The sequence below is a fragment of the Crassostrea angulata genome, chromosome 8 (assembly GCF_025612915.1).
Source record: "Crassostrea angulata isolate pt1a10 chromosome 8, ASM2561291v2, whole genome shotgun sequence".
In the NCBI taxonomy this organism is placed as follows: Eukaryota; Metazoa; Mollusca; class Bivalvia; order Ostreida; family Ostreidae; genus Magallana; species Magallana angulata.
In genome coordinates this window covers 31,976,520-32,120,698 of record NC_069118.1, presented here as the reverse complement: position 1 = coordinate 32,120,698, position 144,179 = coordinate 31,976,520, and the positions used below count along the sequence as shown (strand labels likewise).

The 144,179-nt window shown below is 33.1% G+C and overlaps 14 protein-coding genes across 17 annotated transcripts; 8 read left to right on the top strand and 6 right to left on the bottom strand.

The window, feature by feature from the left end:
- The first annotated feature begins 5,010 nt into the window (after positions 1 to 5,010).
- LOC128158954 (uncharacterized) lies at positions 5,011 to 8,796 on the top strand. Its single transcript, XM_052821944.1, has 2 exons — positions 5,011 to 5,252; positions 6,814 to 8,796. Exon 2 carries the CDS (start codon positions 6,827 to 6,829, stop codon positions 8,489 to 8,491), a length of 1,665 nt encoding a protein of 554 aa, XP_052677904.1. The 5' UTR covers positions 5,011 to 5,252; positions 6,814 to 6,826; the 3' UTR covers positions 8,492 to 8,796.
- A 4,276-nt stretch (positions 8,797 to 13,072) lies between these two features.
- Positions 13,073 to 16,723, bottom strand: LOC128160903 (ubiquitin-like protein 4A). The gene is made up of 4 exons (XM_052824200.1): positions 16,706 to 16,723; positions 15,121 to 15,226; positions 14,592 to 14,815; positions 13,073 to 13,295 (listed from the first exon to the last, which is right to left on the bottom strand). Exons 1-4 carry the CDS (start codon positions 16,721 to 16,723, stop codon positions 13,197 to 13,199), a joined length of 447 nt encoding a protein of 148 aa, XP_052680160.1. The 3' UTR covers positions 13,073 to 13,196.
- A 2,709-nt stretch (positions 16,724 to 19,432) lies between these two features.
- On the top strand, positions 19,433 to 22,141 carry LOC128158949 (uncharacterized). Its single transcript, XM_052821937.1, has 2 exons — positions 19,433 to 19,512; positions 20,162 to 22,141. The coding sequence occupies exon 2, from the start codon at positions 20,175 to 20,177 to the stop codon at positions 21,843 to 21,845; it is 1,671 nt and encodes a 556-aa protein (XP_052677897.1). The 5' UTR covers positions 19,433 to 19,512; positions 20,162 to 20,174; the 3' UTR covers positions 21,846 to 22,141.
- Positions 22,142 to 25,789: 3,648 nt separating this feature from the next.
- Positions 25,790 to 34,070, bottom strand: LOC128160902 (ubiquitin-like protein 4A). The gene is made up of 5 exons (XM_052824199.1): positions 34,038 to 34,070; positions 33,900 to 33,911; positions 28,452 to 28,557; positions 27,923 to 28,146; positions 25,790 to 26,615 (listed from the first exon to the last, which is right to left on the bottom strand). The coding sequence occupies exons 1-5, from the start codon at positions 34,068 to 34,070 to the stop codon at positions 26,508 to 26,510; spliced, it is 483 nt and encodes a 160-aa protein (XP_052680159.1). The 3' UTR covers positions 25,790 to 26,507.
- Positions 34,071 to 34,690: 620 nt separating this feature from the next.
- LOC128158950 (uncharacterized) lies at positions 34,691 to 37,271 on the top strand. The gene is made up of 2 exons (XM_052821938.1): positions 34,691 to 34,808; positions 35,268 to 37,271. Exon 2 carries the CDS (start codon positions 35,281 to 35,283, stop codon positions 36,946 to 36,948), a length of 1,668 nt encoding a protein of 555 aa, XP_052677898.1. The 5' UTR covers positions 34,691 to 34,808; positions 35,268 to 35,280; the 3' UTR covers positions 36,949 to 37,271.
- A 3,772-nt stretch (positions 37,272 to 41,043) lies between these two features.
- On the bottom strand, positions 41,044 to 45,303 carry LOC128160901 (ubiquitin-like protein 4A). Its single transcript, XM_052824198.1, has 4 exons — positions 45,286 to 45,303; positions 43,702 to 43,807; positions 43,173 to 43,396; positions 41,044 to 41,864 (listed from the first exon to the last, which is right to left on the bottom strand). Exons 1-4 carry the CDS (start codon positions 45,301 to 45,303, stop codon positions 41,766 to 41,768), a joined length of 447 nt encoding a protein of 148 aa, XP_052680158.1. The 3' UTR covers positions 41,044 to 41,765.
- A 2,563-nt stretch (positions 45,304 to 47,866) lies between these two features.
- On the top strand, positions 47,867 to 50,407 carry LOC128158953 (uncharacterized). Of its 2 annotated transcripts, none has more exons than XM_052821942.1 (2): positions 47,867 to 47,965; positions 48,425 to 50,407. In XM_052821942.1, the coding sequence occupies exon 2, from the start codon at positions 48,438 to 48,440 to the stop codon at positions 50,100 to 50,102; it is 1,665 nt and encodes a 554-aa protein (XP_052677902.1). In that variant the 5' UTR covers positions 47,867 to 47,965; positions 48,425 to 48,437; the 3' UTR covers positions 50,103 to 50,407. The 2 variants fall into 2 exon arrangements, with proteins under 2 accessions (XP_052677902.1, XP_052677903.1); XM_052821943.1 differs by having other exon boundaries at positions 47,884 to 47,944.
- A 34,031-nt stretch (positions 50,408 to 84,438) lies between these two features.
- Positions 84,439 to 86,783, bottom strand: LOC128160900 (ubiquitin-like protein 4A). Its single transcript, XM_052824196.1, has 4 exons — positions 86,757 to 86,783; positions 86,436 to 86,541; positions 85,907 to 86,130; positions 84,439 to 84,599 (listed from the first exon to the last, which is right to left on the bottom strand). The coding sequence occupies exons 1-4, from the start codon at positions 86,781 to 86,783 to the stop codon at positions 84,501 to 84,503; spliced, it is 456 nt and encodes a 151-aa protein (XP_052680156.1). The 3' UTR covers positions 84,439 to 84,500.
- Positions 86,784 to 92,676: 5,893 nt separating this feature from the next.
- LOC128158952 (uncharacterized) lies at positions 92,677 to 95,201 on the top strand. The gene is made up of 2 exons (XM_052821941.1): positions 92,677 to 92,775; positions 93,233 to 95,201. Exon 2 carries the CDS (start codon positions 93,246 to 93,248, stop codon positions 94,908 to 94,910), a length of 1,665 nt encoding a protein of 554 aa, XP_052677901.1. The 5' UTR covers positions 92,677 to 92,775; positions 93,233 to 93,245; the 3' UTR covers positions 94,911 to 95,201.
- Positions 95,202 to 99,475: 4,274 nt separating this feature from the next.
- On the bottom strand, positions 99,476 to 105,351 carry LOC128158959 (ubiquitin-like protein 4A). The gene is made up of 4 exons (XM_052821956.1): positions 105,196 to 105,351; positions 102,776 to 102,881; positions 101,596 to 101,819; positions 99,476 to 100,301 (listed from the first exon to the last, which is right to left on the bottom strand). Exons 1-4 carry the CDS (start codon positions 105,241 to 105,243, stop codon positions 100,203 to 100,205), a joined length of 477 nt encoding a protein of 158 aa, XP_052677916.1. The 5' UTR covers positions 105,244 to 105,351; the 3' UTR covers positions 99,476 to 100,202.
- A 348-nt stretch (positions 105,352 to 105,699) lies between these two features.
- On the top strand, positions 105,700 to 114,410 carry LOC128158958 (nuclear transcription factor Y subunit beta-like). 3 transcript variants are annotated; one of them, XM_052821954.1, is made up of 9 exons: positions 105,700 to 105,811; positions 106,679 to 106,764; positions 107,747 to 107,826; positions 108,997 to 109,062; positions 110,049 to 110,116; positions 111,210 to 111,339; positions 111,832 to 111,904; positions 112,809 to 112,888; positions 113,440 to 114,409. In XM_052821954.1, exons 2-9 carry the CDS (start codon positions 106,689 to 106,691, stop codon positions 113,464 to 113,466), a joined length of 600 nt encoding a protein of 199 aa, XP_052677914.1. In that variant the 5' UTR covers positions 105,700 to 105,811; positions 106,679 to 106,688; the 3' UTR covers positions 113,467 to 114,409. The 3 variants fall into 3 exon arrangements, with proteins under 3 accessions (XP_052677914.1, XP_052677915.1, XP_052677913.1); XM_052821955.1 differs by lacking the exon at positions 105,700 to 105,811 and adding an exon at positions 105,818 to 106,033 and having other exon boundaries at positions 106,683 to 106,764; positions 113,440 to 114,410; XM_052821953.1 differs by lacking the exon at positions 105,700 to 105,811 and adding an exon at positions 105,818 to 106,033.
- A 3,354-nt stretch (positions 114,411 to 117,764) lies between these two features.
- On the top strand, positions 117,765 to 131,444 carry LOC128160367 (uncharacterized). The gene is made up of 3 exons (XM_052823677.1): positions 117,765 to 117,866; positions 118,272 to 119,909; positions 129,520 to 131,444. The coding sequence occupies exons 2-3, from the start codon at positions 118,279 to 118,281 to the stop codon at positions 131,180 to 131,182; spliced, it is 3,294 nt and encodes a 1,097-aa protein (XP_052679637.1). The 5' UTR covers positions 117,765 to 117,866; positions 118,272 to 118,278; the 3' UTR covers positions 131,183 to 131,444.
- A 2,630-nt stretch (positions 131,445 to 134,074) lies between these two features.
- On the bottom strand, positions 134,075 to 135,460 carry LOC128159773 (uncharacterized). The gene is made up of 2 exons (XM_052822968.1): positions 135,343 to 135,460; positions 134,075 to 134,978 (listed from the first exon to the last, which is right to left on the bottom strand). The coding sequence occupies exons 1-2, from the start codon at positions 135,398 to 135,400 to the stop codon at positions 134,572 to 134,574; spliced, it is 465 nt and encodes a 154-aa protein (XP_052678928.1). The 5' UTR covers positions 135,401 to 135,460; the 3' UTR covers positions 134,075 to 134,571.
- Positions 135,461 to 140,255: 4,795 nt separating this feature from the next.
- Positions 140,256 to 143,044, top strand: LOC128161754 (uncharacterized). The gene is made up of 2 exons (XM_052825145.1): positions 140,256 to 140,341; positions 140,683 to 143,044. The coding sequence occupies exon 2, from the start codon at positions 140,960 to 140,962 to the stop codon at positions 142,358 to 142,360; it is 1,401 nt and encodes a 466-aa protein (XP_052681105.1). The 5' UTR covers positions 140,256 to 140,341; positions 140,683 to 140,959; the 3' UTR covers positions 142,361 to 143,044.
- Positions 143,045 to 144,179: the final 1,135 nt, after the last annotated feature.

The following is a 144,179-nucleotide window of genomic DNA, read 5'->3' as shown; positions in this document are numbered from 1 at the left end:
CATGATGCACATTTTGCAACTTTATTGTTTACATTAGTTAATTAAACCTTCAACTTTGCACACTTTCAATCCGTAGTTTCTGCGTTTGTAACTTCAGGCTCGGCAATAGCACATCTGACATGATACAAATTGACAAATGTAAAGTCTACAAGCTTGTCGAATTTTGACATGACCTTATATGGAAACAATGACGTCACTGATAGAAAAAGGCTAGCTGCAGGTAAAGGCATGCCGTAATCGCCGGAATAGGGACGGAATAAATAAAAAAATATATTAGGTAAGCCTATAATCATATTATCTCTGGATAACAACATTTCATAGAGTATTATTTTTCGGAAAATTAAATTATGAGATTGATGTACATTTTATCAAGAGAATGTATAAAAGATGCGAGTAAAGAATTCGATCGGCTTCAGATATCCTCATAGAACTGAAAAAATTACATTTAATGACTTTGTTTGAATACACGTGGATAAAGATATATACGCATTTTTAGGAATTTCATGATTTGGGGGGGGGGGGGGATTGGGCAGGTAAGATTGGAGTTATTGGTATACCCTCCCCCACGGATTAGGATTTTCATGATTATGGGAATTCTTGTCAATATTTTTCATGATTAGTTTAGCCCCCCCCTTTCAATTTGCTTCCGACGCCACTGTTATAAGAGTACATGCAACAAATTGTTAAAGTATAGGCCTCGGCTGAATTAAGAAAATATCTCCAAATGCATCCTTATCGCTACCACAAAGTTGTGACAAGACCCCCCCCCCCCCCCACGCGAAAAATTACACGGGGTCCGTCAGCTGAGTTGCAAAGTTATCGATAAGAAAAACAAACTATTTAAATACATTGGTTTTGAGATTGTGATTACCCGGTAATATGAGACATAAGAAGCGACACCCTCTTTTAAAAAAATGAAAAAAAATGAATAAAAATTCCAAAGATAAGGTTAACTGTCGTGAAATTAAAATGTGTATAAATTATTTTAAGAAATGTTTCTTTGCATTGTCGGCAATATATAGGAAAAAAAGCCTATCATGCAGGTAAAAATTGACATTTCTTAAAAAATTATTTTAAGCAATTATTACGGGATTGAGTATGACGTCCTGAATGTCGGTTCAATACAGACTCACTTTGTGAAGTTGGCTGATAAAAATTTTCTGGAGAGCTAGTGTAATACAGCTTAACAGCCACTTGTGAACTAGCTGCAGGTCTGTAGATCCCTGTCTAAAAATACAGATGGAAGATCTTTGAGCTACAGTGCCTCCCATAGTAAAACTTCAATTTACGGCGCACAAAAATTATGCGCTAGTTTTTTTTATTATTATTGAAGATTGTGTTATTATTTATCTTTCACTTACACAACAACAAAAAGTATAAATACATGTAAAGTAACATAAATTTTTCCGCGAAAAATTACCAAATCCTTGCAGGTCGTTTATTCTAACTAATTCAGAAAAATAACACGAGTAAAAATGGGATACTCTATATGCAATGCTTTTGCCCAAAAATGACTAAGTTCAACAGCTGATATTTTTATAAATTATCAGAAATCAAAATCCTAGCAATTTGCATACTTCTGATATATAGAGAATAATACATACCCTTTTCCATATCACAGCTTGTATCAGCCCAAGACTCCAATATCAGCCCGAGGGCCGAAGGCCCGAGGGATGATATTGGTCGAGGGCTGATACAAGCTGTGATATGGGAAAGGGTATCTATTATTATATTTATTACATACTTAATAATAAATTTAAAAAAAAACATCAACTTGAAATAATTGATTATTCATATTATTTGAAAAAAGTGTGCACATGTACATGTATGTAATAAAAATATGAGTTCTTCTTGTTTTAACAAACATGAAGCTACAGAACGGAATTTCATCAGGTTTTAAAAGTTGACTGCTTTAAACATTAGCTAGCATTTGAAGTTTTCAACTGCACTTAAAAATGTCGACTGTAACTGAAAATATTTTATTTTTCATCTGTAAACATGCAAAAATGCCAAAGCGAAAAAAGGCAGAGGAGTTCCGAAAGGGGTGTGATACGGATCCGTATCAGCCCTGGAGGGCTGATAACCTGTATCAGCCCCGGAGGCCGATACGGATTTTGTGATGTCATCTGTATCACATATGCCAAAAACCTGTATTTATTACTAAGTATGTAATAAATATGTATAAATGATCTGCAAAAGAACAACTTCCTATCTTGAAAACTGTTCGAGGAGTTATCGGTACAATAAGGGTACCTTTTTGCTAGCCACTCGCCCGTCTGCAATTTTTACTATTTCAATAATCGGAAACCCGGTTAAAAATTCACTCTCAAAATTCTTAGAATTCAGAAGCAATGGAGTTACATGGGACCTCTCGGCGGTCTTCGAACCCCATGCCGCTCAAAATATATTTACCCCCTTAGGAAATTTCTTGATCCGTCTCATTTCTAGAAAAGAGTACGCATTTACTTATATTCCAGTTTAAATTACATGTCAATTTTTTTTTTAGAGATATAAGATATTAGGCATTTCCTTTTATAATACCATGAGAATTATATTACGGAAATTAGCGCATTCGTCACATCGGCAACGATTTTTTTTCCTACATGAACCTCTTCCTGTTTGGTCCAGTTTCAATCATACCTCATTTTTTTTTTCTAAAAATAATACCGGTGTTTTCGATTGAAAAGGTGTCGTTCATTAAAAGCTTATTGCAACAGTTTAGCTGAATATTATGTTTATGTTTCGTTCATTCCGGTCCGGCGGTTACGGCATGCCTTTTCCCGCAGCAAGGCAGTTGCCATATAAGGTCATGTCAAAATTCGACAAACTTGTAGACTTTACATTTGTCAATTTGTATCATGTCAGGTGTGCTATTGCCGAGCCTGAAGTTACAAACGCAGAAACTACGGATTGAAAGTGTGCAAAGTTGAAGGTTTAATTAACTAATGTAAACAATAAAGTTGCAAAATGTGCATCATGCGAAGGAACTGAGTCAAACCTTACACGTGTTTATGCCCGAGTTTTATAGGTTACACGATCAGAATTACACATATTCATGCTCAGGCTCACACATCAACACGATTGCATATTCGGATTTACAAGTTTACATGTCTGGATTTTTGAACACGATTACCCTCCATACATAACCCGCATGAATCATCAAAGAAAGCATTTCATTATTTATATTTACATCTTTCTTTTGACTAATTAATAAATTGATTATCAAAAGTAAGTAAAATTCACTAAATTGATGTTAATGTACGTTAGTACCTTAGCTAAAAGAAACAGCCAAATCGTCTCCTGTGAGACTTTGAGTCTGACAGCATCATGATTATTTCGTGCAGTCCGTGATTTTTCTTAGGTCGCTGTAGGCTTCGACCAATCGATAAACAGGGCGTGTCAATTTCACTCCTGTCGGTTTCTTCTCAGTTGATTTCGACCAATCGATAAACTGGGCGTGTAGATCTCAGTCTGGCTGAGTCCGTAAGAAATATAGGAAATGATACTCGGTAGATGTAAATATACAGTAATGAGTGCGAATTATGCATATATGGTATATTCCCAACTAAAATATCAATTAATTGATTAATTTGCTAGAATAGTAATTCTATTTTTGTCTTTTTCAGTACATAATCTATAGATTTTTAATACACTGAGGTTTTATTTTTTTTTAAATGATATTTACCCAGTGAAAAAATATCCAGAGACTTGAACCAGGCAACGTCGAATGCGATGTACGGGGAGTAGCTCTTGTGGGTGTTTTTTTACCTTTGATCAGATGCAGGAATTTTGGACACGCCTACCAGACAGTTAGAAATTGTGATACGTACATGTAGCATCCTTGTTAGAAATTGTTTTTTTGTAGCATCCTTGATAATGGAGAACAAACTCTGTATCTGAAGCTAGCCTATGTTTTAAATCCAAAGTTGATCCATGAAAGTTAGTCGGAACAGTTGTTTTATCAGTCAAACCTGCATTTAACTATTTAAAAAGCTCACAACTGCTCCAGCATCGAGATAATCAAGATTACGCACTCTATCTATAAACAGTTCAAGTCTGACTAGATATGAGCAGAATTTATCATTTTATAACCAGCTTCAAGACCCGAACACAATTTGAGTTGCCCCAACATCTTAAACTTGCCTAAGCATCTAGATAATCAAGATCACTCTGTAACTAAAAACTACCTCTGTGGTTCATTTAAATAGTTAAATCAACCATGCACGTTTGAATTTGTAGTATTATTTATTTAAACATAAACACATGAACCGCTCCAAAAAGCTTAACCTCCTCCAGCATCTGAAATTTAAAGAGTTACAGAGCATCATACTTGGTGGTTGTTAGCTGCAATAATGTAGCCCTCTCCCGATTATTTTTTTTTTGGGGGGGAGGGGGGGAGGGGAATGGGGTTGGGGGAGGAGGGGGGGGGGGAGGGGAGAGTAGACTACAAATCTATAGGCATCTCACCATGCGCGGATCAAGAACATTTTCTGCCTTCATTTTGACTAGAATGCATTGTCGTCTCGCTTCTTTTCACGAACATTTATAATAAATTTAATGTGAGACGCACTATGATTTACTTATTTTTCACAGGGTATAAACCAAAAACATAAAAAAAAAACTTTAAATGTCTCAAATCTTTTTACAGTGAAAGGGTCTATAATTAGAGACGTATCTTTTAACTGGAAGAGAAATCTATACTGAAAAATAATGATCAACTGCTTAAAAATATTGGCATATAAACCAACCATATGGCCTGTTACAAAAATTACACTATTATATATATATAATAAAACTTGCTCTGCTTTTATATCTGGGACACTTTTGATGCATGACCCTCTTGCTCAACTATTAATTATTACGAAAGTACACAACACTAAAATTGCACATTAAACCCATTTGGTTTTTATATATGTATTTAGTGCTCTCTAATATTATGCATATATGACATACCGAACATAAATAATAATTCTTCAAAGTAGTAATTCTACTTGTGTCTTATTCTTTACATATTCTATATTTTTTTAATAGACTAAACTTTAATTTTAGAAGAAAAATACAATAGATATTTACTCTCAAGGAAAAAATATTTAGAGACTTGAACCAGGCAACGTCGATAGCGATCAACGGGGAGTAACTCTTGTATTCCTTTATAAATTTCTAATCAGGTGGTCACATTCAGAGCAAGATCAGCCATGTTTTGGGGACGCATACCAGACAGTTAAAGAATATGTAAATTTTTTTATAACAAGGTTTGTTTTCTTATTAACTTAAATTAAATTGCAAGCTATGGTGAATAAAACATATAAACGTTAGCCTAATTCTAATTAGATCTGAAATTATGAATAGAAATACCCGAAAACATCATAAAACTACTTTCGTTTTGAATCTAATGTTCTGTTTATTCAACTCCATAATTTACAGGTAATCAAACGCAACAATATTAGCTGAGTTTTTTAGAAATGATTTATAAAATTCTGAAAACTGTCTAATAATTTATATTAATGTCCCACTGAAAAAAAAATTAAAGGGGGGGGGGGGGGGTTAATTTTAATCATTTAGGTGATTTTTATAGAGAAATCTAAATTAAAATAATGTCACATATGTTACAGGTTTTACTTATAATAAATAACGCCTGTTGAGGGTTCGAATATTTATTGTGGACACAGTGACAGTGAAATTAAATGATAGAGAGCCCTGCAAATATAAAACAATAATCCTCATGCTATGATAATTTACTTAATTTCCATCTAGATTTGAATGATCACATAATATCATAGCGATATCATAATTCATATTATATATTTACATAAAGCAATTAAAGGGAGGTAACTCTTACAATTCCAATGTATTATACGATATGCACTTCTCCCATAATAATCATAAAAATAGGTTGCAATTAAAAATATAATAGACACATTATTCATTAGAAATTGTCTCACCATTCTATGGGAATAAGCTTCCTCTATTCATGTAATGATGAGTGTATAATGGTTTATATATCTGTAATTCAATTAACAGAATACTAAAAATACTATTGAATTAAAAACATTTACATTGCTCAATGACATTTTGAACAATTAGACCAAATATTTGATCATCATAAAAACACTCTTTAAACTGATTAGAAAATCAGTTACTCCTTTGAATAAGAATCAAATATTGACTTTATAATCAATATCTACTAAATAAATCTATAATACTCTTTCATGACACTCATTCACTCTAATTAGTTATAGTGCTTCATAAGAAATTACTAATTTGCTAATTTATAGAAAAGTACATGTTAAATAATATTTTAATACATGGGATATTAGTTAATATGTTACTTACCAGAAAGAGAAATAGTCAGTTGTCAAACTTTATGATGTAGGTCTTATTCTATATAACTGCTACCCTCTGGCTGACCAAACAAAGATTGACAAAACTTGGCGGCAAACTATCATACTCAGATCAACAAACCAACCACAACAACCCTAACAAATATCTGACCAATAAAACTCATGCACACAAATGTTTACCAAATCACTGCCCCTGGGGTATATATACAGGTGTGTAAAGGTACAGGGTGGATCTAAGTGTGTGTGGTGTGTATTTAAAATGTGTGTCAGATTTGGTTGGTTTTTATTTTAAAATCTATATACTTAATCTATGTACTCAAATAATATGATAATCATATTCATAATATTCATACTATTACACATACAAAATCAATTCTTCACTGTGACAGTGTCTGAGAATTTAGAAAACATTAAAATCCTTTTATTTTTATAATTGAACATAAAAGTTATAAGTATTCAATATATTTTTTAGAAATTGAACAGCCATGAATCCTCATTCTAGTGCCCAGGATGTTCACCGATGTGACTTTTGTGAGACCACCATAGTACACAGCTACTGTGACTTTTGTCATGTCAACCTCTGCAAGCCCTGCATTGGAGATCACATCTCAGATGGATACGACAAACATAAAATAGTTCCATTCCAGGAACGAAGATCAACCCTCATCTATCCAAAATGTGAAACACACTCACAAAAAAATTGTAAATTTCAGTGCAAAGATTGCAACAACATTTTTGTTTGTTCTTCCTGCATTGCATCTGAACAACATGGCAGACATAAATTTGTAGAAGTTACAGAAGTATTCAAGACAAAGAAAGACGATATAAAAAAAGATAAACAAGAGTTCGAAAATCATATTTCCCCTACATATGAAGAAATTTCACATGACTTGGAAAATCAGCTTGCCAACCTGGATGGAGGATATGAAAAACTTACAACAACAATGTCTAAACAAGGAGAGCAATGGCACAGAGAAATCGACGCCATCATCAACAAAATGAAAACTGAAATCAGCGAGATAAAAGTGAAACACAGAGACATTTTACAGAAACACTTGAATGAAATCAAACAGATACAGTCTCTCATAAAAGAAACATTACAAGCCATAAGGAAAATCGAGAAATCCACTGAAGTATCTTCAACCATTGAATACAGCTCTAAGATCAGAGAGTTCAGCAAGCTTCCACCCAAGGTTCAGGTTTCACTGCCAACATTCATTCCAAAACCAATAGATCGTGAGAAGTTGTGTAGTTTGTTTGGACAGATCACCCCGTTATCTACTGCTACAGAAGAAAATGTTTTGTCACTAAACCAACCCAAAACTTCAGTCAGTGAACTACTGGATGAACCCGAGCTTGTTGCCACAATACAGACTGGGCATGAAAAACTACGCCATGTTACCTGTCTGAATGAGGACAGGATTTGGATAAGTGGAGAGACCAATGATATCAAATGCTTCAACATTAACGGTTCACTCCTCCAAACAATCAAAACAAAATCAGGATATTGGCCTATTGATATAGCTGTAGACAGTAATGGGGATCTATTGTACGCTAACGGTACAACAAGGACAGTAAACATAGTAAAGAATGGACAGATAGAAGACTTGATCACATTACAGGGATGGAAGCCTAGTAAGCTGTGTGTCACCTCTACTGGTGATCTCCTGGTTACCATGTTCAGTACTGATTACACTCAATCCAAAGTTGTCCGTTACTCTGGATCTACAGAGAAACAAACAATTCAATTTGATGATAAAGGTAAACCACTGTACTCAGGGAATCATAATACTAAATACATCACAGAGAACAGAAACCATGACATCTGTGTAGCTGACTATAAGGCTGGTGCAGTAGTGGTGGTTAATGAGGATGGGAAACTCAGATGGAGATACACCGGGCATCCCTCAGTTACCAAGAACAAACCATTTAAACCCTTTGGTATCACAACAGACAGTCAGAGTCATATCCTGACATCAGACAGTAACAACCATTGTATCCACATTCTGGATCAGAATGGACAGTTTCTCCGTTACATTGATAACTGTGATCTAAAGGATCCTTTTGGTTTATGTGTGGACAACAATGACGATCTGTTTGTGTGTGAGTGTTTCAAAGGGAATGTAAAGAAAATCAAATATCTAAAGTAGACATCATCAATTATAAAGATGTGATGAAAATCAAACAAAAGTGGCCTTTTTCTGACGTGTATATTGAATTTCATTGTTGGCATTTTCTATGAAATAGTTTTAAATTTTGCTTTCCTTTATATACTGATGGATTCATAAATTCTATTCTTTGATTATTATAATACATGTATTATTAATTCTATTTTCAATAAAAAAAAAACATCTCTAATCCAATTCCAATATTTGAAGAAAGTAGCATTTGAGCGTTGTTTGCATGTTATATACAACTGTTGTACCTTATCAAATAAATTGACAAGTGTCATGATCATCAGTGTCATGTCAATTACCAAGATAGAAGTAGATTTCGCATGTTGCTCGGTCTTATACAAACAGTTTACTGGTATTACATGTACAAACGTATATGTAAAAGTTATATATATTATCATAATATTTTAATTATTTATATATTATAAATGAAAAATATTTCAAGGGCTTAAATTGACAGGGACCATTTGTCAGTATTGATAGAACATTCCTGAAAAATATATAACAGTTTTTAACGGCTGTTTAGTGTACAAGAAAAACATTGCTTTGTATGATTCGAGCAGAGGTATGTAATTTGGGGCACCTATTTTATTGTGTCAACTGGTCATAGGAAAATTCTTTGCTGTACTTCAACTCTTGTATGTATATATATGATTGTATTTTTAACCGGGTTTTCCAACGGAAAAATCCGGTTATTAAAATGGTGAAAATGGCGGGCGGGCGGGTGGCTGCCAAAAGGGTAATCATTGTACGGATAACTCCTCCTACAGTTTTCAAGATAGGAAGTTGTTCTTTTGCAGATCAATTGCACATTAATCAGAGGTGTGCATATTGCTAGAATTTTGATTTCTGATAATTTATAAAAAAAATACTAGCTTTTGAACTTTTTTTTGGCAAAATGTTGCATATAGGGTACTCCATTTCACTGGATACGGGTTGACATGGATTATGGATACAGTTCACATAAAAGAAAACCCGGTTTGCTGTCACATTGACAGCTTATCACTTGTTATTTAATATTGCAGTAGGTATCATTATGATATATGATATATCATTAAATCAGTTTTAAAAAAGTGGGTATCATAATAAACTCATTCGAAAAAAAATCCATTAGAAATGTTTAATAACAAAACGTAGCATTGTATTTTTTGAGAACAAGATTTTCCCTATATATTTCTATTTTAAACTTTGAATCCCTCGGGGGGGGGGGGGCAGTATTGGTCCGGGGTCACAGTTTTAACAATCTAGAATCTACACTATCTGAGGATGCATGCATAGTAATCTTACAAATTGTAGCATTGTAGTTCTTGAAAAGAATTTTGAACACCTTCCTTATGTTTTTCCATAATGAATTTTGAACCCTCTTCAGGCTGCAGTGCTGGTCCAGAGTCATAGTTATTGAGCATTGAAGTTATTGAGAACAAAGAACTATATATGATAAGAGTTCAATTTGGCCCCCATAATTCACTATTTAATATTAATATTTAAAGTGTTTCGGGTACAATAAAATGTTATGTTATAATTTAGAAGAGTTGATATAAAATATATTTTTTACGTATTTGTTTGATTTATTTGCACCCACTTGCAGTATATGACGTCAGAAGTGACGCTATTTCTATAATTCAATCAAAATCAGACGAAAATTGACATTTTTCTCATATTTTTACGAATGGGAAATATAGAGCGCATGCTTGAACCAGGACAATTTTTTTGTCACTTATTAGATACATCTCTGATTAAAATATTTTGTTGGTTCTGCAAGCATGCGCTCTATGTTTCCTGAAAGAAAAACTGCTTGAAAACAAGCTCTTTTATGCTAAAATGCAAAAATGGCGGGAAAGGTTGTCTTTACAATGCCGTATATCTAAATTATGGGCACTTGAATCAAAATGAACATTTAGTAAAAACATCACATATATATCTGTACAAAGAAAACAAAGAATTACAATAAAATAATGATATTCCTTTTAGGGGGCCATTTTAGGTCCATACCATATATAGTCCTTTGATTAATTATCTTCTTTAATTTATATTTTTTACGACAGTTACACATAGTTTATAATGTACATAATTTATTTTTTTAATATTTACGACTGTGGAAGTGGCAGAAAATAAATCCATGACAGCAATGAAGTCTAATAAGATTTACATGTATGTAAACGATTCATTTTGTCTTCATGCACAGTGATAATAATGTTTTTTTATGAACAAAAAATAGTCTAGTGAACTTCCAATTAATAATACAGGGACGTAGCATCATCGTTTTTCCAAATCAGACAATCTTAAAAATTTAGATAGAAAATAATTTGGAACATACTTGCCCCTCACTTTTTTCTAAAGAATTGTCGAAAATTTGAGGGATAAAATATACATTATTAGATACTTGACGACCCACTACGGCTTTAAATAGCTTAAAGATTTGAATCGAAGAACGGGTAAATTGTTTTACTGTTTGCCTGTAGCAAACCGCATGCGATGGCCCTCGCCATTTAGCAATGAAATGGATCCAACTTCATAACTTTCATTCCATACGAAAGAAGATTAATTTCAGTAATGACATTAACAGTGACAATATCATAGAGAACCAATTGATCTGAAACACAGGATATCATAAAATATTAAAATTATTACTGTTATTCTCTGTTTGTAATCTATCCAATTTTTTTTTCATAATTTCAATGTCTATATCACAATTTTTTATTCGTATTTTTTCTTTTTCGGAAAAAAATATTATCGTTGTATATATACTGTGTTTGAAAATATACACAAAACAACGTTCTAGACCAACAAATATGGGGGAAAATCAATCATATCCTAAATAATTCATTAGCGTTGAGTGAAACGTTCTGATACGATGCAAAACCTGTCCGACAAAGACCTATACATCCATTTTGACCCTGCCCCTAGAGTCAAAACCCATACTCCAGGGGCATAAAATTAAAAATTTTTGTAGAGGACTTCCTGGTAAACGTAATTATGAAGTCAGTTTTTCATACAGATGTGTGAGAATAGAGAAGAAGATTGCACCCCCCCCCCATGTCCTGAACCCCTGATCCAGGGGCCATGAATTTTACAATTTAGATAGAGGAGTTCGTGGACATCATAAGCATGTGTTCAGTTTTTTTGCCCATGTTTGGGAGTAAAGAAGAAGATTTTTAAATTTAAAGATTTAATACATTTTTACTATATGGCCATATTGGCCTCACCCTAGAGCCTGAACCCCTGACCCAGGGGCCATGGATTTCACAATTTTGGTAGAGGGTTTCATGGACATCATAATCATGCATTTAGTTTTAAACAAATATATATATATATATATATATATATATATATATATATATATATATATATATATATATATATATATATATATATATATATAAGAAAAGAAGATTTTATAAGCTTTTAAATTAATACATTTTTACTGTTTGGCCATATTGGCCCCACCCTTGAGCCAGAACCCCTGAACCAGGGGCCATGAATTTCACAATTTTGGTAGAGGGCTTCATGGACATCATAACCATGCAACCAATTTTTTCTTCACATGTGTGGGAGTAGAGAAGAAGATTTTTAAAAATTTGGATTTTTTTTGGCATATCTGGCTCCTTTTGTGGTGCCCCGGGGATGGTAGAGCCACGAATTTCACAATTTAGATTCCTCTTACCATAGAGATGCCTCACACCAAAAATGGTAACAATTAGCCTTGTAGCTGTTTTTAAAAAGAAGTTAAAAATGTAAAATTGGTAACGCACAATGACGGACGAAAATGGATAGCAATAAAAACGTGATATTTAGCAAAGGCAAATGTTAACTAGAACATGTTTTTTTTTTTTTTTTTTTTTTTTTTTTTTTAACAAATTAACCAAAATTTCACAGATTTTCCCCAATTCAACAGCCACAGGTTCCTTTTCAAAAACAGAGAAAAAATCGCTAACGTACATTGAATATATAAAACAAGACTTCTGGTTAAATTTTATTCAATCCAAAATCAAGAGCTGATCGATGGATGATTGAATATTGAACACAACAATTTAAAATATTAAACCACAATACAAGTTTACAAGCATTAAATCATCTAAAAAAAAAAGGGAGATCTCTTGTTAGTACTGATTATAATATACTATCAATCTTGACATTTCCCTCAAATTCACACAATGACTCAACATGCATCTCATCATTTATTAATCATACACTTTGTCTATATAAAATTAAACCATATAAATCAAGCTTTTATCTCAATGCAGGTCTACCCAATAAAAAAGATAAAATCATTAAACACATTAGGTTCAAATCATATCATTTAACTTGAATCTGTGTCTGCACAAAAAAATAAAATCAGTTTCCAAAAATATGATAATTAATGCTCATGGGTAATGCCTCATTTTGTCACAAACTGTACCTTGAAATGGGAATAACTCAATTAAAAGAAATCTAAAAAGAAAACTGAGAGTTACTCCCCTTCATTAAAAAAACAAAACATGACTGCAGCATTATCTATTACATGTATAAATGAATTTTACTTTTTTGCCCGAGAAACTAAAAATGAATATTAAAATAGTCTCAGAAGCAAATTGCAAGTAAAACCAGAGTAGAATTTTTTCTCCCTTAAATTATTAAGACATATTATCTGATTTAAAAATCACAGATAAAAAAGTTTGGCAGCTTGTCCAATTATTCATTCCTAGCTGACTTCAGCAATTCCATTTGTTTGTCTTAGCTTGGTAATGGCAAATCGTTCAATGTCATCTAAACTTAATTTCTGTATCCTGGAATTGAAGTCCTGGAAAAAGACGTGAAAATATATGTAACAAAAAACTCAATTTGAAAATATTATTATCTCAACATTTAAAGGGACTTGGGTACAATTTCAAATCAAAATTTATTTTTGTTTATCTATGAAAATGGTTTATTTGCACACTATAAATGATTATTCCTTTAAACAATATTTTACTGTGGAATCATTTAAATTTAATTCTTAAGAATTTTTCTTACTTAAAATTAACTTTCTCTATTTTTATCAAAATACTTCTTAAAAATAAATGCAAATTATTTTAATTCAAACATTAATAGAAACTTTTATGGTTTCATACTTCTCTTAAAAACCCTAAAATCCCAGATCTTTTGGGGACTTTGCCCCTTGGACCCCCACCAACTTAGGGACCATAAAACTAAGACTAGCTTACATTCTCACTTCTCCACTATATATTCCTATTGAAACAAGAGGCCCACTGGCCACATCACTCACCTGAACATATCATTTTATTTCAGTGTTTAAATATTGTCCCTATTTACTAAGCTTCTATTTTAACTTTGAACCCCTTTTGGGAACCTAGTATTAGTCTGGGGATCACGATTTAACCAATTTAGAATTTACACTAACTTGGAATGCTTGCATTGTAATGTCACAAAAATAACATTATTATATTACTTCTTGAAAAGAATTTCAAACATTTTTCCTATATATTTCTTTCATTGTTAGAATTTTAACCCCTCTTAGAGCCTCAGTATAAGGCCAGGGTTCACAATTTTAGCAATTTAGAATGTTCACTATATATTCAAACTTAAGTGTAAATATTAGTATTCCAGGTGCAGTGGTTCTTGGGAAGAAGATTTAATAAGACCCTATTTGTACTGTTTTACAATTATTTCTGTTTTAAAATATTTTCATAATTTAAAACCCCCTTTCCACCCAAAAATTTGGCTAAATTTGGCCAAGTTATTCTAGAGAGGAAGTGAAAGTGAAAAGTTTACAGACAGATGGACAGACGGACAGACGACGGACAACAGGTGATCAGAAAGGCTCACTTAAATCGTCGGTTCAGCTGAGCTTTAAAAAAGTTCAAAAGTGACCTCATTTAATTCTTATGGCCCCTAGGCCAGGAATTTGATCTGAACACACTGGGGGCCTCTGATGAAACGTAGTAACAGCTAGGGTCCCAACTATATATTGCAATATTTTCATTCTTCTTGTTATAATATTCTTCATAACATATATAAAAGTATCTTTTTTAAATGATGATGGTACATCTCTCTTTAACACTTAACATTTTTTGACAAAACACCTGTGTTGACTTACTTTCTGGAATTCAATAAGGACCTTCTCTACATCCTGTGGTGTGAAATGTCTCTGTAAGAAAACTCTTAATTTGTCCCAGAGGGCAGTGGTGGTACAACATAAGAGGTCTGCAGCAAATTTTGGAACATTCCCAGGAGAGGGGGTACCAGCTTTATCAGACTTCTTGGTGAAAAGGAACAACCTGTCTCCCTCTTGAACGTTGTAAAAACTCAACCGTTTGTCATCTAAAAACACAGACCATCACACAATAACCTTTTTTTGCATTTCTCATGAATCAGTGAATATACACACATTTTACAATACAGTTAAACACGGTTATAGCGAACATGCTTATAATAAATTGATGCTTACAACAAACATCCCTTGCACTTTGTTATAATCGTGTTGTACTCTAACACGTTTGCATCTCTCACATTTTAAAAAATACATTTTTACAAACATGTTTTAATTTAAGAAATCCTATAAATATGTAAGAACCCCTAAATAATCTTGATATTTTTTCAAAAATGATATTCCTACTAATACATGCCCGCTAAAGCTTTTCCTTTGAAGACCAGTTTCTGTTCCTCAACAGGAATCGCAATCTGCATGGCCAGAATTTCTTTTAATCCTTGCACAGTCTGGCCCGAGGAAACCTACAATTGAATATAATAAAATTCAAAATTGATAACAATACCTGTTGATTCAAAGTATGTGCGAGATAAGTTTTTCTGATAAGGGCCATTGTCAACCCAACCATATTTTTGGCCAATTATCCTCATCCTTAGTTTAATTAAAACTTACTCCAAAAGCAAATTTAAGATTCTGGAAACAATTTAAATCTTTTGATAAAACTGGGCAGTGGGCATACCACTTGACAATCAAGTTTATCAATCATGTTAATAGACCTGTTTTCATTTCTTTGTTAAAGATCAGCAAAACATGAATTATTTAGGTTGCTTGACACAACAATTAAAATTTTATTTGATGGATCGATAAAGAATTTTTTTGAAATACGATTTCACAAAAAAGGATTAAAAAAAGAATCAGCTTTCAAGTATTTTACATGATTTTTTTCTATTTTTTCAGAGAAACCGGAAAACTCATTTTGGCTGTGAACAGGATATTTTTAAGCTTAAAATTTGGTCTCAGTTGATGGCTTGATGCACCATACAGTTATCTGTACTTACATGTCAGATACAGCCAAATAAACATGTACCGGTAATCTTTTTTATAAAATTTACAATTACAATTTTCAATTTTCAAATAAATTTACAATTTTCTTAATGTGATATAATCGACTGCAGACATGATTTCATAGAACTTTATAGTGTTAGGAGAAGAACAGTAATATATATCTAAAAACTGACTTCGTAATTTACTTAATGCCTTGCATTGTAATATAACATGAAATTCATCACCAATTTTGTTACAATTACACAAATTACAATAACGTTTACTTCTTTCAACAATACCCCACCTTCCTATTTCAACAGGAAGGTGATGATTTGTAGTTCTAAACTTAACTAATATTTTTCTTAATTTACTGGGTAACAAGAGTAAGTAGCGTTCACATTCAAAATTTGTTTTATAAATTCTATATATAACACCCTTAGTCGATTCCTGAATATCGTTATGCCATTTTTGTAAAAATTGATCTCTTAACCTTTGGTTAATAGTTGTCTTAATCCAACTGGAGTTATAATGGTACGATTCGTGATCACATGTGACCATAAATTTGAAAGCCCGCATTTATCTAAAACATTTTTTAAAGAGCATAGCCATGGATTTAATATTTGTCCCTTATCAAAAAGAATTCGTACATACATATATATGATTTTGCTTAACTTGTTTTCACTGCTATTGATTATGTTGGCCCAGAATGAAAATGGTTATATACAGAGGAAATCGTCCAGTTTCACCATATACCATGTAACTAGGTGTACAACTTGTACATCATCATGATTATTTCGTTCAGTCTGTGCACGTGATTTCTCTTAGGTTTCTGAAATTAATTTAAGATTGGTTTGATTTCAGCCTTGTCAGTATCTCGTTACGACTAACTTGATTTGATTTGAACATATTTTATTGTGTAATTGCACAAGAGGATTGGAAACAAAAAAATAATAACTTACGTTTTCCTCTCCTCTCATTACGACTGGGTTAAGTAATAGACTCATAATTGTATCTCAAGCGCTGTGAATTATATAATTACAGTCGTTTTTCTTAAGATAAGGAGAAAATATACTCGATAGATTTAAATATTTCAAATTAAATCACTTATAAAACAGTTGATTTTTTTTAAATATTCCATGCATGTACTTAGATAAAAAGTGTTATGCTCTGATGTTTATGGGGATATTTTTTACGGGTTGCCAACTTGGTACATGAACTTGATCAACTCTATGATACAAAAGAATACGTAAATACAAGTACCGGCTGTGTACCGTGATAATATATTTATGTTCCCAGGCTATGCCCAACGAACTTCTAAAATTAATACCTTTAATAATTATTTTTTATATTTCATATTTGTTCACACATGTTCTTTATATGAAAGTTATTAATTCTTATATTTCACATTTGTTATACATTCTTTTTCAAATAATTCTTACTAGTGTCTATGTGCATATAACTATGATGTATAGTATCTTATATATATGCAATCACATCGATTTTCAAAATCTCTGTTTTTTTTTAATATCCTAATTCGTACATAATGAATAAATTTTCTGCAATGATCGCTACCTTCATAACCCGCATGAATCATCAAAGAAAGCATTTCATTATTTATATTTACATCTTTCTTTTGACTAATTAATAAATTGATTATCAAAAGTAAGTAAAATTCACTAAATTGCTGTTAATGTACGTAAGTACCTTAGCTAAAAGAAACAGCCAAATCGTCTCCTGTGAGACTCCGAGTCTGACATCATCATGATTATTTCGTGCAGTACGTGATTTTTCTTAGGTCGCTGTAGGCTTCGACCAATCGATAAACAGGGCGTGTCAATTTCACTCCTGTCGGTTTCTCCTCAGTTTCAGCCGCTGTAGATTTCGACCAATCGATAAACTGGGCGTGTAGATCTTAGTCTAGCTGAGTCCGTAAGAAATATAGGAAATAATACTCGGTAGATGTAAATATACAGTAATGAGTGCGAATTATGCATATATGGTATATTCCCAACTAAAATATCAATTAATTGATTAATTTGCTAGAATAGTAATTCTAATTTTGTCTTTTTCAGTACATAATCTATATATTTTTTAATACGCTGAGGTTTTATTTTTAAAAAATGATATTTACCCAGTGAAAAAATATCCAGAGTCTTGAACCAGGCAACGTCGAATGCGATGTACGGGGAGTAGCTCTTGTGGTTTTTTTGTTTTTTTTTACCTTTGATCAGATGCAGGAATTTTGGACACGCCTACCAGACAGTTAGAAATTGTGATACGTACATGTAGCATCCTTGTTAGAAATTGTTTTTTTGTAGCATCCTTGATAATGGAGAACAAACTTAGAAATTGTGATACGTACATGTAGCATCCTTGTTAGAAATTGTTTTTCGTAGCATCCTTGATAATGGAGAACAAACTCTGTATCTGAAGCTAGCCTATGTTTCAAATCCAAAGTTGATCCATGAAAGTTAGTCGGAACAGTTGTTTTATCAGTCAAACCTGCATTTAACTATTTAAAAAGCTCACAACTGCTCCAGCATCGAGATAATCAAGATTAAGCTCTCTATCTGAAGCTACCTCTACTTACACACCCATAGTTATATAAACAGTTCAAGTCTGACTAGATATGAGCAGAATTTATCATTTTATAACCAGCTTCAAGACCCGAACACAATTTGAGTTGCACCAACATCTTAAACTTGCCTAAGCATCTAGATAATCAAGATCACTCTGTAACTAAAAACTACCTCTGTGATTCATTTAAATAGTTAAATCAACCATGCACATTTGAATTTGTAGTATTATTTATTTAAACATAAACACATGAACCGCTCCAAAAAGCTTAACCTCCTCCAGCATCTGAAATTTAAAGAGTTACAGAGCATCATATTTGGTGGTTGTTATCTGCAATAATGTAGCCCTCTCCCGATTATTTTTTTTGGGGGGGGGTGGGGTTGGGGGAGGAGGGGGGGGGGGGTAGACTACAAATCTATAGGCATCTCACCATGCGCGGATCAAGAACATTTTCTGCCTTCATTTTGACTAGGATGCATTGCCGTCTCGCTTCTTTTCACGAACATTTATAATAAATTTAATGTGAGACGCACTATGATTTACTTATGTTTCACAGGGTATAAACCAAAAACATTAAAAAAAACTTTAAATGTCTCAAATCTTTTTACATTGAAAGGGTCTATAATTAGAGACGTATCTTTTAACTGGAAGAGAAATCTATACTAAAAAATAATGATCAACTGCTTAAAAATATTGGCATATAAACCAACCATATGGCCTGTTACAAAAATTACACTATTATATATATAATAAAACTTGCTCTGCTTTTATATCTGGGACACTTTTGATGCATGACCCTCTTGCTCAACTATTAATTAGTACGAAAGTACACAACAATAAAATTGCACATTAAACCCATTTGGTTTTTATATATGTATTTAGTGCTCTCTAATATTATGCATATGACATACCGAACATAAATAAAATTCGTCAAAATAGTAATTCTGCTTGTGTCTTATTCTTTACATATTCTATATTTTTTTAATAGACTAAACTTTAATTTTAGAAGAAAAAGACGAAAAAATAATTAGAGACCCAACCAGGCAACGTCGATAGCGATCAACGGGGAGTAACTCTTGCATTCGTTTATAAATTTCTAATCAGGTGGTCACATTCAGAGCAAGATCAGCCATGTTTTGGGGACGCGTACCAGACAGTTAAAAAATATGTAAAACATTTTTATAACAAGGTTTGTTTTCTTATTAACTAAAATTAAATTGCAAGCTATGGTGAATAAAACATATAAACGTTAGCCTAATTCTAATTAGATCTGAAATTATGAATAGAAATACCCTAAAACATCATAAAACTACTTTCGTTTTGAATCTAATGTTCTGTTTATTCATAGGAGTTTGAATTTTTATCAATAAAGCCAAAAAACTTACTTTATTGACTGACCCATGAGCTGATTTTTATCAATAAAGCCAAAAAACTTACTTTATTGACTGACCCATGAGCTAGCTCATGGGTCAGTCAATAAAGTAAGTTTTTTGGCTTTATTGATAAAAATTCAAACTCCTGTGGTTTATTCAACTCCATAATTTACAGGTAATCAAACGCAACAATATTAGCTGAGTTTTTTAGAAATGATTTATAAAATTCTGAAAACTGTCTAATAAATTATATTAATGTCCCACTGAAAATAAAAATTAAAGGGGGGGGGGGGGGGTAATTTTAATCATTTAGGTGATTTTTATAGAGAAATATCTAAATTAAAATAATGTCACATACAGAATCAATTCTTCACTGTGACAGTGTCTGAGAATTTAGAAAACATTAAAATCCTTTTATTTTTATAATTGAACATAAAAGTTACAAGTATTCAATATTTTTTTTAGAAATTGAACAGCCATGGATCCTCATTCTAGTGCCCAGGATGTTCACCGATGTGACCTTTGTGAGACCGCCATAGTACACAGCTACTGTGACTTTTGTCATGTCAACCTCTGCAAGCCCTGCATTGGAGATCCCATCTCAGATGGATACGACAAACATAAAATAGTTCCATTCCAGGAACGAAGATCAACCCTCATCTATCCAAAATGTGAAACACACTCACAAAAGAATTGCAAATTTCAGTGCAAAGATTGCAACAACATTTTTGTTTGTTCTTCCTGCATGGCATCTGAACAACATGGCAGACATAAATTTGTAGAAGTTACAGAAGTATTCAAGACAAAGAAAGACGATATAAAAAAAGATAAACAAGAGTTCGAAAATCATATTTCCCCTACATATGAAGAAATTTCACATGACTTGGAAAATCAGCTTGCCAACTTGGATGGAGGATATGAAAAACTTACAACAACAATATCCAAACAAGGAAAGCAATGGCACAGAGAAATCGACGCCATCATCAACAAAATGAAAACTGAAATCAGCGAGATAAAAGTGAAACACAGAGACATTTTACAGAAACATTTGGATGAAATCAAACAGATACAGTCTCTCATAAAAGAAACATTACAGACCATAAGGAAAATCGAGAAATCCACTGAAGTATCTTCAACCATTGAATACAGCTCTAAGATCAGAGAGTTCAGCAAGCTTCCACCCAAAGTTAAGGTTACATTGCCAACATTCATTCCAAAACCAATAGACCGTGAGAAGTTGTGTAGTTTGTTTGGACAGATCACCCCATTATCTACTGCTACAGAAGAAAATGTTTTGTCACTAAACCAACCCAACACTTCAGTCAGAGAACTACTAGATGAACCAAAGCTTGTTGCCACAATACAGACTGGGCATGAAAATCTACGCCATGTTACCTGTCTAAATGATGGTAATATATGGACGAGTGGAGAGACCAAAGATATCAAATGCTTCAACATTAAAGGTTCACTCCTCCAAACAATCAAAGCAAAATCAAGATATTGGCCTAATGATATAGCTGTAGACATTAACATGGATCTATTGTACGCTGACGGGACAACAAGGACAGTAAATAAAGAAAAAAATGGACAGACAGAAGTGTTGATCAGATTACAGGGGTGGGTGCCTGTTAATCTGTGTGTCACCTCTACTGGTGATCTCCTGGTTACCATGTTCAGTACTGATTACACTCAATCCAAAGTTGTCCGTTACTCTGGATCTACAGAGAAACAAACCATTCAATTTGATGATAAAGGTAAACCACTGTACTCAGGGAATCATAATACTAAATACATCACAGAGAACAGAAACCATGACATCTGTGTAGCTGACTGGGCGGCTGGTGCAGTAGTGGTGGTTAATCAGGACGGGAAACTCAGATGGAGATACACCGGTCATCCCTCAGTTACCAAGAACAAACCATTTAAACCCCGGGGTATCACAACAGACAGCCAGAGTCGTATCCTGACAGCAGACCCTTACAACCATTGTATCCACATTCTGGATCAGAATGGACAGTTTCTCCGTTACATTGATAACTGTGATCTGGAGGATCTTTTTGGTTTATGTGTGGACAATAATGACGATCTGTTTGTGTGTGAGTACAACAAAGGCAATGTAAAGAAAATCAAATATCTAAAGTACCGGTAGACGTCATCAATTATAAAAATGTGATGAAAATCAAACAAAAGTGGTCTTTTTCTGACGTGTATATTGAATTTCTTTGCTGGCATTTTCTATGAAATAGATTTAAACTTTGCTTTCCTTATACTGATTGATTCATAAATTCTATTCTTTCATTATTATAATATTATTAATTCTATTTTCAATAAAAAAAACACATCTCTAATCCAAGTCCATTATTTGAAGAAAGTAGCATTTGAGCGTTGTTTGCATGTTATATACAGCTGTTGTTCCTTATCAAATAAATTGACAAGTGTCATGATCATCAGTGTCATGTCAATTACCAAGATAGAAGCAGATTTCGCATGTTGCTCGGTCTTATACAAACAGTTTACTGGTATTACATGTACAAACGTATATGTAAAAGTTATATATTATTATAATATTTTAATTATTTATATATTATTAATGAAAAATATTTTAAGGGCTTAAATTGACAGGGACCATTTATAAGTATTAATAGAACATTCCTGAAACATATATAACAGTTTTTAACAGCTGTTTAGTGTACAAGAAAAACATTGCTTTGTATGTTTCGAGCAGAGGTATGTAATTTGGGGCACCTGTTTTATTGTGTCAACTGGTCATAGGAAAATTCTTTGCTGTACTTCAACTCTTGTATGTATATATATGATTGTATTTTTAACCGGGTTTTCCAACGGAAAAATCCGGTTATTAAAATGGTGAAAATGGCGGGCGGGCGGGCGGCTGCCAAAAGGGTAATCATTGTACGGATAACTCCTCCTACAGTTTTCAAGATAAGAAGTTGTTCTTTTGCAGATCAATTGTACATATATCAGAGGTGTGCATATTGCTAGAATTTTGATTTCTGATAATTTATAAAAAAAAGAAAATACTATAGCTTTTGAACTTTTTTTTGGCAAAATGTTGCATATAGGGTACTCCATTTCACTGGATACGGGTTGACATGGATTATGGATACAGTTCACATAAAAGAAAACCCAGTTTGCTGTCACATTGACAGCTTATCACTTGTTATTTAATATTGCAGTAGTTATCATTATGATAATGAAATCGGGTTTTTTTAAATCAGTTTTAAAAAAGTGGGTATCATAATAAACTCATTCGAAAAAAAATTCCATTAGAAATGTTAAATAACAAAACGTAGCATTGTATTTTTTGAGAACAAGATTTTCCCTATATATTTCTATTTTAAACTTTGAATCCCTCAAGGGGGGGGGGGCAGTATTGGTCCGGGGTCACAGTTTTAACAATCTAGAATCTACACTATCTGAGGATGCATGCATAGTAATCTTACAAATTGTAGCATTGTAGTTCTTGAAAAGAATTTTGAACACCTTCCTTATGTTTTTTCATATTGAATTTTGAACCCTCTTCAGGCTGCAGTATTGGTCCAGAGTCATATTGGTTATTGAGCATTAAAGTTATTGAGAACAAAGAACTATATATGATAAGAGTTCAATTTGGCCCCCCTAATTCACTATTATTAATATTTAAAGTGTTTCGGGTACAATAAAATCAAATGTTATGTTATAATTTAGAAGAGTTGATATAAAATATAGTTTTTACGTATTTGTTTGATTTATTTGCACCCACTTGCAGTATATGACGTCAGAAGTGACGCTTTTTCTATAATTCAATCAAAATCAGACGAAAATTGACATTTTTCTCATATTTTTACGAATGGGAAATATAGAGCGCATGCTTGAACCAGGACAATTTTTTTGTCACTTATTAGACTTGGCTAGATACATCTCTGATTAAAATATTTTGTTGCATGGTTCTGCAAGCATGCGCTCTATGTTTCCTGAAAGAAAAACTGCTTGAAAACAAGCTCTTTTATGCTAAAATGCAAAAATGGCGGGAAAGGTTGTCTTTACAATGCCGTATATCTAAATTGTGGGCACTTGAATCAAAATGAACATTTAGTAAAAACATCACATATATATCTGTACAAAGAAAACAAAGAATTACAGTAAAATAATGATATTCCTTTTAGGGGGCCATTTTAGGCCCATACCATATATAGTCCTTTGATTTATAAATTATCTTCTTTAATTTATATTTTTTACGACAGTTACACATAGTTTATAATGTACATAATTTATTTTTTTAATATTTACGACTGTGGAAGTGGCAGAAAATAAATCCATGACAGCAATGAAGTCTAATAAGATTTAATTTTACATGTATGTAAACGATTCATTTTCACAGGATGAATCTCTGCCATTCAGTCAATTGAAAGGTGACTGAAACGTAACTGAAATGTGACTGAATGGCATATATGTGCCATTCAGTCACCTTTCCAGACCATTCAGTTATCATTCAGTTGACTGAATGGCAGAGATTTATCCTGTGTTTGTCTTCATGCACAGTGATAAAATAATGTTTTTTTTTTATGAACAAAAAAATAGTCTAGTGAACTTCCATATTAATAATACAGGGACGTAGCATCATCGTTTTTCCAAATCAGACAATCTTCTTAAAAATTTACACAAAGAAAATAATTTGGAACATACTTACCCCTCACTTTTTTCTAAAGAATTGTCGAGAATTTGAGGGACTATATATACATTATTAGATACTTGACGACCCACCACGGCTTTAGATAGCTTAAAGATTTGAATCGAAGAACGGGGAAATTGTTTTACTGTTTGCCTGTATCAAACCACATGCAATGGCCCTCGCCATTTAGCAATGAAATTGATCTAACTTCATAACTTTCATTCCGTAAGAAAAAAAATTAATTCCAGAAATGACATTAACAGTGATAATTTCATAGAAAAACAATTGATCTGAAACACAGGATAACATAAAATATTAAAATTATTACTGTTATTCTATGTTTGTAATCTATCCATTTTTTTTCATAATTTCAATGTCTATATCACAATTTTTTATTGTTCGTAATATTTTCTTTTTTGAAAAAAAAAATATTATCGTTGTATGTACTGTGTTTGAAAATATACACAAAACAACTAGACCCAACAAACATGGGGGAAAATCAATCATATCCTAAATAATTCATTATCCTTGAATGTAACGTTCTGATGCGATGCAAAACCTGTCCGACAAAGACGTATACATCCATTTTGGCCCGGCCTGCCCCTAGAGTCAGAACCCATACTCCAGGGGACATAAAATTTAAATTTTTGTAGAGGACTTCCTGGTAAACGTAATTATGAAGTCAGTTTTTCATACAGATGTGCGAGAATAGAGAAGAAGATTGCACCCCCCCCCCCCATGTCCTGAACCCCTGATCCAGGGGCCATGAATTTTACAATTTAGATAGAGGGTTTCATGGACATCATAATCATGCATTTAGTTTTAAACAGATATATACATGTATATATAAGAAAAGAAGATTTTATAAGCTTTAATACATTTTTACTATTTGGACATATTGGCCCCATCCTTGAGCCAGAACCCCTGAACCAGGGGCCATGAATTTCACAATTTTGGTAGAGGGCTTCATGGACATCATAACCATGCAACCAATTTTTTCTTCACATGTGTGGGAGTAGAGAAGAAGATTTTTAAAAATTTGGATTTTTTTTTGCATATCTGGCTCCTTTTGTGGTGCCCCAGGGATGATAGAGCCACGAATTTCACAATTTATATTCCTCTTACCATAGAGATGCCTCACACCAAAAATGGTAACAATTAGCCTTGTAGTTTTTAAAAAGAAGTTAAAAATGTAAAATTGGTAACGCACAATGACGGACGAAAATGGATAGCAATAAAAACGTGATATTTAGCAAAGGCAAATGTTAACTAGAACATGTTTGTTGTTTTTTTTTTTTTTGTTTTTTGTTTTTTTCATACAAATTAACCAAAATTTCACAGATTTTCCCCAATTCAAAAGCCACAGGTTCCTTTTCAAAAACAGAGAAAAATCGCTAACGTACATTGAAAATATAAAACAAGACTTCTGGTTAAATTTTATTCAATCCATAAGCAAGACTTCATCAATGGATGATTGAACATTGAACACAACAATTTAAAATATTAAACCACAATACAAGTTTACAAGCATTAAATCATCTAAAAAAAAGAAGGGAGATATCTCTTGTTAGTACTGATTATAATATACTATCAATCTTGACATTTCCCTCAAATTCACACAATGACTCAACATGCATGCATCTCATCATTTATTAATCATACACTTTGTCTATATAAAATTAAACCATATAAATCAAGCTTTTATCTCAATGCTGGTCTACCCAGTAAAAAAGATAAAATCATTAAACACATTAGGTTCAAATCATATCATTTAACTTGAATCTGTGTCTGCAGAAAAAAATAAAATCATTTTCCAAAAATATGATAATTAATGCTCATGGGTAATGCCTCATTTTGTCACAAACTGTACCTTGAAATGGGAATAACTCAATTTAAAGAAATCTAAAAAGAAAACTGAGAGTTACTCCCCTTCATTAAAAAAACAAAACATGACTGCAGCATTATCTATTACATGTATAAATGAATTTTACTTTTTTGCCCGAGAAACTAAAAATGAATATTAAAATAGTCTCAGAAGCAAATTGCAAGTAAAACCAGAGTAGAATTTTTTCTCCCTTAAATTATTAAGACATATTATCTGATTTAAAAATCACAGATAAAAAAGTTTGGCAGCTTGTCCAATTATTCATTCCTACTGACTTCAGCAATTCCATTTGTTTGTCTTAGCTTGGTAATGGCAAATCGTTCAATGTCATCTAAACTTAATTTCTGTATCCTGGAATTGAAGTCCTGGAAAAAGACGTGAAAATATATGTAACAAAAAACTCAATTTGAAAATATTATTATCTCAACATTTAAAGGGACTTGGGTACAATTTCAAATCAAAATTTATTTTTGTTTATCTATGAAAATGGTTTACTTGCACACTATAAATGATTATTCATTTAAACAATATTTTACTGTGGAATCATTTAAATTTAATTCTTAAGAATTTTTCTTACTTAAAATTAACTTTCTCTATTTTTATCAAAATACTTCTTAAAAATAAATGCAAATTATTTTAATTCAAACATTAACAGAAACTTTTATGGTTTCATACTTCTCTTAAAAACCCTAAAATCCCAGATCTTTTGGGGACTTTGCCCCTTGGACCCCCACCAACTTAGGGACCATAAAACTAAGACTAGCTTACATTCTCACTTCTCCACTATATATTCCTATTGAAACAAGAGGCCCACTGGCCACATCACTCACCTGAACAACAGTTCCTCATATCATTTTATTTCAGTGTTTAAATATTTTCCCTATTTACTAAGCCTCTATTTTAACTTTGAACCCCTTTTGTGAACCTAGTATTAGTCTGGGGATCACGATTTAACCAATTTAGAATTTACACTAACATGGAATGCTTGCATTGTAATGTCACAAAAGATAACATTATTATATTACTTCGTGAAAAGAATTTCAAACATTTTTCCTATATATTTCTTTCATTGTTAGAATTTTAACCCCTCTTAGAACCTCAGTATAAGGCCAGGGTTCACAATTTAGCAATTTAGAATGTTCACTATATATTCAAACTTAAGTGTAAATATTAGTATTCCAGGTGCAGTGGTTCTTGGGAAGAAGATTTAATAAGACCCTATTTGTACTGTTTTACAATTATTTCTGTTTTAAAATATTTTCATAATTTAAAACCCCCTTTCCACCCAAAAATTTGGCTAAATTTGGCCAAGTTATTCTAGAGAGGAAGTGAAAGTGAAAAGTTTACAGACAGATGGACAGACGGACAGACGACGGACAGCAGGTGATCAGAAAGGCTCACTTAAACCGTCGGTTCAGCTGAGCTTTAAAAAAGTTCAAAAGTGACCTCATTTAATTCTTATGGCCCCTAGGCCAGGAATTTGATCTGAACACACTGGGGGCCTCTGATGAAACGTAGTAACAGCTAGGGTCCCAACTATATATTGCAATATTTTCATTCTTCTTGTTATAATGTTCTTCATAACATATATAAAAGTATCTTTTTTAAATGATGATGGTACATCTCTCTTTAACACTTAACATTTTTTGACAAAACACCTGTGTTGACTTACTTTCTGGAATTCAATAAGGACCTTCTCTACATCCTGTGGTGTGAAATGTCTCTGTAAGAAAACTCTTAATTTGTCCCAGAGGGCAGTGGTGGTACAACATAAGAGGTCTGCAGCAAATTTTGGAACATTCCCAGGAGAGGGGGTACCAGCTTTATCAGACTTCTTGGTGAAAAGGAACAACCTGTCTCCCTCTTGAACGTTGTAAAAACTCAACCGTTTGTCATCTAAAAACACAGACCATCACACAATAACCTTTTTTTGCATTTCTCATGAATCAGTGAATATACACACATTTTACAATACAGTTAAACACGGTTATAGCGAACATGCTTATAATAAATTGATGCTTACAACAAACATCCCTTGCACTTTGTTATAATCGTGTTGTACTCTAACACGTTTGCATCTCTCACATTTTAAAAAATACATTTTTACAAACATGTTTTAATTTAAGAAATCCTATAAATATGTAAGAACCCCTAAATAATCTTGATATTTTTTCAAAAATGATATTTCTACTAATACATGCCCGCTAAAGCTTTTCCTTTGAAGACCAGTTTCTGTTCCTCAACAGGAATCTCAATCTGCATGGCCAGAATTTCTTTTAATCCTTGCACAGTCTGGCCCGAGGAAACCTACAATTGAATATAATAAAATTCAAAATTGATAACAATACCTGTTGATTCAAAGTATGTGCGAGATAAGTTTTTCTGATAAGGGCCATTGTCAACCCAACCATATTTTTGGCCAATTATCCTCATCCTTAGTTTAATTAAAACTTACTCCAAAAGCAAATTTAAGATTCTGGAAACAATTTAAATGTTTTGAAAAAACTGGGCAGTGGGCATACCACTTGACAATCAAGTTTATCAATCATGTTAATAGACCTGTTTTCATTTCTTTGTTAAAGATCAGCAAAACATGAATTATTTAGGTTGCTTGACACAACAATTAAAATTTTATTTGATGGATCGATAAAGAATTAAAAAAAGGATTAAAAAAAGAATCAGCTTTCAAGTATTTTACATGATTTTTTTCTATTTTTTCAGAGAAACCGGAAAACTCATTTTGGCTGTGAACAGGATATTTTTAAGCTTAAAATTTGGTCTCAGTTGATGGCTTGATGCACCATACAATTATCTGTACTTACATGTCAGATACAGCCAAATAAACATGTACCGGTAATCTTTTTTTAAAATTTACAATTACAATTTTCAATTTTCAAATAAATTTACAATAATCTTAATGTGATATAATCGACTGCAGACATGATTTCATAGAACTTTTTAGTGTTAGGAGAAGAACAGTAATATGTATCTAAAAACTGACTTCGTAATTTACTAAATGCCTTGCATTGTAATATAACATGAAATTCATCACCAATTTTGTTACAATTACACAAATTACAATAACGTTTACTTCTTTCAACAATACCCCACCTTCCTATTTCAACAGGAAGGTGATGATTTGTAGTTCTAAACTTAACTAATATTTTTCTTAATTTACTGGGTAACAAGAGTAAGTAGCGTTCACATTCAAAATTTGTTTTATAAATTCTATATATAACACCCTTAGTCGATTCCTGAATATCGTTACGCCATTTTTGTAAAAATTGATCTCTTAACCTTTGGTTAATAGTTGTCTTAATCCAACTGGAGTTATAATGGTACGATTCGTGATCACATGTGACCATAAATTTGAAAGCCCGCATTTATCTAAAACATTTTTTAAAGAGCATAGCCATGGATTTAATATTTGTCCCTTATCAAAAAGAATTCGTACATACATATATATGATTTTGCTTAACTTGTTTTCACTGCTATTGATTATGTTGGCCCAGAATGAAAATGGTTATATACAGAGGAAATCGTCCAGTTTCACCATATACCATGTAACTAGGTGTACAACTTGTACATCATCATGATTATTTCGTTCAGTCTGTGCACGTGATTTCTCTTAGGTTTCTGAAATTAATTTAAGATTGGTTTGATTTCAGCCTTGTCAGTATCTCGTTACGACTAACTTGATTTGATTTGAACATATTTTATTGTGTAATTACACAAGAGGATTGGAAACAAGTTCTTATAACTTACGTGTTCCTCTCCTCTCATTACGACTGGGTTAAGTAATAGACTCATAATTGTATCTCAAGCGCTGTGAATTATATAATTACAGTCGTTTTTCTTAAGATTAGGAGAAAATATACTCGATAGATATAAATATTTCAAATTAAATCACGTATAAAACAGTTGATTTTTTTAAAATATTCCATGCATGTACTTAGATAAAAAGTGTTATGCTCTGATGTTTATGGGGATATTTTTTACGGGTTGCCAACTTGGTACATGAACTTGATCAAGTCTATGATACAAGAGAATACGTAAATACAAGTACCGGCTGTGTACCGTGATAATATATTTATATTCCCAGGCTATGCCCAACGAACTTCTAAAATTAATACCTTTAATAATTATTTTTTATATTTCATATTTGTTCACACATGTTCTTTATATGAAAGTTATTAATTCTTATATTTCACATTTGTTATACACTCTTTTTCAAATAATTCTTACTAGTGTCTATGTGCATATAACTATGATGTATAGTATCTTATATATATGCAATCACATCGATTTTCATAATCTCTCTTTTTTTTTAATATCCTAATTCGTACATAATGAATACATTTTCTGCAATGATCGCTACTTTCATAACCCGCATGAATCATCAAAGAAAGCATTTCATTATTAATATTTACATCTTTCTTTTGACTAATTAATAAATTGATTATCAAAAGTAAGTAAAATTCACTAAATTGCTGTTAATGTACGTAAGTACCTTAGCTAAAAGAAACAGCCAAATCGTCTCCTGTGAGACTTTGAGTCTGACAACATCATGATTATTTCGTGCAGTCCGTGATTTTTCTGAGGTCGCTGTAGGCTTCGACCCATCGATAAACAGGGCGTGTCACAGTCAATTTCACTCCTGTCGGTTTCTTCTCAGTTTCACCGCTGTAGATTTCGACCAATCGATAAACTGGGCGTGTATATCTCAGTCTGGCTGAGTCCGTAAGAAATATAGGAAACAAGTTGCTGTCCTTTAAAAAAGGACTACAATACGTGGACCATTTGCATGTGTTTCCAACGAAAACGTGAAAGCCTTATAGCCCTGACTTTTTATCTCAAAATGTAAAGGAGTCATACTTCTGAAATAATTATGATCTATCTATGAATGAAGTTTGCATGTATAGTATCAAGCATTTGGTGAATTCTACTATTTGCGCACACATTACGATTCGCACTACTTTGTTAGCTTTGTGTAAATTAAAAATTTCATATTTTGATGCATTTTTCTTGAGATTTAAACTTTCAAAATTTAATCGGGAAGTTCTCTAGCCTCGCCTACTATAAATGTAAAGTTAAGTTACATGCGTATTCGGAAAGCAACAAAACATTGCAAATTATGCTATTTGATGCATGTTGTAGTTTCGGCATAACATTAACTTATTTCATAATACTGATTGTTCATATCACATCCCAATCATTTCTTTAAAAGGAATACTTTGTTTCTGTACTGTTTACCGACAACTTTACAATTACAGCGCCTTTGAACTTATGTGTGCATATGGCACGGAATCCCGATCCAGATTCAGATAAACGTGTGCTAGCCTGGTTCCCTGAGCTACCCATTACCCACAGGAACCAGAATAGCTCATGCGCAAGCTGAATTTTCCCCATAGCATCCGGTTTAACCTCGCTTATATATTTTCTGAGTACATAATCTATAGATTTTTAATACACTGAGGTTTTTAAAAAAAAAGAAAAGATATTTACCCAGTGAAAAAATATCCAGAGACTTGAACCACAGGGGCATCGTATCCGCTCTACACTCTATGACATATATATAATAATACACTGTATTATTATATATATGTCATAGAGTGTAGAGCGGATACGATGCTCCACAGGGGCATCGTATCCGCTCTACACTCTATGACATATATATAATAATACACTGTATTATTATATATATGTCATAGAGTGTATTATTATATATATGTCATAGAGTGTAGAGCGGGCATCGTATCCGCTCTACACTCTATGACATATATATAATAATACACTGTATTATTATATATATGTCATAGAGTGTAGAGCGGATACGATGCCCCTGTGCGGGGAGTAACTCTTGTGGGTTTTTTTTTTTTACCTTTGATCAGATGCAGGAATTTTGGACACGCCTACCAGACAGTTAGAAATTGTGATACGTACATGTAGCATCCTTGTTAGAAATTGTTTTTTTGTAGCATCCTTGATAATGGAGAACAAACTCTGTATCTGAAGCTAGCCTATGTTTCAAATCCAAAGTTGATCCATGAAAGTTAGTCGGAACAGTTGTTTTATCAGTCAAACCTGCCCAAACAGAAAAAATAGCCTTCGGGATCATATCAATGGCTTATGTGTAAATCATGGTTTTGAGATGATTTCGGTATAGGAAAATTTCACATGCAAATGAGTTAATGGATCATGATTCTCAAGTGATCTGTTAAACTAAACAAATTGCAAGAAAACCATGGTCCTGGTATGATCTGTTGTAACTAACAACTCGTATCAAAACCATGGTCCTGGTATGATCTTTTGTATAACTAACAACTCATATCAGAACCATGGTCCTGGTATGATCAGTTGTAACTAACAACTCGTATCAAAACCATGATCCTTATATGACCTGTTAAAGGACAATTATACAATAATTTCTTTAAAAAATAATGACCACTTAATTTATAATTTGCAACAGACAATTATATACTTTTAATTTTTGAAATACTTTGTCAATTACCAAATATGAAAAATAGTATACATGTATGTCACATGAACTGTATCGTTAAGCCAATTAATATAATCTGAATTAGAACACAGGATCAAAGTCTTCCATAATTTAGATGAAAATTTAATGTAAGAGTTATTTCAAACTCTTCTAGCAATTATTACATGAATTGTACAAATTAAAATATTACGTATGCATTTCAAAACCTAGCTGCAGGTCTGTAGCTTCCGGTCTGAACTAATGATACATGTACATCCATGCATTAGTTGCTTGCTTCACTTAATAAATCACTTGATAGTGTATTGTAAATTAGTCTTTATAAAATATTATTTACCTCAAGTGAATAAGAATATATTCCCCCAAAATACTTCTATAAATTCACTTTATAAATATGCCAAGATAGAGCAAGATGCCCAACAATAACAAATGTTCCTGACATGTACATCACATTTAGGCTCCAAGATGAACATTCAAAATTTGCAACTCAACTTCCTGTTATGCAGAAATCTTAATTCTTAGTGGTCAGTTTATCTGGCATTTAACGAATCATTTCAAACGCATGCTCTGTTGCCTTCTAAGATAATAGCACATACCAGAATCACAAGAAAATCATAGCAGACTCAAAACCAAGAAACAAACCACATCAGGATCATACTTCCTTATTTGTCACCTATGATTTGGGTATGATTCATTTAATGGATCATGTCTAAATCATAGAACAAAATCATGAATTTGTGAGTTTGATATGATTTTTAAGTGATTTTGTGATGATTTCTTAAGAAAAGTTTTTGTTTGGGTGCATTTAACTATTTAAAAAGCTCACAACTGCTCCAGCATCAAGATAATCAAGATTAAGCACTCTATCTGAAGCTACCTCTACTTACACGCCCATAGTTATATAAACAGTTCAAGTCTGACTAGATATGAGCAGAATTTATCATTTTATAACCAGCTTCAATTACAAGACCCGAACACAATTTGAGTTGCCCCAACATCTTAAACTTGCCTAAGCATCTAGATAATCAAGATCACTCTGTAACTGAAACTACCTCTCTGATTCATTTAAATAGTTAAATCAACCATGCACGTTTGAATTTGTAGTATTATTTATTTAAACATAAACATATATGACCTGCTCCAAAAAGCTTACCTCCTCCAGCATCTGAAATTTAAACAGTTACCAGAGTATCATACTTGGTGGTTGTTAGCTTCAATAATGTAGCCCTCTCCCGATTATTTTTTTTGGGGGGGGGGGGGTGGGTAGACTACAAATCTATAGGCATCTCACCATGCGCGGATCAAGAACATTTTCTGCCTTCATTTTGACTAGAATGCATTGCCGTCTCGCTTCTTTTCACGAACATTTATAATAAATTTAATGTGAGACGCACTATGATTTACTTATTTTTCACAGGGTATAAACCAAAAACATAAAAAAAACGTTAAATGTCTCAAATCTTTTTACAGTGAAAGGTTCTATAATTAGAGACGTATCTTTTAACTGGAAGAGAAATCTATACTGAAAAATAATGATCAACTGCTTAAAAATATTGGCATATAAACCAACCATATGGCCTGTTACAAAAATTACACTATTATATATAAAAAAAAAACTTGCTCTGCTTTTATATCTGGGACACTTTTGATGCATGACCCTCTTGCTCAAATATTAATTAGTACGAAAGTACACAACACTAAAATTGCACATTAAACCCATTTAGTTTTTATATATGTATTTAGTGCTCTCTAATATTATGCATATGACATACCGAACATAAATAATAATTCGTCAAAATAGTAATACTACTTGTGTCTTATTCTTTACATATTCTATATTTTTTTAATAGACTAAACTTTAATTTTAGAAGAAAAAGACGATAAATATTTACTCTCAAGGAAAAAATATTTAGAGACCTAACGTCGATAGCGATCAACGGGGAGTAACTCTTGCATTCGTTTATAAATTTCTAATCAGGTGGTCACATTCAGAGCAAGATCAGCCATGTTTTGGGGACGCATACCAGACAGTTAAAGAATATGTAAAAAAATTTATAACAAGGTTTGTTTTCTTATTAACTAAAATTAAATTGCAAGCTATGGTGAATAAAACATATAAACGTTAGCCTAATTCTAATTAGATCTGAAATTATGAATAGAAATACCCTAAAACATCATAAAACTACTTTCGTTTTGAATCTAATGTTCTGTTTATTCAACTCCATAATTTACAGGTAATCAAACGCAACAATATCAGCTGAGTTTTTTAGAAATGATTTATAAAATTCTGAAAACTGTCTAATAATTTATATTAATGTCCCACTGAAAAAAAAATTAAAGGGGGGGGGGGGGGTAATTTTAATCATTTAGGTGATTTTTATAGAGAAATCTAAATTAAAATAATGTCACATACAAAATCAATTCTTCACTGTGACAGTGTCTGAGAATTTAGAAAACATTAAAATCCTTTTATTTCTATAATTGAACATAAATGTTATAAGTATTCAATATTTTTTTTTAGAAATTGAACAGCCATGGATCCTCATTCTAGTGCCCAGGATGTTCACCGATGTGACCTTTGTGAGACCGCCATAGTACACAGCTACTGTGACTTTTGTCATGTCAACCTCTGCAAGCCCTGCATTGGAGATCACATCTCAGATGGATACGACAAACATAAAATAGTTCCATTCCAGGAACGAAGATCAACCCTCATCTATCCAAAATGTGAAACACACTCACAAAAGAATTGTAAATTTCAGTGCAAAGATTGCAACAGCATTTTTGTTTGTTCTTCCTGCATGGCATCTGAACAACATGGCAGACATAAATTTGTAGAAGTTACAGAAGTATTCAAGACAAAGAAAGACAATATAAAAAAAGATAAACAAGAGTTCGAAAATCATATTTCCCCTACATATGAAGAAATTTCACATGACTTGGAAAATCAGCTTGCCAACCTGGATGGAGGATATGAAAAACTTACAACAACAATGTCTAAACAAGGAGAGCAATGGCACAGAGAAATCGACGCCATCATCAACAAAATGAAAACTGAAATCAGCGAGATAAAAGTGAAACACAGAGACATTTTACAGAAACACTTGAATGAAATCAAACAGATACAGTCTCTCATAAAAGAAACATTACAAGCCATAAGGAAAATCGAGAAATCCACTGAAGTATCTTCAACCATTGAATACAGCTCTAAGATCAGAGAGTTCAGCAAGCTTCCACCCAAAGTTAAGGTTACATCGCCAACATTCATTCCAAAACCAATAGACCGTGAGAAGCTATACAGTTTGTTTGGACAGATCACCCCATTATCTACTGCTACAGAAGAAAATGTTTTGTCACTAAACCAACCCAAAACTTCAGTCAGTGAACTGGATGAACCGGAGCTTGTTGCCACAATACAGACTGGGTATAAATATCTACGCAGTGTTACCTGTCTTAATGAGGACAGCATATGGACGTGTGGAGAGACCAATGATATCAAATGCTTTAACATTAAAGGTTTACTCCTCCAAACAATCCAGACAAAATCAAGAAAGTGGCCTAATGATATAGCTGTAGACAGTGATGGTAATTTACTGTACTGTGATTGGACAGACAGGACAGTGAACAAAGTAAAGAATGGACAGACAGAAAAGTTGATCAGAATACAGGGATGGGTGCCTGGTAATCTGTGTGTCACCTCTACAGGTGATCTCCTGGTTACCATGTACAGTGATGATGGAACTCAATCCAAAGTTGTCCGTTACTCAGGATCCACCAAGAAACAAACCATTCAATTTGGTGATGAAGGTAAACCTCTGTACTCAGTGAATGATCGTAACAAATACATCACAGAGAACAGAAACCATGACATCTGTGTAGCTGACTATAAGGCTGGTGCAGTGGTGGTGGTCAATCAGGACGGGAAACTTAGATGGAGATACACCGGTCATCCCTCAGTTACCAAGAACAAACCATTTATACCCTATGGTATCACAACAGACAGTCAGAGTCGTATCCTGACAGCAGACTGGTACAACAATTGTATCCACATTCTGGATCAGAATGGACAGTTTCTCCGTTACATTGATAACTGTGATCTGGAGGATCCTACTGGTTTATGTGTGGACAATAATGACAATCTGTTTGTGTGCGAGCATTTCAAAGGGAATGTAAAGAAAATCAAATATCTAAAGTACCGGTAGACATCATCAATTATAAAAATGTGATAAAAATAAAACAAACGTGGTCTTTTTCGGACGTGTACATATTGAATTTCATTGTTGGAATTTTCTTTAAAATAGATTTAAACTTTGCTTTCCTTATACTGATTGATTCATAAATTCTATTCTTTCATTATTATAATATTATTAATTCTATTTTCAGTAAAAAAAAAAAAACATCTGTAATCCAATTCCATTATTTGAAATAAGTAGCATTTGAGCATTGTTTGCATGTTATATACACCTGTTGTACCTTATCAAATAAATTGACAAGTGTCATGATCATCAGTGTCATGTCAATTACCAAGATAGAAGTAGATTTCGCATGTTGCTCGGTCTTATACAAACAGTTTACTGGTATTACATGTACAAACGTATATGTAAAAGTTATATATTATCATAATATTTTAATTATTTATATATTATTAATGAAAAATATTTTCAGGGCTTAAATTGACAGGGACCATTTATCAGTATTAATAGAACATTCCTGAAACATATATAACAGTTTTTAACAGCTGTTTAGTGTACAAGAAAAACATTTCTTTGTATGTTTCGAGCAGAGGTATGTAATTTGGGGCACCTGTTTTATTGTGTCAACTGGTCATAGGAAAATTCTTTGCTGTACTTCAACTCTTGATTGTATATATATGATTGTATTTTTAACCGGGTTTTCCAACGGAAAAATCCGGTTATTAAAATGGCGGGCGGGTGGGCGGGCAGCTGCCAAAAGGGTAATCATTGTATGGATAACTCCTCCTACAGTTTTCAAGATAGGAAGTTGTTCTTTTGCAGATCAATTGTACATATATCAGAGGTGTGCATATTGCTAGGATTTTGATTTCCGATAATTCATAAAAAAAATACCAGCTTTTGAACTTAGTCATTTTTTGGCAATATATTGCATATAGGATACCCTCATTGTACGGATAACTCCTCCTACAGTTCTCAAGATAGGAAGTTGTTCTTTTGCAGATCAATTGTACATATATCAGAGGTGTGCATATTGCTAGAATTTTGATTTCTGATAATTTATAAAAAAAAATACTAGCTTTTGAACTTTTTTTTGGCAAAATGTTGCATATAGGGTACTCCATTTCACTGGATACGGGTTGACATGGATTATGGATACAGTTCACATAAAAGAAAACCCGGTTTGCTGTCACATTGACAGCTTATCACTTGTTATTTAATATTGCAGTAGGTATCATTATGATATATGATATATCATTAAATCAGTTTTAAAAAAGTGGGTATCATAATAAACTCATTCGAAAAAAAATCCATTAGAAATGTTAAATAACAAAACGTAGCATTGTATTTTTTGAGAACAAGATTTTCCCTATATATTTCTATTTTAAACTTTGAATCCCTTCGGGGGGGGGGGGGGGGGGCAGTATTGGTCCGGGGTCACAGTTTTATCAATCTAGTATCTACACCATCTTAGGATGCATGCATAGTAATCTTACAAATTTTAGCATTGTAGTTCTTGAAAAGAATTTTGAACACCTTCCTTATGTTTTTCCATATTGAATTTTGAACCCTCTTCAGGCTGCAGTATTGGTCCAGAGTCATGGTTATTGAGCATTAAAGTTATTGAGAACAAAGAACTATATATGATAAGAGTTAAATTTGGCCCCCATAATTCACTATTATTAATATTTAAAGTGTTTCGGGTACAATAAAATGTTATGTTATAATTTAGAAGAGTTGATATAAAATATATTTTTCACGTATTTGTTTGATTTATTTGCACCCACTTGCAGTATATGACGTCAGAAGTGACGCTATTTCTATAATTCAATCAAAATCAGACGAAAATTGACATTTTTCTCATATTTTTACGAATGGGAAATATAGAGCGCATGCTTGAACCAGGACAATTTTTTTGTCACTTATTAGATACATCTCTGATTAAAATATTTTGTTGGTTCTGCAAGCATGCGCTCTATGTTTCCTGAAAGAAAAACTGCTTGAAAACAAGCTCTTTTATGCTAAAATGCAAAAATGGCGGGAACGGTTGTCTTTACAATGCCGTATATCTAAATTGTGGGCACTTGAATCAAAATGAACATTTAGTAAAAACATCACATATATATCTGTACAAAGAAATCAAAGAATTACAGTAAAATAATGATATTCCTTTTAGGGGGCCATTTTAGGCCCATACCATATATAGTCCTTTGATTAATTATCTTCTTTAATTTATATTTTTTACGACAGTTACACATAGTTTATAATGTACATAATTTATTTTTTTAATATTTACGACTGTGGAAGTGGCAGAAAATAAATCCATGACAGCAATGAAGTCTAATAAGATTTAATTTTACATGTATGTAAACGATTCATTTTGTCTTCATGCACAGTGATCAAATAGTAATAAAATAATAATGTTTTTTATGAACAAAAAAATAGTCTAGTGAACTTCCATATTAATAATACAGGGACGTAGCATCATCTTTTTTCCAAATCAGACAATCTTCTTAAAAATTTATATATATAGAAAATAATTTTGAACAAGTCATACTTACCCGGCCCCTCACTTATTTCTAAAGATTTGTCGAAAATTTGAGGGATTAGATATACATTATTAGATACTTGACGACCCACCACGGCTTTAAATAGCTTAAAGATTTGAATCGAAGAACGGGGGAACTGTTTCACTGTTTGCCTGTTGCAAACCACATGCGATCGCCCTCGCCAGTTAGCAATAAAATGGATCTAACTTCATAACTTTCATTCCGTAAGGGACAAAATTTTAAATTCCAGAAATGACATTAACAGTGATTATTTCATAGAAAAACAATTGATCTGAAACACTGGATAACATAACATATTAAAATTATTACTGTTATTCTATGTTTCTAATCTATCCAATTTTTTTTCTCATAATTTCAATGTCTATATCACAATTTGTTATTGTTCGTATTTTTTCTTTTTCGGAAAAAAATATTATCGTTGTATGTACTGTGTTTGAATATATACACAAAACAACTCGACCAACAAACATGGGGGGAAATCAATCATATCCTAAATAATTCATTATCCTTGAGTGAAACGTTCTGATACGATGCAAAACCTGTCAGACAAAGACCTATACATCCATTTTGGCCCTGCCCCTAGAGTCAAAACCCATACTCCAGGGGACATGAAATTTAAAATTTTTGTACAAAACTTCCTGGTTAACGTAATTATGAAGTCAGTTTTTCATACAGATGTGTGAGAATAAAGAAGATTGCACCCCCCCCCCATGTCCTGAACCCCTGATCCAGGGGCCATGACTTTTACAATTTAGATAGAGGAGTTCGTGGACATCATAAGCATGTGTTCAGTTTTTTTGCCCATGTTTGGGAGTAAAGAAGAAGATTTTTAAAGATTTAATACATTTTTACTATATGGCTATATTGGCCCCACCCTAGAGCCTGAACCCCTGACCCAGGGGCCATGAATTTCACAATTTTGGTAGAGGCTTTCATGGACATCATAATCATGCATTTAGTTTAAAACAAATATATATAGGAGTAGAAAAGAAGATTTTATAAGCTTTAATACGTTTTTACTATTTGGCCATATTGGCCCCACCCTAGAGCCAGAACCCCTGAACCAGGGACCATGAATTTCACAATTTTGGTAGAGGGCTTCATGGACATCATAACCATGCAACCAGTTTCTCCTCACATGTGTGGGAGTAGAGAAGAAGATTTTGAAAATTTGGATTTTTTTTTTGCATATCTGGCTCCACTTGTGGTGCCCCGGGAATGGTAGAGCCACGAATTTCACAATTTAGATTCCTCTTACCATAGAGATGCCTCACACCTAAAAATGGTAACAAATAGCCTTGTAGTTTTTAAAAAGAAGTTAAAAATGTAAAATTGGTAACGCACGACAATGGATGAAAACGGATAGCAATAAAAATGTGATATTTAGCAAAGGCAAATGTTAACTAGAACATGTTTTTTTTTTTTTACAAATTAACCAAAATTTCACAGAATTTTCCCCAATTCAACAGCCACAGGTTCCTTTTCAAAAACAGAGAAAAAATCGCTAACGTACATTGAATATATAAAACAAGACTTCTGGTTAAATTTTATTCAATCCATAAGCAAGAGTTGATCGATGGATGATTGAATATTGAACACAACAATTTAAAATATTAAACCACAATACAAGTTTACAAGCATTAAATCATCTTAAAAAAAAAAGGGAGGTCTCTTGTTAGTACTGATTATAATATACTATCAATCTTGACATTTCCCTCAAATTCACACAATGACTCAACATGCATCTCATCATTTATTAATCATACACTTTGTCTATATAAAATTAAACCATAAAAATCAAGCTTTTATCTCAATGCAGGTCTACCCAGTAAAAAAGATAAAATCATTAAACACATTAGGTTCAAATCATATCATTTAACTTGAATCTGTGTCTGCAGAAAAAAATAAAATCATTTTCCAAAAATATGATAATCAATGCTCATGGGTAATGCCTCATTTTGTCACAAACTGTACCTTGAAATGGGAATAACTCAATTTAAAGAAATCTAAAAAGAAAACTGAGAGTTACTCCCCTTCATTAAAAAAACAAATTATGACTGCAGCATTATCTATTACATGTATAAATGAATTTTACTTTTTTGCCCGAGAAACTAAAAATGAATATTAAAATAGTCTCAGAAGCAAATTGCAAGTAAAAACAGAGTAGAATTTTTTCTCCCTTAAATTATTAAGACATATTATCTGATTTAAAAATCACAGATAAAAAAGTTTGGCAGCTTGTCCAATTATTCATTCCTAGCTGACTTCAGCAATTCCATTTGTTTGTCTTAGCTTGGTAATGGCAAATCGTTCAATGTCATCTAAACTTAATTTCTGTATCCTGGAATTGAAGTCCTGGAAAAAGACGTGAAAATATATGTAACAAAAAACTCAATTTGAAAATATTATTATCTCAACATTTAAAGGGACTTGGGTACAATTTCAAATCAAAATTTATTTTTGTTTATCTATGAAAATGGTTTACTTGCACACTATAAATGATTATTCATTTAAACAATATTTTACTGTGGAATCATTTAAATTTAATTCTTAAGAATTTTTCTTACTTAAAATTAACTTTCTCTATTTTTATCAAAATACTTCTTAAAAATAAATGCAAATTATTTTAATTCAAACATTAACAGAAACTTTTATGGTTTCATACTTCTCTTAAAAACCCTAAAATCCCAGATCTTTTGGGGACTTTGCCCCTTGGACCCCCACCAACTTAGGGACCATAAAACTAAGACTAGCTTACATTCTCACTTCTCCACTATATATTCCTATTGAAACAAGAGGCCCACTGGCCACATCACTCACCTGAACAACAGTTCCTCATATCATTTTATTTCAGTGTTTAAATATTTTCCCTATTTACTAAGCTTCTATTTTAACTTTGAACCCCTTTTGGGAACCTAGTATTAGTCTGGGGATCACGATTTAACCAATTTAGAATTTACACTAACTTGGAATGCTTGCATTGTAATGTCACAAAAAATAACATTATTATATTACTTCTTGAAAAGAATTTCAAACATTTTTCCTATATATTTCTTTCATTGTTAGAATTTTAACCCCTCTTAGAGCCTCAGTATAAGGCCAGGGTTCACAATTTTAGCAATTTAGAATGTTCACTATATATTAAAACTTAAGTGTAAATATTAGTATTCCAGGTGCAGTGGTTCTTGGGAAGAAGATTTAATAAGACCCTATTTGTACTGTTTTACAATTATTTCTGTTTTAAAATATTTTCATAATTTAAAACCCCCTTTCCACCCAAAAATTTGGCTAAATTTGGCCAAGTTATTCTAGAGAGGAAGTGAAAGTGAAAAGTTTACAGACAGATGGACAGACGGACAGACGACGGACAACAGGTGATCAGAAAGGCTCACTTAAACCGTCGGTTCAGCTGAGCTTTAAAAAAGTTCAAAAGTGACCTCATTTAATTCTTATGGCCCCTAGGCCAGGAATTTGATCTGAACACACTGGGGGCCTCTGATGAAACGTAGTATTAGCTAGGGTCCCAACTATATATTGCAATATTTTCATTCTTCTTGTTATAATATTCTTCATAACATATATAAAAGTATCTTTTTTAAATGATGATGGTACATCTCTCTTTAACACTTAACATTTTTTGACAAAACACCTGTGTTGACTTACTTTCTGGAATTCAATAAGGACCTTCTCTACATCCTGTGGTGTGAAATGTCTCTGTAAGAAAACTCTTAATTTGTCCCAGAGGGCAGTGGTGGTACAACATAAGAGGTCTGCAGCAAATTTTGGAACATTCCCAGGAGAGGGGGTACCAGCTTTATCAGACTTCTCGGTGAAAAGGAACAACCTGTCTCCCTCTTGAACGTTGTAAAAACTCAACCGTTTGTCATCTAAAAACACAGACCATCACACAATAACCTTTTTTTGCATTTCTCATGAATCAGTGAATATACACACATTTTACAATACAGTTAAACACGGTTATAGCGAACATGCTTATAATAAATTGATGCTTACAACAAACATCCCTTGCACTTTGTTATAATCGTGTTGTACTCTAACACGTTTGCATCTCTCACATTTTAAAAAATACATTTTTACAAACATGTTTTAATTTAAGAAATCCTATAAATATGTAAGAACCCCTAAATAATCTTGATATTTTTTCAAAAATGATATTCCTACTAATACACGCCCGCTAAAGCTTTTCCTTTGAAGACCAGTTTCTGTTCCTCAACAGGAATCGCAATCTGCATGGCCAGAATTTCTTTTAATCCTTGCACAGTCTGGCCCGAGGAAACCTACAATTGAATATAATAAAATTCAAAATTGATAACAATACCTGTTGATTCAAAGTATGTGCGAGATAAGTTTTTCTGATAAGGGCCATTGTCAACCCAACCATATTTTTGGCCAATTATCCTCATCCTTAGTTTAATTAAAACTTACTCCAAAAGCAAATTTAAGATTCTGGAAAAAATTTAAATCTTTTGATAAAACTGGGCAGTGGGCATACCACTTGACAATCAAGTTTATCAATCATGTTAATAGACCTGTTTTCATTTCTTTGTTAAAGATCAGCAAAACATGAATTATTTAGGTTGCTTGACACAACAATTAAAATTTTATTTGATGGATCGATAAAGAATTTTTTTGAAATACGATTTCACAAAAAAGGATTAAAAAAAGAATCAGCTTTCAAGTATTTTACATGATTTTTTTCTATTTTTTCAGAGAAACCGGAAAACTCATTTTAGCTGTGAACAGGATATTTTTAAGCTTAAAATTTGGTCTCAGTTGATGGCTTGATGCACCATACAATTATCTGTACTTACATGTCAGATACAGCCAAATAAACACGTACCGGTAATCTTTTTTATAAAATTTACAATTACAATTTTCAATTTTCAAATAAATTTACAATTTTCTTAATGTGATATAATCGACTGCAGACATGATTTCATAGAACTTTTTAGTGTTAGGAGAAGAACAGTAATATGTATCTAAAAACTGACTTCGTAATTTACTTAATGCCTTGCATTGTAATATAACATGAAATTCATCACCAATTTTGTTACAATTACACAAATTACAATAACGTTTACTTCTTTCAACAATACCCCACCTTCCTATTTCAACAGGAAGGTGATGATTTGTAGTTCTAAACTTAACTAATATTTTTCTTAATTTACTGGGTAACAAGAGTAAGTAGCGTTCACATTCAAAATTTGTTTTATAAATTCTATATATAACACCCTTAGTCGATTCCTGAATATCGTTATGCCATTTTTGTAAAAATTGATCTCTTAACCTTTGGTTAATAGTTGTCTTAATCCAGCTGGAGTTATAATGGTACGATTCGTGATCACATGTGACCATAAATTTGAAAGCCCGCATTTATCTAAAACATTGTTTAAAGAGCATAGCCATGGATTTAATATTTGTCCCTTATCAAAAAGAATTCGTACATACATATATATGATTTTGCTTAACTTGTTTTCACTGCTATTGATTATGTTGGCCCAGAATGAAAATGGTTATATACAGAGGAAATCGTCCAGTTTCACCATATACCATGTAACTAGGTGTACAACTTGTACATCATCATGATTATTTCGTTCAGTCTGTGCACGTGATTTCTCTTAGGTTTCTGAAATTAATTTAAGATTGGTTTGATTTCAGCCTTGTCAGTATCTCGTTACGACTAACTTGATTTGATTTGAACATATTTTGTTGTGTAATTACACAAGAGGATTGGAAACAAGTTCTTATAACTTACGTGTTCCTCTCCTCTCATTACGACTGGGTTAAGTAATAGACTCATAATTGTATCTCAAGCGCTGTGAATTATATAATTACAGTCGTTTTTCTTAAGATTAGGAGAAAATATACTCGATAGATTTAAATATTTCAAATTAAATCACTTATAAAACAGTTGATTTTTTTTAAATATTCCATGCATGTACTTATGGGGATATTTTTTACGGGTTGCCAACTTGGTACATGAACTTGATCAAGTCTATGATACAAAAGAATACGTAAATACAAGTACCGGCTGTGTACCGTGATAATATATTTATGTTCCCAGGCTATGCACAACGAACTTCTAAAATTAATACCTTTAATAATTATTTTTTATATTTCATATTTGTTCACACATGTTCTTTATATGAAAGTTATTAATTCTTATATTTCACATTTGTTATACATTCTTTTTCAAATAATTCTTACTAGTGTCTATGTGCATATAACTATGATGTATAGTATCTTATATATATGCAATCACATCGATTTTCATAATCTCTTTTTTTTTTAATATCCTAATTCGTACATAATGAATAAATTTTCTGCAATGATCGCTACCTTCATAACCCGCATGAATCATCAAAGAAAGCATTTCATTATTTATATTTACATCTTTCTTTTGACTAATTAATAAATTGATTATCAAAAGTAAGTAAAATTCACTAAATTGCTGTTAATGTACGTAAGTACCTTAGCTAAAAGAAACTGCCAAATCGTCTCCCGTGAGACTTTGAGTCTGACAGCATCATGACTATTTCGTGCAGTCCGTGATTTTTCTTAGGTCGCTGTAGGCTTCGACCAATCGATAAACAGGGCGTGTCAATTTCACTCCTGTCGGTTTCTTCTCAGTTTCAGCCGCTGTAGATTTCGACCAATCGATAAACTGGGCGTGTAGATCTCAGTCTGGCTGAGTCCGTAAGAAATATAGGAAATAATACTCGGTAGATGTAAATATACAGTAATGAGTGCGAATTATGCATATAATGTATATTCCCAACTAAAATATCAATTAATTGATTAATTTGCTAGAATAGTAATTCTATTTTTGTCTTTTTCAGTACATAATCTATAGATTTTTAATACACTGAGGTTTTATTTTTTTTTTAATGATATTTACCCAGTGAAAAAATATCCAGAGACTTGAACCAGGCAACGTCGAATGCGATGTACGGGGAGTAGCTCTTGTGGGTGTTTTTTTACCTTTGATCAGATGCAGGAATTTTGGACACGCCTACCAGACAGTTAGAAATTGTGATACGTACATGTAGCATCCTTGTTAGAAATTGTTTTTTGTAGCATCCTTGATAATGGAGAACAAACTCTGTATCTGAAGCTAGCCTATGTTTCAAATCCAAAGTTGATCCATGAAAGTTAGTCGGAACAGTTGTTTTATCAGTCAAACCTGCATTTAACTATTTAAAAAGCTCACAACTGCTCCAGCACCAAGATAATCAAGATTACGCTCTCTATCTATAAACAGTTCAAGTCTGACTTGATATGAGCAAAATTTATCATTTTATAACCAGCTTCAATTACAAGACCCGAACACAATTTGAGTTGCCCCAACATCTTAAACTTGCCTAAGCATATAGATAATCAAGATCACTCTGTAACTGAAACTACCTCTCTGATTCATTTAAATAGTTAAATCAACCATACACGTTTGAATTTGTAGTATTATTTATTTAAACATAAACATATGACCCGCTCCAAAAAGCTTAACCTCCACCAACATCTGAAATTTAAAGAGTTACAGAGTATCATATTTGGATTGTTAGCTGCAGTAATGTAGCCCTCTCCCGATTTTTTTTGGGGGGGGGGGGAGGGGAGGGGGAGGGAGGGGAGAGTAGACTACAAATCTATAGGCATCTCACCATGCGCGGATCAAGAACATTTTCTGCCTTCATTTTAACTAGAATGCATTGCCGTCTCGCTTCTTTTCACAGTTTCACGAACATTTATAATAAATTTAATGTGAGACGCACTATGATTTACTTATTTTTTACAGGGTATAAACCAAAAACATTAAAAAAACTTTAAATGTCTCAAATCTTTTTACAGTGAAAGGGTCTATAATTAGAGACGTATCTTTTAACTGGAAGAGAAATCTATACTAAAAAATAATGATCAACTGCTTAAAAATATTGGCATATAAACCAACCATATGGCCTGTTACAAAAATTACACTATTATATATATAAAAATAACTTGTTCTGCTTTTATATCTGGGACACTTTTGATGCATGACCCTCTTGCTCAACTATTAATTAGTACGAAAGTACACAACACTAAAATTGCACATTAAACCCATTTGGTTTTTATATATGTATTTAGTGCTCTCTAATATTATGCATATGACATACCGAACATAAATAATAATTCGTCAAAATAGTAATTCTACTTGTGTCTTATTCTTTACATATTCTGTATTTTTTTAATAGACTAAACTTTAATTTTAGAAGAAAAAGACGATAAATATTTCCTCTCAAGGAAAAAATATTTAGAGACCTAACGTCGATAGCGATCAACGGGGAGTAACTCTTGCATTCGTTTATAAATTTCTAATCAGGTGGTCACATTCAGAGCAAGATCAGCCATGTTTTGGGGACGCATACCAGACAGTTAAAGAATATGTAAAAAAAATTTATAACAAGGTTTGTTTTCTTATTAACTAAAATTAAATTGCAAGCTATGGTGAATAAAACATATAAACGTTAGCCTAATTCTAATTAGATCTGAAGTTATGAATAGAAATACCCTAAAACATCATAAAACTACTTTCGTTTTGAATCTAATGTTCTGTTTATTCAACTCCATAATTTACAGGTAATCAAACGCAACAATATCAGCTGAGTTTTTTTTAGAAATGATTTATAAAATTCTGAAAACTGTCTAATAATTTATATTAATGTCCCACTGAAAAAAAAATTAAAGGGGGGGGGGTTAATTTTAATCATTTAGGCGATTTTTATAGAGAAATATCTAAATTAAAATAATGTCACATACAGAATCAATTCTTCACTGTGACAGTGTCTGAGAATTTAGAAAACATTAAAATCCTTTTATTTTTATCATTGAACATAAAAGTTACAAGTATTCAATATTTTTTTTAGAAATTGAACAGCCATGGATCCTCATTCTAGTGCCCAGGATGTTCACCGATGTGACCTTTGTGAGACCGCCATAGTACACAGCTACTGTGACTTTTGTCATGTCAACCTCTGCAAGCCCTGCATTGGAGATCACATCTCAGATGGATACGACAAACATAAAATAGTTCCATTCCAGGAACGAAGATCAACCCTCATCTATCCAAAATGTGAAACACACTCACAAAAGAATTGCAAATTTCAGTGCAAAGATTGCAACAACATTTTTGTTTGTTCTTCCTGCATGGCATCTGAACAACATGGCAGACATAAATTTGTAGAAGTTACAGAAGTATTCAAGACAAAGAAAGACGATATAAAAAAAGATAAACAAGAGTTCGAAAATCATATTTCCCCTACATATGAAGAAATTTCACATGACTTGGAAAATCAGCTTGCCAACCTGGATGGAGGATATGAAAAACTTACAACAACAATATCCAAACAAGGAAAGCAATGGCACAGAGAAATCGACGCCATCATCAACAAAATGAAAACTGAAATCAGCAAGATAAAAGTGAAACACAGAGACATTTTACAGAAACATTTGGATGAAATCAAACAGATACAGTCTCTCATAAAAGAAACATTACAGACCATAAGGAAAATCGAGAAATCCACTGAAATATCTTCAACCATTGAATACAGCTCTAAGATCAGAGAGTTCAGCAAGCTTCCACCCAAAGTTAAGGTTACATTGCCAACATTCATTCCAAAACCAATAGACCATGAGAAGCTGTATAGTTTGTTTGGACAGATCACCCCATTATCTACTGCTACAGAAGAAAATGTTTTGTCACTAAACCAACCCAAAACTTCAGTCAGAGAACTACTGGATGAACCAGAGCTTGTTGCCACAATACAGACTGGGTATGAAAGACTACGCAATGTGACCTGTCTTAATGAGGACAGCATATGGACGTGTGGAGAGACCAATGATATCAAATGCTTTAACATTAAAGGTTTACGCCTCCAAACAATCAAAACAAAATCAAGAAATTGGCCTAAATCTATAACTGTAGACAGTGATGGTAATTTACTGTACTGTGATTGGACAGACAGGACAGTGAACATAGTAAAGAATGGACAGACAGAAGATTTGATCAGATTACAGGGATGGGTGCCTAGTCAGCTGTGTGTCACCTCTACTGGTGATCTCCTGGTTACCATGTACAGTGATGATGAAACTCAGTCCAAAGTTGTCCGTTACTCGGGATCCACAGAGAAACAAACAATTCGATTTGATGACGAAGGTAAACCTCTGTACTCAGGAAATAAAAATACTAAATACATCACAGAGAACAGAAACCATGACATCTGTGTAGCTGACTGGGCGGCTGGTGCAGTAGTGGTGGTTAATCAGGACGGGAAACTTAGATGGAGATACATCGGTCATCCCTCAGTTACCGAGAACATACCATTTGAACCTACTGGTATCACAACAGACAGTCAGAGTCGTATCCTGACATCAGACAGTAACAACCATTGTATCCACATTCTGGATCAGAATGGACAGTTTCTCCGTTACATTGATAACTGTGAACTGGAGTGTCCTGTTGGTTTATGTGTGGACAATAATGACAATCTGTTTGTGTGTGAGTGTTTCAAAGGGAATGTAAAGAAAATCAAATATCTAAAGTAGACATCATCAATTATAAAGATGTGATGAAAATCAAACAAAAGTGGCCTTTTTCTGACGTGTATATTGAATTTCATTGTTGGCATTTTCTGTGAAATAGTTTTAAATTTTGCTTTCCTTTATATACTGATGGATTCATAAATTCTATTCTTTGATTATTATAATACATGTATTATTAATTCTATTTTCAATAAAAAAAAAACATCTCTAATCCAATTCCATTATTTGAAGTAAGTAGCACTTGAGCATTGTTTGCATGTTATATACACCTGTTGTACCTTATCAAATAAATTGACAAGTGTCATGATCATCAGTGTCATGTCAATTACCAAGATAGAAGTAGATTTCGCATGTTGCTCGGTCTTATTCAAACAGTTTACTGGTATTACATGTACAAACGTATATGTAAAAGTTATATATTATCATAATATTTTAATTATTTATATATTATTAATGAAAAATATTTTCAGGGCTTAAATTGACAGGGACCAATTATCAGTATTAATAGAACATTCCTGAAACATATATAACAGTTTTTAACAGCTGTTTAGTGTACAAGAAAAACATTTCTTTGTATGTTTCGAGCAGAGGTATGTAATTTGGGGCACCTGTTTTATTGTGTCAACTGGTCATAGGAAAATTCTTTGCTGTACTTCAACTCTTGTATGTATATATATGATTGTATTTTTAACCGGGTTTTCCAACTGAAAAATCCGGTTATTAAAATGGTGAAAATGGCGGGCGGGCGGGCGGCTGCCAAAAGGGTAATCATTGTACGGATAACTCCTCCTACAGTTTTCAAGATAGGAAGTTGTTCTTTTGCAGATCAATTGTACATATATCAGAGGTGTGCATATTGCTAGGATTTTGATTTCCGATAATTCATAAAAAAAATACCAGCTTTTGAACTTAAGTCATTTTTTGGCAAAATATTGCATATAGGGTACCCTCATTGTACGGATAACTCCTCCTTCAGTTCTCAAGATGGGAAGTTGTTCTTTTGCAGATCAATTGTACATATATCAGAGGTGTGCATATTGCTAGAATTTTGATTTCTGATAATTTATAAAAAAAAAATACTATTTTATAGCTTTTGAACTTTTTTTGGCAAAATGTTGCATATAGGGTACTCCATTTCACTGGATACGGGTTGACATGGATAATGGATACAGTTCACATAAAGAAAACCCAGTTTGCTGTCACATTGACAGCTTATCACTTGTTATTTAATATTGCAGTAGTTATCATTATGATAATGAAATCGGGTTTTTTTAAATCAGTTTTAAAAAAGTGGGTATCATAATAAACTCATTCGAAAAAAAATTCCATTAGAAATGTTAAATAACAAAACGTAGCATTATATTTTTTGAGAACAAGATTTTCCTTATATATTTCTATTTTAAACTTTGAATCCCTCAAGGGGGGGGGGGGGGGGGCAGTATTGGTCCGGGGTCACAGTTTTAACAATCTAGAATCTACACTATCTGAGGATGCATGCATAGTAATCTTACAAATTGTAGCATTGTAGTTCTTGAGAAGAATTTTGAACACCTTCTTTATGGTTTTTTTCCATATTGAATTTTGAACCCTCTTCAGGCTGCAGTATTGGTCCAGAGTCATGGTTATTGAGCATTGAAGTTATTGAGAACAAAGAACTGTATATGATAAGAGTGAAATTTGGCCCCCATAATTCACTATTATTAATATTTAAAGTGTTTCGGGTACAATAAAATGTTATGTTATTATTTAGAAGAGTTGATATAAAATATATTTTCACGTATTTGTTTGATTTATTTGCACCCACTTGCAGTATATGACGTCAGAAGTGATGCTATTTCTATAATTCAATCAAAATCAGACGAAAATTGACATTTTTCTCATATTTTTACGAATGGGAAATATAGAGCGCATGCTCGAACCAGGACAATTTTTTTGTCACTTATTAGACTTGGCTAGATACATCTCTGATTAAAATATTTTGTTGGTTCTGCAAGCATGCGCTCTATGTTTCCTGAAAGAAAAACTGCTTGAAAACAAGCTCTTTTAAGCTAAAATGCAAAAATGGCGGGAAAGGTTGTCTTTACAATGCCGTATATCTAAATTGTGGGCACTTGAATCAAAATGAACATTTAGTAAAAACATCACATATATATCTGTACAAAGAAAACAAAGAATTACAGTAAAATAATGATATTCCTTTTAGGGGGCCATTTTAGGCCCATACCATATATAGTCCTTTGATTAATTATCTTCTTTAATTTATATTTTTTTAGGACAGTTACACATAGTTTATAATGTACATAATTTATTTTTTTAATATTTACGACTGTGGAAGTGGCAGAAAATAAATCCATGACAGCAATGAAGTCTAATAAGATTTACATGTATGTAAACGATTCATTTTGTCTTCATGCACAGTGATAAAATAATGTTTTTTTTTATGAACAAAAAAATAGTCTAGTGAACTTCCATATTAATAATACAGGGACGTAGCATCATCGTTTTTCCAAATCAGACAATCTTCTTAAAAATTTACAAGAAAATAATTTGGAACATACTTACCCCTCACTTTTTTCTAAAGAATTGTCGAGAATTTGAGGGACTATATATACATTATTAGATACTTGACGACCCACCACGGCTTTAGATAGCTTAAAGATTTGAATCGAAGAACGGGGAAATTGTTTTACTGTTTGCCTGTATCAAACCACATGCAATGGCCCTCGCCATTTAGCAATGAAATTGATCTAACTTCATAACTTTCATTCCGTAAGAAAAAAAATTAATTCCAGAAATGACATTAACAGTGATAATTTCATAGAAAAACAATTGATCTGAAACACAGGATAACATAAAATATTTAAATTATTACTGTTATTCTCTGTTTGTAATCTATCCAATTTTTTTTTTCATAATTTCATTGTCTATATCACAATTTTTTATTGTTCGTATTTTTTTTCTTTTTCGGAAAAAAATATTATCGTTGTATGTACTGTGTTTGAAAATATACACAAAACAACTAGACCAACAAACATGGGGGAAAATCAATCATATCCTAAATAATTCATTATCCTTGAGTGAAACGTTCTGATACGATGCAAAACCTGTCCGACAAAGACCTATACATCCATTTTGGCCCTGCCCCTAGAGTCAAAACCCATACTCCAGGGGACATGAAATTTAAAATTTTTGTAGAGGACTTCCTGGTTAACGTAATTATGAAGTCAGTTTTTTCATACAGATGTGTGAGAATAAAGAAGATTGCACCCCCCCCCCCCCCCCCCCCCCATGTCCTGAACCCCTGATCCAGGGGCCATGACTTTTACAATTTAGATAGAGGAGTTCGTGGACATCATAAGCATGTGTTCAGTTTTTTTGCCCATGTTTGGGAGTAAAGAAGAAGATTTTTAAAGATTTAATACATTTTTACTACATGGCCATATTGGCCCCACCCTAGAGCCTGAACCCCTGACCCAGGGGCCATGAATTTCACAATTTTGGTAGAGGGTTTCATGGACATCATGATCATGCATTTAGTTTAAAACAAATATATATAGAAGTAGAAAATAAGATTTTATAAGCTTTAATACATTTTTACTATTTGGCCATATTGGTTCCCACCCTAGATCCAGAACCCCTGAACCAGGGACCATGAATTTCACAATTTTGGTAGAGGGCTTCACGGACATCATAACCATGCAACCAGTTTTTTCCTCACATGTGTGGGAGTAGAGAAGAAGATTTTTGAAAATTTGGATTTCATATCTGGCTCCACTTGTGGTGCCCGGGGATGGTAGAGCCACTAATTTCACAATTTAGATTCCTCTTACCATAGAGATGCCTCACACCAAAAATGGTAACAATTAGCCTTGTAGTTTTTAAAAAGAAGTTAAAAATGTAAAATTGGTAATGCACGACAATGGGCGAAAACGAATAGCAATAAAAACGTGATATTTAGCAAAGGCAAATGTTAACTATATAGAACATGTTTTTTTTTTTTTTGTTTTTTTTTTACAAATTAACCTACATTTCACAGATTTTTCCCCAATTCAACAGCCACAGGTTCCTTTTCAAAAACAGAGAAAAAAATCGCTAACGTACATTGAATATATAAAACAAGACTTCTGGTTAAATTTTATTCAATCCATAATCAAGAGTTGATCAATGGATGATTGAATATTGAACACAACAATTTAAAATATTAAACCACAATACAAGTTTACAAGCATTAAATCATCTAAAAAAAGGGAGATCTCTTGTTAGTACTGATTATAATATACTATCAATCTTGACATTTCCCTCAAATTCACACAATGACTCAACATGCATGCATCTCATCATTTATTAATCATACACTTTGTCTATATATTAAAATTAAACCATATAAATCAAGCTTTTATCTCAATGCAGGTCTACCCAGTAACCAAGATAAAATCATTAAACACACTAGGTTCAAATCAAATCATTTAACTTAAATATGTGTCTGCAGAAAAAAATAAAATCATTTTCCAAAAATATGATAATTAATGCTCATGAGTAATGCCTCATTTTGTCACAAACTGTACCTTGAAATGGGAATAACTCAATTTAAAGAAATCTAAAAAGAAAACTGAGAGTTACTCCCCTTCATTAAAAAAACAAAACATGACTGCAGCATTATCTATTACATGTATAAATGAATTTTACTTTTTTGCCCGAGAAACTGAAAATGAATATTAAAATAGTCTCAGAAGCAAATTGCAAGTAAAACCAGAGTAGAATTTTTTCTCCCTTAAATTATTAAGGTCTTCCGTTTCCAACGGAAGACCTTTCTATTATTGTGCTGGTTAAGATTATTCTTATTAGGGTCTTCCGTTTCCAACGGATGACCCTATTGTTTTTCTTCGGATTCTTTTTAGGGTTTTCCGTTTTTCAACGGAAAACCCTTCTGTTATTCTACTGTTTCTTATTAGGGTTTTCCGTTTTTCAACGGAAAACCCTTCTGTTATTCTACTGTTTCTTATTATTATTTTTTTTTTCCCGCAAATTTTGTGCACGAGATTTCTCGAATATTTTTTGTCTGATTGCTATGAAACTTTCAGGGTATGTAGATGATATTAATATCTCTAGACTTTTTTTTCAAATTTTTAAAATTTACTTCCGGTTATGAGTTATTGCCCTTTAATTGAAAATTGGGGGGTCTTTTGTCCAGAGTTGATCTCGGGAACTACAGATGATAGATGCATGAAATTTGACGAAATTGTCGGTAACATTTTATAGTTTTGCTGGCATGAAAATTTTGGTAATTTCTTTGTTAGTTTTTGAGCTATTTGTCGCCAAAGTTTAAGATTTTTTCGGGGCTGAAATTTTGTTGCTTTTTGTATTATAACCTTTAAACTAAAATTATTTTGTTAATACATATAGAACAAAAGTTGTTTAGAATAACGAGAGCTTTCATTTAAAATTAAGAAAAAAGGGCTGGCCCCTATAATTAGGGGTCAGCAGCTCATACACGTATTTTTCTGATAGCAAAAATCGTTATCATTTTATGAAAAAAAATTAATTCAGTTATTGTTAATATATTAAATAATGTCATTTGGTATCAAATTAAACAAGTTCTGTGCAATATTTTTTTTCAAATTTCATAAAACAAATATGTGAGAATCGTACATGAACGAGTTAATATGTCTACATAGACACACAAGCGAACAAATGCCACATTAAGGCCCAGGCATTTACTGCATTACGTTGTGTTGCGTCTTAGATAAATTGTTGTGATTCAATTTCATTTTTTTCATCTATATCATTTATGAATTCAATGAACACACATTATTTAAACGTTCTATGTGCAACTATTTGTCGGGGCGCCCCTGTTTGTAACCCCCGCGCGCGCGCCGAATGTAAACAGTAATGAACGGCATTGTAGAAAAGAGAGAGGCGTAATGCAGAAGAGAAGTTGTGTATTCTTTCGGTGTACACATGCATTTCAATTTACTGTGAAACATATGAACATGAACAGGGAACAATACTACATATTTGTTTAAGGAGGATATTTTTCTCGTGTGAATCGTTTACGAGGAAATTCTGACAGCCACACTTCTGTCGACGATCAGCCGTTGATAAGCTACGAGTGATAAACAGATAAAGGAGAAAAGATGGACATTAAAGTGTGTGATTTATGTGGATGTTACTGAAGAAGGTGAGGCTTTTACTCCTTTTAATGGTTCTTGTTAACTGGTTAAAATTTAGTATATAGTATAGATGTACATGAAAGTACGTGCACACTGTTAGATGTTTTTGTTATGGTGTGGGTGTTTGTTTACTTACGTGTAATTTTTACATGTTTCATGGATGTTTAGACTCGCTCGAGGTTCATGGGGGACTGGAAAGGGTAACTGAATTTATCTATTTAAAAAATAACAGATTGTGAATTTTCAACTCAAAATTCAAAGCAGGGTCTAATTAGAAACATATCATATATTCTTGTACAGAAGACTCCAAATGTAGTCATGAATACCCTGTAGACATAACTTCAAGTAAATAAAATTGTATACTTCAGACTTCAGAGTTAAAACATGACTTTAAACAAGGTATTATTTTATTTCGGAATAATTATTTTCCTCGGAATTCACCTTTTTCCTGATGGAATATTTTAATTGGCCCTAATAGCCTTAGTTAAATGAAAAAAAATATAAATCCATGAGATAGTGTGATTTTAGCAGTGGCAGGGGTAATGGAGAAAAATACATGATTTTCTATGCTCTGAATTTATATTACCAGTATTTATCTTATTTATTTGTTTTAATTCATTCTATTTATTTGTTTTGTAATTGTTTGTTTGTTCTTTATTTGATAAATTTTCATTTGTATAAATCATATTTGTACGACAAATCTCCTAACATCTTCCGGTAGAAAAGGGGGGGGGGGGGGTTAGTTTTTCACTGAAAAACTAACCCCCTTAGTTTTTCAGTGAAAAGCTACCCCCCCCCCCATTCGCGTAAAAAATCCAGCTGCTTTTCAATTTAGACATTAATATTTGATCTGTAATACGTAAATCATCTCCACAAGCTGTAAATTCGCCACTATAACGTCGTAGATGTTGACTGGAAGCAACACTGCACTCCTCAAATCTAAACTTACAATGAAACGAAGTGAGTAACCTTTGTATGCAACAATTCTTGGCTAAAACGCGATGGCTACGATCGAGACGTACATAATCCAAACTGCGGTCGCGGCAGTTAAGAAATTCACCGAATTCCGAGTTACAATAAAACATCATAGCTATAAGCTTGACGTTATTTACATGACAAGTTCTAACAAGCACTGCATCCATTGCCACAGAAGATTTACCGATCCGCGTCACTTCCGTGTTCGTGACGTCATATATTCTGTTTGCACTGAGGGTTGAAATTCATCGGCGGATCATGAATTAAGCCTGAAATATCTACGAACTTAAAATTGCATACATCTTATCAGTCCCTGGCGACATGAAAATAAATATAATTTCAGCGGGGTTTACATCCTAAGTGTTTACACATTACTTAAGTAGAAATACTAACGTAACAAGTATATTTTCTCATATATTTACAGGTACATGTACTCTAACAGTACGGTATATAAATAACGTATATATCTTGAACAGGTATTTATATGTGTTGTTCAAGTTGTATTCATTAATTTGATTTTTTAATTACCATATTATTTCAGTTTCTGCATGTGATTACAGTACAAGCAGTACGGTTTTTTTTACTATACTTTACATGTATAATAGGCATCTCTAACATTATTTAGGAATGATGGACGTTTTGAATGCATGTTTCTTCTTTAGTCAAACTACACAAATAAGCAGTGGTGTGTAGACATGAATAAACGTCTCTCTGTTTTTAACCTGTTGGGTTCATCATTTCTTTTAAAAAAATTCCATAATAATCAATATTATTTTAATATCTACTGACAATACTTGAAATACCACGTTTCTAATATAATGCATTCTTGACGCAGTACGTTGAATCACACAATGCATTAGCGTGATCGTAATATTCGTTCATTTTAATTTTATATTTGTAACATGCAGATATTAAAGTTATATTGGAAAAAAACCCACAATGATTTCTATGGAAGTCTGCGATGTACGTTGTTATGAGTTGTGATAGAATTATGGGCTCATTGTAAATCTTCATTTTAATATTCCTTTTTTTTTAATTTATATAGCTGGAGACATTTCCCATCACCTAAGTAAGATGCTGCGTCAGTGGTCTGGCAGAAACTAAAGAGTTCTCTTCAAAATACTAATTCAAAGTTTTGAAGTTTCAGGATCCGCCCATGAATATTTCTGCCAACTAAAGTGTCGATTTTAGTGTGCAAGTCTTCCAAAACTTCTTCAAACTGACGTATAGCCTACTGTTACGTCACGAAGCTAGAACTGGAGATGTTCAGAGGCATTTGCGAGCACCGGTTGCAGGCAGAGAGAGAGAGAGAGAGAGAGAGAGAGAGAGAGAGAGAGAGAGAGAGAGAATATTAAATGATTTTTATGCATGCATACATTTATTTTCAGAACTATGATAAAGCATGTTAAACGGCATATATATGTACATACATGTGAATGCATGAAACATACGTACATGACTGAGGAAGATTGAATATTAAATAAAAATTAAATTCACAGGAAACAGATTCGTTGAAAAGGAAAACGCTAGTTGAATTTGGACCCTAAAATATGTACGTGTATAAAAAAATATGTGCTATGTAGATTCTTAAAAAAGATGAATTTTTACTGGATCTTTCATAAAAAAGAAATCAATCACTTTTAGGTTTATAGTCTTAACATGCTTTTAATAGATTTCAATCCCGTAAACTGCAAATACGCATAAAATCAGATTTCATTTCCATGACATTGTGTGATAAGTGTCATACCGGTCTGACTGTAGCAAATGAGTGATTCCCCCCCCCCCCCCCCCCCCTTCTTGTCTAGAATTAAATAAAGAATACATTTTTGCCATTCAAAGACACTTAAAACACCTTACACAATAATCGAAGTTTTTTATCCGGGTACTTTTGAAGTCATTTGCAATGCAAAATCTTCTTGTGATTTTTTTCTATTTAAAAAACAACAAAACAAAACATGAGCTTTCATTGAGATTCTTACCTAGACCATCGGTGGGCACCACTTACAACAAGATTTGAATAACGTATTTTTTATTTATGTTCTACCACACTGAGCTGACCTTTCAGGGAAAAAACCCGTCATATTTTAATAACGTATATTTTTACTGATACTCTTCAAATCTAGTGACATGACTGGAGCAGGGATCCAAAGCCGGATAAGCAGCTTAAACACAGTAGAAAGCAAAGGCGTCGGAAACGTCGGGGGGGGGGGGTTAGGCCAGCCCCCCACCCCCCTCCCCCCCAACATTTCTCGCAGCAAACATCATTTTTCTTTAATTAACCATATGAAAAAAATGAAGTATCACGAAGTTGCCCCCCCCTTCCAATTTTTTGGGGAGTATCTTTTAGAATTTGAAATGAAAATTAGGAAATTTAAGAGTGAAATTGGTATCGGTACCCCCCCCCCCCCTTCCTCCACACACACACACACACATGTCATGATTTGGGGAGTTTGCCTTTTTTCCGTTTTGCTTGTCAAGATTTTTGATGATAGGTCTAGCCCCCCCCCCTTTCAATTTGCTTCCGACGCCACTGGAAAGTGACGTGTTGGGATTATTGAATAAGGTAAGAATCCTCTTCACCTGTCGGAAAAGTTTTGCATGTAAACCCAAATTTTTATATTTTATAGAGATTATCAATATGAAATGCAATTTCGATGCACTGTAATTAAAGGCATTTTGTCTAAACTCCTTTATTTGTTAAACCGGTATAAGCTGCAGGTCTGTAGCTTCCGGTCTAAAAACAATTCGGTTGGAGGATCGGAATTTTAAGACCGAAAGTTACAGACCTTCAGATATGTATACCAATATCACATTGTACCACTAAGGAAAAAACCCATTAATTCCACTTTCATCAGTCGGGACCTAGGCTTCGGATTTTTTTTGGGTTTGATAGAAATACCTTATTTTTCCCGGTGATACATAAAAATGGAATTATATCATGTGTTTGATTGACAGATAAATGTCTACCCATTTATTTTTTTAGGGGGGGGATATCAACTGTTTAAAATTTATTAAAAGCGGTTTTATACAAGTATTATAATTATTTTAATAAGATTGATGGTTAGAAAAAGGTCCCAGCTATATTCCAAACACGGGACTTGTGGGTCAGAAGTTACATGTATATATCCATTGGGCTACATAGATGACTTTTTATATGAGATTAAACAAAAATGTATGATATGTCTGACTATCCAAGTTTTGTAACAATGCGAGGTCATTTGAATTTTTGATGTTGTTTCCGGAGGAAAGGGGGGGGGGGGGGGGGGGCGGGCTTGATTTCAAACGCATGTGTAACATAAATACAAAGTCTAATAGTACATGTACCTTGCGGGATGTACGTGTTTTTTGCTGCTAGTAAATGAAGAGTTGACAAATGGCAAACCGGCAAACATCCGAAATCTTGACCAAAAAAAACCCCAAAAACAAAACAAAACAAAAACATCAAAAAAGGAAAATAAATAAAGCTTTTTATCCTATTACAACTACAACACTTTTCTAGCCATTGTCTTTTGTGGTTTAAAACAGGTGCATCTGGAGTGAACGCTTAATTGTTTTAGATATATAATAAACATTACACCCACTTTAATTATTCCGATCGGGACTTTTCATTTAGTAATAGAAATTACACCATATTTTAATTTGTGCGACCTAATAAATTCCCAAAGATGAGCAGCTTCAAAACATATTAAATTTTCTTTTCAAAACAAACGTATGAGCTACTAAAGCTTTATTTACTGGTAATACCGGCTATGGAACTTGGTGCACGAGTTGGTAAGCATTGTTTTCTTTTACAATAATTTTTTGAAATTAAGAACAATGTGCTGAGCTATATTTTTTTAAGCAGAATTAATTTACTGCATTTATTCACTTGTGCTTTACGCACGTCTGTTTAGAGAAAATTTGGACGACACAGACTTCGATGTAGAACGTACAGTTCAGCTGTTAGATTGGACTGATTTATTTCCGTATAAAATCACGTCATACAGACATTAAGAACAATAGGTTATTCCAATTAAGATCAGTTCTGACAATTTATTTATTTCCTGTGTATTAATTTCCTTCCTGTGTATAGAGATTAGCAGCGTTAAGCCCCCCCCCCCCCCCACCTCACCTGAGATTTACCACCTGACCTGAGATTTTCTACCCGGTAAAAATGCAACATAATCGCACTTTCGAAGGCCTGTACAAGTATTACGAAGAATCTTGCTGTCCGTCAATGTAAGGAAAATTCTTATATAGTGTACATGAATACTGGGACTATGGATAGGAAAGCGCACCTGTCTTTATATGCACGCACAACAAAATTATATATATATTCTTTAAATTTTGATCATGTAACTCAATCAATTTGAGCGTGCACAGATTAATGTTTGAATGCGTACGTATAACGCAGGTTCATCTAAATGTATTTCTTATTGGGGCGGTGAATTTGATCGATAAAGGAGGTGGGGGGGGGGGGGGGTAACACAGATCGCTGCTATAAAATTTATTCTAAAAAAAAATGGCAAAATTATCGGGGCGGCGTAATGTTAACACATAATAATTAAACTGAGAAATTCAATGAACAATCTACCGATGAGGAAGAAGTCCGCAGTATCCTTTCGATATAAAAACTCCCATGCATACGGTTTATCGCACAGATACGTATACATATCACCAGTGTACATGTACACATATATAGATATGTAAAGTAGTTGGTGATGCAAAATTGACATGCAATGCTGACATCATTATCAGGTGGAAAGAGAAGAGCATGATGGTGTGTTCGACGAAGACCCAATTGAATCCTCGGTCCTTTCTGAACTTTAAGGATCCGCTCCAGTCGTCAAAAATCCCAAGATGGCTTTATGTTTATGTGATTTATTTATATACAGCCCTTTAAAGGTGTGCAGAATTAATCTTTCCGATGAGACTGTTATCTAAATTGTACATGCAATTATTGGTTATTCAGCTATATACCAGTATCTAATAATACACATATATTTATGAATTAGTAAAGTTATGTATATACTAATGTTTGAATGGTTGTTAATGATAGAGCTCTCTAAATAATACAATCCTGGTTTTCTTAAAAGATTATTAGAAAAAAGCAAACTTTTACATCAAGTCCTCTCTCATATTTGACATAGGAGAGGCAATTTAAGCTGCATATCTGGAAGAAAATAAAATACTTTTGTAGAAGTAAAATAAAATAGAGGATCGGTTGGCTGCATGGGTTCGAAGAATTGACTGCCATTATTTTTAGGGAGGGGGGTGGGGGGTCTGAAAGTGAGCTCTCGTGCTTTTTGCCTGTCTTTAATATCTTTATGATGCCGATCATTGTATCATTAGAGAGGTTTAGCAGACCAACGGGTACCTGGTACATGTACTTGTACATGTAGGTTACAAGTTAGAACTATGCGTACCATTCTACCAGTTCACATAATTTTTCTTGTTTAGCAGTTATGATGTGTACTTAAATTGTCCTTGTTAATGTTTTAAATATAATTTTTTATTCCCTTTTTTTAATCTGACTACTGGCAGTACTGGCGTGCGAGCAGTTCTCGCCGAGGACCATTTCTCGCTGGTGCACTGTTACATCATATTTTCGTATATAATTTTATGTGTTGATAAAATGACGTAACAATGCACTGGTGAGAAATGGTACTCGGCGAGAACTGATCGCACGCCAATATTGATTAATTACAGACAAAAACTGAAGGTTGCGAGTGTTATTTTTTATTGAACAACATTGTTTAAAATAATTCTTTATATATGTGACGATCAGACCGGTTTGAATACCAGTGCCAGATAGCTCAGTTGGTAGAGCACCTGACTAGAGATTCAGGGGGCCCAGGTTCAAATCCCGGTTTGGTCTTTCATTATTTCTCCCATCCTGTTACAATATTGGTGTTGTGACCAACCCCTGGAACTAACAGGTTAACTCCTGCCAGGGGTGATCTTCAAGGGTGAAGATCATTAAAGGGGGGAGGAATGTGACGGTCAGACTGGTTTGAATACCGGTGCCAGATACATGTAGCTCAGTTGGTAGAGCACTTGACTAGAGATTCAGAGGGCCAGGTTCGAATCCCAGTTTGTTCCGTCGTTATTTCTCCCATCTTTTACATATACATGTATATCAGATATATGACAGATGATTAAGGGTCATCACATGTTTTGCAAGATACAATAAGTGTTAATAACCTTTACTTTACAACACAATACATTTAAGTGAATATTTATGTTTCTTGTTATTATTTGGTGTGGTTTTCTTGACAGTGTCGCATAAACAATTTACCTGCTCCTAAAACACAAACTTTCTTTTTGTGGATTCAGCTTACCGCTTATTGGCTGCAGCAGACAAATAAGATATGCACGCACAAAAACACAATGAACTTATCAGAGAATGAGTTGAGTTTATTTCAACTATTGGAATTTGGGTATTTTTAAAAAAAATGTATACTTGTGACAAAACATATATGTGGTACATACAGCTGTAGCTTTATGAAGAAAATTTTGGTTAGACCATATATACCTATCATGCAAGTAAATGATATTTACAAAAAACTTGCAATTTATGGCGCACGAAATATACGCTAGTTTTATAAAGATTGACATACATGTAATGTACCGTATTCTGTGAAAAATAATCTATTAAAAATTCTTCATTAAGTTTACTCATACATGTTTTATGCTTATTACACATAGTATTGTTTTCCAAACATGTAATTTATAAGAAAATAAACAAAAACCCTCGCTAAATTTATTTGCAAAAAAAACAACACAGTAGAATTGATAAAAAATGGTATACCAGAAGCTAATACCAGTACATGTACTTTGACGCTGGTCGGTGGGTAATATTCGTTTGTAATTTACGAATTGAAATATTGACTGTTGCACTATAAGTACAGGAATAAACTCTCTCTCTCTCAAACTCTCTCTCTCTCAATTTGATAAGTGTTTATACCTATGAAATTTTTTAAATATTATATTATGACTTGATATGCAAATTTTTGATCTTGTACTGCCTAAATGTTATGTCATGTATTGGGATATGTCATACTTATTACACTGCATGGTCAGTGTATTTTTTCCAGAGATACTATGCACATGTTAATGTAAACACAGCTATTACTAGTACATGTATGTAAACACAGCTAATTATTATTTTTTTATTTCAGCTCAAAACAGACTCTTGTTACCACATGGCACCACATGGCTTTTACCTGTTGATTCTTGTGGGTCAGCGCCTGAGATTAACCTGTCACCTCTATCCACATGCATATTCCTTGTGTTCTACAGACTATTTACCGGTAATTCAAATTAAATCCGATAATGCATGAACAATTATGGAACTTGAAGAAAGCATCATGCCATGTTGTGGTTTGTGTTTGATAAGAAATTATGAAAACAAAATTAAGGCTGTTTAAAGAAATTCATAATAGCTGTGAAAATTTGTTTTTCAATAAAAGTATGCAATTATGTTTCCTTTATTTTTTATTTCATAAAGATATTTAGATGTGTTTACATAATTCCCCCCTCTATTTAATTGTCTGCATTAAGATTACATGTAGGATATGTAAATGTACATTTGACTTTGAAATAACATCTGCTATAATAATTACTTTTGAAATGAACAAGAAACAACCTATTTCTACCTTTCTAAGGTACATATGCATAAAAAAAGTAGAAAAACATGTCAAATTTGAACATTTTTCATTGAAATCAACTCTGTCTCCAGCTACCTGGGTGTGTTTGAATTTAATTCTAATTTAAGGCAGATGTCTAACTTGTAGGTTGTAACTTACTGTTTTAGCATGGTTAGAAGGAGACTAGAAATCAGAATAGATTAGATATTCACTAAATATGATTGTTAGCTTACTTTTTTCATGAAAACAAGAAATCACAAGCAGGACAGCTGTCTATTTGTTAATTAAAATGGTACAAATCATACAATAAACAAATAAAGATCAAATTTTAGAATCATTGATGATTGTTTTCAAATATGTGTGAGAAATGACTCAAGGAAATTGCCACACGTTTCATAAAATTAGGTAAAACATTTCAAACCATGACTTTTTATGTAAATCAAAAGATTGGGGGGGGGGGGGTGGGGGACCCGGGGTTTACATGTAAGGGTATATCTAAGTGATGTGAAGCTTTTATCATGATTATATCATGTAGGCGTATGTTGTATTGAATAAGGTTTCTTTTTAAAGGTGGTTGAACAAACGTTGACCTCTAAAAGGTCAGGTAAAGATGTTTTACTATGGAGAACCCTGTAAATCTGTGTTTACTAAAGGAAATTGGAAATGGTGGGTTCACTTAAATGGCCATATTTTTATTAAACCTCAATGGAATTGACAATATGTGGTATTCTTTTTCCCAGAATTGCATTAGCTTTCTTATTCTAAGACAAACTGTCTTTTCATAAAAATGTTAGTGTACTAAGTTAAAGGTACAAGGAACAGTTTCGGATAAAGTACCGTCAATATTTTTGTAAAATTGAGAGTGACTGTACTTGAAGGTTTATCATTCTTGCGTAGATTCATGAAATGAATTTTAATGATTATCAATAGTTAAAGGGATGTCTCTTGTTGGAATTGGTAAGCAATATTAAGGCCCCTAATTTTAAGTACATGAGAAGCAGAAATAATTGTGAAACTTGCGGCTATGACAGATATGTTGACTTTACAGTGAAATTGAAGGTTACAAACGGGAGGTTATATAACATGAAATGTAGGTGGATGGGATATTATATGCCTATTTAGTATTTACTGGGTATGAGGACAATAGCAAGTTTATTGTCCCCCAAGACAGCAACTATTTAATGAGGCAAAGCCAAGGGAAATAGTTGCTGTGGAGTGGGACAATAAACTTGCTATTGTCCGAATAGTCAGTTAATTGGTATTTCATTATACAGAAGAAAATTTTATTTGTCAGCGATGCAGAATTTCTTGATGATAAACAAATTAGAGATAAATCAAACTTTGTATTTAATGCGGCGATCTTATTAGGTCAGAGGTGTTCCGAGTTTAAGGTGATATGGGACACTTCCATGTTGTGACGTATTGTTTATCAAAATAAACAATAAAAAAAAGTGTAATTATATAAGTAGTAGTACATGTAGTTTCTTTTCAAAAATGGTCACCTAACTCCTTAACACAGTGGGTTAGAGGGTTTACTAGGAACCTGTAAGTCATGAGTTCAAATCCCGCTGGGGTTTTTACAATTTTTACCTTTTCAAATATTTTTAAAAGCTATTTTTTGGTTAAATATTGTAAAATTTGAAAATTCTAAACCGTTGAAAATTTTTCAATTATATAGTACCTTAATCCACATTAATATCGACAGATGTCCCATACCACCTTAAAAAGGAGGGAAATCAAATTCTGCTGATGAATAGTTTTGATGACTATTCACCATGGGCAGATAGCATGGATACTATTTTAAATTAGATAAAAAGGCATGATTATGCGGGCGCCTTCTAGTGATCAATTTGTCTGTCTGTCCATCCGAGATGGCTTGACAGGAGCATAGCTTCTCTCCCCTTGGCCCAATCTGGCTCATACCTCATCCACAGGGTTCCTTTGGTTGAAGGATGTGCAGTGACCTTGAACCATGTTTTTAGGTATAAGGTTAAGGTCATAGCAGATTTATGTATATAAAATCCTTGTTTGGGGCATATCTTTTTTCCCTTTGGTCCAATCTGGCTAATACTCCCAGAGTGTCTCTATGGTTAAACGATGTGCAGTGACCTTGCATGAAATTTCTAGGTAACGGGTGAAGATCATATCGGATCATGCAAAAATCCTTTTTTGAGAGCATATATAATTTCTACTAACCCCTATTTGGCTCAGACTTCACATAAGCAGAGCTTTTGAGTAAAGGGTGAAAGGGTGTGTAGTGACCTTGAACCTATTTTCAGTGAAAAGAAACTGTGAAGGTCATAGCAGAATTATATTTTTAAAAATCCTTGTCCGGAGTATACCTTTTCTCCCTTTGCTCCATTCAGCCTCATACTTCACCCACATGATGCCTTTGATCAAAATATATGCAATGACCTCGAATGATATTTGTAGATGAAGAGTCAAGGTCATATCAGATCACACAAAAATCCATATTTTAAGAGCATAGATATACTCTCCTTTTAGCCCTTATTTGGCTAATATTTTACCTTTACAGAGTTTATTGGTTAATGGCGTGCAGTGACCTTGAACCAAGTCTGTCAATGTGAAGGTCATAGCAGATCTTTTTAAAATTAGTTTTAGACGGTAGATTATTTTCCAAAAATGCATGTATGTTAGGGGGAATGAAATTGAATTAAAAGTTCTATGCCAGCTGGAAAAATTTCATGTTATAGGTCAAGGTCAAAGCAGAATTCTCTGAAATAACATAAGCGGGGCCCTTTGAAATGTTCACCATTTCAATGTTGTCTGGTTCATAGTAATTTTACATAGAAAATATTCACAGAGGTACAGTAAAGTAAACTTTACATCGATAAGTTTCTGACAATTAATGACGCAACGAGCACAGTACGAAAGGTCAACCCTTTGAAAATTTGCTCACAATTATGTTTTAAACAAAATTGATTTTTTACGTAAATTTTAATTTTGCATTCTGGGTTAAGAAAAAAGATTTTAGTTCAAGGTAAAGTAAACTTGTACCTAAAATGAAGTCAAATGTGTTAAGTCGTACTTAAACATATTGTTTTTTTTTGTTAAGTCGTTCTTGAAATGGTTAAGGGTTTTTGGTTAAGTCGTACTTAAAAACATTCGGATTTTGTTAAGTTGTACCAAGAATCATTCGATTCTTTTTTTTATCTTTTTGTACTTAGGTTTCTTTGTTACTAGATTAAGAACTCTGCTTCTTAGACGTACTTCTAGCGTTGCATTCGACATAAGCGGAAAACCCACTCGTTGCTTTGCAACGAGCTTTGCTCTAGTTATTATTTTTTTTTTCCCGCAAATTTTGTGCACGAGATTTCTCGAACATTTTTTATCTGATTGCTATGAAACTTTCAGGGTATGTAGATGATATTAATATCTCTAGACTTTTTTTTCAAATTTTTAAAATTCACTTCCGGTTATGAGATATTGCCCTTTAATTGAAAATTGGGGGGTCTTTTGTCCAGAGTTGATCTCGGGAACTACAGATGATAGATGCATGAAATTTGACGAAATTATCTGTAACATTTTATAGTTTTGCTGGCATGAAAATTTTGGTAATTTCTTAGTTTGTTTTTTAGCTATTTGTCGCCAAAGTTTAAGATTTTTTCGGGGCTGAAATTTTGTTGCTTTTTGTATTATAACCTTTAAACTAAAAATATTTTGTTAATACATATAGAACAAAAGTTGTTTAGAATAACGAGAGCTTTCATTTAAAATTAAGAAAAAAGGGCTGGCCCCTATAATTAGGGGTCAGCAGCTCATACACGTATTTTTCTGATAGCAAAAATCGTTATCATTTTATGAAAAAAAATTAATTCAGTTATTGTTAATATATTAAATAATGTCATTTGGTATCAAATTAAACAAGTTCTGTGCTATATTTTTTTTTCAAATTTCATAAAACAAATATGTGAGAATCGTACATGAACGAGTTAACATGTCTACATAGACACACAAGCGAACAAATGCCACATTAAGGCCCAGGCATTTACTGCATTACGTTGTGTTGCGTCTTAGATAAATTGTTGTGATTCAATTTCATTTTTTTCATCTATATCATTTATGAATTCAATGAACACACATTATTTAAACGTTCTATTTGCAACTATTTGTCGGGGCGCCCCTGTTTGTAACCCCCGCGCGCGCGCCGAATTTAAACAGTAACGAACGGCATTGTACAGTTGTTGAAAAGAGAGAGCCGTAATGCAGAAGAGAAGTTGTGTATTCTTTCGGTGTACACATGCATTTTCAATTTACTGTGAAACATATGAACATGCACAGGGAACAATACTACATATTTGTTTAAGGAGGATATTTTTCTCGTGTGAATCGTTTACGAGGAAATTCTGACAGCCACACTTCTGTCGACGATCAGCCGTTGATAAGCTACGAGTAATAAAGGAGAAGAGATGGACATTAAAGTGTGTGATTTATGTGGATGTTACTGAAGAAGGTGAGGCTTTTACTCCTTTTAAAGTTTCTTGTTAACTGTTTAAAATTTAGTATATAGTATAGATGTACATGTAAGTACGTGCACACTGTTAGATGTTTTTGTAATGGTGTGGGTGTTTGTTTACTAACGTGTAATTTTTACATGTTTCATGGATGTTTAGACTCGCTCGAGGTTCATGGGGGACGGGTGCGTCGATTTACCCAAATGGACCCAAATGAACCCAAATGGACCCAAATGGCGACCCAAATGGCGATTAAAGTGGAAAAATTTTATAATTAAATCCTTATTACTAATATTATTACTTGTTTTAGTCATGTCATGTCATGTTAGCCGTTATTAAGAAAAATAAAGACCCAAATGGCGATTTAAGCGGAAAACAATTATAATAAAATCCTCAATACTAATTCTATTACTTGTTTAGTCATTTCATGGGGTTGTTAGCCGTTATTCAGACAAGTTAAAAATGAATTATGATTAACTTGTCTATTTAATAACGTTGCCCAGCTCTTGCCACGAGGAGGCCCCCCCAATAAAGAGCCATAATTTAGGGAAATTTGGAAAAATAAAAGCCGAAGGTCCAAAACAATAATTAGAATTATTTCAGTATATATTTGTAATTGAAATGAGAAAACTAGTAAGATCCTCTGTAGAGTTATTGTAAACAAAATGAAAGATGCAGTGCATAAAGTTTTACGGGACGAACAGACAGGTTTTAGATCCAACAGTAGCTGTACTAACTAAATAGCAACTCTAAGAATAATTGTGAAACAATATGTCGAATGGCAGTCATCACTGAACATAAAGTAGATGGGTGAATAAGTCGTGTAAAATGCCCATATGAGGAATAAATAGATACTGCAAAATTAAAATATGTGATAAATTAAAAAAAAAAAATTAAAAACAATGCAACTATATTTAACGTAACATCGATGTTTTTTCAATAAGTATGCCAAAGGTACTAATTTTAATGGTTATGATACATACAGAGCAATTAACCCCCTACCCCAAGAGAGAGAGAGAGAGAGAGAGAGAGAGAGAGAGAGAGGAGAGAGAGAGAGAGGAGAGAGAGAGAGAGAGCCCGGTGTGTAATTTCCCACTTTTAAAATTGAATGGTTTGACTATATGCAATATCTACGTAAATTTTTTAACTGTTTATTTTTTTCATTTTATTCCTTTCTATTTAGTTCAAAATGTCCTATTGTTTATTTCCTCCTAGATAGAATGTTCTATCGTTAAAATGACAGATATCCTATGGACCCGGTTTAACGATAGAATTCGTCCCATATACTCGCTTGGTGGCAAATAAAAATATTATATCGTGCTGTATCTCGCCTTAATTTTCATATGATTGGTCTTAAATACCTACAATGTTGCTCTTTTATAATCCCATATTACCACATTAAATGTTTTTGCAACAAAATCACTGCCACTTTTACTGACATCATGTTTGAACACTGTTAATACAATTTGTTTTATTCATCTCTTATCCTGCTAATTAAGAGAGCTATAATATTCATAATTATTTATAAAAATGTTATTAAATTGTTCCAAACAGTTACGTTCATTTAATTCATCATGATTTATCTTTAATTCGTCTGAATAACGGCTAACAACCTCATGAAACAAGTAATAAGATTAGTAAAAATGATTTTATTGTAATTTATATTTTTCTTGAATCGCTTTTGAATCGCCATTTGGGTCTTTATTTTTCTTAATAACGGCTAACAGCCCCATGAAATGACTAAAACAAGTAATAATATTAGTAATAAGGATTTTATTATAATTGTTTTCCACTTGAATCGCCATTTGGGTCGACATTTGGGTCGCCATTTGGGTCCATTTGGGTCGCCATTTGGGTTCATTTGGGTCCATTTGGGTTCATTTGGGTCCATTTGGGTAAATCGACGCACCGATGGGGGACTGGAAAGGGTAACTGAATTTATCTATTTAAAAAAATAACAGATTGTGAATTTTCAACTCAAAATTCAAAGCAGGGTCTAATTAGAAACATATCATATATTCTTGTGCAGAAGACTCCAAATGTAGTCATGAATACCCTGTAGACATAACTTCAAGTAAATAAAATTGTATACTTCAGAGTTAAAACATGATTTTAATATCTTTATGATGCCGATCATTGTATCATTAAAGAGGTTTAGCAGACCAACGGGTACCCGGTACATGTACTTGTACATGTAGGTTACAAGTTAGAACTATGCCTACCATTCTACCAGTTCACATAATTTTTCTTGTTTAGCAGTTATGATGTGTACTTAAATTGTCCTTGTTAATGTTTTAAATGTAATTTTTTATTCTCTTTTTTTAATCTGACTACTGGCAGTACTGGCGTGCGAGCAGTTCTCGCCGAGGACCATTTCTCGCTGGTGCACTGTTACATCATATTTTCGTATATAATTTTATGTGTTGATAAAATGACGTAACAATGCACTGGTGAGAAATGGTACTCGGCGAGAACTGATCGCACGCCAATATTGATTAATTACAGACAAAAACTGAAGGTTGCAAGTGTTATTTTTTATTGAACAACATTGTTTTTAAAATAATTCTTTATATATGTGACGATCAGACCGGTTTGAATACCAGTGCCAGATAGCTCAGTTGGTAGAGCACCTGACTAGAGATTCAGGGGGCCCAGGTTCAAATCCTGGTTTGGTCCTTCATTATTTCTCCCATCCTGTTACAATATTGGTGTTGTGACCAACCCCTGGAACTAACAGGTTAACTCGATCCTGCCAGGGATGATCTTCGAGGGTGAAGATCATTTAAGAGGGAGGAATGTGACGGTCAGACTGGTTTGAATACCGGTGCCAGATACATGTAGCTCAGTTGGTAGAGCACTTGACTAGAGATTCAGAGGGCCAGGTTCGAATCCCACTTTGTTCCGTCGTTATTTCTCCCATCTTTTACATATATACATGTATATCAGATATATGACAGATGTTTAAGGTCATCACATGTTTTGCAAGATGCAATAAGTGTTAAAAACCTTTACTTTACAACAGAATACATTTAAGTGAATATTAATGTTTCTTGTTATTATTTGGTGTGGTTTTCTTGACAGTGTCGCATAAACAATTTACCCGCTCCTAAAACACAAACTTTCTTTTTGTGGATTCAGCGTACCGCTGATTGGCTGCTGTTGCAGCAGACAAATAAGATATGCACGCACAAAACACAATGAACTTATCAGAGAATGAGTTGAGTTTATTTAAACTGTTGGAATTTGGGTATTTTTTTTTTTAATGTATACTTGTGACAAAACATAAATGTGGTACATACAGCTGTAGCTTTATGAAGAAAATTTTGGTTAGACCATATATACCTATCGTGCAAGTAAATGATATTTACAAAAAACTTGCAATTTATGACGCACGAAATATACGCTAGTTTTATAAAGATTGACATACATGTAATGTACCACATTCTGTGAAAAATAATCTATTAAAAATTCTTCATTAAGTTTACTCATACATGTTTTATGCTTATTACATGTAGTATTGTTTTTAAAACATGTAATTTATAAGAAAATAAACAAAAACCCTCGCTAAATTTATTTGCAAAAAAAAAAACACAGTAGAATTGATAAAAAATGGTATACCAGAAGCTAATACCAGTACATGTACTTTGACGCTGTTCGGTGGGTAATATTCGTTTGTAATTTAATACGAATTGAAATATTGACTGTTGCACTACAAGTACGGTAATAAACTCTCTCTCTCTCTCAAACTCTCTCTTTCTCAATTTGATAAGTGTTTATACCTATGAAAATTTTTTAATATTATATTATGACTTGATATGCAAATTTTTGATCTTGTACTGCCTAAATGTTATGTCATGTATTGGGATATGTCATACTTATTACACTGCAAGGTCAGTGTATTTTTTACAGAAATACTATAATGCATTTGTTAATGTAAACACAGCTATTACTAGTACATGTATGTAAACACAGCTAATTATTTTTTTTATTTATTTCAGCTCAAAACAGACTCTTGTTACCACATGGCTTTTACCAGTACCTGTTGATTCTTGTGGGTCAGCTCCTGAGATTAACCTGTCACCTCTATCCACATGCATATTCCTTGTGTTCTACAGACTATTTACCGGTAATTCAAATTAAATCCGATAATGCATGAACAATAATGGAACTTGAAGAAAGCATCATGCCATGTTGTGGTTTGTGTTTGATAAGAAATTATGAAAACAAAATTAAGGCTGTTTAAAGAAATTCATAATTGCTGTGAAAATTTGTTTTTCAATAAAAGTATGCAATTATGTTTCCTTTATTTTTTATTTCATAAAGATATTTAGATGTGTTTACATAATTGAAACCCCCCCCCCTTCTATTGTCTGCATTAAGATTACATGTAGGATATGTAAATGTACATTTGACTTTGAAATAACATCTGCTATGATAATTACTTTTGAAATGAACAAGAAACAACCTATTTCTACCTTTCTAAGGTATATATGCATAAAAAAGTAGAAAAACATGTCAAATTTGAACATTTTTCATTGAAATTAACTCTGTCTCCAGCTACCTGGGTGTGTTTGAATTTAATTCTAATTTAAGGCAGATGTCTAACTTGTAGGTTGTAACTTACTGTTTTAGCATGGTTAGAAGGAGACTAGAAATCAGAATAGATTAGATATTCATTAAATATGATTGTTAGCTTACTTTTTTCATGAAAACAAGAAATCACAAGCAGGACAGCTGTCTATTTGTTAATTAAAATGGTACAAATCATACAATAAACAAATAAAGATCAAATTTTAGAATCGTTGATGATTGTTTTCAAATATGTGTGAGAAATTACTCAAGGAAATTGCCACACGTTTCATAAAATTAGGTAAAACATTTCAAACCATGACTTTTTATGAAAATCAAAAGATTGGGGGGTGGGGGGGTATACATGTAAGGGTATTTCTAAGTGATGTGAAGCTTTTATCATGTAGGCATATGTTGTATTGAATAAGGTTTCTTTTTAAAGGTGGTTGAACAAAAGTTGACCTCTAAAAGGTCAGGTAAAGATGTTTTACTATGGAGAACCCTGTAAATCTGTGTTTACTAAATGAAATTGGAAATGGTGGGTTCACTTAAATGGCCATATTTTTATTAAACCTCAATGGAATTGGCAATATGTGGTATTCTTTTTCTCAGAATTGCATTAGCTTTCTTATTCTAAGACAAACTGTCTTTTCATTAAAATGTTAGTGTACTAAGTTAAAGGTACAAGGAACAGTTTCGGATAAAGTACCGTCAATATTTTTGTAAAATTGAGAGTGACTGTACTTGAAGGTTTATCATTCTTGCGTAGATTCATGAAATGAATTTTAATGATTATCAATAGTTAGAGGGATGTCTCTTGTTGGAATTGGTAAGCAATATTAAGGCCCCTAATTTTAAGTACATGAGAAGCAGAAACAAATTGTGAAACTTGCGGCTATGACAGATATGTTGACTTTACAGTGAAATTGAAGGTTACAAACGGGAGGTTATATAACATGAAATGTAGGTGGATGGGATATTATATGCCTATTTAGTATTTACTGGGTATGAGGACAATAGCAAGTTTATTGTCCCCAAGACAGCAACTATTTAATGAGGCAAAGCCAAGGGAAATAGTTGCTGTGGAATGGGACAATAAACTTGCTATTGTCCGAATAGTCAGTTAATTGGTATTTCATTATACAGAAGAAAACTTTATTTGTCAGCGATGCAGAATTTCTTGATGATAAACAAATTAGAGTTAAATCAAACTTTGTATTTAATGCGGCGATCTTATTATTAGGTCAGAGGTGTTCCGAGTTTAAGGTGATATGGGACACTTCCATGTTGTGACGTATTGTTTATCGAAATAAACAATGAAATAAAGTGTAATTATATAAGTACATGTAGTTTCTTTTCAAAAATGGTCACCTAACTCCTTAGCACAGTGGGTTAGAGGGTTTACTAGGAACCTGTAAGTCATGAGTTCGAATCCCGCTGGGGTTTTTACAATTTTTACCTTTTCAAACATTTTTAAAAGCTATTTTTTGGTTAAATATTGTAAAATTTGAAAATTCTAAACCGGTGAAAAGTTTTCAATTATATACATGTAGTACTTTAATCCACATTAATATCGACAGATGTCCCATACCACCTTAAAAAGGAGGGAAATCAAATTCTGCTGATGAATGGTTTTGATGACTATTCACCATGGGCAGATAGCATGGATACTATTTTAAATTAGATAAAAAGGCATGTTTATGCGGGCGCCTTCTAGTGATCAATTTGTCCGTCTGTCCATCCGAGATGGCTTGACAGGAGCATAGCTTCTCTCCCCTTGTCCCAATCTGGCTCATACCTCATCCACAGGGTTCCTTTGGTTGAAGGATGTGCAGTGACCTTTAACCATGTTTTTAGGTATAAGGTTAAGGTCATAGCAGAATTATATATATAAAATCCTTGTCTGGGGCATATCTTTTTTCCCTTTGGTCCAATCTGGCTAATACTCACAGAGTGTCTCTATGGTTAAACGATGTGCAGTGACCTTGCATGAAATTTCTAGGTAACGGGTGAAGATCATATCGGATCATGCAAAAATCCTTTTTTGAGAGCATATATAATTTCTACTAACGCCTATATGGCTCAGACTTCACATAAGCAGAGCTTTTGAGTAAAGGGTGTGTAGTGACCTTGAACCTATTTTCAGTGAAAAGAAACTGTGAAGGTCATACCAGAATTATATTTTTAAAAATCCTTGTCCGGAGTATATCTTCTCTCCCTTTGCTCCATTCAGCCTCATACTTCACCCACATGATGCATTTGTTCAAAATATATGCAATGCCATCGAATGATATTTGTAGATGAAGAGTCAAGGTCATATCAGATCACACAAAAATCCATATTTTAAGAGCATAGATATACTCTCGTTTTAGCCCCTATTTGGCTAACATTTTACCTTTACAGAGTTTATTGGTTAATGGCGTGCAGTGACCTTGAACCAAGTCTGTCAATGTGAAGGTCATAGCAGATCTTTTTTAAATTAGTTTTAGATAGTAGATTATTTTCCAAATATGCTTAATCTTGGTCAGATTGAACAAAAATGTATGTATGTTAGGGGGAATGAAATTGAATTAAAAGTTCTATGCCAGCTGGAAAAATTTCAAGTTATAGGTCAAGGTCAAAGCAGAATTCTCTGAAATAACATAAGCGGGGCCCTTTGAAATGTTCACCATTTCAATGTTGTCTGGTTCATAGTAATTTTACATAGAAAATATTCACAGAAGTACAGTAAAGTAAACTTTACATCGATAAGTTTCTGACAATTAATGACGCAACGAGCACACAGTACGAAAGGTCAACCTTTTGAAAAGCAGTGAAGAGGAAGAATGCTCAGAATTAGGTTTTAAACAAAATTGATTTTTTACATAAATTTTAATTTTGCATTCTGGGTTAAGAAAAAAGATGTTAGTTCGAGGTAAAGTAAACTTGTACCTAAAATGAAGTCAAATTTGTTAAGTCGTACTTAAACACATTGTTTTTTTTTTGTTAAGTCGTTCTTGAAATGGTTATGGGTTTTTGGTTAAGTCGTACTTAAAAACATTCGGATCATGTTAAGTTGTACCAAGAATCATTCGATTTTTTTTTTATCTTTTTGTACTTAGGTTTCTTTGTTACTAGATTAAGAACTCTGCTTCTTAGACGTACTTCTAGCGTTGCTTTCGACATTAGCGGAAAACCCACTCGTTGCTTTGCAACGAGCTTTGCTCTAGTTCATTAGGGTCTTCCGTTTCCAACGGAAGACCCTCTTGTTATTCTACGGTTTCTTTTTCTTTATTCTTATTATTCTTTTTTTTCTTTTTCTGACTTTTTTGGAGCGTCATTTCTCAAAAACTACCCAACCGATTTGCACGAAATTTTCAGGAGTGATAGAACAACGTCGTCGCTACATATTGTTAAATTTTCAAATGATGACGTCACTTCCGGTTTCAGATATAGACGATTTTGTAAATTTTTAAGGGTCATTTTGTCCACGCATCTCCTCCGAAACTAATCAAGGTGGAAGCTTGAAATTTTCAGGGATTGTAGATGAATGTCTGTAGATGTACCCCCATGCTTCCAATTATGAAAATTGCTCATGGCCTTGAAGCTCGCCTGAACCTGAAAATTAGCACCAAATTTTTTCACGAAATTTTTCCACATTTTCTGTAATACCTTTCGATGTGTACATATTTTGTTAAAACATGTAATGCAAAAGTTGTTTCAATTTACAAGGGCTTTCATTTGATATCAAGAAAAAGGGGCTGACCCCTCAAATTAGGGGCCAAGAGGGCTCTAAAGTCTTCTTACAATAACTCTTTACTGAACAATAATTTGTTATTAGTTATAGAAGCAAAATTGTTCATTGTACAGCTGTTTATCTATACAGTACCATATTTAAGCCATATGTTACGTAATTAGGGGTTTCAAGGGGCAAGAAGTTCAAAACTTTGGTCATTAATATCTGAAAAAGGAGAAATATTTTTAAACGCAATGTAGAACAAAAGATGCTCAAAATAATGTTCTGTACAATATGCAACCTTAAATGTTTTTGTTTATGACCCCATTTAGGAGTTAAAGGGTCGGCCCCTAAAACACATTTGTACAGATATCTCAAGAACCGTTAACATTTCGTGAACACTTGTAAAACAAAATATGTTTATATTTACGAGACCCTTCATTTGATATCAAGAAAAAGGGGCTGGCCCCTCACATTAGGGGCCAAGAGGGCTCTAATGTCTTCTTACAATAACACTTTACTGAACAATAATTTGTTATTAATTATAGAAGTAAAAATGTTTATTGTGCAGCTGTTTATCTATACAGTACCATACTTAAGTCATATATTACGTAATTAGGGGTTTCAAGGGGCCAGAATTCAAAACTTGATCATTAATATCTGAAAAAGGATAAATAATTTGAAAAGTAAGATAGAACAAAAATTGTTCAAAATAATGTTCTTAACAATATGATACCAAAAATTTTGTTGTTAGTGGCCCCGGTAAGGGGTTAAAGGGTCGGCCCCTAAAACACAGTTGTTTAGACATCTCGAGAACGGTCTACAATTCGTGAACACTTGTAGAACAAAATATGTTTATATTAAATAAAACTTTTCTTTGATATCAAGAAAAAGGGGCTGGCCCCTCAAATTAGGGGTCATGAGGGCTACTAAGTCTTTTTATAATAACTCTTTTCTGACCAATAATTTGATATTAATCATGAAGCAGCAAAGACGCTTTTTTTAAGCTTAATTTAAAACTGAATTCCTTTTTAAAATCGAACGGTGTACTACAGAGAAATCGGAGTTTAAAAATTGAGTTTTCCGGAAATTTTGATTCCGCGTCCTTGGTTTGAAAAATAGCATAATGTTCAAAGTAAAATTAACTCGTACCAAAAATAATTGCTAAGTCGTACTTGATCACATTCGGATTTTTTTTGTTAAGTCGTTCTTGAAATTGGAAAGGTTTTTGTTTAGTCGTACTTAAAATCATTCGTATTTTGTTAAGTCGTACCAGGAATAATTCGATTTTTTTCATCTTTTTATTTTAGTTACTCTTGTTATTGGTTTAAGAGCTCTGCTTCTTACAGGAACTTCCAGCTTTACTTCCGACATTAACGGAAGACCCACTCGTTGCTTTGCAACGAGCTTTGCTCTAGTTATTATTATTCTTCCTCTGACTTTTTTTGTAGCTTATATCTCAAAAACTATTCAACCGATTTCCACGAAATTTTCAGAACTTCTTTGGTATCGTAAATTCTCGAGGTTATTAAAATTTGAACATATGACGTCAGTTCCGGTTTCAGAAATTGACGATTTTTTAAATTTTTAAGGGTCATTTTGTCCACGCATCTCCTCCGAAACTAATCAAGATAGAAGCTTGAAATTTTCAGGGATTGTAGATAAATGCATGTAGATGTACCCCATTGCCTCCACTTTTGAAAATTATGCAAGGCTTTGAAGCTCGCCTGAACCTGAAAATAAGCACCAAATTTTTCTGCGAAATTTTTGAACATTTTTTGAAATATCTTTTGATGTATACATATTTTGTAAAATAATGTAATGCAAAAGATGTTTATGTTTGCAAGACCTTTAATTTGATATCATGAACAAGGGGCTGGCCCCTCAAATTAGGGGCCAAGAGGGCTCTAAAGTCTTCTTATAATAACCTTTTACTGAACAATAATTTGTTATCAATCATAGAAGCAAAAATGTCCATTGTTTGGCTTTTTGTCTATTCAGTACATACTTAAATCATATGTTACGTAATTAGGGGTTTCAAGGGGCCAGAAATTCAAAATTTCGATCATTAATATATGAAAAAGGAGAAATATTTTGAAAAGCATAGTAGAACAAAAGTTGCTCAAAATAATGTTCTGTACAATATGCCACCTTAAATTTTTTGTTGGTGGTCCCATTAAGGAGTTTAAGGGTCGGCCTCTAAAACACATTTGTACAGATATCTCGAGAACGGTTAACACTTTGTGAACACTTGGTGAACAAAATATGTTTACATTTGCAAGACCTTTAATTTGATATCAAGAAAAAGTGGCTGGCCCCTCTAATTAGGGGCAAAAAGGGCTAGTAAGTCTTTTAATGATAACTTTTTTCTAAGCGATAATTTAATATTTTTCATTTAGCAAAAACAGAACTTTTTAAGCTTAATCTATCGCTGATATTCGTTTTAAAATCGGACGATGCACTACAGAGAAATTGGGGTTTAAATTTGATTTTTCCGGAAATTTTCAATGATTATGATTTGGTCGATTTACCCCTGTAATAAGGCTGAAAATGAAAATCCGCCACTTCCGGTCTTTTTTGAAAAATTGAATTTTTTGATCAAATCATAAACGAATACGTGTTTTGTAGAGCTTTTTAAGCCAAATCTAACGCTGAAAACCCTTTATATATCGGCTATGCATTACAGAGATATTTGACTTTAAAAATTGATTTTTTCGGTAATTTTTATTCCGCATTCTTGGTTAAGAAAATAGAATTAAGTTCTTGCTTAAATTAACTCGTACCAAAAAAATTAGTTGATAAGTCGTACTTGAACATATTCGGATTTTTTTTTGTTAAGTCGTTCTTTAATCAAAAAGTTTTTTGTTAATTCGTACTTAAAATTATTTGGATTTTGTTAAGTCGTACCAGGAATAATTCGATTTTTTTTATTTTGAGTTACTCTTGTTATTTGTTTAAGTGGTCTGCTTCTTACAGGAACTTCCAGCTTTACTTTCGACATTAACGGAAGACCCACTCGTTGCTTTGCAACGAGCTTTGCTCTAGTTTTTTTTTTTTTTTTTTTTTTTTTTTTTTTTTTTCTTCCTAGACGCGAACTTTGAGGCTTCATATCGTGCTCATTTCTGAACGGTTTTTGCTCAAATTTTCAGGGCTAATGGACTTTACAAAACACTATCTTCATCAATTCATAAAAGTTAGAATTCCCTTTCCGGTAACGAGTTATTCCCCTTTTAAATTTTTTTAGGGCCTTTGGTTTCCAGACAAAGGCTCCGAGATTATGATAGCAGGGAATGGGAATCCAACGAATTTGAATAGCAGAGACATTGTAGTGGTGCACATTAGTTTTTGTTTTTAGATTACGTTTTTTATTTAGGAAAAGGTAGGGGGTCAAAAAACAGGATTCCAAAAAGTGCAAAAATTTAGACATATTTTCCTTTATATCTTTTTAACGAAAAATATTTTGTAAAGACATGTAGAATAAAAGTTGTGCAGAATATCAAGGGCTTTCATTTAACACCAATAAAAAAGGGCTGGCCCCTTAAATTAAGGGCCAATAGCCTCTAAAAGTTTTTGCTTAATAACTCAAAAACGGTTAGGATTTTAATATGGCTGTCGCAGGAAAAGTTGCTTGTTGGGATCTCATAAAGGTCGTAACAATGTTATTTTGTAAGTGATTTGTGTAGTATGAGTGTAAAAAGCTTTACATGTTGACATGTACCTGTTTTCATTTGACAAGTTAACGAAAGTCTTTGTGCGTACAACTGGCATAAAGTTGCCGCAGAAAGTATGCTGGTTTATACAGGAGGCATTAATTCATAAGATTTTTTGTTGTTGTTGGAGTATAAGCTTTTCCTTTAGGAGTTAAAGTCATTGTTGTTAAGTTCTTATAGTGCACAATCATTAAAAACGGCAATTGGAAAACAAAACATTCTTTTTCTTTTCTAGTAAACCACAAAATTTGGAATTAAAAAACTCTGTGCATTACATTTTAGTTATTAACTCCATGCATTTAAAATCTACCTTGAAACAGAGCTGCATGTGTGTGTGTACCATTACGTAAGCTCTCCCTTGCCCGCGGCCGAGAAAATCGGTTACCATGCTCGCGGCTGGACTACCTAGCGGTCAGCGGTTATCTAATACACGAGAGTTGCGTCTCTCATATATGAGTTTATTTAGCCGCGAACTTAAGAATTGTTTTAGTTTTGATTACACAAAATCTTTTGTGGATTAAACGAGTGGATGTCAAGTAAGAAATAGTTCATTTAATTAATAAAAGCAATTTCATTCTCTAAAGCAATAATAGACATAGATCAATTGTGGGGTTTAAGTTTAAAATATATAACTTCTATTTGATAGAGTAAGGTCATTATACTGCAAACTTTTCAAATCTTCCTTGGTTCTGAGCTGTGCGTTTCTGTGCGTTGTACCTTTACGTAATCTATTCTTCGTCCACGGCCGAGGAGATCAGCCACGGCTGCATTACCTAGCGGTAAGCGGTTATTTAATAGACAAGATTCGCACACCGCGACTTACACTTACATGCATATGAACGTGTTTGAGTTAATATAGCCGTATATACAAGAACTGTTTTAATTTGATGTTATAAAAGTTTGTCCTACTTGTATATATATTTAATTAAATATTTGAGTGTAAATGAATATTAATGAACGATATTACTCCAAATCGGAAAAATCGTTAGACATAAACTAATGGTTCGTTTGTTCAGGTAATTAAAGTACTTTAAAAACTGTTCAATTAATGTTTTAAATCAACACCCCCCCTTCAAATATTAAACCTTTAAATGATGATCATCCCTCGCACATGGCTGAGGAGATCCGGCGCGAGTGGATAAGTGATCCGCCGTCGGTTCGTATTCTTCTACATGTACCTTATGACGCGTTTATGTTTCATATTTTGCACGGACACAACTATATTTTATTATGTTTTCAACTATTATATTGGTTTAAGACGAAAATATAAATTGATTTTACTTGTACAGTTGATTAAGCATTGATTTATACGATAGCGTACAAGGTAGTTTAAACATGAAATCAAATTATAATCAAAGTTCCATGTTTGCGGTAGGGGCTAGCACGATAAAGGAATGCCCTGAATTGAGGCATTCGATTATTATTTTAAAAAATATTCACATGAGTTTAAACAACTTTAGATTAGATTCTATCGGTCACATATTAATCACTTCTGTAGTTTCATTGTGGAAGCGAACTCATTGCTGCCCCCCCCCCCCCTTTCCTCCCGCCCCGCTGACAGGTGCTCGCGCTGGATTTTTTTTTAATTGGAGAAAAGATAATAAGATCTGTCGAAAATCATTTTTGGTGGATTCTTCTTATGTGTAACATTTTGTTTCACTTTCCCACCCCTTTGTTTATTCGGCCAGTCTGTGTTCATTCAATTGCCGCATGCGACCGAGAATCTTGTGTCGCTTCAGCGCATACAGCTCAGAACATTTATAGCCCCAGGTCATCAATTGTTATGTAATTGAGTAACAGTTGGAAGGGTGATTTTACTACATAAAATAATAAAATCATAATATAATCTATTTAAATTGAGTACCATGCGTATAGATTCCCATAATAATAATTTTTTTTTATTTCCTCTCTATGTTTACATTTAATTTTGTTCAAATAATTAATAAATTTTCTATCATTTAAATTGTGTGCTTCATCAAATACTGATTCCGATTACCTTGAAGTCATTAATTTTCCATTGGCTTTTGACAAAAGAGAGACGCCTGACCATCCAATGAAAACAAATACACAGAGTTTGATTGACAGGTTCAGCCAGGTGCAGGTCTCACGGTTATGTGTGCTGTTTGTACACAGCCGAATGGTCTCAGTAAGAGTTATCAGTAGGAGTTATCGATGTAAATAAATAATAAAAATACATGCCTATCAAAACATGATCGTGCAAGTTAAAGTTGATTTAGGTTTGTTCCAATAGAAATCATGTTTCACTAACTGTATTTAATATTTTTTATGTATAGCAAATTTTAATATTGTTTCAGTACTGAAACATCGCATGAAAACGTTAAATATACATTTACTCTGTAACTAGTCGTCTTTTAATACATATACCTTTCTTTTGTTTGTTAAAAATTCGTTGAATTTTGTTAAAGTAATGTAAAACACGGGCGCCATTTTGAAACAATTAACTTGTCAGAGAGTTCCGAATGAAATCTGATGAACATTTCAAATGGTTCTCGCACGCTTTGCCCGAAACGCTAAACGGTTTACATGAAACTCTAAAAGGTTTACACGAAACGTTTCTCGCACGTAGGCCGCACGCTTTTTTGGTGTAGTAGTACGTTTTAGGTTCTGTAAATTTTGTCAGCACGCAATTCTAAACTTGCACATAGTCTTCAAAAAATTTAGAAATATTTTAATATAGAAGTTATCTTTGAGAAAAGTTTACGTGTTTTGTAGGTGGGTTTAGTTTAAAAAAGAAATACACTTCCTGACATGAATCACGAGTACTTACTGTTTATAACAATGCTTGCTACCCTTTGAAAATTTAACTCGCCATTAAACATCTCAATTTTTAAAGAATGTTTGAAACGATTACATAAACTCTGCTCGACAAATAGTTTTCCTAAAATATTTTCTTCCTTTCTTTTTTCAAAACACGTTTTATATACAGGCTTTCAATCACAACACGTTTTTATAACAAAAGCAGAACTGAAAGTATAGTCATTATAATCGTTTGACACCATATAACATATATTTTCAACTCGCAGCAACAACGGAAGACCTACTCGGGGCTTTGCCACGAGCTCTGCTCTAGTTAAGACATATTATCTGATTTAAAAATCACAGATAAAAAAGTTTGGCAGCTTGTCCAATTATTCATTCCTAGCTGACTTCAGCAATTCCATTTGTTTGTCTTAGCTTGGTAATGGCAAATCGTTCAATGTCATCTAAACTTAATTTCTGTATCCTGGAATTGAAGTCCTGGAAAAAGACGTGAAAATATATGTAACAAAAAACTCAATTTGAAAATATTATTATCTCAACATTTAAAGGGACCGTTGGGTACAATTTCAAATCAAAATTTATTTTTGTTTATCTATGGAAATGGTTTACTTGCACACTATAAATGATTATTCATTTAAACAATATTTTACTGTGGAATCATTTAAATTTAATTCTTAAGAATTTTTCTTACTTAAAATTAACTTTCTCTATTTTTATCAAAATACTTCTTAAAAATAAATGCAAATTATTTTAATTCAAACATTAACAGAAACTTTTATGGTTTCATACTTCTCTTAAAAACCCTAAAATCCCAGATCTTTTGGGGACTTTGCCCCTTGGACCCCCACCAACTTAGGGACCATAAAACTAAGACTAGCTTACATTCTCACTTCTCCACTATATATTCCTATTGAAACAAGAGGCCCACTGGCCACATCACTCACCTGAACAACAGTTCCTCATATCATTTTATTTCAGTGTTTAAATATTTTCCCTATTTACTAAGCTTCTATTTTAACTTTGAACCCCTTTTGGGAACCTAGTATTAGTCTGGGGATCACGATTTAACCAATTTAGAATTTACACTAACTTGGAATGCTTGCATTGTAATGTCACAAAAAATAACATTATTATATTACTTCTTGAAAAGAATTTCAAACATTTTTCCTATATATTTCTTTCATTGTTAGAATTTTAACCCCTCTTAGAGCCTCAGTATAAGGCCAGGGTTCACAATTTTAGCAATTTAGAATGTTCACTATATATTAAAACTTAAGTGTAAATATTAGTATTCCAGGTGCAGTGGTTCTTGGGAAGAAGATTTAATAAGACCCTATTTGTACTGTTTTACAATTATTTCTGTTTTAAAATATTTTCATAATTTAAAACCCCCTTTCCACCCAAAAATTTGGCTAAATTTGGCCAAGTTATTCTAGAGAGGAAGTGAAAGTGAAAAGTTTACAGACAGATGGACAGACGGACAGACGACGGACAACAGGTGATCAGAAAGGCTCACTTAAACCGTCGGTTCAGCTGAGCTTTAAAAAAGTTCAAAAGTGACCTCATTTAATTCTTATGGCCCCTAGGCCAGGAATTTGATCTGAACACACTGGGGGCCTCTGATGAAACGTAGTAACAGCTAGGGTCCCAACTATATATTGCAATATTTTCATTCTTGTTATAATATTCTTCATAACATATATAAAAGTATCTTTTTTAAATGATGATGGTACATCTCTCTTTAACACTTAACATTTTTTGACAAAACACCTGTGTTGACTTACTTTCTGGAATTCAATAAGGACCTTCTCTACATCCTGTGGTGTGAAATGTCTCTGTAAGAAAACTCTTAATTTGTCCCAGAGGGCAGTGGTGGTACAACATAAGAGGTCTGCAGCAAATTTTGGAACATTCCCAGGAGAGGGGGTACCAGCTTTATCAGACTTCTTGGTGAAAAGGAACAACCTGTCTCCCTCTTGAACGTTGTAAAAACTCAACCGTTTGTCATCTAAAAACACAGACCATCACACAATAACCTTTTTTTGCATTTCTCATGAATCAGTGAATATACACACATTTTACAATACAGTTAAACACGGTTATAGCGAACATGCTTATAATAAATTGATGCTTACAACAAACATCCCTTGCACTTTGTTATAATCGTGTTGTACTCTAACACGTTTGCATCTCTCACATTTTAAAAAATACATTTTTACAAACATGTTTTAATTTAAGAAATCCTATAAATATGTAAGAACCCCTAAATAATCTTGATATTTTTTCAAAAATGATATTCCTACTAATACATGCCCGCTAAAGCTTTTCCTTTGAAGACCAGTTTCTGTTCCTCAACAGGAATCGCAATCTGCATGGCCAGAATTTCTTTTAATCCTTGCACAGTCTGGCCCGAGGAAACCTACAATTGAATATAATAAAATTCAAAATTGATAACAATACCTGTTGATTCAAAGTATGTGCGAGATAAGTTTTTCTGATAAGGGCCATTGTCAACCCAACCATATTTTTGGCCAATTATCCTCATCCTTAGTTTAATTAAAACTTACTCCAAAAGCAAATTTAAGATTCTGGAAACAATTTAAATCTTTTGATAAAACTGGGCAGTGTGCATACCACTTGACAATCAAGTTTATCAATCATGTTAATAGACCTGTTTTCATTTCTTTGTTAAAGATCAGCAAAACATGAATTATTTAGGTTGCTTGACACAACAATTAAAATTTTATTTGATGGATCGATAAAGAATTTTTTTGAAATACGATTTCACAAAAAAGGATTAAAAAAAGAATCAGCTTTCAAGTATTTTACATGATTTTTTTCTATTTTTTCAGAGAAACCGGAAAACTCATTTTGGCTGTGAACAGGATATTTTTAAGCTTAAAATTTGGTCTCAGTTGATGGCTTGATGCACCATACAATTATCTGTACTTACATGTCAGATACAGCCAAATAAACATGTACCGGTAATCTTTTTTATAAAATTTACAATTACAATTTTCAATTTTCAAATAAATTTACAATTTTCTTAATGTGATATAATCGACTGCAGACATGATTTCATAGAACTTTTTAGTGTTAGGAGAAGAACAGTAATATGTATCTAAAAACTGACTTCGTAATTTACTTAATGCCTTGCATTGTAATATAACATGAAATTCATCACCAATTTTGTTACAATTACACAAATTACAATAACGTTTACTTCTTTCAACAATACCCCACCTTCCTATTTCAACAGGAAGGTGATGATTTGTAGTTCTAAACTTAACTAATATTTTTCTTAATTTACTGGGTAACAAGAGTAAGTAGCGTTCACATTCAAAATTTGTTTTATAAATTCTATACATAACACCCTTAGTCGATTCCTGAATATCGTTATGCCATTTTTGTAAAAATTGATCTCTTAACCTTTGGTTAATAGTTGTCTTAATCCAACTGGAGTTATAATGGTACGATTCGTGATCACATGTGACCATAAATTTGAAAGCCCGCATTTATCTAAAACATTTTTTAAAGAGCATAGCCATGGATTTAATATTTGTCCCTTATCAAAAAGAATTCGTACATACATATATATGATTTTGCTTAACTTGTTTTTCACTGCTATTGATTATGTTGGCCCAGAATGAAAATGGTTATATACAGAGGAAATCGTCCAGTTTCACCATATACCATGTAACTAGGTGTACAACTTGTACATCATCATGATTATTTCGTTCAGTCTGTGCACGTGATTTCTCTTAGGTTTCTGAAATTAATTTAAGATTGGTTTGATTTCAGCCTTGTCAGTATCTCGTTACGACTTACTTGATTTGATTTGAACATATTTTATTGTGTAATTACACAAGAGGATTGGAAACAAGTTCTTACAACTTATAACGTGTTCCTCTCCTCTCATTACGACTAGGTTAAGTACTAGACTCATAATTGTATCTCATGCGCTGTGAATTATATAATTACAGTCGTTTTTCTTAAGATTAGGAGAAAATATACTCGATAGATTTAAATATTTCAAATTAAATCACTTATAAAACAGTTGATTTTTTTAAATATTCCATGCATGTACTTAGATAAAAAGTGTTATGCTCTGATGTTTATGGGGATATTTTTTACGGGTTGCCAACTTGGTACACATGAACTTGATCAACTCTATGATACAAAAGAATACGTAAATACAAGTACCGGCTGTGTACCGTGATAATATATTTATGTTCCCAGGCTATGCCCAACGAACTTCTAAAATTAATACCTTTAATAATTATTTTTTATATTTCATATTTGTTCACACATGTTCTTTATATGAAAGTTATTAATTCTTATATTTCACATTTGTTATACATTCTTTTTCAAATAATTCTAGTGTCTATGTGCATATAACTATGATGTATAGTATCTTATATATATATGCAATCACATCGATTTTCATAATCTCTTTTTTTTTTTAATATCCTAATTCGTACATATGAATACATTTTCTGCAATGATCGCTACCTTCATAACCCGCATGAATCATCAAAGAAAGCATTTCATTATTTATATTTACATCTTTCTTTTGACTAATTGATAAATTGATTATCAAAAGTAAGTAAAATTCACTAAATTGCTGTTAATGTACGTAAGTACCTTAGCTAAAAGAAACAGCCAAATCGTCTCCTGTGAGACTTTGAGTCTGACAACATCATGATTATTTCGTGCAGTCCGTGATTTTTCTTAGGTCGCTGTAGGCTTCGACCAATCGATAAACAGGGCGTGTCAATTTCACTCCTGTCGGTTTCTTCTCAGTTTCAGCCGCTGTAGATTTCGACCAATCGATAAACTGGGCGTGTAGATCTCAGTCTGGCTGAGTCCGTAAGAAATATAGGAAATAATACTCGGTAGTAATGAGTGCGAATTATGCATATATGGTATATTCCCAACTAAAATATCAATTAATTGATTAATTTGCTAGAATAGTAATTCTATTTTTAATCTATAGATTTTTAATACACTGAGGTTTTATTTTTAAAAAAATGATATTTACCCAGTGAAAAAATATCCAGAGACTTGAACCAGGCAACGTCGAATGCGATGTACGGGGAGTAACTCTTGTGGGTTTTTTTTTTTTTTACCTTTGATCAGATCATTGGCGGATCCAGAGGGGGGGGGGGGGTTCCGGGGGTTGGAACCCCCCCTTTCTCTGGGACCTAAGAATTTTTTTTGAAAACGTGTAATGCCTATTGAAAGGCAATTTTCCAAATTTATAATAGAAATACTGTAATTATCTCAAATAAATGCTTTTAAAATTGCTTATTTAAAGAATTCCGTACTACGTCCCATGATTTTGTTCTTATATGAAAAATCCCTATCGATTTTTTATCGAAATAAGTACATTGTACTCCCCTTCAGCATCCGGTGTTTACTTCACTGAGTAAACATGTGGAAAATTAAAGAAAAAATACATAAAATTAAGCAGTATCACAGATTTATAATAACGTATACAATGTATTTTTCTACTTTATTTCTTTTTAAAAAAATCGATTATAGTTCATACAGTTTTGAACTGACAAGCCATCGAGTAAAACGACGTTCAAATACGAGTAGACGCATTCGTTTTACTTTGAAAAGCCGCTTTCAAATGTATTGTTTAGTTAATTAACTTAAATAGTTATAATAGATGAGTTTTACTTCGTTTCATACGAAAAATACAAAGACATGACGCGCTTATGCGGGTTATGCTTTTTTTTTGGAATGCTAGCTACCTTCATACCCACATGAAACACAAAAGAAAGCCTTTTTTGTTTTGTTTCCAAGAATCGGAAATTCTGTTACAAAAATACCGTGTAAGGGGTTAATATGTAAACCATTATGAAAATGCACAACTTTTTAAAACTTTTTAATTTTTTTTTAATATGATCGCATTTGTACTAGTCCGGATGATGTAGCGCACCCATTACAGAGGTCACATCAAGTTCCCTGGGACGACAATTGCTTTTACCAATGTATTACACACGTACCATCTTTTCAGCAGATAAATTATCCCCATTCTTTTGTTATATCCTATCATTTAGACCTTTATTTAAGAAGGCAATCGATAGAAATCAAAATCGATTAATAGTTCAGATTTAAAACATCAAAGAAATAAAAAAATTACCAAAATATCCATTTTTATATTAGTTTGTCGTAATTAGTCTGAGTTATTTTTTGTTTCTTGGTGTTTCTTTTCTACCAAGGATAGACGCACTTTCTCATTGCTGGAAACTTGGGTTTCTTAAGGCTAGATATTATGCAAATCTTCCTTAACTAAACCAAAACGGCAAAACGCTCAATAATGCAGTGCACTCTGATGTTGAAATAGATGTGAAATAGATATATAGTGATGAGATAAATGTGTATTAATTACAGTTGTATACGCACGGAAAACGTTCAAAAAGTCATTGTTTATTGACAAATGATTAATTTTGCACATATTGATTTTCATCAAATGGAACCCCCCCTTTTCCAAATTGCTGGATCCGCCTCTGCAGATGCAGGAATTTTGGACACGTCTACCAGACAGTTAGAAATTGTGATACGTACATGTAGCATCCTTGTTAGAAATTGTTTTTTTGTAGCATCCTTGATAATGGAGAACAAACTCTGTATCTGAAGCTAGCCTATGTTTCAAATCCAAAGTTGATCCATGAAAGTTAGTCGGAACAGTTGTTTTATCAGTCAAACCTGCATTTAACTATTTAAAAAGCTCACAACTGCTCCAGCATCAAGATAATCAAGATTACGCTCTCTATCTATAAACAGTTCAAGTCTGACTAGAATATGAGCGGAATTTATCATTTTATAACCAGCTTCAACTCGGACCCCAACACAATTTGAGTTGCCCCAACATCTTAAACTTGCCTAAGCATCTAGATAATCAAGATCACTCTGTAACTAAAAACTACCTCTGTGATTCATTTAAATAGTTAAATCAACCATGCACGTTTGAATTTGTAGTATTATTTATTTAAGAAATAAAGTACGAGTTTTCGTGAATGTTGCAGAATAACCTCCGAGGTCGAGAAATGTTGTTTTGAAATATAAAAGCCGAGGCGTTAGCCGAGGCTTTTATATTTCAAACAACATTTCGAGACCGAGGAGGTTATCCTGCAACATTCATGAAAACAAGAACTTTATTTCTATTCTACCAACAGCCCAGTATTTCTACACATCGTTTCTCCTATAGAGGGACGATCTAGGTCATTTTGACGGCTGTTCCGTGTAACCCCAACGGTTTTGTTAGTAATGTTTACATGTGTATCGATCAAAGGAATCACATGCAGACGAAATACTTTTTTCTTAGGATTTTAATACTCTTCACTTATTTATAAAATATCTTTGAATCACATTCCTAATATTTTAAAGACAATTTAATACGATTATTACTACAACACGTTATATATTTTATGTAAAAACACGCCGTGAAAATGTGCTAGGGAGGTCCTAGGAACAGCCGCATTGATCTCTTAAGAATAAAGATTTGAGGCAATACACATTGTTTTGACTGGAACTAACACGTGAAATTGACATGGTTTTAAAACTTTTTACGGTTTGAAGTGGTACTTCCATGATCAGTGCGAGACAAATAGGTATTTCTGATCTGATAATTTACTGATGACGTTCGTGGTATATTGGAGAATAATGTCCGCGGCATCTCTTTGATCTCGGCAATAACTGTAGTAGAATTAAACATAAACACATGAACCGCTCCAAAAAGCTTAACCTCCTCCAGCATCTGAAATTTAAAGAGTTAACAGAGTATCATACTTGGTGATTGTTAGCTGCAATAATGTAGCCCTCTCCCGATTATTTTTTTTTTGGGAGGGGAGAGTAGACTTCAAATCTATAGGCATCTCACCATGCGCGGATCAAGAACATTTTCTGCCTTCATTTTGACTAGAATGCATTGCCGTCTCGCTTCTTTTCACGAACATTTATAATAAATTTAATGTGAGACGCACTATGATTTACTTATTTTTCACAGGGTATAAACCAAAAACATAAAAAAAAAACTTTAAATGTCTCAAATCTTTTTACAGTGAAAGGGTCTATAATTAGAGACGTATCTTTTAACTGGAAGAGAAATCTATACTAAAAAATAATGATCAACTGCTTAAAAATATTGGCATATAAACCAACCATATGGCCTGTTACAAAAATCACACTATTATATATATAAAAAAAATTGCTCTGCTTTTATATCTGGGACACTTTTGATGCATGACAGTCTTGCTCAAATATTAATTAGTACGAAAGTACACAACACTAAAATTGCACATTAAACCCATTTGGTTTTTATATATGAATTTAGTGCTCTCTAATATTTATGCATATGACATACCGAACATAAATAATAATTCTTCAAAATAGTAATTCTACTTGTGTCTTATTCTTTACATATTCTATATTTTTTTAATAGACTAAACTTTAATTTTAGAAGAAAAAGACGAAAAAATATGTAGAGACCTAACCAGGCAACGTCGATAGCGATCAACGGGGAGTAACTCTTGCATTCGTTTATAAATTTCTAATCAGGTGGTCACATTCAGAGCAAGATCAGCCATGTTTTGGGGACGCGTACCAGACAGTTAAAGAATATGTAAAAAAAATTTATAACAAGGTTTGTTTTCTTATTAACTAAAATTAAATTGCAAGCTATGGTGAATAAAACATATAAACGTTAGCCTAATTCTAATTAGATCTGAAGTTATGAATAGAAATACCCTAAAACATCATAAAACTACTTTCGTTTTGAATCTAATGTTCTGTTTATTCAACTCCATAATTTACAGGTAATCAAACGCAACAATATCAGCTGAGTTTTTTAGAAATGATTTATAAAATTCTGAAAACTGTCTAATAATTTATATTAATGTCCCACTGAAAAAAAAAATTAAAGGGGGGGGGGTAATTTTAATCATTTAGGTGATTTTTATAGAGAAATATCTAAATTAAAATAATGTCACATACAGAATCAATTCTTTACTGTGACAGTGTCTGAGAATTTAGAAAACATTAAAATCCTTTTATTTCTATAATTGAACACAAAAGTTATAAGTATTCATTATTTTTTTTAGAAATTGAACAGCCATGGATCCTCATTCTAGTGCCCAGGATGTTCACCGATGTGACCTTTGTGAGACCGCCATAGTACACAGCTACTGTGACTTTTGTCATGTCAACCTCTGCAAGCCCTGCATTGGAGATCACATCTCAGATGGATACGACAAACATAAAATAGTTCCATTCCAGGAACGAAGATCAACCCTCATCTATCCAAAATGTGAAACACACTCACAAAAGAATTGTAAATTTCAGTGCAAAGATTGCAACAGCATTTTTGTTTGTTCTTCCTGCATGGCATCTGAACAACATGGCAGACATAAATTTGTAGAAGTTACAGAAGTATTCAAGACAAAGAAAGACAATATAAAAAAAGATAAACAAGAGTTCGAAAATCATATTTCCCCTACATATGAAGAAATTTCACATGACTTGGAAAATCAGCTTGCCAACCTGGATGGAGGATATGAGAAACTTACAACAACAATGTCCAAACAAGGAGAGCAATGGCACAGGGAAATCGACATCATCATCAACAAAATGAAAACTGAAATCAGCGAGATAAAAGTGAAACACAGAGACATTTTACGGAAACACTTGAATGAAATCAAACAGATACAGTCTCTCATAAAAGAAACATTACATGCCATAAGGAAAATCGAGAAATCCACTGAAGTATCTTCAACCATTGAATACAGCTCTAAGATCAAAGAGTTCAGCAAGCTTCCACCCAAGGTTCAGGTATCACTGCCAACATTCATTCCAAATCCAATAGACCGTCAGAAGATGTATAGTTTGTTTGGACAGATCACCCCATTATCTACTGCTACAGAAGAAAATGTTTTGTCACTAAACCAACCCAAAACTTCAGTCAAAGAACTACTGGATGAACCAAAGCTTGTTGTCACAATACAGACTGGGCATGAACATCTACGCAGTGTTACCTGTCTTAATGAGGACAGCATATGGACGTGTGGAGATACCAATGATATCAAATGCTTTAACATTAAAGGTTCACTCCTCCAAACAATCAAAACAAAATCAGGAAATTGGCCTATTGATATAGCTGTAGACATTAACAGGGATCTATTGTACGCTGACAGGACAACAAGGACAGTAAATAAAGAAAAAAATGGACAGATAGAAGTGTTGATCAGATTACAGGGATGGAGGCCTCGTCAGCTGTGTGTCACCTCTACTGGTGATCTCCTGGTTAACATGTTCAGTGTAGATTACACTCAATCCAAAGTTGTCCGTTACTCTGGATCTACAGAGAAACAAACCATTCAATTTGATAATGAAGGTAAACCTCTGTACTCAGGAAATGCTTGTACTAAATACATCACAGAGAACAGAAACCATGACATCTGTGTAGCTGACTGTGAGGCTGGTGCAGTAGTGGTGGTTAATCAGGACGGGAAACTTAGATGGAGATACACCGGTCATCCCTCAGTTACCGAGAACAACCCGTTTGAACCCTATGGTATCACAACAGACAGTCAGAGTCGTATCCTGACATCAGACAGTGACAACCATTGTATCCACATTCTGGACCAGAATGGACAGTTTCTCCGTTACATTGATAACTGTGATCTGGAAAATCCTTATGGTTTATGTGTGGACAATAATGACGATCTGTTTGTGTGTGAGTACTACAAAGGCAATGTAAAGAAAATCAAATATCTAAAGTAGACATCATCAATGATAAAAATGTGATGAAAATCAAACAAAAGTAGCCTTTTTCTGACGTGCATATTGAATTTCATTGTTGGCATTTTCTATGAAATAGATTTAAACTTTGCTTTCCTTATACTGATGGATTCATAAATTCTATTCTTTCATTATATTATTAATTTTATTTTCAATAAAAAAAAATATCTCTAATCTAATTCCATCATATAAATAAAGTAGCATTTGAGCATTGTTTGCATGTTATATACAGCTGTTGTACCTTATCAAATAAATTGACAAGTGTCATGATCATCAGTGTCATGTCAATTACCAAGATAGAAGTAGATTTCGCATGTTGCTCATTCTTATACAAACAATATACTGGTATTACATGTACAAACGTATATGTAAAAGTTATATATTATTATAATATTTTAATTATTTATATATTATTAATGAAAAATATTTTCAGGGCTTAAATTCACAGGGACCATTTATCAGTATTAATAGAACATTCCTGAAACATATATAACAGTTTTTAACAGCTGTTTAGTGTACAAGAAAAACATTGCTTTCAATTGTATGTTTCGAGCAGAGGTATGTAATTTGGGGCACCTGTTTTATTGTGTCAACTGGTCATAGGAAAATTCTTTGCTGTACTTCAACTCTTGATTGTATATATATGATTGTATTTTTAACCGGGTTTTCCAACGGAAACATCCGGTTATTAAAATGGCGGGCGGGTGGGCGGGCGGCTGCCAAAAGGGTAATCATTGTACGGATAACTCCTCCTACAGTTTTCAAGATAGGAAGTTGTTCTTTTGCAGATCAATTGTACATATATCAGAGGTGTGCATATTGCTAGGATTTTGATTTCCGATAATTCATAAAAAAATACCAGCTTTTGAACTTAGTCATTTTTTGGCAAAATATTGCATATAGGGTACCCTCATTGTACGGATAACTCCTCCTACAGTTCTCAAGATAGGAAGTTGTTCTTTTGCAGATCAATTGTACATATATCAGAGGTGTGCATATTGCTAGAATTTTGATTTCTGATAATTTATAAAAAAAAAAAATACTAGCTTTTGAACTTTTTTTGGGCAAAATGTTGCATATAGGGTACTCCATTTCACTGGATACGGGTTGACATGGATTATGGATACAGTTCACATAAAAGAAAACCCGGTTTGCTGTCACATTGACAGCTTATCACTTGTTATTTAATATTGCAGTAGGTATCATTATGATAATGAAATCGGGTTTTTTTAAAATCAGTTTTAAAAAAGTGGGTATCATAATCATGCGCGGATCCAGAAAATTTTTCCAGGGGGGGTCCGAAGGATAATTGTGTTTGCCAGGGGGGGTCCAAGGCATATTTTCGCGATAATTTTACTATGTAAATTTAATAAATTTTCATTTTCCAGGGGGGGTCGGGACCCCCCCGACCCCCCCCCCCCCCCCTCTAGATCCGCGCATGATAATAAACTCATTCGAAAAAGATTCCATTAGAAATAAGGAATCATTCTTTGAGTATTATGAGGTGATAATTTTGGTCGGGTGTGATCAAATCCAATAAAGCCCGAAAGGCTTTATGATAGATTTGCTCACGCCCCGACTGAAATTATCACCTCATAATATTCAAAGAATGATTCCTTATTACTTATATTTATATAATTTTAGGCCATCGTACGATTAAATCTTTAAATATAAATAAGCAAACCCCGCCGGCGCCTCAATTTGGCGTCATTTGTATTATGGGTTATGTAGTACAAAATCGATACGTAGTGTTATCACAGACAAAGACACTGGATAATGTAAATATATGTTAATAACAAAACGTAGCATTGTATTTTTTGAGAACAAGATTTTCCCTATATATTTCTATTTTAAACTTTGAATCCCTCAGGGGGGGGGGGGGGGGGCAGTATTGGTCCGGGGTCACAGTTTTAACAATCTAGAATCTACACTATCTTAGGATGCATGCATAGTAATCTTACAAATTGTATCACTGTAGTTCTTGAAAAGAATTTTGAACACCTTCCTTATGTTTTTCCATAATGAATTTTGAACCCTCTTCAGGCTGCAGTATTGGTCCAGAGTCATGGTTATTGAGCATTAAAGTTATTGAGAACAAAGAACTATATATGATAAGAGTTCAATTTGGCCCCCCCCCCCCCCCCTAATTCACTATTATTAATATTTAAAGTGTTTCGGGTACAATAAAATGTTATGTTATAATTTAGAAGAGTTGATATAAAATATATTTTTCACGTATTTGTTTGATTTATTTGCACCCACTTGCAGTATATGACGTCAGAAGTGACGCTATTTCTATAATTCAATCAAAATCAGACGAAAATTGACATTTTTCTCATATTTTTACGAATGGGAAATATAGAGCGCATGCTTGAACCAGGACAATTTTTTTGTCACTTATTAGATACATCTCTGATTAAAATATTTTGTTGGTTCTGCAAGCATGCGCTCTATGTTTCCTGAAAGAAAAACTGCTTGAAAACAAGCTCTTTTATGCTAAAATGCAAAAATGGCGGGAAAGGTTGTCTTTACAATGCCGTATATCTAAATTATGGGCACTTGAATCAAAATGAACATTTAGTAAAAACATCACATATATATCTGTACAAAGAAAACAAAGAATTACAGTAAAATAATGATATTCCTTTTAGGGGGCCATTTTAGGCCCATACCATATATAGTCCTTTGATTAATTATCTTCTTTAATTTATATTTTTTACGACAGTTACACATAGTTTAATTTTAATGAACATAATTTATTTTTTTAATATTTACGACTGTGGAAGTGGCAGAAAATAAATCCATGACAGCAATGAAGTCTAATAAAATTTACATGTATGTAAACGATTCATTTTGTCTTCATGCACAGTGATAAAATAATGGGGTTTTTTATGAACAAAAAAATAGTCTAGTGAACTTCCATATTAATAATACAGGGACGTAGCATCATCTTTTTCCAAATCAGAAAATCTTCTTAAAAATTTACACAAAGAAAATATTTTGGAACATACTTACCCCTCACTTCTTTTCTAAAGAATTGTCGAGAATTTGAGGGACTATATATACATTATTAGATACTTGACGACCCACCACGGCTTTAGATAGCTTAAAGATTTGAATCGAAGAACGGGGAAATTGTTTTACTGTTTGCCTGTAGCAAACCGCATGCGATAGCCCTCGCCATTTAGCAATGAAATGGATCTAACTTCATTCCACACGAAAGAAGATTAATTTCAGTAATGACATTAACAGTGACAATATCATAGAGAACCAATTGATCTGAAACACAGGATAACATAAAATATTAAAATTATTACTGCTATCCAATTTTTTTTCTCATAATTTCAATGTCTATATCACAATTTTTTATTGTTCGTATTTTTTTCTTTTTCGGAAAAAAAAATATTATCGTTGTATGTACTGTGTTTGAAAATATACACAAAACAACTAGACCAACAAACATGGGGGTAAATCAATCATATCCTAAATACTTCATTATCCTCGAGTGTAACGTTCTGATGCGATGCAAAACCTGTCCGACAAAGACCTATACATCCATTTTGGCCCTGCCCCTAGAGTCAAAACCCATACTCCAGGGGACATAACATTTAAAATTTTTGTAGAGGACTTCCTGGTAAACGTAATTATGAAGTCAGTTTTTTTTATACAGATGTGTGAGAATAGAGAAGAAGATTGCACCCCCCCCCCCCATGTCCTGAACCCCTGATCCAGGGGCCATGAATTTTACAATTTTGGTAGAGGGTTTCATGGACATCATAAGCATGTGTTCAGTTTTTTTGCCCATGTTTGGGAGTAAAGAAGAAGATTTTTTAAGATTTAATACATTTTTACTATATGGCCATTTTGGCCCCACCCTAGAGCCTGAACCCCTGACCCAGGGGCCATGAATTTCACAATTTTGGTAGAGGGCTTCATGGACATCATAACCATGCATTTAGTTATAAACAAATATATATAGGGGTAGAAAAGAAGATTTTATAAGCTTTAATACATTTTTACTATTTGGCCATATTGGCCCCACCCTAGAGCCAGAACCCCTGAACCAGGGACCATGAATTTCACAATTTTGGTAGAGGGCTTCATGGACATCATAACCATGCAACCAGTTTTTTCCTCACATGTGTAAGCTAGAGTAGAGGAGAAGATTTTTGAAAATTTGGATTTTTTTTTTGCATATCTGGCTCCACTTGTGGTGCCCCGGGGATGGTAGAGCCATAAATTTCACAATTTAGATTCCTCTTACCATAGAGATGCCTCACACCAAAAATGGTAACAATTAGCCTTGTAGTTTTTAAAAAGAAGTTAAAAACGTAAAATTGGTAATGCACGACAATGGATGAAAATGGATAGTAATAAAAATGTGATATTTAGCAAAGGCAAATGTTAATTAGAACATGTTTTTTTTTTTGTTTTTTTTTTTTACAAATTAACCAAAATTTCACAGATTTTTCCCCAATTTAAAAGCCACAGGTTCCTTTTCAAAAACAGAGAAAAAATCGCTAACGTACATTGAATATATAAAACAAGACTTCTGGTTAAATTTTATTCAATCCATAAGCAAGAGTTGATCAATGGATGATTGAACATTGAACACAACAATTTAAAATATTAAACCACAATAAAAGTTTACAAGCATTAAATCATCTAAAAAAAAAAAGGGAGATCTCTTGTTAGTACTGATTATAATATACTATCAATCTTGACATTTCCCTCAAATTCACACAATGACTCAACATGCATGCATCTCATCATTTATTAATCATACACTTTGTCTATATAAAATTAAACCATAAAAATTAAGCTTTTATCTCAATGCAGGTCTACCCAGTAACCAAGATAAAATCATTAAACACATTAGGTTCAAATCATATCATTTAACTTGAATCTGTGTCTGCAGAAAAAAATAAAATCATTTTCCAAAAATATGATTATCAATGCTCATGGGTAATGCCTCATTTTGTCACAAACTGTACCTTGAAATGGGAATAACTCAATTTAAAGAAATATAAAAAGAAAACTGAGAGTTATTCCCTTTCATTAAAAAAAAACATGACTGCAGCATTATATCTATTAATATATATATGATTTTTACTTTTTTGCCTGAGAAACTAAAAATGAATATTAAAATAGTCTCAGAAGCAAATTGCAAGTAAAACCAGAGTAGAATTTTTTCTCCCTTAAACTATTAAGACATATTATCTGATTTAAAAATCACAGATAAAAAAGTCTGGCAGCTTGTCCAATTATTCATTCCTAGCTGACTTCAGCAACTCCATTTGTTTGTCTGAGCTTGGTAATGGCAAATCGTTCAATGTCATCTAAACTTAATTTCTGCATCCTGGAATTGAAGTCCTGGAAAAAGAGGTGAAAATATATGTAACAAAAAACTCAATTTGAAAATATTATTATCTCAACATTTAAAGGGACTTGGGTACAATTTCAAATCAAAATTTATTTTTGTTTATCTATGAAAATGGTTTACTTGCACACTATTAATGATTATTCCTTTAAACAATATTTTACTGTGGAATCATTTAAATTTAATTCTTAAGAATTTTTCTTACTTAAAATTAACTTTCTCTATTTTTATCAAAATACTTCTTAAAAATAAATGCAAATTATTTTAATTCAAACATTAACAGAAATTTTTATGGTTTCATACTTCTCTTAAAAACCCTATAATCCCAGATCTTTTGGGGACTTTGCCCCTTGGACCCCCACCAACCTGGGGACCATAAAACTAAGACTAGCTTACATTCTCACTTTTCCTCTATATATTCATATTGAAAGAAGAGGCCCACTGGCCTCATCACTCACCTGAACAACAGTTCCTCATATCATTTTATTTCAGTGTTTAAATATTTTCCCTATTTACTTCTATTTTAACTTTGAACCCCTTTTGGGAACCTAGTAATTTACACTAACTTGGAATGCTTGCATTGTAATGTCACAAAAAATAAAATTATTATATTACTTCTTGAAAAGAATTTCAAACATTTTTCCTATATTTTTCTTTCATTGTTAGAATTTTAGCCCCTCTTAGAGCCTCAGTATAAGGCCAGGGTTCACAATTTTAGCAATTTAGAATGTTCACTATATATTCAAACTTAAGTGTAAATATTAGTATTCCAGGTGCAGTGGTTCTTGAGAAGAAGATTTAATAAGACCCTATTTTTACTGTTTTGCAATTATTTCTGTTTTAAAATATTCTCATAATTTAAAACCCCCTTTCCACCCAAAAATTTGGCTAAATTTGGCCAAGTGATTCTAGAGAGGAAGTAAAAGTGAAGAGTTTACAGACAGATGGACAGACAGACAAACAGACGGACAGACGATGGACAACAGGTGATCAGAAAGGCTCACTTAAACCATCGGTTCAGGTGAGCTTAAAAAAAGTTCAACAGTGACCTCATCTACATGTAATTCTTATGGCCCCCTAGGCCAGGGATTTGATCTGAACACACTGGGGGCCTCTGATGAAATGTAGTAACAGCTAGGGTCCCAACTATATATTGCAATATTTTTGTTCATCTTGTTATAATATAATATTCTTAATAACATACATAAAAGTATCTTTTTTAAAGGATGAAGGTACATCTTTCTTTTACACCTTAACATTTTTTGACAAACATCTGTTTTGACTTACTTTCTGGAATTCAATAAGGACCTTCTCTACATCCTGTGGTGTGAAATGTCTCTGTAAGAAAACTCTTAATTTGTCCCAGAGGGCAGTGGTGGTACAACATGACAGGTCTGCAGCAAATTTTGGAACATTCCCAGGAGAGGGGGTACCAGCTTTATCAGACTTCTTGGTGAAAAGGAACAACCTGTCTCCCTCTTGAACGTTGTAAAAACTCAACCGATTGTCATCTAAAACACAGACCATCACACGATTACCTTTTTTTGCATTTCTCATGAATCAGTGAATATACACACATTTTACAATACAGTGGGGCCTCAGATATCCGGACGCCAGATAACCGGACACTTCAGTTCACGGACGATTTTATTTGGGAACAGATTTTTTTATAGGTTATTTTGTCTCATTCATCCGGAATTCCGTGTTCCGGATCCAGACGGTCTGTTTTTACTACAAAACACTGATTTACTACTTATCTTGCTTCATTTAACCGGACGGTAAAATTTGATGATACCCTTCTCAGTATAAAAGATTACCCCTGACAATTAAGTTTCACACCTTTTTTTACGTGCTAGACCCTCATGAGTAGCTTGTATAAACACACTGACTTCCGAAATCATTTTTAGAAATTGTGAACAACAGTGTATCACACACATATCACACTTAGACACATGCAAAGAATTTAGCTAGATTCGGTTATCATTATTGTTCCGTTAATATTTCATGACAAAATAATTAACTGAAGCAGAGTTCTTTATATCTAAAAACGTTTATATCAACAGACAACTCTAGTATGTGTTGCTATATGGTATGGAAGGCAATAATCCCCAGTATCAACACTGGAAGCCATTGTATACAAATACATTAAATCATTCATGACAACACTACACATATTTCAGATATCCACACGCTTCACCTATCCGGATGACTGGACTTGGGAACGAAAGCGTCCCGATAACTGAGGCTCCACTGTACAGTTAAACACGGTTATAGCGAACATGCTTATAATAAATTGATGCTTACAACAAACATCCCTGGCGCTTTGTTATAACCGTGTTGTACTGTAACACTTCCCTCTCTCATATGTTTTAAAAAATACATTTTTACAATATGTTTCAATTTATATGCAAGAACTCATAAATAATATCGATATTTTTTCCAAACTGATATTCCTACTAATACATACCTGCTAAAGCTTTTCCTTTGAAGACCAGTTTCTGTTCCTCAACAGGAATTGCAATCTGCATGGCCAGAATTTCTTTCAATCCTTGCACAGTCTGGCCCGAGGAAACCTACAATTGAATATAATAAAATTCAAATTTGATAACAATACGAAATACCTGTTGATTCAAAGTATGTGCGAGATAAGTTATTCTGATAAGGGCCATCATATCAACTCAACCATACTTTTGGCCAATTATCAAAACTTGATCCAAAAGCAAATTTAAGATTGTAGAAATTAGCAACTCTTTTGATAAGGCTGGGCATACCAATTGACAATCAAGTTCATTAATCAAGTTAATAGACCTATCTTCATTTCTTTTTTAAAGATCAGCAAAACATGAATTATTAGGGTTGCTTGACACAACAAAATTTTATTTGAAGGATTTTATTTCTTCAGAGAAACCAGAAAACTCAATTTGGCTGTGAACCATCTTCGCTAGCCAAGGGTTTTCGGTCCACTTTGCTCCCCCACCATCTTCCCTAGCCAAGGGTTTTAGGTCCATTTATGGGGAGCAAAGTGGACCGAAAACCCTTGGCTAGCGAAGATGGCTGTGAACTGAACAGGATATTTTTTAGCTCAAAATTTGGTGTCAGTTGATGGCTTGATGCACCATCCAATTATTTGTACTTACATGTCAGATACAGCCAAAAAAACACATAGTTTTTTTTATAAAAAAAAATTATGAAAATGAAAATCAAGAATTATATATTTTTAAAATCTATGGATAACTTCTACATATTAATTGACACTCAGAATAAACAATTACCACCAATCATATTTTAACAAGAAATTGATAAATAAATATTGAAATTCAAGTAAAATTGAAAACCGATTAAATCAACATCAATTGTAACTCAGGTGGAATGCTATAGGAATATTTTATTTTACAGATTGCTAAAGTATCATTTCGAAAGCATTATTTCATTGTTCAAAGATGGATATAGGCTCTTGATGGTTTTATTATTATACGAGTTTTTTTTATTAGGAAATTGGAAAATCTGTTTTGGTTACAAGTATCACACTGAAAACTGAAGAGACTGAAATAGGTGATAATAAATGCACAATATTGGTGTCTAATGCGGTAAAACATGCTTATAACGAAGTCCCAGGGACGGGCAAATTTACTTTGTTATAATAAGCGTAACTCGTTACTAGTATATCTGTCATGTTTACGACATGTAATAAAGACACAGGGAATGAAAATCACTTTGCTGTAAGCATCAATTCATTATAAGCATGTTCGCTATAACTGTGTTTTACTGTATATCAATTCATCAACATTTTTCAGATCCATCGATAAAATCTCTAAAAAAATGTGTCCTACAGAGAAGAAATGTTAGAAAATCATTCAAAAAAAAATTCTGAAATATTCTACATCTATGTTAAATGTTTCATCATGTTCTGATCATATCTCAGCATATGTCAATGATTTAAATAAGGTATGCAGGAGAAAACATACTCAGGAGAAAATGTATCCAATTCCTGGAGTACGTTTTCTCTGAGAGGAAAATTTAATCAATCCGTGTAAATGAAATCCCTAAAAATAGAGACATAACGGTTTTGATTGCAATATAATTTGAGGACTTAATGATAAGTATCTCAAGGAGAAGATAATGTGGTGTTTTTTTTTAAGGTTCATGTACACGTGTTCTTATGTGCAAGGCATGAACATTTATTGTACAGACCTTTACTGTAATATACCATACATTATTCCCCATTATGTTATACATGTATGTACTATAAACATAGTTTGTAGATTATTAAAGAAATAAATTATGTGGCACTTGAAGTTGAATTTTTTTTTTCATGGCTGAAATGTCTAGATATATAATCAGTATATATGTTTTGATACAAATATAATTTTATAATCAATTTCTTAAAAATGTTGAAAATTTTATTTCTCCATTTATAAAGAATAATAAGACTACTAGGCCTATATAAGCAAATGTAGAAAATGAATAATAAACAATGTTATACCTTGTTTGTATGCCTATTCTTCACATTAAATGAGACAAAAAAGTTTATATATTCCTCTATTCATATGCATTAAAATAGTACCTTAGACCATTTATACGATAAAATATTATGTTATGATTTTTATAGGGTAGGTGATACCTACATGTATGTAAGATTTAAAGATGAAATCAAAGTTACCCCCAAATAATGCAACAACAATATTCCTTACATTCATCTTAGATTATAAAAACTGACTGACATAAACTTAAACTTGAAACCTCTTAGAGGAAATTCGCGCTTACAACAATGTTTGGCCAACGTGAACGTGTCCATAGTATTCTGCATCGATTTAATAAATAAATAAATAGTCGGATAATCATTTAATCAATGAAATGTGGATTATACTCATGTTATTTCACACTTACGGCTACTTGAAAATCGTTTCCTTTGAACAATTTTACATAAATATGCATTGTTTTGGTTTTACGGAGACAAGCAAAAAGGGGCTTTCCAGATAGGCTGTTACGTCATAGGTGCGCATGAATATTTCGGCATGAAATGAGATGGAACAGTTATTTGAACAAATTCATCGCGATGATATATTATCAAAAAAGAAATCGAAAAACCAATAAAAACTAGTTCTTGATTTTTTGAAGTTATGTTCTCTCTGGATTGAGATTCGTTGTAATCTTTTTCTCTTTAACAAAGAAGAAATAGGACGTGGAAAGTTGCTCTTCTATCAATTTTACCTACTGATCTCTCTCACTCATATTTTTAACAATTTTGTAGGAATTTCGATTTTGAAATCTTGATTTCAACATCACTTTTGTTAGTAAATGTTTATCAAATGTAAATTACATTACCATTTTATAAATAATTTGTTTAAAGCTCTTAACTGCGTTAAATTTATGTTCATTATACGAGGGGGTAAATCGGTCATTATTTGCCGACGATGTTCTGCGTTGAATGGCTGGAAGCTCCTTGATTCTAACTGGCTCATAGTTGACCAACCAATTTCTCAAATTCTTCACGATCACATAGGTTTGTTATTGTAATCTTACGATCAATTGGACAGCACGTGGAAATTTTGATTTGTTGAAAATATGAGAAAGAAACTTTTTTAGCTCTTAAAATGAAATAAGTAAATGCTGAATTTACGAAGTCAAAAAAAATCCTGGCGCCATCTTTTTCTCTGTCGACAACATGAACAATGTTTAGATTTGACTTTTCAGCGGCCTTGTGAAGAAAAGAGACAAAAACCGGGTAAACTTTGCGATTCTTGGGTACCATTGTGTTATTTTGCTGCAAAGGGCTTTCATTGTAGGCAACTGACTGTGTATTGGAATATGTGTTAAATATGTCGTAGCGATTTACCTGTGTCTATAAAGTGTGTATTGGAGTTAATTAGGTCACAATTAAAATTCATCTTACGTGAGACATAATACTACAGCTGACATGATGATCGAAAATAAGTAAATCTTTGATGATTGTCTTGCATACGTTTTAGCTGGTTGGTGCAGTAAAAATTTTGAGTACTTCCATATTTTGGGGTTTACTTTTAAGAATTTAAAACCCTTTTTTTTTTTACTTCCTTCCCACTTAAAAAAAAGTTTTATGTCCGGCATCTCTTCTCAAAGTGTCAACAAATAGTTTCTATAGGTCTAAATAAGCAAATTGCTTATTGGGCCACTTTGACAATTATGATTTTAAAGTTTTCATGAACCCCACAGTGTAGCCAAGCTTGAAACTTGATAATTAAAAAGAAAAAAAAAAAGGAAACATACAATTTAATACTATTACTAAGGTATGCTATGTAAACTTACGAAAACAGGATTACTGGAGTCATAGAAGATTTTCAATAGTTGTAATGTAACTTGGAACATGTTTTAAACTACTATTTAATTGCAGACAGTGAGTCATGGACAGTAACTCAGGTGATGGTGTTGGAGATGGAATGGGGGAGAGCTTCATGGGGGGACAGTATGTCATGGAGGGTAAGTAGTGACTGTGGTTTCATTAAAGGGAACTAGACACGATTTTAGATGAAACTTAACCTGTGCATTTTGAATGACTGGCCAAAATTTGAATGTTAGCTAGAAGTCAAGGTAAAATCTAGATACAGAGGGAGGAAGTCATCTTTATGTAGCAAAAACTCGAGTCTTATATTTGTTTTATACAAATAATGAAAAGTAAAGATATTCCATTTCTTTGATAAAATAACTTATGGTAAACAAGATAATCTCATTCAATGTGTTCATAAATAATTTTATCAACAACAGAAGGCAACAATTGATTACAACATGTAAAAAGTAACAGAACTCGATCTTTGTTTACAAAACAAAGAATTGTAACCTCTGTAACTCTTTTTAACTCTATATTAATTTGACTTTCAAATTTTGACAAAGCATAGAGCCATTTAATGTAAAACATCCAAATTGACCATTCTAGACATTAAAAAAATGTAAAATGAAAAATTTGAGCTCAAAGTCATGTACCGGTATCAGTCCCTTTAGTGGATTGAGGGCATCCATTTTCATGGTTTAAGTGAAAATTGCAGTTTCAAGGAAATACCTAAAGTTGTGGCCAATCTGCTGTGTATCAGTAGACATGATGATTAACATCTTCGCTATCCAAGTCTCCGATTCGTTTTTTCTCATGAGAAAAACAATTGGACACTTGGCTAGCGAAGATGGATGATTAATGACCAAATGCCAAAAAAACCCCAACAAACCAAAAAAAAAAAAGGCCAAAAATTGTGAATTTTTCAGGCACTGCAGCATCAGGTCAAAATTGCAGAATTGATAAAATTGATTACATTATGATATTGATAAGAGTTATTAATTACTCGATTACCAATTTTGACTGAAAAATTGATTTACTGTAATCAACAGACCTGCCTCTTTCATCATATCTTGGAATGTTTGGTCAGAAAATTCTGTGTTTAAATTGTTTTTTTTTTCAATGAAATATTTGTAGGTGGTGGAGATGGGGAGGAATTGGGAGCCACTGAGAATGATGACGACAACAGGGGAGATAACGAGCCGTTGAGGGAACAGGTAAGTAGATAAATTGCAATCTGATTAATATTCATTTCAATGGTCTATTGACATCACCATGTTGGCATACAATCAAAATGAAATCAAATGAAAAATATCACAGTATTGAAATCGAAGATTATTTTACGCAGGACAGTAAAGTACAAGAGTTTTTAACTTTAGACTAATAATTTACAAGCATAGCATAAAAGTTTTTCCTTTGGCATAATTGGTTTACAATATCTACCTGTTTCAATAAATAGTGAATGTACACTTAAACTTGTTAGCTGGAATCTTTTATGCTTTTTCAGTGGAAACTTAAAGTAGTCTTGCAACTTATACTCGGTAGAATTAAATTACTGTAGAAATAAAGTTTCCCTGAGTTAGAAGATGAGATTTTGTTCAATTGTTCAAAAATGATAGCAACAAAAGTTTTATTTAACTTAAACTTCAAATCCTTATTGAAAATACCTAAAGATGACATGTTAAGTTTGTTGTTGAACAGTGTTGAAGATTAAAAATCTTGCTTTTAACTCTTTTTTGAAGCTGACTCTCTGTCTTCTTTGAAAGCTGATACGTAAATTGCAATATTATATGTGGTATATTTGATTCCATATTTCCTAGTCTGATATAGTATTAATATGTTCACCTAGAATATCTTTGAATGAGTGATTTTGACCCTTTTTTTCTAATCGTAAACATTTTTAGGATTTTATATCTAATTTAATTATAGTCTGTGATCCATATTTCAGATCCATATTTTATATTTGGTACAATCATTGAATGGTATAGTTTAAGTTACACTTGAACTAAAAGGTTATTATTAGAACTTCCATCCTTTCCCAGGTTTTCAATACTTTGCGTGGATTGCATAAAACATACAGTCAAACCTCCTTATCTTGAACTATAGATGGAACTGGTTAAAAACTTTGAGATATCCGAGTATTCGAGATATCAAGGGTAAAATACTTAAAGTTTAAGTGTTTTGGACTTACAAATCACTTCAACATATCCATTGTATTTGGTGGTCGAGATACCGAAATTCAACTGTATGTATAAAACCATGGAGCAGATTGAAGTTCATATTTTGTTTAGATCGGTAGATTTAGGGCAAGATTTCAACAAAATTGGTTGTTGTATGTATGTATACATTTATTTGCGGTACATGTATTCTGTATTGTTTCTTCACAGGATCGATTTTTACCTATAGCTAATGTTGCTAGAATAATGAAGAAATCTATACCCAAAACAGGAAAGGTAAGTAGAAAATTTTCAGATTTCACAATCTCAATTGAAAAAATATCATATTTAAAGCAATATGAGCTATATTTTTTAGAATTTTATTTTTCTGCAAAAACCTGCTAGTATGATAAGTCTGTATATAACTTACTTTTATGATAAATAAGATTTGAAAAAATCATTAATTTTTGTCAAAGGCAATATTTCTCCTCTAAGGAATATATATAGCAAATCAATTTTTGTACAGGACGAAAATAATTCAATTTTGCTCCAAATAAGGCTTTTTAACGGCTTTTTCCACAAAAATTTGGCTAACAGAAATTTTAAAACCATGATATTTTTGTCATTTTAGTAGAAAAGAACATTTTAGTAAAAAAAAAAAATCCACATGAAAAATGCAGCTCATATTGCTTTAAGATTTTCTGCTTTATAATTGAAATAGAAATTTGGTTTTGTGGGACTGATTTGTTTCCTTTCTAGTACATTTTGAATTGTTTCCCTTAATGATGTACTATTATTTCCTTTTCAGTTTAGGAAATTTGTTAACATTTTATGCCACAGAAAAGGAAACATTATTTAGCTAATGTGATTTATGCTATTGCTAATATGATTCAATGATATAGGGACACCCAATTTTTACCAAATTTATTGCAGTAATGCTTCCTATTCAAATTAGGTTTTCCTTTCAAAATCATGTGGTAGGCTTATCATCTCATTTAAGCTGAGGCAATAAATTGGGAATAGAAGTATTATGCATTAGGAGGCAAGGTGGTTAACAAATTAACCATCAGACATGCCTTTTACTTTGAAATATGATATTCTATGGCATGAACTATTAATAAATTTAGAAATTTTTTTTAGAAAAAAATATTTACAAAAGAAAAAATCCAAATATTAAACATTTTTCTAATCATTATACAGAACTCTTCATTTTTAAGAAGTTAAAAAATGGCTGCCACCACCTAGCATTCTTATTTGTATTTTTTTTCCTTTTCTTCCCTCAGATTGCCAAAGATGCAAAAGAAACAGTGCAAGAGTGTGTGTCAGAGTTCATCAGCTTCATCACCAGCGAGTATCCTTTCTAAAAACAGCTTATATTTGGCAGGGTTGTCTCTAAGACCCGGGAGGCGGGGAATTCCCCCACCTATAATGCCTTAATTACCCGGCTATTATTGCATTTCAAACACAATGTAGCTATAGGCAAGACCCCAGACCCCCTGCTACTTTTTCCTTTCCTCCTTCTACTTCAATTTTTAGAGACAACCCTGATTTGGAGGGGGGGGGGGCATTTTGATAATCCATGTTTCCTGCTTAACTCACACCTTCAACATACACTATCTTTTTTGTTGATTTTGTGAAATTTGATGCTAAAATTTCCATTTAAAAAAAAATTAAAGATAATACATGTAGTTACATATGGAGACAAGAAAACAATAAAGATATCTTTTACCAGAATATCTTTTATGGTATTCAGTAATATGTGATCTTAATATTATTAAATACTACATGTATTACATATTTTAAATAGTCAGAAGTTAAGACATCTATGTGTTTTGGTTCATCCAAAAACATTTTTGTATTGGCGCACTTGGAATAAAAAAAATGAATTTACTGCTGTTTTAATAATAGTGATCTGTACATTTGTTACCTAATTGTTAAATTAAATGAACAAAAGAAACACCGGTACAAAGATACTGTGGAATCATTAGATTTCATGGTGGCTCAATTTTCGTGGAATTCGTGGGTACCTTTCATCAACGAAGTAACATCCTCCACGAATTAATAAATTAGGGTAATAAAGTCATATTTCCTCTTTAGGTTTAAGAGAATACACGAAATTACGTCCCCACGAACCTGAAATTTTTTAGCAATCCACGAAAATTGGCCCCCACGAAAATTAATGATTCCACAGTACCATCACAATTAGCAATCAGTTCAGTTATGGGGTTTGTTAATTATCCACAAAAATGTGAAAATTTAAATATAGACTGAGTATGAAATAAAGGAAAAGTATGATCTGTTACTCTTAAGATTTGAAAGAGGAGCAGTTTTATGATTGTAGTTTCTATTTGGCGTTTGATTTGGTAGTAGAAATGAAAAATCACTTAGAGGTATAGGTCGAAAATTTGTTTCAATTCTGAAGGATCCTTTAACACATTGTTCAGAGCAAGTGAGCGCTGTCACCAGGAGAAGAGGAAAACAATCAACGGAGAGGACATCCTGTTTGCCATGTCTACTCTGGGCTTCGACAGCTATGTGGAGCCCCTAAAACAGTATCTACAAAAATACAGAGAGGTTAGTGTTCACCAATGCTTACCAGTTACCGTTAAGTCATTGGGTATCAAGTCTGAAGGATGTATTGCATTAATAAGTGAGTTTGATACGTGCAGTTCACAATGGTATCATTGTTATATGTGTATCATGATTATAAGTGAATTATGATTTTGTGAAATTCTTGCATATACATACTCCTATCCATGATCCTTTAACTGATGAGAGAGGATCATTTAAACTTTAGGACAAAGCTGGTGTTTGTTAACTAAATCAGTCTAGTTTGATTACCCTAAGAAAAGATGAGATTGAGAAAAAAAAATTATTTAATCAAAATTATGCTCATGAGAAAGTATGGCATTTGACTTTTTTTCCCCCAGTAACTTTACTGTTTGAATTCATTGACCAGAAGTTTAAATTGTTCAAGAGTTTGGGGAGGGGGAGGGGTCTTGACCACCCTCCTGTATATCTGCACATGTTTACAACTATATTTCAATTGAATTTTTTTTCTTCCAGTCGTCCAAAGGAGACAAAGGTGGATCAGGCGGTGCTGATGGCACACTGGAGGATTTGGCAGAAGAGTCATTTAGTGAGTGTTTATATCAAACTGAGTTGAGATCTAATTCAGCCTATTGTTTGTTAAATGATTTTGGGGAGAAGAGGATAAGATTTTTCTATTTCCTTGTACCAGTTTTTGTGCTGGTATTTAGAATTAAAACTTTGCAAATAAAATATAATTTATTTCGGTTGAACCTAGATGAATTACATTGAATGGAAACTCCAATAGTAGTTAAAGGGCGGTGTTTGAAGGATTTGACAGGTAGTTGGGTAGGAAAGATATTTGTTTTGGCATTCAAACATAGCAAAAAGGTGTTTAAAGGATTTGACAATTAGTTGGGTAGGAAAGATATTTGTTTTGGCATTCAAACATAGCAGAAGAAAGTATATTTTTACAGTTTATGAATGAGTATTGATTCATTATCTACCATAGTTGTATGATGATTGGCTCTTGAGCTGTTGTGACAAGCTGCTTGTGAAATGTCAGAGTGTAAACGAATGTATACGAGTTTGATGATAAGATTGAAGTGACTTTCTACATGGCAATTAATGCAAAAGCCAAAAATAAATGATTTTTTTTTGGTAATCTAGTGTTTATTATAAATTATGGCATGCAAAAGAAGTATTAATACACTATTGGAAAGCCCCTACCCCCAACAAACCAGTTCATGTTTTTGATCCAATGTAATTTTCTCTAGGTATCTTAAGAATTACATGTACATTAAGTTTGATTAAGTTTTCTGTACAGCATCTATACATAGTATGTACATTCTACATAGTTTGTACATATTGTACTAAATGTAAACTCACTACACTGATTGATACATGCTCCTTTTCTCAATGATGTGGAGTTTGGATTTTTTTTATACATGTTCGTATTTTTCTTGGTTGAATAATGAATTTCATTGAGTTTGAATTCTTTTTCTATACAACAGCTCAGTCGCTGTCCACCGGCCTACTGACCAGCGAACAGGCCAATTCACAGAACGTCATCTACGCTCCTTATTCTGGGGCGGTAAGTACCTCTGTCTCTGTTACGTTTTACAAAATCAATCATAAATCAGAAATATCAACAAGGATCATCCTTACTGTACTGTGTGAAATAAATTTCTTAGACACTACTGTATAGGCCAAACATTTAAAAACAGTTACTTGACAGACAGGTATTTTTTATTTTCATTGTAAGATTTGTGATGGGGAATTGGAATTATTTTCAATATGGAAATAAAGTGAAATAATATGAATCAAGGTGGAAGCACTTGACCTAAAAATTGAACCTTTTTTATTAAACATACACAATTAAGTTTGCCCTTCGCAATAAATAACAAAGGGGGGGAGGGGGGGGGGGGGGTTGCATAAATTCTATGTGCACAGGATGTCATTTCAGGTTCCTTACTTTGATTTCCCCTTTTCTTTGACTAGCTCTCTTTAATACAACAAGCTTCGATATTCTGTCCTTTGAATAAAGTAACACTGAGTTTTTAGAGTGCTTTAATTAGCACTATTTGCTATTTATTCTACTTAGTACTTTTTAACAATTCACAGAAAATTGATTATTTTTTATAGATTGCACAAAATATAAGCTTTGGATGATATCCTGCTTTGGCATCCGGAACTTCTTGTAAATGCAGAACAGAGAATGGGAGAAGAAAAGGAAGCCATTTAACAGACAGACCATGACATGATGTTTGTAGTGTTTTCTACTTTATTGACTGTGACCGTGCGTTTGACTATACAGTACTGTTAGTCATTGTCTGCAGGGGACGTAACTCCGCAAGGTGCTATGTGTGTTTAAGTCGATGGTGTGTGTTCGTTACACCTGATGTGAAAGCTATTGATTTTAGTTGTATACTTTACAATGTACCTGTTAAACCCATATACATTATGTGTCTACAATATATAGGGCTATTTTTGTCAAATGTTCATACCCATGTTTTATAGTTTTCTCCAACACATATTAATTATATAATTTTTTCTTATTTTAGATTTTGTCTTAAAAGGGTTTTGACAAAGAAGACATAAATTTGTGATGAGAATTTTTTTCTTTAGGTCTATTTTATTTTCAATCACTGACACTGACAATTGTCAATGGGTGGTGGGGAGGGGGGGAGCAAAATTTATTTACATGCATTATCTTCTATTTCTTCAATTTTCTATAAATCATTGTTGTTGAATGTTTTGAGTATTACATGTACAAGAAGAGAGAGAGATAGAGAGAGAGAGAGAGAGAGAGAGAGAGAGAGAGAGAGGGGTTCTTTATCCTTCGCCGTTTGACAGTAGTGTGATGTTGTTTTTAATATAAATATATGGTTTTTTGAATGTATGTGTATTGAATTCATCCATACAAAAGGGCAATTTCATCGCTATATGTAGTTTTATAATACTTTCAGAAAAGACAAAGTTGAGAAAGTTTTCTGCTCTCATATGTACATATTATTGTTTTGCTATGTGAGTAGTAAAACATAATGTTTTTTTTTTGTAAAACATGTGATGTAGCAATAATTTCTAAAGGAAAGATTAAAAGGTAAACGAAAAAAAAAGGATTGATTTATCTTACTTTTCATCAAGTTAACTTTTAAACAGTTTGCAGATATTCGCTGGTTTTGCAATAAAAGAATAACAAATAGAAGACATATTTCAACTGCTACTTTCTCGACAAATTTCATACTGTATACAGGGAAATAGACTGTGCGAATTCCAATGTCTTAGGAACGGCTGTGTCTTGGCGATTTCGAGACGGAACAAAATTGTTTGCAAGTGTTAAAGGGCGGAAATTACACGGGTACGTGAAAATAACCTTGTATATAGTAGTGCATATGGCCATCATGCAATAATGAAATTGGCTTGAACTGAACTGAACTTTATTTATTTTATATATATTGATATACAAGTTCTACAACTTATATTAAGATCTCTCGTTGGCATGGATATTGGCTAGATATCGCGGACTGTTTTTTTTAGCACAATTGTGTACATGTTTCTTTATCTCAATTGTGTGCAGGACGCACTAATAGCAAGCAGCTTTGAACAGTTCTCTTCATATTCTTTCTTTATTCAGAACCTCTGATATAATTTTGCTTTACAAAACTTGACCCAATGATTGACTGAAGAAAGTTTTTTTTTCAAACGAAGGGATCACGTCCTCAAGAGATCATTTGTCAGAGAAAATATTGATTTCCTGAAAATGTTATATTCAGAGCTACATACATGTACATACATAAGTTCAAACAATGACATCCTGTTTTAGTTTTCTATAAAAGATCGCAAATAAAATTTTCTGTGAGCATGTTGAGTATGAGAAGATAAGAAGATAGAGATGATATGAATTATAGAACCCATCTGCTGTTTAATAAACAAAGACTGAATTATCTATGAAATCGTCGCACCTCTTCATTTATCGACACATAATTTCATGGATCAACGATTACTCATTACAAACTGCTAGATTTATAAAATCTGCCAACCAATTTATTCAAATTGGTAGGTAGGGTATTCAAAAGTAAATGGGTTCAAATACGGGATATCAGAAATGTAATCTATCAATGTACAGAAGTTAACAATACTTTGAAATCATACATACATAAAGTTACTGTTGCTTATATTTATAAAGTGACCTATAGGTCCAACATATGATTACAAATATACATATAGAAGAAGTTTGCTCTTAAAAGACATGATTTTAGATCAAGTGAATCCCTAGAATAAACCCCATTTTCAATACTTATTTGTCTTCCCAAGTCAAGGGTTTCTGAACCGCACCGCTCTACATAAACTATATACTAGTAGTTTAGATTTATGTAGAACTCGAGACTTGCCGGAAAGATGATTAAAACTTGTGTTTGAATCTCAGAATGTATCATAAAATCAATTAATGATTCCATGTCATCATGTAAATCTCTTGCGAAATTAACATCGTGGAACTTCGCATCAAATATTAAGTTAAAAAACATGAAATACCGTATTAATATTTTTATATCATCAATGCCAATGTCCGAATGGCTTTTGAATGTGTTTATTGAACTTTATTCATATAGCTAAATGTGGTTAAAGTAATAATATATTGAGCACTTTTTGACTTCTGCAAAGCATGATATTTGATACTCGTTTAGCATGATCTTTAATATTTTAAAAATTGGTATTTCGGAGAAAGAAGTCGGTGAGTTGTTTTAATTATTGTGATCGTGCATTTGATGACAGACTTATTGTGACACCTGCATTTGAACAGAATGATACATTGTTGAAACATTTTTTCAGTAGTTTTTGGATTTGGTTTTGTGTGTTTTATTTTAAGAAAAATCCGACAAACTATCGATTTAAAGCGTGTGATTATGAAAATACATGTAATAATTTGAGTCAAGATAGTCTGAAATATCTGAAGTTTTCCTGGCTTTATCAACGGTTTTCATATTTTACTTGTCAGGAAAAATATCAGAATTGTTTTAAAAAAAGGCAAGAAAATATCACACTCTGGTTTTCACCGTCGTGATGTTTGGGGAATAGCTCAGCAGATTTGTGGCTATGTGAGGAACTCACGTTCACAATACCTGAGGAATCAAAATCAAAATTCGTAGAAATTAATTAAAAGATGTTTATTTCGATGAGCCGAAAGTTGGAAAGTCATATAAAGAAAATGAATGAAATACACAAATAATAAAAGCATTTTATAAAATCAAAGAGATAACAAAAGTTCCGAAACACAATAAACAGATAAACAATATATAGACATATAAAGAAATCAAAATAAGATCAAGCACACGGCTTACCTATAGAATGTTTCCTTTGTAATAACATGATGGATCGAAAATGAATTATCAAAAGAATAAAATAATTACTTAAGATTTTGACATTTAAACTGTTATAGTTCAGTTTAAATTAAAACTTTTAATGTAACAAAAACGTCAGATTTTTCTGCTTTACTATCGTTCAATTAGATAGGAGAATTATCTTCAAAGAAAATTAATAAATTAATGTGTTGATGACTATATAAATGGAACAATTTTGTTGATCTTATTTTAAAAATACATGTACATGTATTACCTAATACTTTAATATAGTATCGAATTTTAAAAGATGTCTATTTATTGTTAGAAAAACAGATTAATGAAGAATGTGTTAGACATATAAATAGCATGTGAAATTTATCTGGCCCTTTGTGAATTGCAATTAATAATTATTTTTTTTTACTTATGCTGTATTTGTTTTCTTCTTATCACTGCAAATATGCACTACAGATATAGGACTAAAGGGGCATGGTCATGATTTTGGTCAAAAATTATTTTTCCAATTTTAATGTGTACAATGCTTCAGTAAGGCATTTTAATAGGCAACGAAAATTTTAAAAGTCATTCGTTAAGTTATAAGTTACGAGCCTTATTTTCATGACAAAGTTTCCCCCTGACTGCAATTCGAGACAATGAATATACTCTTGTTTTTTTTCCCTCTAGCTTTTTATCGATATTTTAATTCGAATGGATATTGAATTCCTTCTGGGCGAAAAACCTAAGCGTTAAACATTGAGCGATAAAGAATTTACAAACTGGTTGTTGCAAATGTGGGGTGGGGAGGGGTGGGGGGGGTGGTTCAAACAAACTGCCATCCTCACAATATTAGGGGCCCTATGTCCCACGGTCACAGTCATAGCGGACACAGTTGTGAGGGTGCATGCGCGGATCTAGATGGGTGTCAGGGAGTCGAGACCTCCACCCCCTGTAAAGTTCAAATTCTTTTAATTGCATCATAAAATTACCAAAAATATGCTTTGGACCCCCCCCCGGCAAACTGAAATAACCGTCCGACCCCCCTGGAAAATTTTTCTGGATCCGCGCATGGGGTGACAAAATGCTAGCGATCTACGGGAACTAACTCTGATATTTTTTTTTCATTGTTGATCAGGTGGTCGCATTTAGAACAAGATCAGTCATGTTAAGCATGTTTCAGGAACGCGTAGACCTACCAGACAGTTAGATTTTTGACAACGTTTTTGTTAAAGCAAGGTTTGTAATCTAAATATTATTGCATATTCACTTAACCAACACGTCAGTTGCTAGGTAGGGTGATTAAAACATAATTATAACTTTAAACAGTTAAATTACAATCAAAATTAATATGTACTTTCGTTTTGAAAACTTGTAACCAAACACAACTTTATCAACTTTTTATTATATTATAAACTTATATAAATTTATAAAGTAAGGCATGAGGTTTACAACGTGCCTAATGATTTGATTCTACTGTATAAGTCAATGCCCGGATAAAAAAGGGGAAAAATAAGCTGAAGGGGGGGGGGTGTTTTTAGGTGAATTAATAAAAACGTTTTACATACAAAATCAATTCTACACTCTAACTATAGAACTATGTATAAAATTTATTAACAATGATGTCTTAATTTTTTTTCACAGAACAGCCATGGATCCTCATTCTAGTGCCCAGGATGTACCTCGATGTGACCTTTGTGAGAACACATTAGTACACAGCTACTGTGACTTTTGTCATGTCAACCTCTGCAAGTCCTGCATTGGAGATCACATCTCAGATGGATACGACAAACATAAAATAGTTCCTTTCCAGGAACGAAGATCAACTCTCATCTATCCAAAATGCGAAACGCACCCACACAGAATTTGTGAATTTCAGTGCAAGGATTGTGACAACATTTTTGTTTGTTCTTCCTGCATAACATCTGAACATCACAAAGAACATAGTTTTGTAGAAGTTACAGAAATTTACAAGACAATGAAAGACAATATAAAAAAAGACACAAAAGAGTTAGAAAATCATATTTCTCCTATATATGAAGAAATTGAACTTGACTTAGAAACTCAGCTTGCCAAACTGGATGCAGGATATGAGAAACTTACAACAATAATGTCCAAACAAGGAGAGCAATGGCACAGAGAAATCGACATCATCATCAACAAAATGAAAACCGAAATTAACGAGATAAAAGTGAAACACAGAGACATTTTAAAGAAACACTTGAATGAAATCAAACAGACACAGTCTCTTATGAAACAAACATTACAAGCCATAAGGAAAATCAAGAAATTCACTGACGTATCTTCTACCATTGAATACAGCTCTAAGATCAGAGAGTTTAGCAAGCTTCCACCCAAGGTCCAGGTATCACTGCCAACATTCATTCCAAAACCAATAGACCGTGAGAAGCTGTATAGTTTGGTTGGACAGATCAACCCATTATCTACCGATACAGAGGAAGAGGCCTTGTCACAGAACCAACCCACCACTTCATTCAGAGAACTACTGGATGAACCGGAGCTTGTTGCCACAATACAGACTGGGTATAAAGAACCATACAATGTTACCTGTCTAAATGATGGTAGTATATGGACGAGTGGAAAGACCAAAGATATCAAATGCTTCAACAGTAAAGGTTCACTCCTCCAGACAATCAAAACAAAATCAGAAGAATGGCCTAATGATATAACTGTAGACAGTGATGGGAATCTACTGTACTGTGATTGGACAGACGGGACAGTAAATAAAGAAAAGAATGGACAAACGGAAGTTTTGATCACATTACCAGAGGAGTGGACGCCTAATAAGCTGTGTGTCACTTCTACTGGTAATCTTCTGGTTACCATGTTCAGTATTGATGAAATTCAATCCAAAGTGGTCCATTACTCAGGATCTACAGAAAAACAAACAATTCAATTTGATGATGAAGGTAAACCTCTGTACGCAGGGAATTATAATACTAAATACATCACAGAGAACAGAAACCATGACATCTGTGTTTCTGACTGGAATGCTGGTGCAGTAGTGGTGGTTAATCAGGACGGAAAACTCAGATGGAGGTACACCGGTCATCCCTCAGTTACCAAGAACAAACCATTTAAACCCTATGGTATCACAACAGACACTTTGAATCATATCCTTACAGCAGATTTTTACAACCATTGTATCCATATTCTAGATCAGAATGGACAGTTTCTTCGTTACATAGATAACTGTGATCTTGAGTATCCCACTGGTTTATGTGTGGACAATAATGACAATCTGTTTGTATGTGAGATTAACAAAGGCAATGTACAGAAGGTCAAATATCTAAAGTAGACATCAATTGGGAAAATGTGATGTAAATCAAAGAAAAGTGGCTAGCTTCTCTCCTAGATATCATTGTTGGCATTTTATATAAAATATATATGAACTTTAGTTTTCTTATACTGTTGAATTCATAAATTCTATTAATTAAATAAATTAACAATAATTTAAAAAAAAACAAACTATCTCCCAATATTTGAAGAAGGCCGGGCATATAAATATTGTTAGCATACACTATACAGCTATTGTATCTTATCAAATAAATTGACAAGAGGCGTGTCAATTATCAGGATAAAAATAGATTTCAGACCCATGTTTTGTCAGTTCTGTACATCTAAGATTCTGGTATTATTTGTACAATGTGTATCAAACATATTTATGAATTAAAATAATAATGATATTATGATATATATCATAAATTAAAAAAGTAGGGGCTTAAACTGACAAGGACCAGCTACCATTTGCTGTGTTCATAGAACATTACCAGCAGAGGTCATCTTGGTATGTATTTACAACTTCTGTCGAAATGAGTCAACTGGTTGTAGAAAAACTCTTTGCTGTATTTCAACTCTTATTGTATTTACAGAATATGTGAGACAAAGTGAACACGTATTTTTGTTTAATATTGCAGTATATCTGTATCATACATCTAATAAAATCATTTTTTTTTAAAAACCACCAAGATGCCTACTATGTAACCTGGGTATCATAAAGCCCTAAGATTGACCTGTCAGAGGGTCTCATATTTGCATTTTTAGCTGCATTTTAGAGTCTTAAACCTAATCCAAATATATTGTTTGAAAATTATTTATTTATGAAAAAACATTTCAGATAGTGGCTAATTAGAACAACAGTTGTAAACCCCAGCGGGGGTTTTGTACAGGTACAAAATAAAGAAAATAAGGTCAATTCGGTGTTTCTAAAGAGCAAGTTTAAGGACACGATTATCAATTACTTACTACTAGTATATAGTTCATGAACGATCTGCTAAATTGATGCATATGAACGCAGATATTTCCTTGTTTTGTCACACAAAATGTAAATGTTATTATTTATGAAGTACCGTACTCGCCTGGGTATAATTATTGCACTGTATATCCGATTCTAATTGTTTGATGAATTCGATGAAAATTTCAAATGTTGCCAAATACTATTACAAAGATCTTAATAATGTAAAATGTGAGCAAGTCGTTAGTTGGTTGCGGATATGCTGTGTATTAATGGCTTTTATGTGTACATACATGTATGTACTATGATTTCAAGGTGTTTTAAAATGAACAGATTTTATCAATTAAAATTTGAAATCTATTAAAACTATAAAGTTTAAAAAAAAATATAAAAACTGGTGTAGTTAAATTTTTTTTTTTAAAAATTGTAAATGAATTAACATACATACAGTTATGTTCATCTATATATTAAAGAAAAGTAAGTGTAACTTTACAATGTGGTACGTATATAAATTATGAAACATGAAGACAGAAAATTATTCTTCCTATACAATCAATAGCATCCTCAGTTTCCTAGTGAGAATACAAGCCAAATAATCAGTATCATTTGACAGGTACCCATTTTAATACCTGAGAGGGGGGGGGGTACATGAGTAAAGTAGCGTGCCAAAATTACAGTACGACAGACTGGACTCGATTTTAGGCCACCGTAATCAAATCAGTTAACGCTATCAACTGTGCCTTCGCCTTTAACCATATGCCATTTAATGGTCATAAAAATGTGTAATATGCCGTTAGTTGTTTTTTTTAATTGATATATTTTTTTAAGTAACTTACATTCCTAGACTTTATAATATACCCCCCGACACTTGTTGCGGGGATATTTAAACAATAAAATGCTTTCTTTGGTGATATATTCGGGATATGAAGGTAGCGACATTGCAGAAAAAATACATAACCCGCGTTAGCTGGTTATGTATTTTTTTCTGCAATGATCGCTACCTTCATAACCCGAATGAATGTTTTCTTTTAGCTAATTGATAAATTGATTATGAAAAGTAAGTAAAATTAACTAAATTACTGTTAATGTACATAAGTATGTTAGCTAAAAGAAACAACCAAATCGTCTTCTGTGAGACTTTGAGTCTGACATCGTCATGAGTATTTCGTGCATTCCGCGATTTTTCCTAGGTCGCGGTAGGTTTGAACCAATCGATAAACAGGGCGTGTCGATATCTGTCCTGTCAGTTTCTTGTCATTTTCAGCCGCTGTAGATTTCGACCAATCGATAAACAGATGTCTGACTGTTTCTATAGAGCTATGAATTTAACTATAATTAAGTTTCCGTAAGACCTTGAAAAACCTTAAGGTCAAAGATCATTGCATTTTAGATTAAAGTTGGAGTTTTGTCTTTAAGACAAAGGGTCAACAAAATTTACACAAGTATCCAAGTAAAGGGCAGTTATTATTACATGTATTTTAAGGATTGTTTCATGTTTTAACAATATTTGTAGTTTTAATATAATCCCTGAACTGGATCCTTTGAGTGTCATGTGGCACATCCGTACACCTGGCCAAATGGTCTGTTGTAAAAATGGCTGACGTAACGTAACGTGAAAAAAGTAAACGTGTGAAAACTAGAAAACTCTTAAGGGGCTGTATGGTCAACAAATTTACAACAATCAAAGGTATACAGTTGCATGACCCATATATATTTTTCAGTAAAACTAAGAATATTAACAAGGAAATTGAATTTATAGGTACACTATGCAACCCCACCTAACCCGGATTAGGATTTTCATGACTTGAAGTAGTTTGTAATTTAAAAAGAATCTCTTGCTTGACAAGGGTTTTTAGATGAACCCCCCCCCCCCCCCAACTTTCAAAAACGATAAGCAGACAATAGTGCATGGCAGCTCATAACTTTGAATTTAAAGTGCTCGGTTTAAAACAACCCTCTGGGAATTCCCTCTTACAATACTCTGTAAACAATTCAGAAAAAAACCCCAAAACACATATTAACAATCCATTAAGTCAAGAGAGTTTTGTGCTTTAAAACGGAACACGGGCTTTATCACTCTCCTCCCGAAGCAACTCAAGCGTCCTCGTGATTTAAAAAAAGTCGGAAAATCAGGCATTTAACAAGTTGGTTTTCATCTCGTAAAAATGTCCTTGTCGTGTCAGGAAATCCCCTAAAAATAATGGGTAAACTGGGTAAATCGGAAATTATTTTGCTTAATTCAGCCATGTTTTGGCGTAAAACTTGAGGGGAAATACTGGTGCGAGATCTGTATTTTAGTATTCACAACATTGGTTAACGGATTCTTGTAATGTAAATTGATTTCTTGACCTTCAAGATTATTTTTTTTAATTTTAATGCTATTCAGAAAATTAAAACTTTTAGAATGCAATGACCTTGAACTTTAGCTACTGTTTGACATTTAACAGACAACAGCCCTTCCATACATGAAATGATGTCCTTTTCCTCCAGATTAAGTTCCAATACAACACAGTTCATGTGAATTGCCCTCTGTACAGAAGTAGATTTAATATATGCACTCTGGAGAAAAAAAACCAACTGGCTATGCCATTGAACAATATTTGAAGAAAGTAGATTAATACGAATCATTATTTGTGAGATAATAAATCAACATAAGTATTATCATCAAATATATATATACAGTAAGTGGATATGTAAGCAAAATTCTCATGTAAAGATACAAAAAGTATTCGTTTTGAATTGAAAAAAAGTATGATCTTTCTTGACCTCGTAACATTTCCAAAGAACAACAGGTTAAAAATCGCTATCTTTATAAAAACCTGCAGTCATTGTGTCGGAACCAAAGAGACAAAACATTATTTGGCTATATATCACACGGTTTTGGTATATCATTTCAAAGTACGGTATTTAAAGGGGGATATGGTGATCTTTCAGGATGAGTCGATATTCCTGAGAATTCTGTTCTCTTCAAATTTGTTTTCAAAGTTCTGTGTTTTCGCCATGTTTTTGGTAATCACAGAAGCAATTTCCGATTTCCCCATTTCCGTAACTGCGAGCGCAAGCTCTTTTACTTTTTCGCGCTCTTTGATCTTGGGGCACATGTCTTTCCAAGACTCCTTCCACGTGAGTAGAATTTTCTGTGTGGTGTCAATCCGGGTTCTGTCGCTGACGTCACTGTATCTGTCATCCGATGCGGCATTTGCAATGTTAACAATGGTGGTGTTTAAAACAATGAGATACATTCCAAACATCAGACCACTATGTTTGTCCAGAGCGCCCAACTCTCGCTAGAGAACCGCAAGACTGGTGTCTTTGAGCACTGCGGCCTCCTTTGTCAAAGCTGAGGTTGATGATGCTGTAAAAGTGAAAGTAAACTTTAAATAATTGAATACAACTAACTTTAAAAGTGTTTCCCCAAGAAACCCGCATTGGTGTTCAATAGACCGGAAGAGCACATGGTTACCATCTAATGTTAATCAATTTTCGAAATTTCAAAGCTAGCTCAAAGTATGCACATTTGTATTCAAAATGCGAAAAATTACAATATGAAAAGTCTTTCACTTGCAGCTAGGACAGCTCTGGTATAAAACTTAAACAACTTTTAATTGTATGTTGACATTAATCCCTACATGCACCAATAAATGGATGGGTCACATGTTGCAGTACTTATAACTAATTCCTGTTAGTAATGTACTTTGAAAAACTAACACTGTTGCGATGCCGAATTTTGCGCTTTTGTAGCGATTTTTTCTCCATTTCCAAATTATTTCAGTACTTTCCACACAAATTTTAAATACACGCTTTAAAAAATAAAATAAAATAAATTTTCCACAAAGATATAGAGAAATAGCCGTTTGTAGCTACATGTCTTCCACGTATGGTTTCAGGTCCCATGCATGTATTTCAGTGCACAATTAAAAGATAATATTTCACCCCTTCCATGTCTTTGTTTCATGGAAATTATCGATTGGTTGATGGGGTTTTGCCTACTGTTGGGGTACACCCTATTGATGACAATTGTCCTCTGGGTGTCATGCACAGAAATAAAGGATATATCTATTAAAGTACAGCTTATGTTTTCAAAGAAGACAACGCAAAATTTCATTTAACTGCTGGTGATCTAGATTTTTTGAGAAAAAAAACACGTACGAATCTACTTTAATTTACTTTATCGTGTATTTATTTAGTTACTCAAAACACTTTTTTTATTAATTGTAATCGTATAAAACCAAAATCAAATGTTTGAAAAAGTACGTGATCAAGATTTGGTGGTTGCGGGAGAAGGGGGTAAACGGACAGATAATTATTTCTCCGTATTATTTCTCGCACGATACAATACGCTGCATATGTGGACAGGATATTATTTCAGGTTTGTTCCTTCGATTTCCCCGTTTCGATTACTAGCTATTTGAAATACAACAAATTTTGTATTTTTCTGTATTTGTATTAAGTAACACTGAGTGTATAACATGCTCATACATGTATAAGCAAGAAAAAAGTTGAAAGTACATGTATATTTTTCAATTCACACAACATTAATTTTTTTATGGATTGCACAAAACATAAGCTTTGGATGATTGTCAGCTTAGGCATCCGGAAATTCTTATAAATGCAGAACAAGAGAATTGGAGTAAAAAAAGTCATTAAACAGACAGACCATGACGTGATGTTTGTAGTGTTTTCTACTTTATTGACTGTGACCGTGCGTAAGACTGCACTGTGCTGTTAGTCATTGTCTGCAGGGGACGTAACTCCGCAAGGTGCTATGTGTGTTGAAGTCGGTGGTGTGTGTTTGTTACACCTGATGTGAAAGCTATTGATTTTAGTGGTGTACTTTACAATGTACCTGTTCAACCCATATACATTATGTGTCTACAGTATATATATAGGGCTATTTTTGTCAAATGTTAATACCCATGTTTTATAGTTTTCTCCAACACAAATTAATTGTATAATTTTTCCTTATTTTAAATTTCGCCGGAAAGGGGTTTTGACAAAGGAGAGAGAGAGAGAGAGAGAGAGAGAGAGAGAGAGAGAGAGAGAGAGAGAGAGAGAGAGAGAGAGAGAGAGAGGGGGTTGTCTCCCTTTCTTTATCCTTCATCCTTTGACAGTAGTGTGATGTTGTTTTTAATATAAACATATGTTTTTTTTTAATTAATGCATATGTATTGAATTAATCTATATAAAAGGGCAATTTCATCGTTAAATGTAGTCTTATAATACTTTCAGAAAAGACAAAGTTGAGAAAGTTTACTGCTCTCATGTGTACATGTTCTTGTTTTGCTATGTGAGTAGTGAAACATAATTGGGTTTTTAATGTAAAACATGTGATGTAGCAATAATTTCTAAAGAAAAGATTAAAAGCTGAACAAAAAAAAGGGTTGATTTATTTTACTTTTCATCAAGTTAACTTTCAAACAGTTTGCAGGTTGTCGCTGGTTTTGCAATAAAAGAATACAGTGGTTTCATCAATATTCGTTGAATACCAATTTTCGTTGATTTCGTTGTTTAGTTAATCCACAAAACTGAATGTTCATTGAAATGCAATTTCTATAAACATTTTGTATTGATAGGGTCATTGGCCACAAATTTACCTATCCTTGAAACTCTTAATTTTCACTTCATCCACGAAAATTGATACCCTTGAATATTAATGAAACCACAGTAACAAATAGAAGACATATTTTAACTGCTACTGTTTCTACAAATTTCATTCTGTATTACAGGGAAATAGACTGTGCGAATTCCAATGTCTTAGAGAAGGCTGTGTCTGGGCGATTTCGAGACGGGACGAATTGTTTGTTTTAGTTTTCTATAGAAGATTGCAAATAACATTTTCTGTGAGCATTTTGAGTATAAGAAGATAGAGATAATATGAATTAAAGAACCCATCTACTGTTTAATAAACAAAGACTGAATTATCTATAAAATCCTTTTCATTTATCGACACATTTCATGGATTAACGATTACCCATTACCAACTGCTAGATTTGTAAAATCTGCCTACCAATTTGGGGGGGGGGGTATTCAAAAGTAAATGCGTTGAAGTACTGTATATCAGAAATGTAATCTATCAATGTCCAGAAGTTGTCAATATTTTGAAATCATGCATGCATAAAGTTACTGTTGTTTATATTTATAAAGTGACTTATAGGTCCAACATATGATTACAAATATACATATAGAAGAAGTTTGGTCTTAAAAGACATGATTTTAGATCAAGTGAATCCCTATAATAAACATCAACTTGAATACTGTGGTTTCATTAATATTCAAGGGCATGAATTTTCGTGGATAAAGTGAAAATCACAGTTTCAAGGATACGTAAATTCGTGGCCAATGACCCTATCAATACAAAATGTTAATAAAAATTGCATTTCAATAAACATTTAATTTCGTGGATCAACTAAACAACGAAATCCACGAAAATTGGTATTCAACGAATATTGATGAAACCACAGTACTTATTTGTCTTCCCAAGTCAATGGTTTCTGAACCGCACCGCTCTACATAAACTATAAACTAGTAGTTTAGATTTATGTAGAACTCAAGACTTGCCGGGAAGATGATTTAAACTTGTGTTTGAATCTCAGAATGTATCATAAAATCAATTAATGATTTCATGTCATCATGTAAATCTCTTGCGAAATTAACATCGTGGACCTCCGCATCAAATAATAAGTTAAAAGACATGACATACCGTATTTTATATCATCAATGCCAATGTCTGAATGGCTTTTGAATGTGTTTATTCATATAGCTAAATGGGGTTAAAGTAATAATATATTGAGAACTTTTTGACTTCTGCAAAGCATTATATTTAATACTCGTTAAGCATGATCTTAAATATTTAAAAAATTGGTATTTCGGAGAAAAAAGTCGGTGAGTTGTTTTAATTATTGTGATCGTGCATTTGATGACAGACTTGGTTATTTACAAATGTACATTGTGACATCTGCATTTGAACAGAATGATATAGTGTTGAAACATTTTTTCAGTTGTTTTTGGATTTGGTGTTGTGTGTTTCATTTTAAGAAAAATCCGACAAACTATCGATTTAAGGCGTGTAATTATGAAAATACATGTAATAATTTGAGTCAAGATAGTCGGAAATATCTGAAGTTTTCCTGGCTTTATCAACGGTTTTGATATTTTACTTGTCAGGAAAAATATCAGAATTTCTTTTAAAAAAGCCAAAAAAAAAAAAAAAAAAACGTCAGATTTTTCGGACTGCTCTACTATCGCTCAATTAGATAGGAGAATCATCTTCAAAGAAAATTAATAAAATAATGTGTTGATGACTATATGAATGGAATAATTTTGTTGATCTTATTTTAAAAATACATGTACATGTGTTACATTTGTACCTAAAACTTTAATATCGTATTGAATTTCAAGAGATGTCTATTTACAAAATGTAACTTGTTAGAAAAAACAGATTAATGAAGAATGTGTGAGTTATATAAATATCATGTGAAATTTATCTGGCCCTTTGTGAATTGCAATTAATAAATATTTATTTTAGTTATGCTGTATTTGTTTTCTTCTTATCACTGCACATATGTACTACAGGTATAGGACTAAAGGGGCATGGTCAAAAATTATTTTCCCAATTTTAATGTGTACAATGCTTCAGTAAGGCATTTCAAGAGGCAACGAAAATTTTAGAGTCATTCGTTAAGTTATAAGTAACGAGCCATATTTACATTACAAAGTTTCCCCCATGACTGCAATTCGAGACAATGAATTTACTCTTGTTTTTTTCCCCTCTAGCTTTTTATCGATATTTTAATTCGATGGATTTTGAATTCCATCTGGGCAAAACACTTAAGCGTTAAACATTTAGCGATAACAAATTTACAATCTTGTTGTTGCAAATGGGGGGGGGGGGGTCAAACAAATTGCCATTTTCACAATGTTAGGGGCCTTATGTCCCACGGTCACAGTCATATCGGACACAGTTGTAAGGGTGCATGCGCGGATTTTGCATCATAAAATTACCAAAAATATGCTTTGGACCCCCCCCCCCCCCGGCAAACTCAAATAACCGTCCGACCCCCGTGGAAAAATTTTCTGAATCCGCGCATAGGGCGACAAAATGCTAGCGATGAACGGGAACTAACTCTGATATTTTTTTTTTTTCATTTCTGATCAGGTGGTCGCATTAAGAACAGGATCAGTCATGGTTCAGGCACGCATAGGCCTACCAGACAGTTAGATTTTTGACTACTTTTTTGTTAAAGCAAGGTTTGTAATCTAAATATTATTGCATATTCACTTAACCAACACGTAAGTTGCTAGCTATGGTAATTAAATAATAAAACATATAACTTTAAATTACAATCACAATTAATGTACTTTCGTTTTGAAAACTTGTAACCAAACACAACTTTATCAACTTGATTTATTATATTATAAACTTATATAAATTTATAAAGTAAGGCATGAGGTTTACAACGTGCCTAATGATTTGATTCTATAAGTCAATGCCCGGATAAAAAATGGAAAAAATAAGCTGAAGGGGAAGGGGGTGTTTTTAGGTGAATAAATAAAAATCAATCAATTCTACATTCTAACTATAGAATTATGTATAAAATTTATCAACAACCATGTCTAATTTTTTTTTCATAGAACAACCATGGATCCTCATTCTAGTGCCCAGGATGTACCTCGATGTGACCTTTGTGAGACCACCTTAGTGCACAGCTACTGTGACTTTTGTCATGTCAACCTCTGCAAGCCCTGTGTAGTAGATCACATCTCGGATGGATATGACAAACATAAAATTGTTTCTTTCCAGGAACGTAGATCAACCCTCATTTATCCAAAATGCGAAACGCATCCACACAGAATTTGTGAATTTCGGTGCAAGGATTGTAACAACATTTTTGTTTGTTCTTCCTGCATGGCATCTGAACAACACAAAGGACATAATTTTGTAGAAGTTACAGAAGTTTACAAGACAATGAAAGACAATATAAAAAAAGACAAAAAAGAGTTAGAAAATCATATTTCTCCTACATATGAAGAAATTGAACTTGACTTAGAAACTCAGCTTGTCAAACTGGATGGAGGATATGAGAAACTAACAACAACAATGTCCAAACAAGGAGAGCAATGGCACAGAGAAATCGACATCGTCATCAACAAAATGAAAACCGAAATTAACGAGATAAAAGTGAAGCACAGAGACATTTTAAAGAAACACTTGAATGAAATCAAACAGACACAGTCTCTTATAAAACAAACATTACAAGCCATTAGGAAAATAGAGAAATCCACTGAAGTATCTTTAACTATTGAATACAGCTCTAAGATCAGAGAGTTCAGCAAGCTTCCACCCAAGATTCAGGTGTCACTGCCAACATTTATTCCAAAATTAATAGACCGTAAGAAGCTGTATAGTTTGTTTGGACAAATCACCCCATTATCTACTGCAACAGAGGAAAATGTCATGTCACCGAACCAACCAAACACTTCCGTCAGAGAACTACTGGACGAACCAGAGCTTGTTACCACAATAAAGACTGGGTATGAAAAACTACGCACTGTTTCCTGTCTAAATGATGGTAGTATATGGACGAGTGGAAGGACCAATGATATCAAATGCTACAGCATTAAAGGTTCACTCCTCCAGACAATCAAAACAAAATCAGAAGAATGGCCTAATGATATAACTGTAGATAGTGATGGTGATCTACTGTACTGTGATTGGACAGACGGGACAGTAAATAAAGTAAAGAATGACCAGACAAAAGAGTTGATAAGATTACAGGGATGGAGGCCTGGTAATCTGTGTGTCACCTCTACTGGTGATCTCCTGGTTACCATGTACAGTGATGATGACACTCAATCCAAAGTTGTCCGTTACTCGGGATCTACAGAGAAACAAACAATTAAATTTAATGATGAAGGTAAACCTTTGTACTCAGGGAATAATAATACTAAATACATCACAGAGAACAGAAACCATGACATCTGTGTAGCTGACAGTGAGGCCGGTGCAGTAGTGGTGGTTAGTCAGGACGGGAAACTCAGATGGAGATATACCGGTCATCCCTCGGTTACCAAGAACAAACCATTTAAACCCTGGGGTATCACAACAGACAGTCAGAGTCGTATCCTGACAGCAGACAACAACCATTGTATCCACATTCTGGATCAGAATGGACAGTTTCTCCGTTACATTGATAACTGTGATCTGGAGGATCCTTTTGGTTTATGTGTGGACAATAATGACAATCTGTTTGTGTGTGAGTATTTCAAAGGCAATGTAAAGAAAATCAGATATCTAAAGTAGATGTCATCAATTGTTAAAATGTGATGTAATTCAAACAAAAGTGGCCTTCTATATTGAATGTCATTGTTGGCATTTCATATAAAATATATTTGAACTTAAGTTCTCTTATACTGATGAATTCATTAATTATAATAATTTAACAGATAAATAAATAATAACTTTATTTTTGATAAAAACATTTCTAATTTTCAACCATTATTTGAAGAAGGGGCATTTAAATTTTGTTTGCATGCACTATACAGCTATTGTATCTTATCAAATAAATTGACAAGTGACGTGTCAGTTATCAGAATAGAAGTAAATTTCAGACGCGTGTTTTTCAGTTCTGTACATCTAACATACTGGAATACTTGTACACTGTATGTCATAAAGATTTATGAATTATGATAATAATAATTATAATAATAATAATATAATAAGTTTATCATAAATTAAAAAATAAGGACTTAAACTGACAAGGACCATCTACCAGCTATTGTATATAAAACCTGTGACTTTGTTATATGAACCAGAAAACCATTGCTGTGTGTATTACCAGCAGAGGCTATCTTAATATGTAATTTACAACATTTGTCTTAATGTGTCAACTGGTTGTAGGAAAACTCTTTGCTGTATTTTAACTCTTATTTGTATTTACAAAATATTTGACACAAAATGAATATGTGTTTTTGTTTAATATTGCAGTAGGTATCATACATGTAATAAAATAATTTTGAAAGAAAAAACAAAGATGCCTATATAGTCACGTGGGTATCATAAAGCCTTTAGATTGACCTGTCAAAGGGGCTCATATTTGCATTTCATCTGCATTTTAGAGTCTTAAACCTAATCTAAATATAATGTTTGAAAATCATTTATTCATGAAAGGGGGGTGGGTGGGGGGTTAAGCCTGTTCTTGATATTTCCACTCACCTACTGCACATTTCAAATTTGTATAAAATGTATAAAAGAAATATGTATTCCGTTGGTTTGTATAGCTCAGGAACAATAAATTGAATTGAATTGAATAAAATAAAAATGAATAAAACATCTCTATCGCAATTTATATTTACATATGATGTAAAAAGTTTTATGGTTTTTTTTCGATAGCGAGAATGCACGCTCTGCAGAGACTCTGAATCCTAGTCAATACGTTACGAAAAAAAGTCATGAAATATGAAATCAATACAGTATTTGGTCATACCAGAAACTATTTGAAAGTTACTAGTAGTCACTAAAACTATGCGTGCTAATTCATTGATAATTCCGGCGTCTTACTCTTTAATCCTGACTCTATAATTAATACGAATGAATGATTAATTCACAGATTAAAAAAATAACATTATAACTGACTAGCGCAGGTTATAAGTTTATTTCATGTGCAATTCTAGCCCATGTATCTACCTTCACACCATTATGAACTATTAAGGAATGGTCGAATAATTATATTAATGGTTTTAGTGCTTTATTACTCGTATCTGAGCAAGTTTTACAATGAAATTTAAAATGATGAATTAATTTTACGGCTTTCAGGGCAAGGAATGTTCGCTAGCCAAGGGTTTTGGATCCGCGCCGCTTATCACAAACAGAACTTGTGAGGAGAGGCGCGGGTCAGAAACCCTTAATTTGCTAGCGATGATGAGGCCAAGGTCACATCCCAGTAACTAAGTATTATTATTTTAATTATCAAAATTGAGTGGTACCATCCTCGGCTTGAAGACTGTTTTATATTGTTAAAAAATGAGTTGATGTCATTAATAAAAATTTTGTGTCCTTGACTTTTCTGACGTCGAAAAATCCACAAGGTCAAAAGCCATTGCTTTTTAGATGACAGTTGGAGTAATGTCTTTAAGACAAAAGGTTAACAAAATTTGCACGATTATTTTAGTAAAGATTAGCAGAGTTTAGTCTATTATGGCATGTATTTTAAGGTTTATTTCTGAATCATGTTTTAACAATATTCGTAGTTTTAATTAAGTCCCTGTGGTAGATCCTTCGAGTGTAAACGCGTTAAAACTAGATAACTCTTACAGATAGGGGGCTGTATGGTCATCAAATTTGAAACCATCAAATCTTTCTACAATTTCAAGATATGAAACCTTAAGATTTATTCTAGAATTTACTGAAGAAAAAAATCCATATGAATGCACCATTATTTTTTTGGTATTTTCTTATATTTTGATATATAGCTTTTCATTTAAACGAGATCAATTCAGCCTAAAAAAAGACACGACCATCGCGCCCTCTTAATTTCTTTTAATCTTTTTTTTTCATTTGCTTGTCAAGAGTTTTTGGACCCCCCCCCCCCGAACTTTCAAAAACGATGAGCAGGAACTACGTGCATGGCAGCTTATACCCTTTAATGCATGGTGCTCGGTTTAAAACAAACTAAGAAGAAAAAAACCAAACCCACATAGCCATCCACAAAGGCAAGAGAGTTGTGTGCTTGAAAATGAAGCAAGGGATTTTTCACTCTCCTCCCGAAACAACTCAAGCGTCCTTGTATTTTTACAAAAATGGGAAAATCAGACATTTAACAAGTTGGTTTTTATCTCATAAAAAAGTCCTTGTCGCGGGAAGAAATCCCCTAAAACATTGGGAAAATCAGAAATTATTTTGGTTAATTCAGCTATGTTTTGGCGTAAAACTTCGGGGACATACTGAGTACTGATGCGAGATCTGCATGAACTCTAATATTCACAACATTGCTTAACGGATTTTTGTAATGAAAATTAATTTCTCGACCTTCAACGTTAATCTTTTTTAAAGATGTCAATTTAGAAAATTAAAAGTATTTAAATGAAATGGCCTTGATCCTTATGATTAGCTGCTGTTTGACATTCAACAGGCAAGAGATCTTCCATACATGTATTGGTGCCCCTTTCCTTTAGATAAGGTTCCAACACAACACACTTCATGTGAATTACCCTCTGTACAGAGGTAGATTTAATATACTAGTATGCACTATGGAGAAGAAAAAAAACAACTAGCTAAGCCATTGAACAATATTTGAAGAAAGTAGATTAATACAAATCATTATTTGTGAGATAATAAATCAACATAAGTATTATCATCAAATATATACAAAAAGGGGATATGTATGCAAAACTCTCATCTAAAGATACGTCATTATTTTTTAATTGAAAAAAGTATGATCTTTCTTGACTTCGTAACGTTTTCAAAGTACAACAGGTTAAATAATCGCTATCTTTATCAAAACCTGCGGTCATTGTGTCGGAACTATAAAGAGACGAAACATTCTTTGGCTATATATCACACGGTTTTGGTATATCTTTTCAAAGCACGGTATTTAAAGGGGATATTGTGATCTTTCAGGATGAGTCGATATTCCTGAGAATTCTGTTCTCTTCAAAATTGTTTTCAGAGATCTATGTATAAGTTAATGAAATTCACGAGGTAAAACCTGTAAAAGCGTCTGCCGTCAGTTCTGCGTTTTCGCCGTGTTTTTCAGTGATCACAGAAGCCATTTCAGATTTCCCCATTTCCGTGACTGCGCGCGCAAGCTCTTTTACTTTTTCGCGCTCTTTGATCTTGGGGCGCATGTCTTTCCAAGAATCCTTCCACGTGAGTAGAATTTTCTGTGTGGTGTCAATCCTGGTTCTGTCGCTGACGTCACTGTATCCGTCATCTGATGCGGCATTTGCGATGTTGACAATGGTGGTGTTTGGAACATTGAGGTACATTCCAAGCATCAGACCACTATGTTTGTCCAGAGCGCCCAACTCTCGCGAGAGAACCGCAAGACTGGTGTCTTTGAGCACTGCAACCTCCTTTTTCAAAGCTGAGGTTGATGATGCTGTAAAAGTGAAAGTAAACTTTAAATAATTGAACAAAACCAACTTTAAAAGTGTTTCCCCAAGAAACCCGCATTGGCGTTCAATAGACCGGAAGAGCACATGGTTACCATCTAATATTAATCAATTTACGGTTGTACGGCTAGCCCAAAGTATGCACATTTTTATTCAAAATGCGAAGGAGTACAATATGACAAAGTCATCCACTTTCAGCTAGGACAGCTCTGATAAAATACTTAAAACAACTTTTATCTGTAAGTTGACATTCCTATAATAGGCACCAATGAGCGGTTGGGTCACATATTACAGTATTTACAAGTATATTAACTAATTCTTGTTAGCCAGTAATGTACTTCGAAAACTTACACTGTTGCGATGCCGAATTTTGCGCTTTGTCTAGCTTTTGTGGCGATTTTTTCCCCATTTCCAAATTGTTTCAGTACTTTCCACACAAATTTTAAATACACGCTTTAAAAATTAAAATAAAATAAATTGTCCACAGAGATATAGAGAAATGACCGTTTGTAGCTACACGTCTTCCACGTATGGTTTCAAGTCCCATGCATGCATTTCAGTGCACAATTAAAAGATACCGTAATATTTTACCCTTCCACGTCTTTGTTCCATATGGAGATTTGTTGATTGGGTTTTGCCTACTGTTGGTGTACAACCTATTGATGACACCTGTCCTCTTGGTGTCATGCACAGAAATAAAGGATATATCTAATAAATTACAGCTCATGTCTTCAAAGAGGACAACGCAAAATTTCATTTAACTGCTGGTATTCTAGATTTTCTGAGAAAAAAAGCACGTACGATTCTAATTTAAATTACTTTATCGTGTATTTATTTAATTACTTAAAACACTTTTTAAAATTTATTGTAATCCTATAAAACCAAAATCAAATGTTGGAAAAAATATGCGATCAATATTTGGTGGTTGGGGAGAAGGGGGTAAACGGACAGATAATTATTTCTTCGGATCATTTCTCGCACGATACGATACGCTTCATATGTGGACAGGATATTATTTGAGGTTCCTTCCTTTGATTTCCCCTTTTCTTTGACTAGCTGCATGTATTTGTAATACAAGAAATTTTGTTCTTTTCTGTACTTTGTATTAAGTAACACTGAGTGTATAGCATGCACATCCATGTATAAGCAAGGTAAAAGTTGAAATTACATGTATATTTTTCAATTCACAAAACATTGGGGTTTTTTATGGATTGCACAAAACATTAGCTTTGGATGATATCCTGCTTTGGCATCCGGAGCATCTTGTAAATGCAGAACAGAGAATGGGAGAACAAAAGGAAGCCATTAAACAGACAGACAATGACGTGATGTTTGTAGTGTTTTCTACTTTAATGACTGTGACCGTGCGTAAGACTGTATAGTACTGTTAGTCATTGTCTGCAGGGGACGTAACTCCGCAAGGTGCTATGTGTGTTGAAGTCGGTGGTGTGTGTTCGTTACACCTGATGTGAAAGCTATTGATTTTAGTTATATATCTTACAATATACCTGTTCAACCCGTATACATTATGTGTCTACAGTATATATAGGGCTATTTTTGTCAAATGTTAATACCCATGTTTTATAGTTTTCTCCAACACATATTAATTATATAATTTTTTCTTATTTTAAATTTTGTCTGAAAAGGGTTTTGACAAAGGAGACATAAATTTGTGATTTGAATTTTTTTTACTTTAGGTCTATTTTATTTTCAATCACTAACAATGGTCAATGGGTGGTGGTGGTGGGGGGGGGGGGCAGCAAAATTTGTTTACATGCATTATCTTCTATTTCTTCAATTTTCTATAAATCATTGTTGTTGAATGTTTTGAGTATTACATGTACAAGAAGACAGAGAGAGAGAGAGAGAGAGAGAGAGAGAGAGAGAGAGAGGTTGTCTCCCTTTCTTTATCCTTCATCGTATGACATTAGTGTTATGTTGTTTTTAATATAAACATCTGTTTTTATTAATGCATGTGTGTTGAATTAATCTACATAAAAGGGAAACTTCATCGTTAAATGTAGTCTTATAATACTTTCAGAAAAGACAAAGTTGAGAAAGTTTACTGCTCTCATATGTACATATTCTTGTTTTGCTATGTAAGTAGTGAAACATAATGGTTTTTTTGGGTAAAACATGTGATGTAGCAATAACTTCTAAAGAAAATATTAAAAGCTAAACAAAAACAGGATAGATTTATTTTACTTTTCATCTAGTTAACTTTCAAACAGTTTGCAGATTGTCGCTGGTTTTGCAATAAAAGAATAATAAATAGAAGACATATTTCCATTGATACTTTCTCGACAAATTTCATATATATATAGGGAAATAGACTGTGCGAATTCCAATGTCTTAGAGACGGCTGTGTCTTGTCGATTTCGAGACGGGACGAAATTGTTTGCAAGAGTTGAAGGGTGGAAATTACACGGGTACGTGAAAATAACCTTGTATACAGAAGTGCATATGGCCATTATACAATAATGAAATTGGCTTGAACTGAACTGAACTTTATTTATTTTACAACGATTGATAAGCAAGTTCTACAACTTATATTAAGATATCTCGTTGGCATGGATATTGGCTTGATATCGCAGACTTTTTTTTTTAGCTCAATTGTGTACATGTTTCTTTAGCTCAGTTGTGTGCAGGACGCACTAATAGCAAGCAGCTTTGGACAGTTCTCTTCATATTCATTCTTTATTCAGAACCTCTGAGACAATTTTGCTTTACAAAACTTGACCCAATGATTGACTGAAGAAAGTTTTTTTTTCCAAACGAAATTGTTTAATAAACAAAGACTGAATTATCTATGAAATCGTCGTACCTTTTCATGCAGCGACACATAATTTCATGGATCAACGATTACCCATTACAAACTGCTAGATTTATAAAATTTGCCTACCAACTTGGGGGGGGGGGGTATTCAAAAGTAAATGCGTTCAAATACTGGATATCAGAAATGTAATCTATCAATGTCCATGAGTTGACAATATTTTGAAATCATGCATGCATAAAGTTACTGTTGTTTATATTTATAAAGTGACTTATAGGTCCAACATATGATTACAAATATACGCGTAGAAGAAGTTTGGAATTTTACAAAATAGATGTCTTAAAAGACATGATTTTAGATCAAGTGAATCCCAAGAAAAATCTTCAATACTTATTTGTCTTCCAAAGTCAAGGGTTTCTGAACCGCACCGCTGTACATAAACTATAATATATCTATCTATCTATCTATCTATCTATCTATCTATCTATCTATCTATCTATCTATCTATCTATCTATCTATCTATCTTATACTAGTAGTTTAGATTTGTGTAGAACTCGAGACTTGCCGGGATGATGATTTAAACTTGTGTTTGAATCTCAGAATGTATCATGTATCATAAAATCAATTAATGATTCCATGTCATCATGTAAATCTCTTACGAAATTAATATCGTGTAACCTTGCATCAAATATTAAGTTAAAAGACATGACATACCGTATTTTTATATCATCAATGCAGGCACGTAGCATCGTTTTTGAAAGTGAGGGGGGGGGGGGCAGACTCATGCAAAAAATCTTGACTTGCCCCCCCCCCAAAAAAAAAAGGATATCACAACTTTTCCAAAATCTTCAAAATCCTAATCCGTGGGGGGGGGGGGGGGGGGGGCGTAGTATATTACTTTAATTTCAATTTCAATCCTCATTTCCTTATTTTCATATCAATTTTTTTACATACTCCCAAAAAAATGGGGGGGGGGGGGGCAACTCCATGATAATTCAATTTTCTATATGTAAATTATAAAAAAATTAGCTGCTGCGAAAAAAAGGGGGGGGGGGGGGCAGGCCCCCCTGCCCCCCCTCCGATGCTACGTGCCTGCAATGTCAATGTCCGAATGGCTTTTGAATGTGTTTATTCATATAGCTAAATGTGGTTAAAGTAATAATATATTGAGAACTTTTTGACTTCTGCAAAGCATTATATTTGATACTCGTTTAGCATGATCTTTTAAAATATTTTAAAAATCGGTATTTCGGAGAAAAAATTCGATGAGTTTTTCAATTATTTGATCGTGCATTTGATGGCAGACTTGGTCATTTACATTGTGACACCTGCATTTGAACAGAATGATACAGAGTTAAAACATTTTTTTAGTTGTATTTGGATTTGGTTTTGTGTGTTTTATTTTAAGAAAAATCCGACAAACTATCGATTTAAGGCGTGTGATTATGAAAATACATGTAATAATTTGTGTCAAGATAGTCGGAAATATCTGAAGTTTTCCTGGCTTTATCAACGGTTTTGAATTTTATTTGTCAGGAAAAATATCAGAATTGTTTGAAAAAAAAAGCCAAGAAAACGTCAGATTTTTCGGACTGCTCTACTATCGTTCAATTAGATAAGAGAATTATCTTCAAAGAAAATTAATAAAGTAATGTGTTGATGACTATATAAATGGAATAATTTTGTTGGTCTTATCTTAAAAATACATGTACATGTATTACCTAATACTTTAATATAGTATTGAATTTCAAGAGATGTCTATTTACAAAATGTAACTTGTTAGAAAAAACAGATTAATGACGAATGTGTGAGTTATATAAATATCATGTGAAATTCATATGGCCCTGTGTGAATTGCAATTAATAATTTTTTTTTTGCTTATGCTGTATTTGTTTTCTTCTTATCACTGCACATATGCACTACAGATATAGGACTAAAAGGACATGGTCACGATTTTGGTCAGAAATTATATTCCCATTTTTAATGTGTACGATGCTTCAGTAAGGCATTTTAATAGGCAACGGAAATTTTAGAGTCCTTCGTTAAGTTATGTTACGAGCCTTACTTACATGACAAAGTTTCCCCCCTGAATTGAATTCCTTCTGGGCGAAAAACTTAAGCGTTAAACATTGAGCGATAAAGAAATACAATCTGGTTGTTGCAAATGGGGGGGGGGGGGGTTGAAACAAACTGTCATCTTCACAATGTTAGGGGCCCAATGTCCCATGGACACAGTTATGAGGGTGCATGCACATATCTAGAGGAATGTCAGGGAGTCGAGACCCCCACCCCCTGTAAAGTTCAAATTCTTTTAATTGCATCATAAAATTACCAAAAATATGCTTTGGACCCCCCCCCCCCCCCGGCAAACTCAAAAAACCGTCCGACCCCCCTGGAAAAATTTTCTGGATCCGCGCATGGGGCGACAAAATGCTAGCGATGAACGGGAACTAACTCTGATATATTTTTTTCATTTTTGATCAGGTGGTCGTATTAATAACAGGATCAGTCATGCTTCATGCACGCATAGGCCTACCAGACAGTTAGAATTTTGACTACTTTTTTGTTAAATCAAGGTTTGTAATCTAAATATTATTGCATATTCACTTAACCAACACGTAAGTTGCTAGCTATGGTGATTAAATAATACAACATATAACTTTAAATTACAATCAAAATTTATGTACTTTCGTTTTGAAAACTTTAGAAAGTAAGACATGAGGTTTACAACGTGCGTAATGATTTGATTCTATAAGTCAATGCCCGGATAAGAAAGGGGGGAAATAAGCTGAGGGGAGGGGGTGTTTTAAGGCGAATTAATAAAAACGTTTTACATACAAAATCAATTCTACACTCTAACTATAGAATTATGTATAAAATTTATCAACAATCATGTCTATATTAATTATTTTCATAGAACAACCATGGATCCTCATTCCTGTGCCCTGCAGGATGTACCTCGCTGTGATCTTTGTGAGACCACCTTAGTACACAGCTACTGTGACTTTTGTCATTTCAACCTCTGTAAGCCCTGCATTTGAGATCACATCTCAGATGGATATGACAAACATAAAATAGTTCCATTCCAGGAACGTAGATCAACACTCATTTATCCCAAATGCGAAACGCACCAACACAAAAATTGTGAATTTCAGTGCAATGATTGTAACAACATTTTTGTTTGCTCTTCCTGCATGGCATCTGAACAACACAAAGGACATAACTTTGTAGATGTTACAGAAAATTACAAGACAATGAAAGACAATATAAAAAAAGACACAGAAGGGTTAGAAAATCATATTTCTCCTACATATGAAGAAATTGAACTTGACATCGAAACTCAGCTTGCCAACCTGGATGGAGGATATAAAAAACTTACAACAACAATGTCCAAACAAGGAGAGCAATGGCACAGAGAAATCGACATTGTCATCAACAAAATGAAAACCGAAATTAACGAGATAAAAGTGAAGCACCGTGACATTTTAAAGAAACACTTGAATGAAATCAAACAGACACAGTCTCTCATAAAACAAACAATACAAGCCATACGGATAATCGAGAAATCTACTGAAGTATCTTCAACTATTGAATACAGCTCTAAGGTCAGAGAGTTCAGCAAACTTCCACCCAAAGTTAAGGTTACAATGCCAACATTCATTCCAAAACCGATAGATCGTGAGAAGCTGTATATTTTGTTTGGAGAGATCAGCCCATTATCTACTGCAACAGAAGATAATGTTTTGTCACTAAATCAACCCAACACTTCAGTCAGAGAACTCCTGGATGAACCAAAGCTTGTTACCACAATACAGACTGGATATAAAAATCTATGCAGTGTTACCTGTCTGAATGAAGACAGGATATGGACAAGTGGACTGACCAATGATATCAAATGCTTTAACATTAAATGTTCACTCCTCCAGGCTATTAAAACAAAATCAGAAGAATCGCCTAATGATATAACTGTAAACAGTGATGGGGAACTACTGTACTGTGATGGGACAGATGGGACAGTGAACATAGTAAAGAATGGACAGACAAAAATGTTGATCACATTGCCAGAGGAGTGGGCGCCTAATCAGCTGTGTGTCACCTCTACTGGTGATCTCCTGGTTACCATGTTCAGTGTTGATAAAACTCAATCCAAAGCTGTCCGTTACTCGGGATCTACAGAGAAACAAACAGTTCAATTTGATGATAATGGTCAACCTCTGTACTCAGGGAATGATGCTGTTAAATACATCACAGAGAACAGAAACCGTGACATCTGTGTAGCTGACTGGGTGGCTGGTGTAGAAGTGGTGGTTAATCAGGACGGGAAACTCAGATGGAGATACACCGGTCATCCCTCAGCTATCAAGAATGAACCATTTGAGCCCTGGGGAGTCACAACAGACAGACAGAGTCATATCCTGACAGCAGACGGTGACAATGATTGTATCCACATTCTGGATCAGAATGGACAGTTTCTCCGTTACATTGATAACTGTGATCTGAAGGGTCCTACTGGTTTATGTGTGGACAATAATGACAATTTGCTTGTGTGTGAGTACTACAAAAGCAATGTAAAGAAAATCAAATATCTAAAGTAGACATCATCAGTTGTAACAATGTGATGTACATCAAACTCTCTCTGTACATTGAATTTCATCCTTGGAATTTTATATAAAATATATTTGAACTATAGTTTTCTTATACTGATGAATTCATTAATTCCATTAAATTAACAGATAAATAAATAATTACTTTAGTTTTGATAAGAACACCTCTAATTTTCAACAAAGATTTGAAGAAGGGGCATTCAAATGTTGTTGACATGCACTATACAGCTATTCTATCTTATCAAATAAATTGACAAGTGGCGTGTCAATTATCAGGATAGAAAAGATTTCAGACCAAAAAAAGTAATGGCTTAAACTGACAAGGACCATCTACCAGTTATTGTGTTAATAGAACATATATAAAACATGTGACTTTGTTATATGTACCAGAAAGGCATTGCTGTGTATTTTACCAGCAGAGGTTATGTAAAGAATGTAATTTTAAAACATTTGTCTAAATGCGTCAACTGGTTGTAGAAAAAATTCTGTATTGGAACTTTTATTTGTATTTACAGAATATTTGAGACAAAATGAACATGTGTTTTTGTTTAATATTGCAGTAGGTATCATACATGTAATAAAACGATTTTGAAAACAAAACCAAAAATAAGATGCCTTATATATACATGTAGTCACCTGGGTATATATTCACATGTATATCATTAAGCCTTTAGATTGACATGTCAAAGGGGCTCATATTTGCATTTAAGCTGCATTTCAGAGTCTTAAACCTAATCTAAATATAACGTTTGAAAATAATTTATTCATGAAAAAAGGGATGGGGGTGGGGGGGGGGGGGGGGGTTGAGCATGTTTTTGATATTTCCACTAAACTACTGCACATTTCAAATTTGTATAAAATGTATAAAATAAATATGTATTATACCTTGCATTCCGATGATTTGTAAAGTTCAGGAACAATATAAATAAATTGAATTGAATAAAATAAAAATGAATAAAACATATATCTATTGCAATTTATATTTACATTTAACTTATGTAACACCATAGTTTAAATGATGTAAAAGGGTTTTTTTCATAGCGAAAATGCACGCTCTGCAGAGACTCTGAATTCTAGTCAATACGTTACGAAAAAAGTCATGCAATATGAAAGCAATACAGTATTTGGTCATAACAGAAACTATTTGAAAGTTATTAGTAGTCACTAAAACCATGCGTGCTAATTAATTGATAATTCCGGCGTCTTACACTTTAATCCTGACTCTAGTATATTTAATACAGCGTTAAATGCATGAATGATTAATTCACAGATTAAAAAAACCCATTAACTGACTAGCGCAGGTTATATGTATATTTCATGTGCCATTCTAGCCCAGTACATGTAGCTACCTTCACGCCAGTTTGACCTATTAGGGAATGATCGAATAATTGTATTAATGGTTTTAGTGCTTTACTACACGTATCTGAGCAAGTTTTACAATGAAATTTAAAATGATGAATTTATTTTACGGCTTTCAGGGCAAGGCATCTTCGCTAGCCAATGGTTTCGGATCCGCACCGCTCATCACAAACAGAACTTGTGAGGAGCGGCGCGGATCAGAAACCCTTAATTTGCTAGCGAAGATGAGGCCAAGATCACATCCCAGTAACTAAGTATTTATATTTTAAATTTCAAAATTAATTAAGTGGTACTATCCTCGGCTTGAATATTATTTTATATTGTTAAAAAATGAGTTTATTTCATTAATTAAAATTTTGTGTCCTTGGCCTTTCTGACATTGAAAAATCCTCAAGGTCAAAGGCCATTGCTTTTTAGATGACAATTGGAGTTATGTCTTAAAGACAACGGG

Coding starts and splice junctions, on each gene's coding strand:
- LOC128158950 (XM_052821938.1), top strand. CDS start 35,281: ATGGATCCTCATTCTAGTGCCCAGGATGTTCACCGATGTGACCTTTGT.
- LOC128159773 (XM_052822968.1), bottom strand. CDS start 135,400: ATGGGGAAAAAATCGCCACAAAAGCTAGACAAAGCGCAAAATTCGGCA. Junction 134,979..135,342: donor AAATTCGGCATCGCAACAGT/GTAAGTTTTCGA, acceptor TCACTTTTACAG/CATCATCAACCTCAGCTTTG.
- LOC128160903 (XM_052824200.1), bottom strand. Junction 14,816..15,120: donor CAAAGGAAAAGCTTTAGCGG/GCATGTATTAGT, acceptor CTGTGTTTTTAG/ATGACAAACGGTTGAGTTTT. Junction 13,296..14,591: donor TCCTTATTGAATTCCAGAAA/GTAAGTCAACAC, acceptor GTCTTTTTCCAG/GACTTCAATTCCAGGATACA.
- LOC128160900 (XM_052824196.1), bottom strand. CDS start 86,783: ATGATTGATAAACTTGATTGTCAAGTG. Junction 86,131..86,435: donor CAAAGGAAAAGCTTTAGCGG/GCATGTATTAGT, acceptor CTGTGTTTTTAG/ATGACAAACGGTTGAGTTTT. Junction 84,600..85,906: donor TCCTTATTGAATTCCAGAAA/GTAAGTCAACAC, acceptor GTCTTTTTCCAG/GACTTCAATTCCAGGATACA.
- LOC128158949 (XM_052821937.1), top strand. CDS start 20,175: ATGGATCCTCATTCTAGTGCCCAGGATGTTCACCGATGTGACCTTTGT.
- LOC128158958 (XM_052821955.1), top strand. CDS start 106,689: ATGGACAGTAACTCAGGTGATGGTGTTGGAGATGGAATGGGGGAGAGC. Junction 107,827..108,996: donor ACGAGCCGTTGAGGGAACAG/GTAAGTAGATAA, acceptor GTTTCTTCACAG/GATCGATTTTTACCTATAGC. Junction 110,117..111,209: donor ATCAGCTTCATCACCAGCGA/GTATCCTTTCTA, acceptor CACATTGTTCAG/AGCAAGTGAGCGCTGTCACC.
- LOC128160902 (XM_052824199.1), bottom strand. CDS start 34,070: ATGAAGGCAGAAAATGTTCTTGATCCGCGCATG. Junction 28,147..28,451: donor CAAAGGAAAAGCTTTAGCGG/GCATGTATTAGT, acceptor CTGTGTTTTTAG/ATGACAAACGGTTGAGTTTT. Junction 26,616..27,922: donor TCCTTATTGAATTCCAGAAA/GTAAGTCAACAC, acceptor GTCTTTTTCCAG/GACTTCAATTCCAGGATACA.
- LOC128158954 (XM_052821944.1), top strand. CDS start 6,827: ATGAATCCTCATTCTAGTGCCCAGGATGTTCACCGATGTGACTTTTGT.
- LOC128158953 (XM_052821942.1), top strand. CDS start 48,438: ATGGATCCTCATTCTAGTGCCCAGGATGTTCACCGATGTGACCTTTGT.
- LOC128158959 (XM_052821956.1), bottom strand. CDS start 105,243: ATGCATATTTATGTAAAATTGTTCAAAGGAAACGATTTTCAAGTAGCC. Junction 101,820..102,775: donor CAAAGGAAAAGCTTTAGCAG/GTATGTATTAGT, acceptor TCTGTGTTTTAG/ATGACAATCGGTTGAGTTTT. Junction 100,302..101,595: donor TCCTTATTGAATTCCAGAAA/GTAAGTCAAAAC, acceptor CTCTTTTTCCAG/GACTTCAATTCCAGGATGCA.
- LOC128160901 (XM_052824198.1), bottom strand. Junction 43,397..43,701: donor CAAAGGAAAAGCTTTAGCGG/GCGTGTATTAGT, acceptor CTGTGTTTTTAG/ATGACAAACGGTTGAGTTTT. Junction 41,865..43,172: donor TCCTTATTGAATTCCAGAAA/GTAAGTCAACAC, acceptor GTCTTTTTCCAG/GACTTCAATTCCAGGATACA.
- LOC128161754 (XM_052825145.1), top strand. CDS start 140,960: ATGGCATCTGAACAACACAAAGGACATAACTTTGTAGATGTTACAGAA.
- LOC128158952 (XM_052821941.1), top strand. CDS start 93,246: ATGGATCCTCATTCTAGTGCCCAGGATGTTCACCGATGTGACCTTTGT.
- LOC128160367 (XM_052823677.1), top strand. CDS start 118,279: ATGGATCCTCATTCTAGTGCCCAGGATGTACCTCGATGTGACCTTTGT. Junction 119,910..129,519: donor CTGTTTGTATGTGAGATTAA/CAAAGGCAATGT, acceptor TCATAGAACAAC/CATGGATCCTCATTCTAGTG.